The sequence below is a fragment of the Camelina sativa genome, chromosome 3, assembly GCF_000633955.1.
Source record: "Camelina sativa cultivar DH55 chromosome 3, Cs, whole genome shotgun sequence".
Lineage (NCBI taxonomy): Eukaryota > Viridiplantae > Streptophyta > Magnoliopsida > Brassicales > Brassicaceae > Camelina > Camelina sativa.
In genome coordinates this window covers 17,606,816-17,710,554 of record NC_025687.1, presented here as the reverse complement: position 1 = coordinate 17,710,554, position 103,739 = coordinate 17,606,816, and the positions used below count along the sequence as shown (strand labels likewise).

Sequence of the window (103,739 nt, the reverse complement as noted above, 5' to 3'; positions counted from 1 at the left end):
TTTTTTTTTTTTTTTTTGGAATTGTGAATTTTGTTTTTCTTTTCCTTTGTTGTAATTTGAGTGAGTGGGGAGCGATGATTGCAAAAAGAGAAGGAAGGAGAACCGTTGGATTAAAAAATGTGGGGGTCATGTTGGAGAAAAGGTACACGGGAATTTTCAACATCTCTTTAGCCTTTTCCGATTACTTTTTGGGTTAGTTTTATTTATTTTATTTTTTAATGTGAGCAAGGTTACTTTTGTTAAATTCTTTGTTATGATAGATTTTCTTAATGGGCCTTTTGGTGCATTTTTTTTTTTTTTTTTTTTTTACAATAGAGTACAAGGTTGACTTAAATTAACCAATCCAAAATGATATTGTTTACATAGGTAACTAAGTGCGGTACCATGTGGATTCTCTGCGCTAAATTATCCGCTTTATCATTCTAAGCTCGTGGGACGTAGACTAACGAGAAAGAAACAAACTCTTCTTTGTCTGCATGTATATCCTCCAAATAAGGCAGAAAAGCTGACTACTCTGTAGGCGAAACCATCTTCACTAAATCGGAGCAGTTGGTAAGAAAAATGATAGATTGATTATCCGTCCCAATCATACAGCGCATAGCCCAGAAAAGGGCTTCGAGCTCGGCATGAAGAGGGGAAAGGCTACGGTGAAGGTTGGTTGCTCCCATAGTGGGAACGTCGCCCCAAGGTGACGTACAAAAACAATCCTCTACCCGCATAGCAATCTGTTTCTTTCCAAGAACCATCGACAAAACAAATATAACTCGAGAGACCTTGGAACCCCTAATCCCCCGCTACCGCCGGGAACACATGGGACTAATACCATGTCCTCTGACTAAGCCATAGCCCATGTTTTTGCCTCATCCTCTGCTATCCATAAGATTGCAAAGGGATTCGAATCCCGATTACTGAAAAGTTTATCATTGTGGGCTTTCCAAATATACCATAGAATCCAAGGAAAAACCTCATGTGTTGGAACAGATTTAAACCTCCAGAAAATAAAATCTATGTTCGTGTAAATCGACTCCGAAGGAAAATACCCCAGGTCCGTCGGAAACTGCGACAAAGCCCAAACCTATTTGGCCGGCGGGCATTCAAAGAGGGTGTGATTTATCGTTTAATTAGTCCTTTGTTTTGGTAAATTTCTTTTGACTTAGCAATTTGTGTTTTTTGATGGTTTTATGAAAAAAATATTTATACATGGGAATATAGGGGAAAAAATGGTAGAATATAAGGTTACGTCATAAATAAAATTGGGAAAATTTCAAAAATACTTCTTTTGCAATACCATTTTTCAAAAATAACCCATCTTCCAAAATTTACCAAAAAAGCTATTAAAAATTTGTAATTTTTTAAAACTTGTTTGTAAGCTTATAAATATATACACAAATTATCTTTCTATGTGTGTAATTTTTTTTAATGTATTTTATAAATACAATATAAATACCTTTTCAAAACTGTTTAAAACCCTTTTAAAAACGTTGTAAAAACCTTTTAAAATGTTTTAAAACTTCATAAATATTTGGATTGAGTCTAGAGGTAGTTGTTATTATCTAGAAGTACCTTCTGAGCTATATAAAACTTAATAATTTTCATATTTAAAAAGTGGTATTTGTGAAAATGGATAGATGAAAGAGGTATTTCGAAAAATGTACACCAGAAAGGGTATTTCTTAAAAATTCCCAATAAAAATTTTTATTGGAAGATAAAAGTTTAAATAAGCAGAGAGTCTAAGTAAACCAAGTTTTCCAAAAGTTTATAATTTTTATGTTTCACAAATAGTATCATTTTAGAGAAAACAAAATTTGTTTCACAAAAAGTGTCATTATACATTTTCAATATTTTTTAATACTAAAATTTTTAAGTTATCCCTAAACTCAAACCTTATTTCGTTGAATTTAAATCATAAACCACTTATTAAATAGAATCAAACATGTATAATTCAATATTTTCTTAATTTGTGTGAAATTTGTTAAAATAATTTTTTTTTGTGAAGCAGAGGGAATATCAAACTTTTTAGTAGTTGAGCCTACTGAAAAATATTTTGTCTCATGAATTGAAGAAATGATAGAGATGATCATCGATATATGTACTTCTAGAACCAAAGATATGGTTAGAAATAAATCATTTACATTTTAGTTCTAATAGTATTGTCATGTAGTTAATCATTTTTAAAATATTTTTTCACAATTTAACATTTTAATTTCAAATAGAAAATGTTTCACAACTTAAGTAGTGTCATGAACGAAGATCACAAAAATCAGTCAGACTTGAGAGGATGATGTTGAGGTAAAACATTCGAAAACGTAAAGATTGTGTCCAATATGATTTTGTTCGTATCTTTCCAGGAATATTTGTTATGTGTTAGCTATAAATAGTCCTCTAGACCTTTTTCTACCTCAACAAATAAATTTTAGGCCTTTGTCCCGTAAAATCATTCTATAAATGACCAGTCGTTGGTAATACTTATTTTACACTTATCATTGGCCTTCGGAGACTCGAGTCTTGTAAGTCACATATACACATTCTTTGTTGAATATATAGTATCTAAAAAAACTATAACTTTGTTTTCTTGGTCTCAAGGAATGATGCATCCATGTGCGGAGCTGTGGAGCTTGTTGCATCTAAACAGAAGTGAGTTAGCTGCAATAAGTGTAAGGAGTTAACTACAAGACTTTTTTCTTTAGGTCTTCAAAACAATACTGTAATACACTTATATTTGCAATTATTTTTATTAAAGGATCTTACTTTTTCCTATTATTGAAAGATTTATAGCTTTTATACAAATCAAAAGGCCTTTGACTCTTAAATACATATAGACACAGATCCAATAGGATATTTATATGAGTAACCACTCTCTGCGCTTCAGTTTAAGAGGTGTTTTAGAATTTAAAATTTGTTTGATTACAAGTACATCCTGTTAGTTTTTCTATTAATTTACTCAGAATACATATGGTATATATATCATATATGGTACGATGTATATGTCGAACTGCGTATTCAATTGTTTCTCTTTGACGATTATTATTTAAAGAAGTTAAAAAGCTGATTTCGACGAGGCTTTCCGAACAAAATATACTTTATTTGCCTCCAATAAGTGAGCATTACCCTATTAGACAACAAATATCATATTTGCAACTACTTTTCAAAATTAATTTTCTTTTAGGTAAAGTGAACACACATATGCTTTAAAATGTTGTTCTTAATGCAAGTGATCATAAATTTAATTAGATTGGAACACTACAATATTTAACTTACGTGTGAATTAGGTTACTTGCCAGTTCATATATATATATATATATATCTTCGTTTTCGAAGACTCCAAGATTATGGGCGATCGATCGAGCTCCTACTAAAAACGAATTATGACATCCGTAGTTAATAATAATAGCAAATCATTTCATTACTAATTCGTGTTACAAAAAGAATAATCAAGTGTATGACCAAAAGAATATATAAAGTATAAACAAAAAAATAATCGCATGCATCATGTATAATGTATACTAACTAATATAAGGTTATTCAAAACAGAGTGGAGCAAGCAGATGTTTTGAGGTCATACAAAGCCGGAAGCAAATATTTCCTCCCATTCAATCCCTTAGCGTTATAACTCCCACCAGTCGTTGCATCCACAAGCAACTCTCCAGCGTAACCAGGATACGAGCCTTTCCCATAGACCCCAGTACAAGCCGATCCAGCCTCAAGCGGTGCCGTTTTAGGGCCTTGGTAATACCCATCTCCGAACGGGTTCGTTGCGGTCCCAGCTAAGAGACTCGCCAAGTTAATCACCATCCCGTCAAGACCCACGTCGTTGTTTGGCGCCACGAGTGGTGAGCTCTGTGGTCCGTAAACCGGCGCGTGGAACGGCCACGCGCATTGTCCTGGACATTGCGTCTCTGAGTTCCCTACCCATATGTAAGCAAATCTTGACCCTTTCTTGCCTGACCCGGAGCCAGACCCGTGTGACCCACATCGGTTCACGCAAAAGCCTTGGACTACCACGTCAGCTGAGGTCAAGACCACGTTAACTGCATAGCTTTGGCCTCCTTGAGCTGCCAAGGCTTTGAGGTTTCCCTCTGTTAAAGATTTTCCCATTGAGTATCCTTCGTCGAGGATATGTTCTCCGAGGGAGAGAGTGAGTCCACGTGTCTTCGTGGTCTTGCTGACGTGGTAATACTTCTCCACCGTCTTCCACCATGTGGCGACTGATGGGTTTTGAACCATGGAAGATCTCCGGGAAGACGAGAGGGAAGCNCGTCAGCTGAGGTCAAGACCACGTTAACTGCATAGCTTTGGCCGCCTTTCGCTGCCAAGGCTTTGAGGTTTCTCTCTGTTAAAGATTTTCCCATTGAGTATCCTTCGTCGAGGATATGTTCTCCGAGGGAGAGAGTGAGTCCACGTGTCTTCGTGGTCTTGCTGACGTGGTAATACTTCTCCACCGTCTTCCACCATGTGCCGACTGATGGGTTTTGAACCATGGAAGATCTCCGGGAAGACGAGAGGGAAGCAACGAAATCGGTGACGATTGCACGCTGCGACGGTTTGAACTTACCGTACCAGATTAGGTTGATTGAAACATCTCCGGTAAGGAGAGCTCCTTTGTGGTACTGAAACGAAGTATAGTCTTGCGTTTGGTCCGTCCTCGCAACAGCCAACAATAACAAGCAACCCAATACATAAGATGCCATTTCTGTAATGTATAGTAGAAACAACAAAACAAAGAGACTAATAGAGTTTTGAGCTAGAAGGTAGTGGTGATGTGTTATGTGTATGAGTTTGTGTTTGTGTTGTATGATGACTGATGAGTATATATTTATATAAGAGCAGAAAAGGGTAAAAGGGCAAAGGAGATAGATAAGAACGTAACCAAGATTTTGGTTGACAGTTAGGCAAAGAGCGCGTTTGGAGATTACAGTAAGAAAACAGCTAAGTGTTTTTGGGCAACAGAATTAAAGACAAAAAAAATGAAAACCGTGGGAGCGAAGTCAATATGGTTCGGTTGGACTACTAATATCATACAGTAAGAAGTTTTATTTTGTGGTATGGAGACAGCTGGAGAAAGTGAAGAGTTTATGCGGCGGAGAGTGGGTGTTAATTAATACTAAATTAGAGCATGAAAATACTCGATTAACGACAATACTAATATACTACACGAGTTAGTGATAAAACTATATAGACAAAAATGAAAGCTATTGGAAGAAACTTTGGTAAGGTTCGGTTGGTGACTAATATTTGAATAAAAATGACTAATATCTTATACGTTTTTTGTTTGGTTTTTGGGTGGTATCTATAAAATTAGATACATCTGGAGAAAGTGCAGAATTTATGTGGCGTAGGGCAGCAGTTAAATTAGTGCACGAAAGAGGACGCTAACATTACTTGGATTAGGTGATGGGGGGGTTTTGTATGTATTAGTTAGCCTAGTATTAGTTTTTGAAAATTTTAATAATTTAAAGAGAAACTAGGTACCAGCCCGCACTATGTGCGGAATAAATCGATTTAAATATAATATTATAAGTAAATTATTATTTAAGATTTAAGATTCGTTTGTATAAAACAAAATATAGAATTAAAGTTTTTTTCGTTGATTCAAATTTGTGTTTATTTTCTGTAAAATACGTGTCAGTCGTAAAATATTTAAACTTGGAAAAAAAATTTAAGGTGGTCTACAAAGTTTTTATGTCTTTTCCTGTGTGTCTAAAAATCAAATTCACATATTTTATGTTTCACGTTATTATCTATATCACTATACCATTAAATAGATAAAACAATGTTTTAAAACTAATTAATTTAATTTAAACTAATCATAGTTTTAAAATGCAATAAATAAATGATAGAAGTGATAAATAAATGAATATTTTTTTTCTTGTTTGTGAAATGTAATTTACTTTTAATAAGTAAATAGATTACGAAAATGATAATTAAATGCATTTTTGGATTTAATAGTTGATTAAATCTTTTATTTTTAATAACTAATAGAAAAAACATCCTTTATCCTATAAAACACAAGTCACCTAGCCAATTAGATCATGCCACATAAATTTTTATTTTATAATTTAAACCTCATTCAATTTAAAAAAAAAAAAAGATCGTGGAAAAAAAATAAAATAGGGAAAAAGAGACTTAACTGATAATTAAACAAAACTTACCCCCACAAGCTTCGCAATTTTCCCAACTGTACCTTCCCAAGTTTGTCAAATAAACTTGCTTCAACTGCCTCAAGGGAACAATATTAAAACGGTTTTGCTCATTATATCCTCCGAAAATTTCACCTTCTTTTTGCAACTATGATAACCAATTTTGTTCTTCAAAGAATATCTTCATTTGTTTCTATCATTCCAAATATTTTATGCCATTTCTTCTTTCCTTTACATACAAATTGAAAAATGGGCCGGCATATCACTTCTCCAACACTAGCTTGAGAGATCTCATACCACCAGCATCAATTAAATTTCTCCTAGTTGATAAATCTGTCCATTTTTCATCAACAAATTTTCTCTTTATTTCTCGATGTTTGTATTGATATGATATCCTTCTTATTTTTCTTTCATGAATCTGTTAGTTTCCTCATTTATGTATCTTCTTGATGTGTGCGTAAGAGGAAGACGGCCGGTAGAGAATAGCTGGCTAATGAAAATGAAAATCCCACTTGAGTTACGTTCCTTTCACATTCAATTGGTCAAATCCAATTATTTAATCGATCTTACTATCCATAAAAAACTCTTCTCCTTCTGTTATATATATATATATATATATATATCCATGTTTCGTGATTTCCATTGACAATAATTTGATTGATGTACCACATTTCAGACCAAAGATAAACCTTTACTACAATTTAGGTTTTTATAGTTCTTCTATCATATACAGTACACATCGATGATACACTAATTTTTGTCATTTGTTTTGCAGAAGAATAACAAGATCAATATGTAACAACAACGAGGTCATTCATTACATTGAAATTCATATTCTTCTCTGTTAAGACAATTTTATAAGTCTTTGTTTCTTAGGTCATAATATGGTGTGATTTCGCAAAACTTCCTTAGTTCCTTATAGGTTGGCTAATATTAATTTGCAGTTAAACATCGCATAATTTATATATAGTTGTAAGCGTATACAAAATGAAGAAACAATTTGGACTATAGATGCGTCTTTCAATATTTTCTTATTTTTCCCTGCAATTTTTTTTGTCTTTATGTACTTGATGTCTTCTTCATAGTAATTGTTTTTTTTTCTTTCCCTCTCGACAACTCGACAATGAGTACATATGTTAAACTGATCTCCAACCAGTTTCTATACACAACCATCTTAATATTCGAATCTACTTCTATTTGCTTTTCTTCGAAAGTTGATGTGTGATTGTTGGAAACTATACTAAAGATGGATTTGCATTTTTTTATCTAGGTGTATTATGCTTTGGTGGAAGAACTATAGAGAAAACAAGTGAAACAGAAAAAAACAAAATAATGTCAATTTTGTCCGCGCATGGCCCGGGTGGTATACTAGTTGGCTAATAATATTTCAGTGGCATATTTATGTAAAAAACAATGAGAAGTAAAGACATTTATTAAAAATGTACAGGAGCTCTGTGAGCGCGACACCTCAACTTTTTGTGAGAGTGCTTCTTTTTTAATATATAGGGGATATTTTATTATAATAATTTTTGTAGACGATTATACATTCCAAAAATTTACAAAACAAACATTAATTTAAAAAAGTTACAATATTTTAAGTAATTTGGGGGTTGTTTTATTTTTTTTAATATTTAGGGTAAAGTGTTTAGGGAGTAGAGTCTAATGTTTAAAGTTTAGGATTTAATTTTAAAATTTTATTTTAAAGCATACTAAAACATAGTGCTATTTTTACAATATTTTGTTGGGAAGTAATATGATAAGATTGAATTGTTGATTTTCAAGTTTTAATATTTTTTTAAGCCGTAAAATGTCTTTTTTTGTTGACAAATGAAATATTTAATGAAGAATTTTGTTTCTTATTTCTTTGATATAATCTCTTGTTATTATTTATATTTATAGGTATCTAAGATATACAAACTCTTGGATATTAAAGTTAGTTATACAAACTAAATTTTATTGATATGAATATTTGGATTTTAATTGGTAAACACACAATTTTGGATTATTAGCATCCATAACTACTGTATAACAATTTACATTTAACTCAAAACAAATGAATAGATTACTAATACAAACTAGAAAATTTACATACTTCAATAATAGTTTCCATAGTTTATCTACACAAAAATAATCAAATGATAATAATCTACATTGTAAACTATAGTTTTAAAAATCTCCGCTTAACACCGATTAGACCCCGTAAATTCGCTAGCTCCACCTTCTCTGCCTCGATTAATGACTAATCTCGGCCTAGCATCGATTATCTAATTTTTTCTGTCTAATTTGGTTATAACCTGTTTAATCTGATTACTTTGCGCTTATTTTTCTGTATACCGATTATTTTGGGAGCCAAATATAAATATTTTTTTTTATTTAGACATATCAATTAAGAGTTTGTGATATTTTACAATAACTAATGTACACACTTGTAATGAAAATCATAAAAATAAAATTTTAAATAAGGTTTTTATGTATTTACCGTAATTTTAAAGACAATATTATAGTTTTATATTTTATTTGATGTTTTTATTTCAACAAAAATATAATTATACATATATTTAGTAATATATATTTTTATTATATTATTAATTTAATAAAATAACCATATAGCTAGTTCCCGATTAATTCTCATTTAATTTCTAATTTTCTCGCTAGGTACTACGCCCATCTCGACCACCCGACTAACGTCTAACTATTTCTAAAAATGGGTTTGTAGTATGAGTGTATGATCTTTTTTGCTTGTTGTCAATAGGAACTGCAACTGCAACCACCACATTGCATTGCTTGTCATCATATTTTTGGACATTTAGGAATTTATGAACTTTAATATTAAAATTCTATTTTCACATTTTCATAATGATTTGTATGTAAACAGTTTTCCACCCAATTGGTTCATATGAGCAGATTTTTTTGTTGTAAAAAAAAAATTGTATCCAGTTCTAAGATGTCTTTATAAATGCTGTAAATAAAAATAGATGTCTTTATAAACACATTTAATGAGACCTAACCATTCACTTATATTATTAAAAAAAAATAGCTTCTCTAACCAATAAAAAACATGGGAATAACATTCTCCTTCTCCTTGTCAAAAGAATAAACATCGAAAGAGTTCAGCCACAAAAACTTATCTAATAAAAAAAAGAGAAAATCGTTACAGAAATGGTCCCCGAAGATCAATAAGATGATATTATTAATATATGCTAAAGATAAACCAAGGAAACTTTCCTTCTTTTATTTATTTTTGCATGAACAAAAATAAATAAATAAATCAATCAAAGATGCTAAATTTGGAAATGATGCATAACAACATCAGCTTATTTTGGATATTATTAAATCAAACACCAACCAAATGAAATGTTGGTAAATAGACCACAACTTCAATCAAATAGAAGCTGACAAGTACGTGAACCCCTTGGAGACAATGACAACTCCTTGATCATCTCAAGTTGCTTGCGAAGGTCAGTGAATTTAGAGTAAATATTTGCCTTTTTTAAGCAGTTTCCGTTTCTTAAGATAAATACTGCTACTTCCTTCTCAACTTCAGTTCCTTCATAGTTTTCCCACTCGAGATTTTCAAGACTCGATAATAGACATTCAGGAACTAAGCTTGGTTCACTCCAGCACGCGAGCTCTTCACGGGTATAGCACTGATATAAGTAGATTGGATTAGAGATCAACATATTACATTTATACGTACTGGTCAAGGAAAACAAACAATTCAGTTCGTTTTTTATTGTTAAGATCTATGTACCTGTTCAAGTTCGAGAGCTCGTGAATTAGGGGAAGAACTCAGCAAAAACATTAGCAGATTCACCCACTCTGTGTCACATGTGCATATTATTAAACGTACGAGAGAGAAGAAGACACAACTAGGAGGATATGCATCCTGCATACAATATAACATATTTGATCACAAGAAAAAATCAATTGTATAGAACGAACACTGCTAGAAACACAACAGCCTTGGCCATAAACAAAAAATACCTTTGAACTGAATAAACATAAACTGAGATGCTTGACTGAAGTAATAGACCCTAGAATCTTTCCAGGAAGAAAGCAAGCAATGTCGATATCTGCCTTTTCCATCTTAGGCATATTATTCTCAATGACACAGAACCTACTTTGATGATCAAGAATGTCCAAGTGCTCCAAAGAAGGAGCGTCTATCACAAAGCCATGATCATCATCAATAGCTTCTTCATCTACGTCTTTTGGTGTATACACGACTAACTTCTTTAGAGAAGGTACTCTAACGGTGAAGGTAGTCACATTGTCATCTGGACCGTGTTCCACATGTAAGTCTTCAAGAACATGACAACTGGATAAAAGCCTCTTTAAGAATTCCTCACCAGGGTACTTCACCAATACAAGTTCCAATGACTTGAGGTAAGGGAAAGAAAAATTTGAAGAAGAATCCACAAGAATCACACTATTAAGTTTCAATGTCACTAGCATTCTACACTCTGTGTACAAACTCTTTGGAAGTATGATTGGAGATGGTCTATTATAAGTATTTGATCTCGATAATCAGCTCACGCACATAGCATTTATCTGCAGCTCTAATCCACACGGGAATATCTTCATCACGACAGGTTTCACCAAGTTTGAAGTGCAAAGTTTTGAGAATTTGAGCCTTACAAAGCCCGAAAATCTTTGAATATTCTTGTTGCTATCATCGTATACAAGTCTTGGTACCATCATATAAAGGAATCTCCAACGTTTAGACAGAATCATTGTGGCCACAACATCTTCCGTTGGTAGTAACGACAATATTTCCAAGAGCAACGCATCAGGCAATTCACTTAACCTATCCGGACCCTTTTCTCTCCAAAGGCCAAAAAGCCAAAACCAGACTCGAGAAAACATCGAAAAGGCAGCAAGGTGTGAGATATTCTAAGTGTGTGTTTTATGTTTTCCGCAGGAATCAAACAAATAGTCTGAAGAAACGACGCAAGCAGGTTAATCAAGCAACGACGATTACGTGTGGCGTGATATATCTTCTGATATTAACAGAGTCCGGTTTTTAGTCTATCTTCTGATATATCTTTTATAAATATATTCTTTTTCTTTTTTTATTCATATTTCTATTTTAATTTCCACAAAATTTCTCATACATCTTTTATAAATATATATTTTAGAAATCTTTATAATATTACATATTATCTCCATCATTTTTTATTTCTGTTATTATATATGTTTTAATATAAATATAAAATTACAAAATTGGCTAAATATATACATTTGAAAAAAAAAATATTCTTCTACAGTCAACATCTTTGAAATTAATATTCAAAATTTTAATAAAAATTACAAGATTGTTGGAGCATATCCGACCTACATGATATCTGAAAACGTTGCGAGGGTATGTCCATTGAAGCCAAATACCCAAACCTCTTCTCGGAACTGAAAAGGTCAAACAAAGATACTAAGGTGGTCGCCATCAGTGGTTGATGTAAGAAGACATGCTAGGGTCATGCGACCAATAATGCATTAATTATTTTTAGTGCAAACTTGATTAAATTTGATGAATTATTTGGTTAAATTAGTCTTTAACCCCTATAAATTTGTGTTTAAACTTCCAAAATGACCCTTTAATTCATATAATCTATCAATATACTGTTTCGCATAATATTTTCAGTTATTATTACACTAATGGACATGGATGTCATGAAACGATCACATGCATCGTCCTACAATAGTCTATGTGTTAAGTTCACCAACCTACCTTCCGCATGAAATGAGGAGTGGACGACGTGCGATTACCTGCCAATCCTTTTGCAAACATGTCTCATCAAAGCAAAAAGCTCAACTTTCATTGACTAAAATTTTATATGGTGAATAAACTATAATTTCGATCTTATCACCTTTTTCTTTGGTAAGAAAAACAAGTTTCAAAGAAGTATAAAAGAGAGTTTTAAAAGTGATTAAAAGAAAAGTTCTCACAATTTTGCATAAAAATTAAATAAAAAGATCAAAAGATTAATGGAATATGTTACTTTGACCAGATTTTTGGATATATTTTTGTAAACCTTTTTGGCCTAGAATGAGTAAACCAATCAAGTAATCAATTGGTAATTAATATGTAGTTGAAAATATAAAAAAAAAACTTGACCAGCAATTATTCTCTAATTTAATACATTCCCAAAAGATGTTTTCACATTTGTTAGAATAAAATTATATTCATATTTTATAATTTGGAAGTTTGTATAAATTAGCACCTTTTATTTTGTAGATACATATCACCTCTACCAATAACTACCGCATCAATCAATCAAAACAATGAATCGCCTCTTGTGTGTCCTGGTTCTTATTGCATTGTGTGTAGGATTCAACAATGCGAAAATGAAAAATTCCGTACATTTTAAAAAATTCTCTCCTTCCGAAAATATTCTCAAAATTCATTGTCAATCAGACGAAGATGACCTAGACATTCACTTTTTGAGCCCTAGACAAACATACAATTTTAGTTTTAATGACAGTATATATAAAACCAAAAATTGAGTGTCAATTATGGCAGGGAATTGGTTTCAAGTTTTTTGCAAAGTTCATGGCATACAAAAGTGGCGGTCTCATACTTCATCATGGTAAGAAGAATTTTTGGGATGCTAGAGAAGATGGAATTTACTTCACACATGGTAAACAAATTCCCAAGTTAGAGTATAAGTGGGTAGAGACATCACCGTACGTCTGGGACAGTCCTAGACCATCTTTGTTTTAAGGGTTCATGTCTTGTGTGTATGGAATAGATACCTATACCTAATGTATAAAAGATTACAATCCCTTTTTTTTTTTTGATAACTATAATCCCATTTATTGTCACGTATAACATATTTATTTTGACTTGACTATTGATCGTAAGTTCTACAATGTAAATTGCAAAAAATTTAATAGTTTTTGGTTTTTGGATTTTAAATGTTGGTTTATGGCTCTTCGATTTTGTAATAAAATAATTTAAAAAATGAAAAATGAGAAAAATGTCTGACTCACATCGTTAAGAAATTTAAAAAAAAAACTCATAAAATGTGATTTTTGGATTTAAAAAAAAAACTAACCAAATATTTTAAATTATGAGTTTTTAACTTTCAGGAAATAAGACTCGTGAATGGCTAATAAAATAAATTTTGCATAATCAAAAACCAAAAACTGATACAAAATCATATGTCATTCATGACCTAATTTTTGACAAAGAACAAGAGCGGATAGAGACTTGCTAATTGAGACATACTAGGAATATTTTAGAAGGAATTAGAAGTATTACAAATCATGTTTGTGTATAGAATATTGTTGGGGGTGGATTCTCACTCTCTCCAGACGAGACCCGACCCAAGAGCTTTGCACAAAAACCCAAAACTATTAAGAATGTGAACAAGGGTATTTTGATCTTTGTAATGAACGCAACGACACGAGATTCTATAAATATGGCGTACGACATTCGAAAAGAGGATCATGAAAAAGACCAAGAAAACGGTTAGAGATAGCAACGAACAACTGACGGCGTACTCATCGACGACCTGGATCAGACAAGCCCTTTAGTCATTTAACTTGTCCCTATTGCTTATTTATAACTCGTCCGATCAACTTTGTAGCTCGACTTCCCAGTGTTTCTTTCGAATTAATAAAGAGAATCTTGATATCTTTCCACCGAACTAAAACTCTAATTATAACCGATTTGGACATCAACAAATATGTGTTTCGTATTCTCAAAACCGAGATTGTATATTCATAGAGAAATCTTAAAGAAAAAAAGTGAAAAACAAAAACAAAACTTAATCTCGAACTCTAATAACTGGCTTTCCTATATATATTTATGATATGTGCTGACTGATTTAAAATCGATTTCTTATTGATTCTTTTTTTTTGAAATAAAATGTTAAATTATATTTAAAGAAAAAATGTCTGTTTATTCATTATTCTGAAAATTTGGCATAAAATCTTTTTTTTTTTTAATAATTAATCAAAGAATGTGGAATTGTTTAGCTAATCCTGCTAGATTCGATTGGCAAACCATGTCTATAGACCCATTGCATAGCGAACGACAGTCCCCCAAAGATGCAATGGCTAGTAGTTGAGCTCTCACCTGCTTATCAATCCAGCCGATAATGATTGCTTCTGTATTATGAACTCCACCATGTCGTCTTGCATTTCTTTCCCGCCAAATGGAGTGAATGGCTAGTTGAAATGTGTAACGTATCAGAAATCCGTGAACTCGATCTGACTGAGTTTCTGAGACAAACATCACCTACTGTTGCCAAACAGTGGTGAATTTATGCTGGTAGATTCTCTGTGCTATGGCGGACCAAACTGCAGAGGTGAACTGGCATGAGAAAAAGAAGTGATCGCAAGCCAACTTTATCCATCAAACAAGCCTGATACGACCAGTTATCATACCAGAAAGAGGTAAGAGCACCATTCTTAACCTCAACCTTGGCAAAAGTCTTGGCAGTATCTCTATATTTTAGTAAGCGTTTCCATATCCAGGAGCCTAAAGAGGATGTAGACTTAACTGACCAGAAGGATTCATTTGAAAGAAGATTCATCCTTGACCATTTAACCCACAACGACTCACTATTAGAAATTAAACAACGACTCACTAAATCTTATTGATGGTACTTACATGTATTTATGCAAGAGATTAGACTAGGCTAACCTAATAGAATACGCTAGCGTTCATGAGTTGCATTTGACATGGAACGGTATAAAGTTTCATTGACAGAATGAGACATCGTGCGGTGCCTCTTTGTCTACCAAACAAGGAGAAGCACCAAGAAGTACTATAGCTTGAAATCACAATATATATGAAGGCAACAATATTCTTTGTCGACCACATTTCTTAAGATATTGAGAAGAGTAAGGGGTTTTTGAAAATTGAGAAAAAAAAATTAGCTAAGATCGGACCAATGGCAGACCCAAAGATAAATTTTGTTGGTACTTTACAAATTTACATGCACAAAAAATTATTTTGATAATTTTACCAGGTCAAGTGATCCTCTCTCTCCTTAGTAGGTCCGCCCATGGCTTGGACCGTGTGATGGCCAATCAACTAATCATCGGTACTGGTCATGTAATGGTCAGTCATTAGCTAAAGCCTAAAAACTTATGATTTCCTGTTTCAGTAGGCACGTGAGAATGCTTGGATCCGGTCGAGAAGGGTCGACTCATTGATAATGGCTCACTTCGTATTCCAAGTTCGAAACAATTAGATACCACAAATTATTCTAGAGAAAATAAATGGTCCGTACGCAAAAAAAAAAAGAAAAAAAAGGAATGAAAGAAGCCCAAATTTTAAAAGAACAAAGTCTCGGAGACAGATGAATTAGAAGCCTGCTCTTCAAACAAACCAGTCGGATAAGGCCCATGACCAGTCCCAAATGCCTTAACATGGTCCTTAAGGGAGCGTTTGTGTTTGAAATCTGAACCGCAAACGCAAACCCAACGTTTCCCACAGTTCTTCTCATGTGTACGCCAATCGCCCTTGACAGCCAAAAGCTTACCACAGATGCGACACGAGTAGGGTTTGTGGCCATGTTTGCGTTTGTAGTGCGTTTGGAGCGTTCTAAAGTCTTTGAGCGGCTTGGAACGAGGATGGTCAATGTGGTTCCTACACCCTTCGACGCAGCAGTAACAAGGGATTCCCAACATGGCTCGTGGCTGCGTGCCTTTCAGTGACTCTGGTCCTTTTCTGTATTGTGAACCGTGCCCCCACATGTGCATCTACATTGATCATAATATTTAAGGAGTCAACAAGGTTTGTATAAGTAATAATTTTTATAAAAAAACCATATGATTCATTAAAATCATATCATTGATAGATCATATATTGATATATAGTGTTTCATTTAAGAAATGTGTATTTTACTTTGACTTCACTTTTTTTTTTTTGACTACGTACTATTCAACTAAAATTTAATATATATGAGAAAACTATTAAAACTAACGTCAGTCAAATTTGAATAAATACTTTCATTTCAATTTTTTTGTTTAAAACTAAATTTAGTTTAGACATTGAACAAACATTAAAAAAAAAATTGATGAAATATTTTCATGAATATATATATTACCATAAAAATATGTCTTATTACCAAATAATTTTACCGGCTCTTTAGCTTTATTTTTTGCAAATTAATTCATAATTATATATGTGAATAAACTCATAACATTAGATATAAAGATAACTATATAAGTTGAGAATGAATTTATTATATTTGGTTATGCATGAAGAAAGCAATGCGCATGACTCGTTCGTACCTGAAGATTGTTGTAGCGATTGAATGTCTTGAAGCACACATGGCAAGAAAAATGAGTGAAGCCTATTAGAATCTGCTCCGGCGCCGGTATCCAGTACGCCTTGCCGGAAACTTCATTCTCAATGTCTTTTCCGGCATCATATGTGACGATCTCCTTCCCGTTTCTCTTCTTCGGCTGTTTAGCACCATTGCCTGACTTACCAAAACCAGGAAGGCCGATGTGTAAGTCCACGTCCACTTCAACGTCATCTTCTTCTTCTTCTTCTTCTTCTTCCCCTTCGTCCTCGTACAAGGGGTTAGGGTTTGAGTTCAGGTTTATCCGATCAATTAGCGGTAAAGGCTCGATTAGGGTGTTGTTACAAGAGTTTTGGTTGAGGTTAGGGAAGAGATCAAGAGGTTGGAAATGGTTTCTAGGTTTTTCAGAAGAAGAGCTTGAGGATATCTCATATTGTGGTGACTCCATTGAATGTGATGAATTGTGGTTGGAGAGTGATAAAAAAAAAAAGGTTTGGAATGTTTGTTTACGGAAATTATTTATTTTTTAAATCAACTATATATATTTATATATATGATAATAATATATAATTAAGTTAGCTTTATATAATGATTGCTCTCTATCAAAGAAATTTAATGTTTTGCAATAACTTTTATAACTAATAATCATGTAGGTACGTAAGTAGATCCCACGTATCAATCGTCTCCGTTAACCTGTGAGAATTAAAGATAAAATAAATTTCGAATCTGTATGATCTCTATACATGTTTAAGAAAGCAAGTGTGAAACAAAACGAATAATGAATAAAATAATTTAGAGGCTTACGTACCAAATAGAGAAGTGGGTAAATGAGGATCTCGGGGAATGTGAAGAGCAGACACTTGAGAATGCATGTGGTTGAGTGAAAACAACCTTTGTTAAGAAGTAATTTAATCTTCTCTGTCTCATCTCTTTGCCTATAAATAGAGTGAGAAGCCAAGAACCTTAATTTCGTGGACCAACCTCTCCAAGATTTGGCAACTTTGTCATTGCAGGGTTTTGACTATCTTTGGCATTTACGTAAGCTTTTAGCTTTTCATACAGTGCAATTGTACTGATTCAATTAATGAAATTTCGGATTTGGGTAATGGTATGAAAGCTAATGTTGAATTTACTATTTTGTTATTATTAATGGAAGATGCAATATTATTGTTTGTATGCATGTAAGCTGTTTAATTCTCTCTAACGGTCAACACATCTAGTTTTGTAAACACTAGATTTGACATACCAATAAGAGAAAAGTAATAATTAAATTGTAGGCTACCATTCAAAGTATAGTGATAAGTTTGTTTTTATAGAACATCTATATGATCGCTGAGTGAATTGCTTTGCAAAGTTATATTGCAAGGTATACTTATCTTTTGCCTTGTCAAATACTATAACTGGTCTCCACAATTCACCATATTCATACTAATGAAGAGTAAATTTCTTTTAGTTATTGTCATTAGTACTGAAATTATAATCTTCCCAAAAGCTATATATATCATAAGAATGACCAGAATTAAAAACATATTTTATTGTATGCTCTATTTTGCTGATCAACTATGACTACTATACTATTATGAACATACTGATTAGATTTGTTTTTTTTCAAAAAAATTAATTGCTTCTATATATGTATATAATAACGTTTTAATTTTTTATTCAACTTAGTCGTAGTCTATAGACATGGGACTTGGAATTAAGATATGAACTACAAAATGGCCTATGGCAAGTCCGCTGGCAGACAATATTCGCCCATATGGGTATTGTACTATAGACCAATTTTAGTAACTTAGTAACTCTTATTGTTGAATTTTATGATAATTAATATATGTATTTTTCAAATAATTAGTATAATATTTAAATATATGGAATTTTTCAAATGATGCTTAGTTGTTGATAAATAAATTATTATTATTGGTTAGAAAATTGAAAATATTGTTAAAATTTGTCATTAATTAATTTATATTCGGTAAACTAAATGTAATGTGTTCCCTTCATACTATACGTAAAAGGTAAAACTAAACCCACTAAATGTAACCCATTATTAGTTTACGAGAGAAAATGTAAAAAATCGACTCCAAACATTAGCGGATATGCCAAGTTAGAATCATATATATATATATATATATATAATAGCACAGTTTTCTCTCGCATCCACGTCAGCCTAATATTTAACAAATTCTGTGGGCCAATATTATTGTTGTTGTTGTTTTATAAGCCCACATCTTATAACCCAGAAAAATATAAGTCCAGGAAAAAACTATAGCCATCGTTATTCGTTACTGCAGAAAACAAAAAAAAAAAGAATTAAAATTGAATTTGGGGAGAAGATGAAAAGGAGCAGCTCATCCGATTCCCCTGAATCGATTATGTTGTTGTCTCCCTCTTTAGTCATCAGCCTTCTTCTCCGATCGTCAACCTCCGGAGAGCTTTCTTCGGCGGTTTCTTCTCTGTTTTCTACTCGAGGCTTCTCCTTCTCCTCTTATTTACTCTCCCCAAATTATTTGGAAAACGTTTTCTCATGAGATTTCTCTGTTTTCTACTTGAGGCTTCTTCTTCTCCTCTTATCCTGAGATTTAGGCTTTTATTTGTTATTTTTTCTTTCTTACAATCCATCTTAGTTTTAGAAAGAGATCAATTACGGTAGTTGAATCAATGGAACTGTATTTCATGGTTTTAGGTATGGAGAGGAATCTGCTTCTAACGTTTTTTGGCTATGTGTNTTTATTCAACTTAGTCGTAGTCTATAGACATGGGACTTGGAATTAAGATATGAACTACAAAATGGCCTATGGCAAGTCCGCTGGCAGACAATATTCGCCCATATGGGTATTGTACTATAGACCAATTTTAGTAACTTAGTAACTCTTATTGTTGAATTTTATGATAATTAATATATGTATTTTTCAAATAATTAGTATAATATTTAAATATATGGAATTTTTCAAATGATGCTTAGTTGTTGATAAATAAATTATTATTATTGGTTAGAAAATTGAAAATATTGTTAAAATTTGTCATTAATTAATTTATATTCGGTAAACTAAATGTAATGTGTTCCCTTCATACTATACGTAAAAGGTAAAACTAAACCCACTAAATGTAACCCATTATTAGTTTACGAGAGAAAATGTAAAAAATCGACTCCAAACATTAGCGGATATGCCAAGTTAGAATCATATATATATATATATATATATAATAGCACAGTTTTCTCTCGCATCCACGTCAGCCTAATATTTAACAAATTCTGTGGGCCAATATTATTGTTGTTGTTGTTTTATAAGCCCACATCTTATAACCCAGAAAAATATAAGTCCAGGAAAAAACTATAGCCATCGTTATTCGTTACTGCAGAAAACAAAAAAAAAAAGAATTAAAATTGAATTTGGGGAGAAGATGAAAAGGAGCAGCTCATCCGATTCCCCTGAATCGATTATGTTGTTGTCTCCCTCTTTAGTCATCAGCCTTCTTCTCCGATCGTCAACCTCCGGAGAGCTTTCTTCGGCGGTTTCTTCTCTGTTTTCTACTCGAGGCTTCTCCTTCTCCTCTTATTTACTCTCCCCAAATTATTTGGAAAACGTTTTCTCATGAGATTTCTCTGTTTTCTACTTGAGGCTTCTTCTTCTCCTCTTATCCTGAGATTTAGGCTTTTATTTGTTATTTTTTCTTTCTTACAATCCATCTTAGTTTTAGAAAGAGATCAATTACGGTAGTTGAATCAATGGAACTGTATTTCATGGTTTTAGGTATGGAGAGGAATCTGCTTCTAACGTTTTTTGGCTATGTGTGTTTTTTTGTTTGTCTTCTTTTTAATTTCCGTTTGCTTTTTTTCTCTGTTACTGTAACTTAAGAAAGCAAAAGACGCCCTTAGACCTTAGTCTCTAGGCGAATCGGAATTGGGTTGTTGATTTTGGGTATTCAATTGGAATTGGATCGAAACCTAACTTACTGTCTCATTTTGTTAGTTCATTTTGGGTTAAAATGTGAATTCCCTTTTTACTTTGTGTGAAATTGTTAACTATAGTTTCAGTAAATGAGCTCTTTTGGGTTTGTGCAGGCATTTGATCATGCTATTGCTGAGTTGTTTTTCCTTTGTTTTAAGTTCTTCTCATATATGATTCTTATATTATTTTTGAAATTATATTAGTGATAGTGATTACCGATTTTACAAGAACAAAAATGACCAAGGAGTTGGCTGGTCCGATTCCATTTACCAGAACCTCTATTGTGTTTTAAACACTTCCCAGTTTCACTCTCACTGGATTGGAGAAATGAACACAGTCCCTTGGATTCTATGGCGCCTTTGGAAAAGTAGAAATGATCTTGCTTTTTAGGGGAAGGACCATAATGCTCAAGATTTAGTCCGGAGAGCGGAAGAAGATGAAAGAGAATGGAAGGTCAGCAAGGAATCTCAACCCACTGCACATGCGTCAGGGATAATACCAACTACGGGTAGAGGAGGCTGGCAAAAACCTCTAAATCAATTGGTTAAGTGTAATAGTGATGGAGCATGGAACGCTGAGAGTGAACTGCGGTATAGGCTGGGTGCTAAGGAACTCAGAGGCAAAGTCGTTATGGATGGGTGCTCGTGCCATACCCAGAACCAAATCAGTATTGGAGACAGAGGAGACAGAGCTTGAAGCTCTCAGGTGGGCAGTCCTCTGTATGTCTCATTCAACTACAGAAAAGTAATCTTTGAATCAGACTCGCAACATCTGGTGTCTATCATCAATCAAGGAACAAATGTACCTCAAAGTGACCCAATTATTTAAGATATCCGACACCTACTCCAGCATTTCGAGGAATCAAAAGTAGTTTTCACTGTCATGAAGGGGAACATGGTGGCTGATAGAATTGCTAATAAAGCCCATTCTTTTACGAATTATGTTCCAGTTCCTAAGCTTTATTCTATTATGCCTAACTGGATTAATTCTCATGTGATTGCAGACCAGTTGTAAAAATTTGGTATCTTTGTTGGTTAATAATATGAAGTTGTTGAGCCCCAAAAAAAAATATATATATACAAAGTTAATGTTTATGTCATACACCCATGAACGGGTGACGAAGGTTGCACCAAATAAAAAAACTCGATTAACAAATGTAACATAACATTTCAATCTTCTTTTTAGTCAATATTATTCACTAGAGATACACGAACCCTAAAGATTAGCGTATATAACACATACTATATGATCAGACATGGTTTCTTATTTGTAAGGCCAGTTCGTTTTGATATTCGTAAGAATGTAATCCCATTTTAAATAATATTCCTTGAAAAAGAAAAAAAACAACAAAAAATAATCCTCTCAATTTAAATCTATTTTTTAAAGAATAATAACATAAAAATTAATAAATTCAAATACTTAAATTATATTAGTGTGAAGATTGTATACCAATTAGTATGATTATGTTTATGCAAAGTAAACAAAAAAAAAGGCTTCCAACGATTAAAATAAAAACATTAAAACATTAAAAAAAAAATATATGAATCGCTTCCTAAAATAAATAAAAACAAAATTGGCACACACTATATGGTTTGATTCATGTGCTATGTTCAATTGTAAAACATTTTAACAGAAAATCAATAAACTATCTTATAAAAAAACAAAAACTCAATGAAACTAAACTATAATTCAGTAGAAACAATCCTAACATGTACAGCAAGGCCCAAACTTATTAGTAACCCCAAAAAAATGAATTTATTTCAAAAATTTTAAATGTATGACAGTAAAAAAATTAAATAAGGAAAAATATAAAAAATGAGTACACGTAACAAAAACAAAAAAACTAAACAAAAGGTTTATCGTATTTATAACACTGCTCACAATTTCGTTTAAGTTTAAGCATATAATTATTCCAAACTAAATCAAAAACATTTCTTGACATATGATACAATGCCACACAAATGAATAACAAAATATAAGATTAGAAGAAGAGAAAACAACAAAAAAGCCAAACTAATACGAAAAAAATCACAAAAAATCAACAATAAATAGATAACCATAAAAAAATTTACAACACAAACATCCCGCGCGACGCGCGAGTCTCCTATCTAGTTTACAAAAAATTAGCAAAGTCAAGTCCTATGGAATATCATTAATCATTATAAAACCTTTTTAGTGTTATTTTAGAGTATTTATCATCATTGTATGGAGTTACCAAATTTGTAGAGTTGATGGAATTTTCAAGTTAATCGAGTACAAGTTATTATGTAGGTTCAACCTCTGATTTTATAATAGTTGATTATAGAGGTTATAGTGTAGATTCAAATTTATGCAGAATTAACCGAGTCAATGGATATGATAATCAGTATATTCAAGTCCTAAATATTTAATAAATTGAGTACTTTCCAAGTTATCAAAATCAAGTATATGGACTGTCAAAATTTCAAAATATGTAAAGTCAATGGACCTTGACCAAGTTAACCAAGTTGTATTAGGATATTTCAAACTAAACTGACTCAAATCTCTAGTTTCTTTAGACCCTTGCACAAATAGTGAGGACTGAGGACTGAGGACTGAGGACCGAGGAGGGCTCTGGTAAAGTAGTTGAGTCAACGAGACACTGATTATAACCGCATTTGAAATAAATGAGATATTTTTTTATGGCTCGATTCAAGTTCGTGTGCTTTGTAAAACTACAGTTAATGTACGTGCAAGCTAGCGTCCAATTGTAGTCGTTTTTGTTTCGATCATTTTGATTGAAATTGGCTTATTTTAGTTTTCATTCTGTCCATTTTCTTAGACTTTAAGTCTGGTTTAATTTTAATTTTAAAACATGTTGTTGATCTAATTCGGTCCACAACATCCTACAAGCGAATTGGCCAAGCCGGCTAGTCAAGAGGTACGTTCGTTGACTTTTCATATAGATTCGTCCCAATATGTAAATGTGCAGGGATGAATTAAACGTAAAGAATATGATGGGTCAACAAATGGTCAAGTGCTTAACCGACGATCAAACCATATGAAGAATTAGAAATGGAGTACCAAGAGTAATTGGCTTAACCAATTGGTTTATTTATTTTAAATGTTTTCTGCAAATAATTGTGACGTGGTCTTCCTTGTTGTGAGGAACCCACTTTATCACTTTCCCATTTTCCCTGCTATGTTGGAATCAGGATTGGTTCCATTTGTTATTTGTTTCTATATAAATGAGAAAAGCCAAAAAGAAAAGACAGAGAAATTTGCCTAAGAAACTTGTGTTGTGTGTTTTTATCTTTGGTTTGACTGGGACCCTTATCAGAATATGAATTAAGAAACAAAGACTCGATAAAGTATCTTGGAGTAACCTTAATACTTTTGCAAGTGTTGCAACTTGCAACGGCTTCATTAACCGAGCTGTCATTCAACTGGCTCGGTTTCATCAGTGCAATGATATCAAAAATTTCTTTCACTTCTGAAGCATCTTCTCAAAAGAAAAGCCATGGTTCTTGATTCTTCTTCTTACTTATGTTACTAATCCACGTCAAGTTTGTATTTTTGTGTTTTTATTTTCATACTAATATGGACAGTACAAATGTCTATGCTTACATCTCCATCATCACTGTTTCGTCTGTATTCCTCCTGCCATTATCGTTAAGTCACTTTTATCATCCCCCACTAGTTAAGTTATTAAGTATGAAAGAAGTAATATGTTTTTTATTTGTTATAAATTAAGGGTTTTTGGTTAAAATTTGTTCTTAGGTTGAAGGTCCGAAACTGCTGAATCACGGTTTCGTTGTGGTGATTGCCAAAATGGGAATGAAAAAATTTAATCTCTGTTTTACCATTTCTACAAACCTTTAGCCTTAATCAAAATATGTATTATATATTTTTTTTTAAATTAGTACTCACTATAAATTAATAATTTTTTTGGTTCCAAGTTATGACCGTGTAAAAAATAACATGATTTAATAAAATAATAAGATAATATTTTTTTTTAAAAATGCTATGTAAAAATAGGGTTCTAATAATATCATAAATTAATAATGATATAAACTAAATATAGTTTATTTTACCTTATGGTCCTCCAATGTATTTAAAAGTTATATATTTTATTTACTCTATTAGACTCTATTTTATTTACTCTAGTTTCTAACTGCTTTTTAGATATTGGTTTTTAGCTTTTGGATTTTGGATTTTGATATTTTTAGTTTTTGTTTTTGGTGTAGATTTTAGTTTTTGTAAAATCTTGAATGATAACTTGATTAGGTTTTGGTTTTTATGTATAATAATTATTTTTTAAATAATAAAACAATGATTATAAATTTTATTAAAAGATAAAAAATACAATGATGCAGAAAAAACATACGTTTATTGCATTTAGAAACACATTATTGCAAAATTACTATCATCGTCACCATTCAAGGCCTTAGTTTGTTTTGGAATTAAGTAAATTAGAATAAATATATCAGTCATTAATGAACAATGCAATGTATTTGTGATCTCTTTTGCCTTAATAGCAGCTTTGACATATATTTGTTTATGTTTCTTGAATCGGTTCAATCTTGATCAATGCTTGTTTCATTTTCAGGCTACAAATGCAAATGTTGGAGAGTCAAGCTATGAGATGAAGCTGTGAGATGCAGGTCTTAGAATGCAAAATCCTTTGATCCTCTTGATACAGTCACAAAAATCAGAGAAGATGCAGATTTTTGGTGTTTGTCTCAACAGGTAGATGACGAAAAGGAGCTGGATGAAGTAACAGAGGAAAAACGAGTTGTTGCAAACTGGAAATCCCCACCTTCGGGTTGGTTAAAGTGCAACATTGGGGTCTCCAGGAATAAAAACAAAGCCTCTCACGCATGAGGGGCATGGGTACTTCGTGATGAACTTGGAGTAGTTCTACTACACAGTAGAAAAGCTTTTGGATGCAACCTAAATTCGGTGGATGCAGCCTTTCAAGTTTTCATCTGGGCAGTTGAAAGCATGCTAAGTCACAAATTTTCAAAAATCATCTTTGCTTCAGAATCTCATGAACTTATAGGAGGAATCTTAAGACCAAAAGCATGGCCATTTTTGCATATCAATAATCAGAGATGCTTTTGTTGTTGGCTAGAATACAAGATTGGAGAGTCCTTCTAGAGAAACCTGGTTCAAATAAATGTGCTTCTCTCATAGCTCAAAGTGTCTCTGATTATGCTTTAATGCATTCATATGTAGCCATTGGTCTCCCTTTTTGGCTACATGAAGATGAGAGAATCTCTTCCTCTTTTTAAACCTTAGTTTCTTTCTCTCTTTAGTGATTACAGCTTTTAGAGCAATTTTTTTGGAGGTTCAAGTTGATTTTGTTAAATCACTTTTACCTTAATAACTTTTGATCAGTTTACAAAGTTACTTATTGTAATCCTTTCAATTATGAAATGAAAAACTAGATGACAAAAAAAATAATATATATATTACCTCATTTCCCTAAGATTACCACACACGCACACACACACACCAAGATTTCCCATGGAAATGGCTGGCTAGAGAGTGATGGAGAGAGAGAGAGAGATAGGTAGGTACCAAGCTTCGAAACCTGGTCCCGAGTTAATTTTGGTATCTAAAGCGTTAGACTCCAACCACTTGGACCAGACCAAAATTGGTGGTCAAAATTTTAATTAATATTATTTATAGTCAGCTAAAATTGTTTCGGTCGAATTCACATTTACAGAATTCTGTTTTGAGTATTTTGTCAAATCAAATACAATACGAGATTAGTGTATGTGTCTTGCGGTTTTATTGCACTGATCACGTGATTACCCGCGCTACACTTACGTTGTTGATATCTTCTTCTTATTTTTTTTTTCTTAATTTAATGTGAAGTTTGTACTTTATGATGTAGTATAGGTTTAAGTAAAATTTAATTTGAGGGGTGAACCAGTTAATTAAAAAAAAACAGTCCACCTGGTATTCAATTTGTGAGTTTGAGTTTGAGTTTAACTCGTATGTTTTGGCTTCCAAGAGAGTCTCTACCGAAAAAAAGAGGCTCCCAATAACAACTCAACCTTCATTCCTAGCCATTGGATCAAGAGAGTCTCCTCAATTGTTGACGTGGCGAAATCGAGATCATAATCCGGCTTACATAAGAATAAGAAAAAATCCGGTTTATTTTTTTTTTTTCTTTCTCTAATTTTTTATCATTGACAATTTTGTAAGAAAAAAAAAAAAAAAGAAGAAAAAAGCTTTGGCTTTGTTCCTAAGAGCAGAGTGACCAGCAGCAACCACAACCGCTTCTTCTTCTTCTCCCTCCTCATCTTCCCATTGATATCCTTCATTATCTCCTCCCCCTAATCACAAATTCATTAACGTTGCATACAAATCTCTTCCTCAATCCCCAGAGGTATATATCATCAACCTGTTTCTAATTTGTCGGCAACAACAACAACCAACAAATCTGCACCATTTCTAATTCTGGGTTCTGTGAATTTCTTCTGTTGGGGGAGAGAAGAGAGAGAGAGAGAGAGCTTCTGGGTATTGTTTAATGGAGAAGGGGATCTTGTTGTTGCTATTGGGCATGATGTTTTCGAATCTAACGTTCGCCGCCGTCGACGATTTCACCGTTAGGGTTCCGTTTTGTGCTACGAGGTTTGCTAAAGATTACATCTTTGGGTTTCGAGATCAGACTTGTCCTGTTTCTGGTGTTGAATCAGCCCACCGTCCTCATTTTGTTGTCGTCACCGAGGTAATTTGAAATTAGAGTTTCTAGGGTTTCTGCTTTGATTTGGAATCGATTCGATATCGAAAGAATCTGTCTTTTTTTTTTTGTTTTAAAATTTGGATACTTTTGCTTGTGGGTGTTGTTTATTTGTGAAGGGTGATGAGCGTTGGTTGCAAATAGCTTTCGATATGATCCATAAGAACAAGTGTGACTATGTGGCTTTGCTTTTCTATGCGTCGTGGTGTCCTTTCTCAAGGTCATTTAGACCGAGCTTCGATGTTATCTCTTCTCTCTACTCCTCTATTCCTCATTTTGCGATTAAGGAATCCTCCGTTAAGCCGAGGTGAGTTGATAATTTGTAAGAGTGGCAATCTTTAAGCTAGCCCTTGAAACGAGTTCTTGTAAATAATGAGCTTTTTGATCACTTGTTGTTGGTGCAGCACCCTTTCCAAGTATGGAGTTCATGGGTTTCCTACGCTTTTACTTTTGAATTCGACTATGCGGGCACGGTATCGAGGAACCAGAATGCTTGATTCTCTTGTTGCTTTCTATAGTGATGTTACCGGTAAGGTGTTTTGTGCTTAGAGATGTTCTGGTAGCTTTTCGTATTTGTAGTCTCTCTCTCTTCTGTGTTTACCTTGATGTGGATAGTAGATACATAGGAGTTGGTTCTGTATTAGTTGTTTATGATCTTTTTGAACTGCTCAACCAGTGGAACTAACAAGGAATGTTATGAGATTGTAGGCATCGAAACGCTGGATAAAACTTCTCTTGAGAGAAGCGTATTAGTTCCTCATCTCGAGAACGAAAACAACACTGAGCCAGAAAACTGCCCCTTTACATGGGCAAGATCACCTGAGAATATGCTTCGACAAGAGACCTATCTGGCTCTTGCCATTGTATTTGTCCTGTTGAGATTGCTCCACTTGATGTACCCTACACTCGTTGTGTTTATGAAATTCACTTGGAGACGGATTGCTCAGAACATGAGACTGGAAAGCCTGCTAGAACATACCGTTGGGTTTCTGAGCCGAGCTGTACAATTATGCATGCACAGGAGGAGCAATCTGCAGGGAGGAGCCATGAACGCCAGAGCATGGGCCTCCAAGTCTCTGGCCACTGTCTCAATTGGGGATTCAAGCTCATCAAACAGAGGAAGTTCAGCTTCTCAGTGACTTCGAAAAATTCTATAATATACCAAACATGGTCAGCTAAAATGTTTTTGGCTGTATCAGCCATATGTTACAGCTTTTCAGGAAAAGTTTTACCTCTTTCCTGTATAATCAGCAGTTCCTCTAGACCAACAACTTTGGAGAGGGCTTAATTCATAGCTGAACATTTTGTAGTAGAAGTGTATATGTCATCAGATGGCAAGATTATAAAGTCAATTCATATTTTTTTGTCAATATTACATCAGAACTGATCTTTGCCAAAACTTGTTTCCTCAAGTAGCTTCACATACATTGAATCATCAAAGGCAATCTTAAATAAGTACATAAGTTAAAAAAAGACTTGCACCAATCTGTTTGGTTAGTCTCCGAAGGCTAAATCTTCCACTAATCGAGGTCTACAACTGCTACATCATTCTTCAGGATCTGCATTTCACATAAACCAAACTTAAAAGTCAAAAACTTAAATAAGATGTACAAAAATCCACAAAGCTGTATGTTCTTCATGCAGTACCTGTGAAATGTAATCTTTTAATTTTTCACTAACTTGCGGATCCAAAGCTCTCTCAGCAAGATCGTAAAACAGACTAGTACCCTCTGGGCCACTTACTTTCTCCTTCTGCAAGAACCTGTCCATAAAAAAAAAAGCATTTTACAAAGATCTTGGCATCAGTCATTATTCCTTTCCGAGTTTAAAACACGTATGCCTAAGGTCTAACCTTTGTTGGACTAACGTTTCCAGGTTCTGCTTATTGTTTCCAAACACAGGATTATGCTCATCACCTTCATGCAGTCCCATTCGCTTCAAATGATGCCAAAGGGTTTCTAAAAATGTTGAGAAAAGCGTAAAGGTAAGTGGAAAGACACCAACGAATAAAATTCTTAAATCATCGTCTTGTCATACATATACTCTTGATTTTGATACTAAAAAACTAATTCAAACATAGAGATGTAGGCTCTTAAACAAATTTGCTCACTAACTATGATCCTTAGAATTGTAATAACGGTACATAGAACACATACCTTCAGGGATTTTACCACCTGCAAGTTGCACAATGGCAAGAACAGCAAAGGTGAAGCCAGTCATAGGACTCGTGGTTTCATCCACAACGTACTTCCTAAACGTTTCAATCGGCAATTGACTAACAAGCACATACGATTTAGAGTCAACAGAACCTGTATTGATCGAAAAAAAAAAATCAAAAACATTTTTTTAAGCTAATCCAAATCTAAATCAAAGGCGGGTTCATCATCATCATAATCATCATCTTACTCTGTGACTGAGGAGGAAGCCTAGTTTGAGCATTAGAAGAAGCACGAGAGCGTTGAAGCTCTTTCAAATCGTAACCAAAGACATTAGAGAGCTTGTTCTTGGCTTCGTTGATGACATGTGTGGCGAGATTACGCTGGCGATAGTTCTTAGTAACAATCTGAGTCAAATCTTCTCTTTTAATTGGACAACCTGAGGTTTGGTGTGACTTGAACAGTATGAATCTTATCACCTCTGATACTAGCTTATCCGTTTCCTTTTCAAAATTTCAATCAAAAATCCTTAATTTGTTGAAGCAAAATCGAAAGCGAAAAAATTCCCAAATTTGAAGAATCTGTTTTACCTCTTTCGATATGTTGAATTGAGAGAGAGCATCTTCTTCATCGGCCATTCCGAAACCGAATCAACCAAATTAGGCGTAAAATTAAACAGATGAATCGAAGAGATTCACCTGGACGAATTTGGGAAGAGAGATACAGAGCGGAGGAGGACGATTAAAAGGTTCGTGAAACCCTAATTTATGGTATTAATTATTATTAATTGGCGGGAGATAAATAAAACAAAGACACTCTGATTCAGGGAGAGGGTTTAACTTTTTAGAGTGGGCGTTCATGAAAAACACAAATAGGCACGGGGCACATCAAAGGTCTAAATCCAGCGGTTGAGATCCGTCGTTATCACTATTTGAGGCTTTCCACTATCACAGACTTTAATCTCTTCTTCCTGTCTTAAACCAAACCGCCAAAAAAAACTTCTTATTAATCTAGTGACAGCATTTTTTTTTTTGTTTCAGAACGAAGACTCAGTTCGATCGATCTAGAGAGAAGCTATGGAGAAAGAGAGAGAGAAGCAGGTGTACTTGGGGAAACTCGACGAGCAAGCTGAGCGATACGATGGTAAAAAGTCAATGACCCGTAACTCTTTTTTACTTTTGTTTGAAATTTCTTTAGTAAACCTTAAAAACTCTGTTCCCTAGATCTCTCTGTTTCATTTACTCTGTGGGAACATGTATTAGTTATTCTATTACGGTTACTTCGGAATTTTTATTTAAAAAGATCTCAATGAGGTTATTAGTGTTGTTAGCATCGATTTGTTTCCGATCTTATTCGATATTATTACCGGGGTTAAATGTAAAACTATGATGATGATGTGGTATCGATTCTTAGAACATGTGTTGTTGTTGTAAACAGAGATGGTTGAAGCAATGAAGAAAGTTGCAGCTCTTGATGTGGAGTTCACAATTGAAGAGAGGAATCTTTTATCTGTTGGTTACAAGAATGTGATTGGTGCTAGGAGAGCGTCCTGGAGGATCCTTTCTTCGATTGAGCAGAAAGAAGAATCGAGAGGAAACGAACAGAATGCAAAAAGGATTAAGGATTACAGGACAAAGGTTGAAGATGAACTCTCCGTGATCTGTTACGATATTTTGGCTGTCATCGATAAGCATCTTGTCCCAACCGCAACCTCGGGAGAATCCACTGTTTTCTACTACAAGATGTCGGTCTCTATTTCTTGAATTAAACTCACAACAAGAGATTATATATATGACATACGCTTGAATTGGTTTTTTGGATTATTATTTTTTTGTTAGGAAAGGAGATTATTTCAGATACTTGGCTTAGTTTAAAGATGCCGAGCTATCACTCAAGGCGTATGAAGTATGTTTACCATTTCTTTTTCTCTTGATCAAATTAGCTTAATTGCTAGGAAAGAAAGCTAAGTTTTATATTTTATTTTTATAATATAGGCTGCGACGACTTCGGCTAGCTTGGAGTTATCTTCAACACATCCAATAAGACTCGGCTTAGCTCTCAACTTTTCTGTCTTCTACTACGAGATCTTGAATTCTCCAGAACGGTATCCCAGTAACTTAATAGGCTAAAACTACATATATCTAAGTTCTAAACATGTTTTGAAATTTTCTTGAATCGCTTAGAGCATGTCATTTGGCGAAGCGGGCGTTTGATGAGGCAATCACCGAGCTCGACAGTCTTAACGAAGATTCATACAAGGACAGCACACTTATCATGCAGCTTCTCAGAGATAACCTCACTTTATGGACCTCTGATCTAGAGGAAATAGGTAAGTAATAATAATAAACAACACACGAGACACAACATCTCTTTAGAGCTTTATAGTACTTGCATTGAATGAATGCTTTATCATACTTGTTTTTTTTTTGTCTTGCAGGTGAACAATCTAGAAGGCCACAACCCACAAGACGAGGTAAACATTATAAAACTAAATCTAAAGGAAAAGCTTTACACTTTTTCTTATATCTTTTTCTTTTTTACCTATTTTCATAAAATTTAATGCATAGCATCATGACTCTTGTAGAACTAATGAAGTGGAGAAGTTAGACGACATACACTTCTTTGGTACCGAAAAGCTTAAACTTTTCTTCTTGCGACAAGGTTTTCAGTTGGCGAAGGATATCTCATTTATAATTTATCACTTTTTTTTTTTTAGTACTTTTGTTTTATTTTTTATTTTTAACATTGATATGAAAACTTATGTGTTGTCCTATTGTGTTGATATGGAAACGTCATGACTCTGCCATGTTTGTATGGTGAACTAGACGCAATATCTGGATACAATATCAAGACGTAATATCTAGACGCAATATTCAAATGATGTTCGTTTGTGCTATTGGTTCATTTGTCCATGAATTTGTATATGGATGTAATTATGTTTGTTTTGTAATTTGACATATGTATCTTGATACAATATATGTAAAAGACCAAAAATCCATTTATTTTATGTTGAAGATGTTTTAGTGGTTTTAATTTATTTATGTTTTTAGCTTATTTTCAGCCCCATACCTCAGAAGTCGACTGAACTCCAAGTCAAGCTCCCGCACTGACCGAGTCCCCTGAGCTAGCTGAAGGAACTGCACCTCCAACCTATCTAGTGTCTCTCTAGGGAAATACTTGCGGTTGAACTCCAAGACGAAGTCAGCCCAGGACATCTCCCTCTGCACTCTCCTAGCAGCCACAACACTCCACCACAACTGAGCATCACCAGTCAAATGGTGGACCCTAATGTCCACCCAAAACTCTTTAGGACATCTCGGAGTATGGAAGTTACGTTCCACACTTGTCCTCCACGCATCTGCAGCAGTAGGATCAGTACCTCCCGAGAATCGCTCGGTACCAATACGGCCCATCTCTCTCATCATGCTAACATAACGAGAATGAACCCCTACATCCGCAGCCACTAGCTGTTGCACCTCCGCCGCCACTGGCGGCATTACTGGTGCCTGAGCCGGTACCACAGCCGGTAACCGCACTAACAACTGTGTCAGCAAAACCGCAAGGTCGACACCCGAGACTCCACCCACTGAGACTCCTACACCTGGGGCCCTAACATCACCAGCTACTGGAGCATCAACACCGCCCCATTCGGCTAGACACTCTGCGACTCGCCAACAACCTCTGCTGTCACACTCTTGTCTGCAGTCTCGCTAACCACTAGGACTCTGCCCCTACCCCGACCACGTCCGCGTCCACGACCACGACCAGCAACATCATCCTCTCTAACCATCTGCACTACCACGAACAAAAGGCTAAGAACGCAATTATCATAACACAAAAACATAACCTCACCGTGGAATCACATTGTAGGCTCGAAGAGGATGTTGTAGGACTCCATGCCACACAAAATTGACTAACTCGCATAATCAATCAAGACATGCAATCCCAAACATCACAACAGAAACCTAGTGAACCTAAACCTAGAACCGTAAGGGCTTTGATACCAAACTGAAACGACCCGACCCGTTTTTTTTTTAAATAAATAAATAATGAATAATAATACTAAATAAACTACAACTAGTGGTCTCATATTCACTAGCCACCTAACCACAATCACAATCAACAGCGGAATAACAAATACCAATATCCAATAAATATCCAATAATAATAAATAACCAATATTTCAAATATAACCAATAACCAATAACCAAACAACAGGAATCATAGAACCAACAACCTAGCAATGTTTCTAATGACCCAACTCTAACAACCTAGCAATTCCAGACAACAACCAATCGAGTCCCTAGAATATCCTCCCCTTCATTGCCTTGATTCCACGATCACACTTTGTCGTTACCTGCAACACGGACACAAATTGAGATGCATGAGTATTTGATATACTGAGCTATACACACAAGCAACTGTAATCCCAATGTCCAAACAATCAACACAAACAAACATACAAACCAGGAAAGCAAACATCATTTCGCTGGAAGGGAGGTGTCGACCGACATCAGCCAAGTGTCGACTGACACTGGCATTGGTGTCGACCGACACTACCCCACAGTGTCGATCGATACCGATTCACTGGTGTTGACCGACACCAAGTGGTGTCGATCGACACTACCTCTGCAATCGCGATCCGCACAAAGCCAAGAGTCGAATCTCGCTCCCAAAACTCCACCAAATCGTCCAATACTCAAAACCCAATCCGTAAACATTCGTAGGAACCTCTAAGAATCAATCCCAGCCAGAGAAACACACTAAAACAGCAACAAACAAGCAAGAACAAGGAATTACAAGTTTAGATCAGCCATGGTCATGCACTCACCTCTTTGCAGGAAGTTTCTGACCAACAATGATGAATCTCACACTCCCATCAAGCCTCCCACACGTTCCTAGCCTTGAACCCTCACTCCCTCAGCAAGATCTCACCCCGAAAGCCTTGAAATCTCACCAAAACTTATAAAAACTCAAGCACAAACTTTTCTCTTCTTTTTCTCTCTGATTCAGCAGCGAGACAACAATAAAACACGACCTATGTCGTTTTCTCACTTTAATATCTCGGTCCTATGGTTTTCCCTAAACCAAACCAACCACAATCGACAATTTAAGTCGAACTGGTCGAACCAGAAATAACTGGTGTCGACCGACACCACTCTTGGTGTCCATCGACACCCATCCCCAAAACGCAGAGTTATGGTTCGCGGATGTTACACCTTACAACTCATTTGGGTAAACGAAGATAATACACACAAATTTCCACACTACTCTTAAGTTTTTATGACACTATTATAAGCCATGTGTCATTATCCATTAATGAGCATATATGAAGCTAAGTCCAAGCTTCTTGATGCGGGTCCACTTCATACCTCTTTCTCCCAAAGTTTATTCTTTGGTTGGGATAGTCTAACAACCGCCCTACAACCCCAAACTCGAAAGTAATTCAAGTTTGGTTTCTTTTTGTAATGAATTTCAGACGGGGTAATTTTGTTCCTTTTGTTAGGAACCCTATTTAGTAAATAGTAAGTTGTTAACATGGCTTCACCCCAAAATCCGTCACTTAATCTTGAGTAAGATAACTTGGAATTAAAAAAAAATTTTAGGACTCTATTTTTCCTCTCGGATACACCATTTTTTTTATGGTGTATATGGAGCCGTAGTCTCGTGTATAATTCTCATAGACTGAAAAATACACATGATCATAATATTCTCCACCTCTATAGGTGCATAACTTTTTAATTAAGTCACTATGTTGTAATTCAACCTTAGTTTTATAAACCTTGAATTTATCTAGGACTTCATCTTTGTAGCATGTAAAAGATAAGCATAACAAAAGCGAGTATGATCATCTATGAAAGTGATGAAATACTTTTTGTTTCCTAAAGATGGCGTAGCATGCAAATTACATAGTTCAAGCATATTAGTCAACATACAAGTACTACACTTCTCTAAATCCCACATCAAAATTAGGAATTAATTCTTCTTTAAACATATCAATCATTCTCTTATAGTGCACATGACCTAATCTTAAAGGCCATAGAGAAGAATCATTTTTGCTAGAAGATCCCATATAAATAGAACTCAAAAATATCCAAATCCAACAAAGACACCAGCCTTTGATAAAACATACTTATCCGACTCATATACTTGTTTATAACCACACTTATTTAAAACACTACCGGAGACTAAGTTCTTCCTAATTCTGAGTACATGAAGTACATTATTGAGATCAACATTTTTCCCGGAACTAAACTCCAACACCACTTTTTCGACGGCCTAGGATGACGATCCAAGAGTGCGCTTTAGGGTGACGACACAAGAGCAATGAGCCGGTATGTCTCGAGGGTTGTGACCTGAGAGCGGGGGAGTGGGTGTTTGTGACTTCCTGGATACCGTAGCTTAAGGAGGTTAGCTTGATAACGAGCCGGCATGATTCGTTGATTGCGACCGCGTACAGGGAAAGCACTGAGTTGTGAGCAAATAACGTCTATGATGTGAGAATATTGGCTAGAGGGAGACCTCAAGGGTTCAGTCGGAGGTGTGCAGGCTGTTTCGACGGTTGCACGGGAAACCTTGGCTGACGGTGTCCAGTCCGGTCGGAGGACGTACAAGCCATGTTAGTTGCACAGAGATCCTTGGCGGATGGACGCTGCTGCGGGATTCGAGGACGAATCCTTGTTGGTGGGGAGAATTGTAACATCCGCGAACAAAAAAGTGTGGTTTGGGGGTGGGTGTCGATCGACACCAGCAATTTTCGGTTCAACCGGGTTGAATTAAATTACTGATGTGAGGTCGATTTGGTATAAGTGGAATCTCCAAACAGATTATTTAAGGAAAAAATTGACCTAAGTCGTGGGTTTGGTTGTTTTGTCGCTGTTCCAGAGAGAAAAAGAGAATGCTTAAAAGTTTGCTGGCTTTTGGGGAGATTTTTGGCTTGTTTGGTGAGATCTGTTGCTGTTGAAGGTAGTATTGTTGCTATGAACGAAGGAGAAGCTTTCTAAGGAGTGGATTCATCGTTTTTGGGTCAGATCTTTCTACAAAAGAGTTGAGGGCATGACCATGGCTTATCTAAGCATGAGTTCTCTTTTGTTTTGCTTATTTGGTGCTATTTTTTGGGTGTTTTCCTTGTTTGTTTTGAATGCTATAAGGTTTCTATGGGTTCCTGTGGCCTTTGGGCGACTTTTGGACGGATTGGAAATGGTTATAAACAAAGATTCGACGATCGGCTTCACGCATAACGTTTCTTCGGAGTCGATGTCGATCAACAACAGGTGGGTGTCAGTCGACACCAAGGAGGAGTGTCGATCAAAACCAAGGAGGAGTGTCGATAGACACTAATGCTCAAATTAAACCCTAAAGCTACTCTCTCAAATTAAGAGGTCACTGTAATACTTAGGGTCGAATTCCACAAGGACTCAAGTCTACACAATAAATTATAGAGTTTTATAATTAAGCTAAACAAGTTGATTTAAATTAAAAAGGCAATGCAAAATATTAAATAAAACTGTTGTAAATTCAGAAGATCAAAAAGCTAGGTCCAGGGAATTTCTCAAGAAATTACAAAATATTAAATCAATAATTAAATAGGATTCAAGCAATTAAAATCAGATCTAGAACTATGAACTCTTTTGTAAAATAAAACAGTTCTCACTGCAAATATTATCTAAATTTAAAACCAGAAAATTCAAATCTCTTTGTAAAATTCTAGGTTAAAAATCAGCTTTAAAAACAAGTTTAGATTGTTCACAAAATTACTAAATCAAATCTCTTTGCAAGAAGTAATTTTGCTCATCAAAAGGTTTATTCAGGAAAATCAATTATATTCTCATATCAATCAATAATCCTAAGATTTAAATCTAGATGACTAATCAAAGATCTAGCATTAAGAACAACCTATGATGAAGATCTAGAAAGATAAAGAATCCTAAATAAACAGATCTAATAATTCATAAAATCTCTGTGCAAAAAACCCTGAACCTAACAATCAAACTACTCAGACATATTCAATGAAGAACAAAACATAATTCTGAATAATAAGCATTTGAGATTAAAAGAGTAAAGAGGGAGTTCAAGAATTCTTCTCTCAAAGCAGTTCAGATCTCTCTCCCAAAAGCTCTCAAAATCTCACAGGGTTGCAGAAAATAAAACTTTCTAGAATATAACTTAAGGGTTTTCTAAAACCTAAAAACACTATCTATATGTCCTAAAACACGTCAGGGACTTGTGTTGCAAATATGGAAAACTTCGGGCAAAATTGTAAAACTTCCAATTTGGCTTCTCTCGTAGACAAAACACGGTATCGATCGATGCTGAAGCAGTGTCGATCGACACTCCCTCTCTGTTCTGACTCCTAGTTCGTTCCTTCGGGATTAATGCTCCAAAATGATCCAAAAATTGCTCCACTTTGCTCCATCCATGCTAAAATCCTAGAAAACCTGTAAAGACTCAAAAACATCCTAGAAAACAAATCAAAAGACTCTAAAAGACTCCTTATATCATGGTTAAAAACCGTAAAAACCATGATATATCAATTCACTTTTGTTAATTGATGCTAGGTTGTTAGTGGGTATGTGACCACTAGAGATTTCTTATGTTTATTATTATAAAAAAAACGGGAAGGGTTGTTTTAGAAAATGAGAATGTTTTAGAGGATCGGTTGTTTGCTATGTGTCTTTGATAGGATGCTAAATTCGAACTTAGTTGTCTAGAACAGATGTTAGGTTGTTGGTTCTATGAATTTGATTTATGTTTTGGATTGTTGCTGGAATTGGTATTATGTTATTTGTTTATTTCGTTATTGGTTTATTGGAATTGTTTTGTGTTATATGTTGTATTGATTGGAGTTAGGCTGCTTGTGAGTATGAAATCACTAGTTATTAGGATATATAAAAAAAAATGGGCCAGTCAGAAAACTTGTCAGTAATTTTTAAAATTAATGTTTGAAAATTTGACCATTGTTAGAAAGGGCTTCGAGTTTATGTCACATGTGACTGAGTTTTTTTATGTCATAACTGACAAATATTTCATTACAATAAATGATTCAACTATGTAATTAACTTAATTAACTACAACTTTTTGACTAATTTTTATCTTGAAATAAACTATTTGAGTCAAGTTTTTTATCATGAATAAATAGATAAATTATTTTTACATATATATATATATAATAGAATTTTGACTAATAGAGTTTCTTCCAAAAACAGGACAATAAGTTGTCAAGAAAATAGTGGATTACATATTTGACTAAGTTCTTGTAATTAAATATTTTTCAATTATAACATAAACTCTCAGTCAAATATGACATAAAATTGTTGTAAACTGACTTAGCGTTTATGTCATATTTGACAGAGAGTTTAGGTCATAATTGAAAAATATTTAATTATAAGACTTAGTCAAATGTGTAATCCACTGTTTTCTTAACTACTTATTGTCCTGTTTTTGGAATAAACTCTATTAGTCAAAGTTCTATCATAATTATCAATATTTGTAATTATTAGTTTAAAAAAAATATAATATCAGTAGAAATTCTATTCTACATATATATTATATATTAATTTTGTACAAAAGAATAAATATTTAGATATATATATATATATATATGTAAAAATAATTTATCTATTTATTCATGATAAAATCTTGACTCATATAGTTTATTTCCAAAATAAGAATTAGTCAAAAAGTTTATTTGTCAGTTATAACATAAAAAACCTCAGTCACATGTGACATAAACTCTAAGCCACTTTCTAACAATGGTCAAATTTCCAAACATTAATTTAAAAAAAAAGTTTTCATTCATTTTAGTAATTACGATCATTTTCATTTATATAATTCCTATATCTCACAATAAAAAGACTTGAGTTAAGACTCTACATTTTTTTTAATCAAAGTATTTTTACTTCCTGATTATCTTTACAAAACGAAAGAAGTAAAATAAAATTAACATTAAATTTTTTAAAAAATATGAATACTTGCTAAGGTGAGTGTATATCCTATTATATATATATATATATATATATATATATATATATATTATTGAAATATTGAAATGGGAGAGCTTGCTAAGGTTAGTGTATATATCATTTCAACATTAATGTGACCATTCTGTCTTTGTATTTCTCAACTTAATTAATGTTCATGTTTGTTTTTCTTCAACTCATCTTGGAGCTAAAAATATAATTTTGACTTAAATAATTTAACTTACATCTGAATTTTGTTTAAATCTACAAGAATGTGACAATTTGGATTAGGTCTCGACATAAAAATCATACCTGAATACCCAATCCTGAATACGATCCTAAAAATCGGGTTCTGGTTGGGTACATGTTTACCTATAAAACCCTATTGGGTTCTATTTTCCAAAACCTGTGGGTTCAGGTTAGGGTCGGATAATACATTCATATATATATTTTATTATATTTGAAATTAAATATTTTATAAATTATAATTGGGGAAAGAAAAACACAATTAAAAAATTATATATATATATATATATATATATATATCGCTAACTAAAATAGCTTAAAACTACTATAATGTAAGCAAGAATAGAATAATGTAGATGAATTACCTGTAACTCATTTATTGAAAAAGATTCATGGGCATGCGTCAAGTGGATTTGAAATGTGGATCCTTCGATAATCTGATGATGACTAGTTTCTTACAACATAAATCACATAATTTATAGAGTATAGAGCTAAATCTAAAATGTAAAGTGGTAGTAACATCTCTAAAAATATAGTTTCTCTTTACTTTGAATTTGACTAAAAATGTTTATATAAGATTTTGTAATTGTCTTGTTATTAAATTCAATAAATTTGTTTCGATAAAAGGTGTATAGTACCGTTGAACATTGACTAGCAAATAAACTATTTTTGATTGTTTGACTAGCCATTAAATGATACAAAGAATAACGACTATTACATGCTTTCTCCGTTTTAAAATAGTTGTCATTTTATAATTAATTTTTTGTTTTATTTAAGTTGTGGTTCTCGTTTGCCAATGTCATTTTAAGTAGATTTTTTTTTGTATCCCTTATTAAACCATTAAAATATTATATACTTTGGAATTCTAATAGTCCAACAAGGATATAATCTTTTTTTTAAAATTTGTATGGACAATTTAAAACGACAACTAATTAGAAACAGTGAAAAATATTATCTTAAATATCAACATATATAAACTTATTATGCAAAATAATATCATTCGTTACTGGATTTAGTTTTGATAATTTTGATATGTTATAACTTATAACAAGTTTTTTTTTTTTGTGTGCAGGCGGCTGTAACAAGTTCGTAACAATGATTAATTAAGGAGAGTGTTGCATAGTAACTACTACACGGAGACTAGATCCAAATATTTATCAAGTTTTATAAAGTGTTTAAAAAGTTTTTTAAAATTTGATTTTTTTAAAGGTATTTATACGGTATTTATAAAGTAGATATAAAATATTCCTTATTAAATCTTAAAATTTATAAAGTTTTATAAGGTTTATAAGGTACTTCTGTATAGTAACTACTATTGGGAAACTTGATCTAACATTTATAAGGTTTTTAAGTATATATTAAAATTTACACACATATAAATGTATTTTGTATATATTTTTATAAGCTTACACACATATTTGATAAATATCAGATTTTAGTGATATTTTCAATAAAATCAGATATAATTGATATTTTTGAAAAGTGGTATTGGGAAAAGGTTATTTTTGAAAAAAATTAGAACAAACTATATCATGTTTGAAAAGAAGAAATTTTTTTTGGAACATATTTCATTGTTGTAGCTGTATGATATAGCTCTAAATGCATGGAAGTTATTCTAATATTTAACTTTCTAATAAAAATAAATTTTTTCAAAAAATAACCAATGAAGAATCACAAATAGTTTTTGCATATTAACTAGTTTCTAATAAGAAATTACATGTTTATAATGTTTAATATTTAAAATACACCTATAATAAGGAAAAACAAAAATAATGTAAACAAACCAACAAATCTGTAACAAAAGACTACATGAGGATACTGTATAAGAACAGAGAGATTAGAAGAACCACACCAAATTTGAGTAAATCTTCTAGATAGAATATTTTTTTTATACACCAAATGTCCAAATCTCATATGATTCATTCCCACTTACACAAACCACAAGTCAATCCAATAAAATTACCAAACATTGCGAAAACCAATCAACCATTTTACACCAAAGGTAAAAAAAATATAAAAAAACAAAGTAAAAATATCTTCTACTACTCTTCAATGTCAAACTTATTTTTATATGGTTTCTGCCATTTTTAATGGTTCCATCCTTTTTTTTTTTTTCTTTTTTCTTGATGAGTATCAAAAGATCTTTCATCACCTTAATCTGACGACGATGCAAGATATATCATCTCTACTGTCTCTTCTCAGCGCTTCGGTAGTTAGTTCTTTCGCTGCTTTCAATGGATCTTTGATTCTTCTCGCGATATCGACCGCCTCTTGGTTAGCCATCACCTAACACCATTACACATTTCAAAACCGTTTAATCACAAAAACGCCAACCAGTGTTCTTTCACAACACAAGAACACCATTGTTTACCTTCCATAGACCGTCACTAGCAAGAACAAGAACATCTGTGTGATCATCTATAGATGAATCTTTAACGTCTGGATCTGACCGTAGATGTGTTTTGAGGCTTTTGTCCCCAAAAGCCCGAGAAACTGCTAGCTGCCCGTTAACCCGAGGGACATCTCCTGAAAGAAAAGAACGAAAAAAAAAAAACATGTTTAGGGGTCTGATGTTTTGGAGAACTTTTTTTTCTTGATTTTGATGTTGTTTTGGTATTATTCATCTTAGAGGTAACCTGGCATGTTCGATACAAAGCCTCCCCTATCCTCGATGCTCAACCTTTCAGTATGTGGCTCATGATCGACAGTCATCTGTATCGCCTGACCTCCTTGAGATAGAACCGCCCGGGAATCACCCACATTTGCCACCCACAAACGTCGTCCATTCATTAGAATAGCGGTTACAGCGGTTGAGCCACCACGGCCTAAGTCAGAAGTATGTGACAGAATGGTTTGGTCTGTCTTCTCATAGGCAGCAACTATAGATCTGTGAGGATCATACCTAAACAGCTCCTGAACACATCATTACAAAAAAGTTTAGATTCATCAACCATAACGATGTAGCAAAAGAGAATAGTGAAAATATATTGCTGGAGACCTCTTTGAGGATATTGGAGAACAAATGCTTCTGTAGATAAGCAGGAACACGTTCACCCAAATGACCGTCGTAGATTGCAAACAAACCGAGCTCGCTACCATCTACTTTCATGAATTTGGACACATGATAATCCTCCATTGGATGATTAGCTTTTCCCTTCACTAAGCTGTAACCGAATTTAATCTCTCCTTGGCTGTTTCTTCCCTTTCCAGAACTAGTTGACGCTCTCCCAACCACAAGCTACACCACCAAATTCATATCTTCCCATATTATTCAAGAACTCACATCCAAAAGACCAAATTTCACATCTACTTAATTTCACAATTGACCCCACAAAAATTGGTTCGATTTCTATCTAAAAGTTACCCTAAACCATCATCATACCTCAAGAAAAACAAACAAGTCAATACTATTTCTATAAGTAGTTGTTATAGTGAAGAAATAAAAAACAACACCAAAAGAGAATAGAAAAGATTTGAGTTTATTACATACATCGTAGTCTGAAGAACCGAAGCAACATAACTTCGCCATGAGGAGATGTCTGATTTTTAAAGATTACAAAGAGACCCTGCAAACAGCAAAACACACCTTAAAAACTTTTTTTTTCATAAATCAAGAAAACCCCAAAAAAAAAAATGAAAACCCAAGAAGAAGAGGGATTACCTCAAAATCGGAGAACCCAGATTCCAAAAAAACATAAAAGAAAGGAGTAATACCAGTACCGTGAAGAAAGGGTTATTGACAGACTCTGCAAATGTACTTCTTGCTTCAAAAAGTCTTCGATAAAATTACGGAAATTAGTGGAAGACGACGACAAGTAGACTTCAATTTTTGCTGTTTTGTTTTGTTTTTTTTTCCATTAAACAAAAAAAAAAAGAATAGTCTCTTTCCATCTTTGTTTATTGGGTTTCGTTAGTTGACTTTTTTTTTTCTCCTTTTTGCCGTGTCTTAAAAGCAGAGTCGCTGTGGCTTTTTCCTCTATTTTTACCATTTCAATATTTCAAAATATATATATATATATATTTTTTTTCTTTAAACGATGATATTTGTAATTATGACTAGGATTCTTTCAAAAAAATTCTGAATCTAAAAAATCCTTAATTTGCAATTATGTAAAACAAATTTAAAGAAAAATAAAATAAATATTTGTTTACAATATTTTAAGTTTACAAATATTTATGTAAAACTAATTTTACATTTAATCCGAAACCTTGGCTCGGTTTGTAAAACTAATCTAAATATACGATTCAAACTTAAAATATTAAAACAAATTAAAAGATAATTTATGTATTTTTTTTAGTACACAAATAAAATCATGTATTTTAAATAGATATGGGAATACTTGGTATATTTTTTGGGATTTTTTTTACACATTTTTTTTGCCTGAAAAATAAATAAAGTTAAGTACATAATTTTGTCTTATCTTAGGAACGAAATTTTTAAAAAGTAATAGTAAAAAATTATTCTTAAAAGAATAAATACAATTTTTCCTCCATTTTAAAATATAAGATGTTTTAGTTAAAAACACGCATATTAAAGAATGTCTACTTTAAAAATGTTTAATCAATCATAAACAATACTGCATAAACAAATAATTAAAGAAAATCTCAAAATTGCTTAGAAAGTTGAAAACATCTTATATTATGAAACAAAACAAAACTTCTAAAACATCTTATATTATGAAACTGAGGGAGTATTATTTTACTTTAAATCTGGATTCTATATATAACTGTTAATTCAGATGGAATTAGTCACAGGAAAACAACAACAATTTCCTGAATCTGAAAATGATACATAAAAATACTATGTGGAAGTAAAGTTCCAAACATTTAAGTATTACATAGTCATTATAATCATAGAACAAACATTAAAGGTGCAATTGGTTTCACAATTGAAAAGGTTGAAGGAGTTGAAAAAATTTATTCAACCAACTTTCACCATTTGATTGGAAGTGGTTGAAGAAGTTGAAAAAAAAAACTATTCAACTCATTCGACCTAAACAAATTAAAAAATAAACTAATCATACATAAAAAATGTTCAACTTATTCAACCACTATTTTAGAGATGAATGGATTGAATAATATTCAACTCAATTTTGTTCAACTTTATATTTTCAACTCTTTCAATTTTAAGCAACCATTTGCAACCTAAGTATGTTTGTATGTGTTACACATAATGTGTAGATGAGGCCACGTCAAAACTACACAATATGTTTTACCCAAATATATTACAATGGAAAGGGATCACTAATCGTGTCATCATTATCGCTATTGTGAACCTCAACCTCTGTTTGTAAATCTCCATGTCTCAAACTTTTTAATTGCAACCAAACGTCAGTCAGGGTTGGTCCCTTCCTTATGATAAGATTCAGACACCTTCTTGTGAGGTTTGCCATAGCCATGACTTGTCCCATCTTACAGTCATTTCTTATCTGAGAATCTATAATGTCGAAAAGTATATTCTCTCTTACGGAAAAATTGAAGTAAGCGGCCAATGTTCTGTTTCCCAAACTGTTAGAAAGAAACAGGTTTTTCGCCAGTGATGAGCTCAACAAGCACAACTCTGAAACTGTAGAAATCCCTCTTGTCCAGCCAGTGAGTTTGGACAAGAGCGAGGACTAGCAAGATTTAAGTTTGGGGGTCTGATAACTCTCTAATTTACATGTTTTAGACATCTATTTTTGTCCATATTTTGCATTATATTTACCCTAACCTTAGCATTTATAGGTCATATACTGTAAGAATCCGCATTTAGGCCATTTAGGGTGTTGCATTCTTGCATTTGCACATTTTGGATGAAAACAGGTACTTTAGAGCCTAAAATGGGGAAAACAAGGTCAAGTCTGAGCATGTACCCGAAGGAGCTATGGAGCAAGAAGAATAGTCTAAAACTCAACCCGATCGAAGAGGATCCAAGGACAGGAAGAACAACCCAAAAACCTATCCGAGGAGCAACCCGACCTCATCCTCGTGCACCGCATCGAGCAAACCCTCGGGCAGGACTTAGCTGCTAGGGTAAAAGGGTTTCCATATATAAACCCCCCTCTTCTTCCTCCCACCCTAGCACGCCGCAGACACTCAAAACAGAGAGCGAGAGATTCTGAGAGAGATATTGAGCGACTCAAACACTTTTTCCACTTCGTTAGGATTCATTTTTATTTCTTTTTGCATTTTCGATTCTATACTCTACTACTTTTACTCTATTTTCAATACAATCCAATTTTCGTTTAATTGTGTTTTTGTGTTTCTTTCCATAAGATCTGAATAGTGAAACAAAGTTTCTAGGGATGGGATAGACAAATATGTGTTCTTGATCGGTTAGGATGTCTTAGCTTGATTGTTTATGTTATATAAATTCCTTTCTAGATCGGTGTTCTTAATGCTATTTTCATACCGAGAGGTTGAGATTAGATCTAGGGTGTTTTACCATCAAGAGATGTAGTTGAAATGCTTGAATCAACCAATGCTAGAGATTTACTCACTTGGCCTAAGAGATTTGATGTGTAAGGAGTTTATTGACAATAATGAATCGGTTTTTATTGCCTGCTTGGTCATGTTTCTCCAACGAGAATTGGGTAGGGGAGTGATCAAGGCTGATTGTTTCTATCACGAGAGTGTTTTAACAAGATTTTAGAGATTCATTGTCTAGGGAATATTTGCTTGAGGCATGTAGGACATCCCATATTGGTCAGGAACACTTAGGAGTCGATTACCCCATCCTTAGAAGCTTTCACATTTTGATTGTTTATGTTTTTATTCATAACTCGACCTCTTACCCGGACTGGTACTCGATCACCAGCTTCGTGTATACCTTCGAGCTGTTCATACTTTTCTTCTTAACCCGATCACTCCCACTCGATCATGTACTCGAATGCTTGCATCAAGTGCTTAGGTCGTGTGGTTCTTGTTCTTTTATTTACTTTTGCTTATTTAGGATTGTTAGATAAAACCCAATCATTGTTTGGCTTGACTTGTTTCTGATCATATCTTACCTGCTAGCATAACAACAATTTGGATTGATAACCCTTTGTACTACAACTGCATAGGGAATTGATACCCTGGTGAAAATCCTACTATCAATGATAGATATCAATAATTTACTAGGTTATCCAGGTGAAAATGATAAATGTTTAGAAGTTCAGAGTTTAGAATAAATTGTTGTTACTATACTTCATGATGAAGTCCAAGAAGATATCACGGTATCTCTAGAACCAATTACACATAAAGAATCAACTATCGCGTGTTGGACGCTCCATAAATTTTGAATACAATTTCAGAAAACAACACAAAAAGTTTTTGATACAATGAGAAAAATTGTAAATGAGAATACAAATTCAAGAATATGCAAACAACAATAGAGTCATATTTCATTAATTTTTTTGGATATATATATAGTTTATATCATTATTTATTTATGATATTTATAAGACCATATTTTTCATGTGATTTCAAAAAAAAGTATAATATTATTATTTTATCAAATGGTGTAATTTTATCAAATATGTTCAAATTAGGTGTGAGGGATATTTTTCACGTTAATTTTGTGTTGTTTTTGAGAATGACATGTAACAGTTTAATTTTACAATACATCGAAATGTTTAATTTTTAAAAATCTTATATTAAGATTTTATAATTTTTATTTTACCGCTCGTCTACCCAATTTTATAATTTTTATTCTAAGTATAATTTTTATTTTATACTTAGAAAAATGAAATTTCCCATTTTGGTATTACTTTCTAAACGTATTTAATTTTACAAATACACCAATGATTTTAACTTTCGAGTCAAAATCTTGAAAGACAAGGAGAATATGTTGGCTAACCAGCCATGCCACGCAGGAAATTCGATGGCCCATTGAAAAGAAGTATTAATTAATTAGTTATTATTCTAGATAGCATACTAAAATCTTTAGTGTTTTAGTCATCTCTCCCTCTCAATCTCAATGTTGATGTTGATATATGGGAAAACAAAACAAAAAACCACAAATAAGTGTATTTTAAGATTTAGTACACCCATAGCTTCTAGCATATACGTCGTGACTCGTGTCTATTTACATAAATTAAACTCAAAACATAGAGGATAAACGGAATACCTTCTAGTTACAAAACACCAAAACGAAACGTAGCTCGACTCGACTACAGTGTGGGTATATATGTGATTAGAGCCCTAATAACAGAAATTTAAAAAAAAAAAAAAAACACTAAACCAAGAGTAACTAAGAAATATCGTTCATATGAGGGTTTCGTCGAAGCAAAAGTCAGGCCAATAAAGCGACGCAGCGTCACAACCTTCAAAGCTTGAGCTGCTACTTGCATCCTCCGGATTGTTGTGAGGAAGAGAAGGCGTGATATTTCTAGGGTTGTGGTCTATAAGAGAAGGGAGAACCCATGAAGAGGGATCATCATGTTCATGCTCATGATGTTCAATTGGATGTTTGACCAAATTATCTATAAAGTGATCCTCACTATTCAAAGGTGCTTGGAGATCGAAAGGGACATGATCAAGAAGTGGGTCACCTTGTGATGGTAGCTCACTAGGATGACTATTGTTTAAATGGTATTCTTGTTGTTGGAGTGGTTGGGTGGTTGGAGCATCATTTATAGAACCAATTGGAAATAAGCCTTGATTTTGATCGTTACCCTCAAGTTCAAGAGTGGGATCAAAACCCGGGGTTTGATCTTTATTCCAAGAGACCATGGAGTTTAAGAGGTCCATGGCATGGTTTTGATCGATATCGAGAATACTACTGGGGCTATTGTTCTTGTTGGTTAATGCAGCCGGAGAATTAAGCATGTATTGGAGATATTGTAGCTTGGCTAGTTGAGCAGCTTCAGCATGAATGGATGAGAATTGTGATGTTTGTTCAATGAGGTCTTTTAAGTTTGCTAAGGCTATGAGCTGAGGTAAGCTTGCGAAGAGGTCGGTTCTTGGCTGATGAGTCACGGGATCGATTCCCATTTGGATTAGTTTCTTCTTTAGATGTGTGTTCCAAAAGTTCTTGATCTCATTATCTGTACGTCCTTGCAAATGCGTCGCAATAGCAGACCATCTAGACATCATAACAAAACAATTACTAACTTATATGTTGAAAAAAAAAATTTTAAGAAAAATATGAATATATGTTGAAAAAAAATTACTAACTTATTTCCAAGAATGGAATGGAGATGGAGAATTGTTTGCTCTTCTTCCGCTGAAAACTTGCCTCTTTTAATATCTGGTCTCAGATAATTTGTCCATCTCAGTCTACAACTCTTTCCACACCTATTCAAATCTGCAAGAAAATTAAAAAGTTTCAAAACCATATATGCGAGTTTATATGAAAATGATTGATCGAATTAAGAGACTATAGGGAAAGGAAGTAACCTGCGAGCTTGGGGAGGGCTCTCCAGCTTCCATGGCCATGTTTATGAATGTAATCAACAAGCTTTTGATCTTCTTCAGGTGTCCATGGCCCTTTTTTTAGACCATTCTCATCGCAGCAAGGCGACCTCCCCATCTCTCTCTGATTAGGTTGCCTTATCTCTTCTCTAAGACTACCAAAGCTTGAGGTTACGACTTGATATTTATATACAGTTTCGTGGAAGTTTGATGATAATTTGATAGAATATAATACTGATATATTATTCTTCGGCTACACTTGGCTTTCTTTTTAGTGTATAATTTGTTTGACTAGTGTTTTTTTTTCTACGGGATTTTGGTATTCTTTCTATTAATTAATTTCTTCGACAAAATCTATGTCGCCGTTTCTTTTTGATACGGAAAAATCTACTTTTAGGCTTCTAGCTAACAATGAAGCCAATACATACCATGAACTGACGTATTTCTCATGCATTTTTTTTAAGCTCTCTACTGTTAGATAAGTACGTTTTCATAACTTAAAGGGAGACATTTCCAAATATCTTAAGTCTAATTCCACTTAATGTTTTTTCGCTATCTCGTTATGGATTATATATATAACAGAATTTGTATTTCTGGTTAGAAGACAGTTGTCCAAATATTCTAAATTAAGGGAAAAATGTTACTGAGATTTATGTGGTCATTTCCTGCAAAATATCCGTGAAGTGTCTCCCTTGTGGTTAGTAATGCGTTGTTTCTGGGGGTTTGGTAAAGCAAATCTAAATAATATATACTCTTCTTCTTAGGTGGATTAGAAAAGGTATATTTATTTATGGTATGCAGATCATTTAAATAAGACCAGAGGAGCTAACATGCATTGTGTAGTTTCTAATTGTTCACTTTAAAAGTAGATGTATGTGTAGATGAACACATGCTTTTAAAATTTGCAAGATTCATGGTACATTTATAAATACGTTAAAGTCATACTTTTTTGTGTTTGGTATGAGCCATTATTTCAGGAACTATACATCTTGGTTATGGAAGTTTCTTCTTTGTTTGTATAGAAGAAAAAATCATTGATCTGACAAAATTAACTATTACCAAATTGACAAATAAAATTGATGTATTTACGGAATATAATAACGAGTTGGTAATGGGGGAAGACCAAAGTGAACTTATTGGGAAATAAACAAAAAAAAGTCCAATAATAATGGTAAGTTTGGTCAACAAAGATGTGAAAGCCAAAACACAAAGGATTACGTGGTTGGACTAAAGGAACCTTTCCCATGCACGCAAGGCGACGATTATTGATTTGTCATCTAATGCATGGCTTCTTCTTACTCCATCATTTCTACGTACCAACAATATATATACACCACCTGACTTCAGTATTATTCTTTCAATTTTTGGAAATGAATCAAATGTAATGGAGATGCACAAATTAAAAAAAAAAAAAAAAAAAACTTCCCATCGAAGGATGATCGATTAATTCATTATACTCAGAGTTTCATTTTTTTTTCGAGGGAGCAACCTTTTATGGTTGTAAAAGAAAATTTGATTTTCGGAGATGGTTCGTAGTATATTTACATATATGGTTTTACTAAATACACAACTTAATTATTTGAATTTTAGTGTAGTCCACGGACAAGTTACAAATTAAAAGATGGGATTTTTTTTCTTTAAATTGAAGTACAAAAATACGGCTGTTATATATTTATACTCCATATCATATTAATTGATGTTTTAGAGAAGAAAAAAAAAGAATTTTGTTGTTTATATATAGATAAGAAATTATAATTTTTTTAAAAAAATAGAATAATTTATTTAACTTATATACAATAACTTCCAACAGATATGTTTTTTTCATAAACCCGATTAGGCTGATCGATCAACGTTAATCCAATGAGTATTTGAAGTTACAAACCAGTTTAACCAGGGGACAACACAGGCCACACAATGACACTAACCTGATTTAAGTCCGTAATAAAGTACATGTGTGCAAGTGACTCTCTTTTAAAAAATAATACGTGTGTGTTTTTGTTACACTAAATAGTTCGAGATAAGGATCGATATCAACTTAAGCTTGAAGTGTTTGGTAGGAGCCAAGTTGGTGCAGCAAACTCTCCAAACCTGCACTACTTCCATCTATAATAGACACATCAAGCATTATCATACTGTTTAGTTTCCATATCTTCGGTTTGTTTGTTTAATCTTACGTCACAAAGTTTTGAAGAAATTCTTTTTCCCAACGTTACAATACTTTTGGAATATAAATTATAATTTTTTTTTTAATCAGCTAATTGCAATAGTGAAATTTTTTGCCAAAGATAACACATCAAAGAAGTATATTATCAGCCATTTTTTGACATGCGGGCTGGGTCATGTACAAAAACTTTAGGAAATTGAATGTACATATGTATTCTAAACGATAAATAATAAAATACGTAACGTGACACTTGAAGCTTAAGAACGACAATTCAGACGCTTTGATATTACAACATTATATTATCTTTGTCAGTTTGTTTTTCATGTATTGTTTAAGAAAAGTTAAGATATAATGTATCAATCCTCACGCGGTTGCTTGCGAATTATATTCATCAAACATTTGTCTCGATGTTTGTTGTTTTTATCCGAATTTTTCATAATTTGTACTTCAAATAGTATACATAAATAATCCATATATATGTTTTAATTAGATTTATCTTGTGGAAAAAATGTTAAAGTAGAAGCTCAGCTATATCGTCTTACACAAGCTAAGTCAGAGACTGTTGTAAGTTTTGTTAAATTATTCTTTATTTTGAATGAGATCTGATCGTACGTGCATGTATTTTCTTTAACATTTAACATTTCTTCTCCGAATAGTACTTGAAATTTATATAATTTATAGTATATTATACACATTATCCTGTCCTTGTGCGTACGTGTGGCTACTACAACTTAACTAGAAGACGGATGAGTAACGAAAAATGTCAGTTTCGTGAACGTCGGTTCGATTCGCTGCCGGGAGGGCACATATTTACACATCTTATACTAACTATGTAATCCTTAATAAATAAAGATTAAGGTAAAAGAAAAAAAAAAGAAATGGTTGATGGAGAAATCGTACTTGTCAAGGGTCAGCTAAACAACTGAATTGCTTGTACAGTTAAGTTTTCAACTAAAACATTATGTAATTTAAAGACTACTGTAATTAAACTTTAGATATATAATTAAATAATCGAGAAAGACTTTTGGGAGGACATAAAACTGGCAAGAGGTTCAGCGACGACATTGTAGCTCTCTATGTTCACCAAAGTCTTACTCAAAAGATCTCCCCCTTCGGTCCTCAATGTATCTCCTCTTCTTTGACTTACAACTTTATTGAAGATTATAAATATAAATAGAGGGAATTTAAATTAAAATTGTATAGTACACGATATCATGAAAAACTTTTATTCATAAATTTTCAAGCTTTATATATTTATAGGTATATATGAATATTTAAATTTTCAAGTTTTTCATAAATCCCTTGTATAAAAAATATTTCTTTCCCCACCATTATATACATATATAAAGTATATATTCTATATAGTTACATATTTGAGCATTTTTGAGAATTACCCTTTTAAGTGTGCCTTTTTTGAAAAATAAGATCTCTTTTAGCTATCCATTTTAGAAGAAAACCCTGATTAAATCTAAAGAATTTATAAAGTTTAGAAGGTATTTGATAACTTCTACTAATTTGATCCAAGTTTTTGTAAAGTTTTAAATGGTTTTTATATGGTTTTACAAGGTACTTTAAAGGGTTTCTTTGCTCTATCTCACAAAAAGCAACTTCCCCTCTTGTCAATTATGTTTGTAAAATGTACTAAAATGCAACTTTTCTCTATTTTAAAAGGTTTTCAATTTTTTTATAAGATTTTTAAAAGTATTTATACGGTATTTATAGGACATTTATAAGATTTTTTACATGTACAAGTTTGTGTATCCTTTTATAAGATTACACACTTATTTTAGTATATTTCAAATATTTAGAAGTATTTTGGATAAAAAAAAATTAAAATAGGCATTTTTGAAAAGTGGTATGGAAAAAGAGCCTTTTTTGAAAGATTTCTCATATATTACATCACATGATTAATCTTATTCTTATACAATGTTACAGTTTTTGTTTTTTTTTGTTGGCAAAAATATAAAGATTAGCTTAAGAGAGCCAATATCGCAGTTATATTTTAAAGATAAGCTAAAGAAAATTATTTTAAAAGGAAACAATATATAAATTAGCAATATTTCTTGAAAACTATTTAAGTCATTTAAAACAAATATCCTATAAATTTATTAAAATTTTCTGTTTTAAGAGTTCTTTGAAATTTTTTTAATGATCAACTAAAAACCATCGTCATTGCAATGAAATATCGAATCAATTAAATATAAATATATGAAGAAATTAATTTAGATAATTCTAAGAGAACATATTATTTGAATACTATTTGTTGCTCATTAACATATTTTAATTTTTCTTTATCACAAAAACAAAGAAAAAGTAACTCTACATTTTATATCTCTTAACTTTCTCATTGTTTTTTAGGGCATTTGCAAAAATATCATATATATACTCTTTGGCAAAAATACCCTCTCTTGTATATATCACTATAAAGTTCATTATGTATTTCCTTTAACTATATTCATACACTTTTTCAGATGTAGTATTGTTGTTATAGGCAAAAGATATTGTCTTCAAACAATAATTTTAGAAGCTTATAGTAGTTGAATTTTATTAGTGTTAAAACGCCCCAACTAAATAAAAACAAAAATAAAAAAATTGAATAACAAAACAAAACAAAATAACCAAATCAATATGTAAAGCACTAAACATACGCAACATGAGGGTCAATTTCTAGTCTCTCTAGTATATATGCGTTTGAAAAGAAAGATAAAATGATTATTCAACTATCAAATTGCGTCGTTTACTTGTTGCTCTTTCCAAATTTTCTGTTATTTATCATTGGCGTTTTATATTTGGAAGTAAACACCGTAAAACTTGTTTAAATTAATAAAGTTGAAGGTAGCTTAAGAACCAAGATTGTCCCTTCTAGTGACTATAATTCAGGAGTTAAACAATTGTTAGACTTATATTGTTCATATTATGAGCTTTAAGTCCCAAATCGTTAACCTAATCACAGACTCACAAGTCACAACAAATCTTTGGTATCACAAGAAACCCTTTGTTTACTTTTACCCTTGTGGATATAATCAACGTCATCATCATATATATCACATCCTCCACATATCTGTCAAGTAAAATAGTTGACAATCCATTTCTATTGGTATAGTTTTGATATAGATATAAAAGCTTTATCTAACTATATATCCATTTCCGTTGGTAGCTATATTTTCCATTACCTACAAACTCAAGAGCTACACTTTATTGTTTAACTAGATGAATATTTCACAGAATAATTAGTCATATTAATTAATGTACAATTCTGTATTTATATATATATATATATATATATATATATATATATAAATAAATAAAGAAATATCAAAAATAATGATAGATGAAATCATAAATTAATTAAGCAATAACATCTTATCAATCCAACAACAATATCACAAACAAATTAAACATGCCAAAAGGCAACAACTTAAACATTGTTTTATCTAAGGCCCTTGCTTTAGAAATTTATTGTAATAAGATAACGACCAACAAAAAATACGAAAAAGTACGACTCTCCTTAGAGGATCAAACAGAGAACACTCTTCTCACTTATTTCAAGTTAAAAAAAAAACAAAAAAAAAAAACAAAAACAAAATACCAAAGATTTTAGATTTGGAAAGTGGTCACTTAACCAAACTCACACTGACCATGCATCATTCGCAGTTAAGCATTGCTTTGACCCTTTGAACGGTGGAGCTAATCAAGATATGGACTGTGGTGGCAGAATCTTCCACGTTGAGATCTATAGAGTGACTTGAACCAGAGACAAGAATTTGGAAAGCCACGGTGAGGAGTGTCATGCGTCCAGTGTCAAGCTCACCCACAGAAGGACGGCTGTCACGGGAGATGATGAAACCGGACGGGAGGACAGGAATGCTGGAAGGATCAACTTGGCCTGAAATGGCTGAGTATGCTGTGTTTAGATCCACTGGAGCGTACACAAACATACCTCCTAATGCATCTATGAAGCCATCTTGTAGTATCATCAACTCACTATTATCCCCTCCACTTGACGGCTACATAATGTATAAGAATAATCATAGTTAATGCAAGGCCTAGAAATAATGAAAAATAACATCTCTATACGAATTCTAGTTATAAGGAATTAAAAGAAAGAAAAAAAAATGTCACATTATAATTTTATATCCTGTAAAAATCATAAGGCTTTTAGTAGGAGTAATATACCTTGAGAAAAGTCACGTTGTTCTTTTGGTCCGAGCCGGTGACAAAACGAGCAGCCTCAGTCGCTGGATTCCCATGGCAGAGAACGTCCCACTTTTTTAAATTCAAATATTATTAGATTCTTGTTAATGACCCAACAAGAAAAAAAAAAATCATGTGGAAGCTAACGTACCTGGTGACGAACCTCCAGGTTGCTAAGGAAATCGTACACTCTGAGAGGAGTAAGAGGGAGATATAAAGATGAACTGGCGCAGACAATGAGACCTGTCGGTTGACCGGCCTCTATGTTTGTCCGCACCGAAATCCTAACTCCGCTGTTAGTATCACACTGTTGCGAGAAATCGTGTTTGTCAGACCTTTTCATTATCCATGCAAAGTTCTTCAACATTCTTTCTCCCAAATTCATTACGCTCCTTCTGCCTTCTATTGTTTTCACTACTACAATAAGAAATGAAAACTTTTTTTTAATAAATAGTAAAAACTAGCACTTGTGGTCAATATGGGATCCGCACATATAACACATTTCATGTTACTTATTTGTTGTACGAATAATCAACCAAGTATATTAAAAAAATGCTGATCAATTCTGTTTATGCCAGTGGCTGGGAAGTCAGACATGGAGTAGATATATATACATAGCAATAGTGTAAGTACCTCCGGCGTGGTCAGTGGATGGGAAGTCAGACATGGAGTAGAGAGACAGCCTCTCACACATCCTCTCAAGAGTAACAGTCCAACGTCGAGCTCCGTAGCCTAAGCCGCTGTATAAGAGATCTTTGTAAAGCCTATGTGGCCGCACATTATCATTCACTTCCACATGCTCTATCCACGTCACCTGCCCATATTCTTTGTTATTTTTTGGGTTTAAGAATGGTAAATTAAAAAAAAAAAAAATCGAGAGAAAAATAAGTGAAAAAGTAATTGAGAAAAAAATAATTAAAAATTAAAACATAAGTGTCTTATGTGTTGTAAACGATTTAAAATGTATCAAAGAGGAAAGAGAGAGACCTTAGAGCGACCATGGGGCAAGGCTTGTATGAGAACACCGGAGGGACGTTTAGTGCAAAGCTGAGCCGTAAAATCCAACTCAACGTTTGGGAGATGACAGGAAACGTCAGCTATCAACCAGAGATCTTCTTCTATTTGTTGGCAACTTCTTAGGATTATAAACTGTCTAGGTGGCACCAAGGGCGACAATATGTGTTCTTGCTCGTATATCTATTTTTATTTATCATCCAGTTTCACCAAATGTTGATGTAGTAAGTCTAAACGTTAAAACAAAAATTAAATTATTTTAAGATTCGTACCACTTTTGAGAAAGTTTGTCTTCCATGGTCGATGGAATCCAACACGTGAAGCGTTTTAGCTTCGTTCACAATTGTTGGGAAAAGCCTCGCCCATTTCTCCTGCAATATATATTTATTGTGATTAAAAACGTAAGAAGATTTTAGTTTTTTTCATGAAAAATGTAAAAAGAAACTTGATAATTCATTTGATGATGTTAGCTTCGAATAAAATGGCATAATTACGCACTGTATCAAAGAACATGTCGACCAAGTTTGTTACATCCATTTGAACCTCCACCACTTCCTTAGAAGACTCAGGACGAACACTTGTGCTCTTAAAATGGTTAATCTTAGTAGATATTTTCTCATAGTTCCCTGGATCAATGACGAGCCTACCATCAATAGACGATTTAATCCACATTGATTCTTCCATTTTAATGAGACTCATAACCTCTGCCACCGCTTTTGCCGCCATTTCAAACATTACAATTTTCTCCGGTTGAGATAGCGGTTGCAAATGCTGCAACAGTACCGAATTTTGCGGCTTAGGTGGTGGGGTGTTGGAAGAGGTTCCATATGAAGCAGGACGATTATTGGAGGTTGATGGACCATCAAAGCGAGGTACTGAGTGACCTCTGTGCTGGCTTACGTAACTTGAGAGTCTTTCACGCTGATATTAACAAAAATATTAGTGATTTTATTTTTTCGAGACAATTTTTTGTTAAAAATATTCTCATAGAGTCACTGTAAAATAAACTTTTCATATTGGAAGTCAATGAAATGTTCAAGTTCTAAACTTTATTGTCAAATTTGTATGACATATAATTTAATTACTTAATTACCTATTGTAAAAATTAATAAAAGGAAAAAAAATGTTTGCTTAAAAATGTTAACACCCTGAATATTCAATTTAATGTATATATTTAACATAATTATTTCCTTAGTATTTTTAATTATATAAGTTGTGAGAAATCAAAAATAATTTTAATACTTGATTTGATATTATATGATGCAATAAGAAGATTACATATTTTCTAAACTATTTTGTGCAAAGTAATAGATCATATTCTCTCCTTCATATAAGCGCATAATCAAATTCAAAAGTTCGAATTATTTAATACATAATTCGACTATTTATTCCAAAAAAAAAATCATCGATCACTAGAAAAATTAAATTAATTAGCATTAGAAATTAAGGTTCTATATGAGCTGGCTAAAACTAATCTATATATCTATATATACATTTTTGGAAACAATTATGAAATAAATCCTTAAGTTCATACCTATTTACAGCTATGCCATTGTATTTTAAAAAATGAAAAATAAAAACAAAATATTACAAAACCAACGATTTGTATGAGATTTGGTATATTCCTTTCTCACAAATCTCTAACTTTCCTATTTTTGGAAACAACCTAACAACTAAACTAATAAAAATTCTCTAAACAAATAATTATTTTCCAAAATAACAAATAACAAATATTATTATGCAATAATCTTTTTTTTTAAATGATTTTTCAAAAAAACCATCGTCTTAAACACTATTAATCACCATAAATTTGATTGTAATCATATTTCATTGTATTTTTGACCATGGTTTAAGACAATGCATAAAACCATGGTAGTAATACAAATTTGATTTAAGCATAGTTCATTGTATTTTTGAAAGTACAAATATTTATTGTTCTTTTAAAGTCAATCCATATAATTTTATTAATAAGTACTGTTAATTATTGTAAAAACACCAAAATAAAATATATAAAAGTGCATCGATATTACAAAACAAAGAAATTTACTATAGGGTAAATTTTGCAAATACAACATGTTATATATAATATTCTAATATTTATATTAACTAACTTAAAAAAACTAATTATATTTAGTATACTAACCTATTTAAATGATTTATGAAAACGAATAGACCCGTGGTGTAACACGGGATAAATCCTAGTACTTACATACTTCGATAATTTATTTCAAAAAAAAAAATCACCGGTAAAAAAAGTTAAAGTTCTATTTAGCGTCATACTAGCTATGAGCTGATTAAAACGAATACTAATCAAAATAAATTTGTGTTGGATAAGTATTTACATTAACACGTACCTCTTTTTCGAGAAAAGCATTCTCTGCACGCAATTTTTGGATATAACGTAATTGCTCTTCTCTCCCAGGGTGACGACCACCACATGGAGGGCAAACCACAGTCTTCAGGGCCTCTTCCATTGCTTCGTTTTCACATTTCATTTTCAGGTTATCTATTCTAAGCTCTGCGTTCTCTGCTTTTTCATTTCGAATCTACAAAACATAAATCACTCTCATGTTGTATACACACATCTCAACAACAACATATGAAAAATAACAATGACAAAGCCAATCACCATTCATTGGTTTAGTTTAAATTAAATCACTTTGTATTATATATAGGAAACTATATAGTACAAAAACAAAACATGCATAGGTAAGACGAATACCTTAACTTGGGTTCTTTTGTTTTGAAACCAAAATTTGATTTGTTTTGGTTCCAAATTCAGCTCTTCCGCCAACCGACCTCTCTGCAAATTGTCTGGATGCGGACATTCATTAAAGTACCTTAAATCAATCAAAATTATATATTAATTAAACCATTAATGTATGATTCAAGAAGCCAGGTAAAATAATAATAAATATTAATTAATTAAATTAAATAAAGATCTTACTCTTCCAGCCTATGGATTTGATGATTGGAGTGGTGTTGGTGATTGCTCCTCTCCTGATTGTCGTTGGTGTCCATAGAAGAAGTTCTCCGTTCATATATTGAAGTGTCATCACGGCTAGAAACCATTTTTTTGTTACCCACTAATACCAAGAGATATGAATAACTTGAAGATATGAACAACTTAAAAGTTAAAAGTTGCTTATATATAATAATATAAATCTAATGGGAAAATGTTTTAGGAAAATAATGTATATAAGATTCTTGTTTTGGTCATCGTTTTGAATATTTATTTTCTTGCCTTGAAATTTAATTAATAAATGGAACTAGTAGGGAAAGCTTCAAAAAAAAAAAAAAAAAAAAAAAAAAAAAAANAATACAAAACCATTTATGGACAAAATCTTACTATAGATTTTCAACTTTCTGGGGTGTTATTTCAAAAGGTAATTTATGCATTATATTTACTATTAAATATCAGTAATGGGAGAATTGTTCTATATTATATTTTAGATTTATGACTATCGATATTTATAAATAGAAATCATATGAAATACATGGTTATAAATCCAAAATATGATAAACATTTTATATCAAAAATATAGTAAGAATAATAATCAAAGATACTACATTTGAACATCTATTGATTCTGTTGAATAACAAAATTTTTGTAAATTACTTGATAAGTCATTTGCCTAAATTAATGTGTCACTTCCTCAGTATTCCTCAGAAATTAAATACCAAAAGGAATTAGTTCCATTAAGCAAGATGATCCTTCAGTAATGGTGGACATAGCCTAATTGCAGAGGACTGAAAAGATATTAATGATAATAAAGTTTTCTCCATATTCTTCTTCTCATCTTTGTTTGATTCTCTTGATCATCTCATCATATTATTAAAATATGTATTTACAAATATGATTTGTTGTTACTCAAATTACTCAATTAAGCCGTCGGATGTTGAAGAGGAAAATCCAACCTAATTGAGAAGCAAATTATTAGTCGCATAGTATGACTTTGGTTTTATGTCGGTTTCTGTCGACGTGAATAACATTATAAAAAGGATGATGATGTGTTATTCTTATTTCTTATAAGGTTTCTAACAAAATTGTTGAGCAAAATAACATTTTTTTATACTAATACTAGTATGAAAATTCTAAAATTTAATATCACTTAATTTTCTATATAAAAAATTAACTTAGCAAAGGCCAAAATAATCAAATATTCTAAACCAAAAAAAAACATTCAATTATCCTTCTAAATTATTCGTCGGTAAAAAAATAGTATGTTTTTTTTCGTCCAAAAAAAATATATATAGTATGTTAAGTCATTATTATCTCTGAAACAACCCGACTCGTTTTTTTAATAATAAATACAATCTATAATTAAGCATCCCATACTACTTAATTAAACCAACCCAAACCACAATTCATCCTTAAACCAGCAATAGACATTATGCACAGCGGAAACATTCCAATAATACCAAACCAATATATCATTAATACCATAACATTCCTAACCATTCTATCCAACAACCTAACATGACTCTAACCAAGGTTCCAACAACATAACCATACATAACCAACATCACACAACGAGACCCTAGATCATCCTCTCCTCATCGCCTTGATTTCATGTTCACACTTTACCTTTACCTGCACCGCAAACACAAATTGAGATGCATGAGTATATAATAAACACTCAGTGAGGTAATCCTCCCATCTACTGGGTTATACATACAAGCAACCGAGATTCAAATGTTAAGCAACACAAACAACTCAACAAACCAGAAACAAAACCACCAACAAAACAAGTTGGTGTCGACCGACACCCACCTGGTGTCGATCGACACCGACCCCGCAGACATGTTCTGCTCGAAACCGATCATCAACTCTCCGTTTTCAACCTTCTCCAATCCGTCCCAAACTCACCCAAAAGCTTTAGGAACCTATGAGAACCAAAACACAACCAACACAAGCAAGACCAACACCACAAACAACACATAATCAAGCAAAACATAAAAAATCTCAGGCTTAAATCAGTCATGGTCCTGCACTCACCTCTTTTGCAGAAAGTTCTGACCCACAACGACGAATCCAACCTTTAGAAGCCTTCTCCTTTGCTCCTATCACAAGATCTCCACTACACAGCAACAAATCTCGCCAAACAAGTCAAAGATCTCTCCGAAAGCCTCCAAACTCACAAGAACACCTCTCTCCCTCTTGTTTCTCTCTAGAACGGCGACTCACAACCAAAACTCACGACCCTAGGTCGATTTTCCATTAAATACTCGGATTATAAGGTTTTCTTAAACCAAAACGAACCAAAACGACGTATACAACCAACCCAGTCGAACCAAATTGATGGTGTGGATCGACACTCCTCTTGGTTTCGATCGACACCCACTCCCAAAAATTCCCAATTTGGTTCACAGATGTTACAATCTTGAATAAACTGGTTTATAATATTACGATAACTCCTAGAAAAAACTATATATATTATGACTATTTTTAAGATTTCTTATAAAAAATTATGTCACTAACCAATAGATATATCGACAACAAACAAATCTTCACATATTATATTTTGATATGTATGGAAATATATAACTTTCACGTATGGATTAAATAATAATTATGATCAAAATAAAGGAAAAAAATTATTTACTGATATGTTTAACGAAAATTTAGTAGTATATGTTTTGTGATTTCCTGTCTACAAAAAAATCGTGATATGTTATTTTACAACATGTAATGTTAAAGATTTGACTAAGAGTCAATAACTCAACTGATAAAAATCTTTAGCAAAAGTCTAGAAATTGTCGGTTTGAGTGGTTCTTGCGACGAGACTATATAACATGTTCTAGTCTTCGACTTGTGGGGATATATGGGTTTTCGGTCTAGAACCTCTTAATTAATTAAAACAAAATGTCTGAGATGTGAGCAACCAGAATTCACCGATTTACGAAATATTGGTCATTATATGGCTGCCCTTAATAGATGGTCCGCATTACAGAACATTCAAAGGGTTTAGGATGAGGTCATGTCTCAAGTGTTTTCACTATGTGGATGCTCAATTAGTTTTAAATTTCTTTGGTTTATATTAATCTCAAATATATGAAGTAAACATACTAGATGATTGATTGCTAGAATCATTCTTCATTGGTCTCAATTATAGGAGAAACAGTGAAACTTATATCAAAATTAAATTATTTAATAATTTTAGTTATTTATAGATCCATCTGAAACAACAAAACAAAAAAAAAGGCTGCATATAGCAATCTCTCTTTACTATACGCGTTCAACTAAAATAATTATATATTTTCAGAATCTGCTCTATTTACTACTCTCTCCTTTAATTTTTACTTGTCATTCTAGACTTAAATTTTTGTTTTTTGTTACTTGTCATTTTGTATTTACGATGCAATTTTATAGATCAAATTTTCAGTTTTACCTCTAATTTTTAGCTTATTAATTACTTATATCAAATGAAATACTGTATTAATGAGGGATAAAACAAAAAATTTGATTGTTTTCTTAATATATGTGAAATTGTTTAAAATGACTAGCTATAAACTTCATCATTTCGCATAAACTATTAAATTCTTCTCAATTAACCATATTCAATTAATTATCTTTAAAATAATAAAATAGCGATTAGAGTAAAACTTAAGTTTGATAAATTATCCACAATACAATTTTAAACGAAATAGTAAATGCGATTTTACAATTTAAGAATAAATCCAACAAAGAGATGAAAATGATTACCACTAATATAGACTTTATTTTGATAGCTGATATTGTTAGTAATGATTAATTACTAAGTGATAGTTTATTAATAATATGTCATCAGGTACTCAAAGCTTCTGTTTTTATTAAGAGAAGCTTATTAAATAATAAGGTTATCACTTATTAGTTATTACTAACGATATCAGCTATCAAAATAAAGTTATATAACAATAACAATTTGAATAAATGCAAACAATAGTTGCGATCTTTCATGCTACATTTTCATAAAACAAATTGTTTTTCGATGTTTTTTTTGAAAAATTCATACAGTTGTAAATGTTTATCATAAAGTTGTATTATTACAATATTTTATTTATATTTTGTCATCATAACTTTTCATTCTAACAAATCTGTCTATTTAAATAGTCATGTCTTTTGAACTCACTTTATATTTGTCTTTTCATCAATAACTAATAAATCATTGTTCGTTCAAACAAATTTTCCGTTTTATATTAAATCTCGAATATTAATATCCAATATGTAAGGTTATTATATAATCTAACTAAAATTTTAGACATTATTATAGAAATATAGAAATTTAATACAACTTAATATATAGCTTAAAGTTGCATCTATTTATCATAACTTTCATTAAAAAAAAAACAAACTATTTTAATATTTAAAGTTTATATTCTTTTTGAAAGTTGTGTATATTTATTTTTATTTTTCGTTGATATATTTTCACTCATTATTAAATATATTTTACTAGTTTAATTATTTATTAGAAAATTACATTTATTCACTACAACCATTAGTTTAATATTATTAGTTAGGATCACTTTGTCATAATAGTTTTTTACTAGTAATATAAATATTAGTAATTGTTATAATGGTTGTACCTCTTTACCATAATTTTTCATAAAATATCTTATATTTATAATAGTTAAAACAATATTTTTTGCAAATTTGCGTCTTTTTGCTTCAATATTTTCTATTATAAGTTTTCATTTTGATGGTTGTGTTTTAGTGACAATTTATGTTTAATATTGTAACGTCCGTGAACTGGAAAATTCGGTTTGTTCATCGATCGACGCCAGGATTAGTTCTATTTTTTCCGGTTCGACGCGGTTTAGTTGATGAAAACCTAAGGCTTGAGTATTTAAAGAGAACCCGACGCCTAGGGTGAGTTTTGGCCGTTCTTGTTGCTCTAAAATGTTTGAGAGAAGGAGAGTTCTTCCAAAGTCTTTTTCGGGAGTTTTGGTGTTGTTTCTCGAGAGATCTGTTCGTGGAAGTGGAGATCCAAGTTTGAGGACAAGTTGAGGCTTGCTGTGGTGTTGATTTCATGCTTCTAGAGTCAAAATCTTCGTGTTAAAGGTGAGTGCATGACCATGGCTTATCTGAGCATGAGATCTCTTAGTTTTCTGTATTTCTCTGTTATTTGGTGGATTGATTCCTTGTTTCCTGTGATTTTTGTGTTTTCTATTGCATGTTTTTGTTGTGGTGATGTTCTTGGACGATTGGTGGTGTTGGAGGACGAGTTGCGATCAAAGACAGCTTCTGGTTTCAGCACTAGGACAACTACATCGACCGATGCCATGATAGCAACGATCGACGCAGTCACGTTGGTACGCGAGTAATTGGTGCGCTGCATCGGTCGATGCAAAGTGTGCATCAGTCGATGCAGTTTGGGATTTGGAGGTTGCATCGGTCGATGCAAGGAGTGCATCGGCCGACGCAATGGTGTTGCATTAGTCGATGCAAGGTGTGAATCATTCGATGCAGGGGGAGATGCATAGGTCGCTACAAGGCGTGTGTCGGTCGACACCGGTTCCCAACACACGGTTGTTATGTGTGTTTTTGTGGTTTAGTTTGATTGTGACTTGCTTGTATTTTGTTGCTTATGCTTTGGGATCTTATTGCTTTTGTATATAGTCCAGTGTGACAACCCGTCTGTGGACCCCAATAGCCTCAGTGCTAGCTTGCCCCCATAGGCTATCCTAACCCATCACTGTGGATATCCAAATCCACCAGTAGGTTATGGGTGCATCAGACGTTCCTCGAACCCTGGTCTTTCACCCTTTAACAACCTTCCCATAGACAAATTGTCACCAATTGATCTGGGATCCATGCCCTACAGGGCCAGTCTATGGGGGCAAGTTATCAGTGAGGCTAGTGGGGTCTACAGACGGGTTGTCACATAAAAATCGATTTTTATATGAGAACTCGTCCCGCGAACCCCACTAGCCCACCGCTAGCTGCCCCAACGGACCGTCCGTTGACTCCACTAGCCCACCGTTAGCCGCCCAAACGGACTTCAACCTGGCCCTGCAGGGCATCAATCTTAACCTGTGGATATCCCAATCCACCAGTAGGTTATTGGTGTGCCAGACATTCCTCGAACCCTGGTCCCCACCCTTTAACAACCTTCCCACAGGACAAGTTGTCACCAATTGACCGCGAACCGAAATCCTGGTTTAGGGATTGCATCGGTCGATGCACTATGTGCATCGGTCGATGCAAGGTTGTTTCTGCGGACGACTTTAAGTGAAACGCTGCGTTTCTGGCAAAGGAAAAGGCGAAAAACCCTTAAGTCGTTTCTTTTGTCTCATTAGTTGTTTCGGCTGCTTTTGAGAGAGAGAAAAGAGTGAAAGAGTGTTCTTGGTGTTCTTGGAGATTTTATGTGGATTGGTGGCTTTTCTGGTGAGATCTGAGGCTTAGGACGTTGTAGGAGCTTCCTAGGAGCGTGTTCTTGATTGTTTAAGGTTCAGAAACTTCTTGGCAAAGGTAAGTGTATGACCATGGCTTATCTAAGCTGGAGAAATCTCTGAGTTGCTTGTTTTGTGTTGTTAGGCTTGTTAGATTGGTATTTGGGACGATTGGAAGCTTTCTTGTGGCTTGGGATTGTGTTTTGTGGCTATAGGAACAAAAATCCAGCGAGAAGCTTCGGGGGAAAAACGATGCTCGGCATTGCATCGGTCAATGCACATTGTGCGTCGGTTGATGCAGAGGCGAGGACGATGCGTAAAATCTAGGGTTTTCATGCTATGTCAAGCATGCGTCGGTCGATGCAATGGGAGCATCGGTCGATGCAGATCTTGCGTCGGTCGACGCAACCTCCAACTGGTGTAGGTCGATGCATGTTGATGTCAATCGATGCTGAGTCCTGGTTTGTTATTGTGGATTGTTGATTGTTTATTGATGGTTAGAGATGACTCTATTGCTTGTGTGTATAACCCAGTAGATGGGAGGATTGCCTTACTGAGTGTTTATAAAATACTTATGCATTGCAATTTGCGTTTGTGGTGCAGGTAAAGGCAAAGTGTGATCGTGGAATCAAGGAAATGAAGAGGAGGATGTTCTAGTGCTTCGCTTGGTTGTCTGGCTTATGTTAGGTTGCTAGAGTTTGGTCCTAGAATGTTGTTTAGGATTGCTGGTTCTCTTGTTTATGTTGTTTGGATCATTGGTTTATGATTTGGAATTAATATCGGTTATTGGATTATGATTGGATTATTTATTGGTATTGGTATCTGTTATTTCCGCTGTTGGTTAAGTTAGTGGTTAGGTGGCTAGTTGGTATGAGACCATTATCTGTAGTGTATTTATTATTATTATTTATTAAAAAAAAAACGGGTCAGGTCGTTTCAGTTTGGTATCAGAGCCCTTACGGTTCTAGGTTTGGGTTCACTAGGTTTCTATTGTTGATGTTGGGATTGCATGTCTTGATTGATTCTGTGAGTTAGTCAATTGTGTGTGGCATGGAGTCCTAGAACATCCTCTTCGAGCCTACAGTGTGATTCCACGGTGAGTTTATGGTAGTGAAGATGGTTAGAGAGGATGTTGTCGCTGGTCGTGGTCGTGGTCGAGGACGCAGACGTGGTTGTGGACGCGGACGTGGTCGTGGTAGGGGCAGAGTCCCAGTGATTAGTGAGACCGTGGACCAGAGGGTGTCGGCGAGTCGCAGGGTGTCTAGGGGGATTCCGTGAGTGTGGCCGGAGGGGGCGGTGTTGATGCTCCAGTAGCTGGTGATGTTAGGGCCCCAGGTGCGGGTGTCCCAGTGGGTTTGCTGGCATAGTTGATAGCGCGGTTGCCGCTAGTGGCACCGGCTCAGGCTCAGGTTGTGCCACCAGTGGTGGCGGAGGAGGGGCAGCCAGTGGCTGCGGATGTGAAGGTCCATTCTCGTTATATCAGCATGCTGACAGAGATGGGTCGTATTCGTACCGAGCAGTTTTTGGGAGGTACAGATCCTACCGATACGGAGGCGTGGAGGACGAGTGCGGGACGTAACTTCCATACTCTGAGATGTCCTGAGGAGTTTTGGTTGGACATTGGGGTCCTCCATTTGACTGGTGATGCTCAGTTGTTGTGGAGTTATGTGGCAGCCAGGAGAGTGCAGAGGGAGTTGACTTGGTCTGACTTCGTCTTGGAGTTCAACCGCAAGTATTTCCCTAGAGAGGCATGGATAGGTTGGAGGTGCAGTTCCTTCAGCTAGCTCAGGGAACTCGGTCAGTGCGAGAGCTTGACTTAGAGTTCCGTCGACTTATGAGGTATGGGGTTCGGGATATGGAGTCTGAGGAGGCTAAGATCAGGAGGTTTTTGAGGGTCCTACGTGATGACTTGAGGGTTCACTGTAGAGGGCAGAGTTACGCTACGCGTGCGGAGCTGGTTGAGACTACAGCAGGGATTGAGGAGGATATTCGGGCATAGTCAGTGGCGGCTAACCCACCAGTCCAGCATAGCAAAGCACAACATCAGGGAGGTTCTAGCAAGGACGGCAAGCCTGCGCAGAGAACATTGAGGGGATGGGAGGCTACACAGAGGCCGGTTGGTCCGAGTTGCTTCGGGTGTGGAGGCAAGGATCACAAGGTTGCTAGTTGTCCCAAGAGGGATGCTTAGACGGCAGCAGATCGTGTGTGTTATCATTGCAGGGAGCCATGGCACATCCGGCCCTATTATCCCAAGTTGCAGCCGGTAGCAGTGGCAGTGTTGCAGCAAGTGCAGACGGGAGGGCAGCAGGTGGCACGGATTGAGCAGGCGCCACAAGTTTACACGACTGCAGAGACTGGTGGAACCAGTGTCGAAGCGATCACATGTATAATTTCTGGTACTTTGTCGTTGTGAATTCTTAGTAAGTTCAGATTTTATATTATTCCATGTTATGTTTGACTCTGGAGCTACTCATAGCTTCATTACCCCGGAGTGTGCAGAGAGCGGGGGTATCGTAGGAGATCCCGGAAAGCATGCAGGAGTTGTCAGAGTTGCTGGAGGCAAGTTTCTGAGGGTCATTGGTCGAACGAGGGGTATTGATATTCAGATTGCGTGAGAGTCTTGGCCTGCGGATTTGCTAATCAGCTCAGTGGAGCTTTATGACGTTATCTTGGGCATATGGTTCATCTGGATTGTCATCGGGGTAGAGTGGAGTTTGAGCGCTCAGGAAGGAAGTTGGTTTATTAGGGGATTAGACCGACTTCGGAGAGTCTCATGATCTCGGCCATTCAGGCTGGGAAGATGATCGAGAAGGGCCGTGAGGCTTATTTGGTTACTATATCTATGCCACAGTCAGTGGAGAAGTCTACGGTTAGAGGTATTCGGGTTGTAGAGGAGTTTGAGGACGTGTTCCAATCATTGCAGGGATTACCACCTTCTCGGTATGATCCTTTTACGATTGAACTGGAACCAAGAACGACACCGTTATCCAAGGCTCCTTACAGGATGGCTCCAACAGAGATGGCAGGATTGAAGAAGCAGCTAGAGGATTTGTTGAGCAAGGGATTCATTCGTCCTAATGTATCACCGTGGGGAGCGCCGGTGTTATTCGTTAAGAAGAAGGATGGGAGTTTCCACTTGTGTATTGATTACAGGGGTTTGAACCGGGTCACTGTGAAGAACAAGTACCCTCTTCCGAGGATCGATGAGTTGTTGGATCAGTTGAGAGGTGTTACTTGGTTCTCTAAGATAGATTTGGCGTCGGGTTATCATCAGATCCCTATAGATGAGGCAGATGTGAGAGAGACCGCTTTCAGGACGAGGTATGGGCATTACAAGTTTGTAGTGATGCCGTTTGGTTTGACTAACGCACAAGCTGCGTTTATGAGATTGATGAACATCGTGTTTCAGGAGTTTCTGGACGTGTCTGTCATCATTTTCATCGACGATATCCTGGTTTATTCTAAGAGTCCTGAAGAGCATGCAGTGCATTTGAGGGCAGTTCTGGAGAAGCTGCGGGAGCATAAGTTGTTTGCTAAGCTGAGCAAGTGTAGTTTCTGGCAGTGTGAGATGGGCTTTCTAGGTCATATTGTGTCTTCAAATGGGGTTTCTGTAGATTCGGAGAAGATTCAGGCTATCAGGGATTGGCCTAGACCGCAGAATGCCACGGAGATCAGGAGTTTTCTTGGGTTGGCAGGGTATTACAGGAGATTTGTGCAGGGGTTTGCGAGCAGAGCACGTCCTATGACTAGGTTGACGGGAATGATGTTCCTTTTGTCTGGTCACAGGAGTGTGAGGAGGGCTTTGCAAGCCTGAAGGAGATTTTGACTACTGCTCCGGTGTTGGTTTTGCCTGAGCAGGGACAACCCTATGTGGTTGATACAGATGCATCTAGAGTGGGTTTGGGATGTGTGTTGATGCAGCATGGGAAGGTGATTACATATGCTTCGCGGCAGTTGCGGAAGCATGAGGACAACTATCCTACTTATGACCTGGAGATGGGTGCTGTAGTTTTTGCTCTAAAGATTTGGAGATCTTATCTTTATGGTGCAAAAGTACAGGTGTTTACAGATCATAAGAGCCTGAAATATATATTCACTCAGTCCAAGCTGAACCTGAGGTAGAGGCGGTGGATGGAGCTGGTGGCAGATTATGATCTGCAGATAGCCTATCATTCTGGTAAGGCTAACTTGGTTGCAGATGCTTTGAGTCGGAAGCGGACGGCTTCAACTCAGGAGCAGGATATGGAGTCTCTGGTAGGAGAGATCAGTGCGTTGAGCTTGTGTGCGGTTTCTCAGGAGCCGTTGGGTTTGGTTGCAGCTGATAGAGCAGATTTGTTTAGCAGAGTGCGGTTGGCTCAGGAGTCGGATTTGGGGCTGGTGAATGCCTCAAAGGATGTTGACTCAGAGTATCAAGTTTTGGCTAATGGTACTATTCTGGTGTATGGGCGGATCTGTGTGCCCAAGGATGAGGAGTTGAGGCAGGAGATTATGAGATAGGCTCATGCTAGCATTTTCTCTATTCATCCAGGAACGACTAAGATGTACCGAGATCTCAAGAGATACTATCACTGGGTCGGGATGAAGAATGAAGTGGCTAGTTGGGTTGCGAGGTGCGATGTGTGTCAGCTAGTGAAGGCGGAACATCAGGTACTAGGTGGTTTGCTGAAGAGTCTTCCCATTCCAGAGTGGAAGTGGGATATGATTACTATGGACTTCGTGGTAGGTTTGCCAGTGTCCAGATGCTATTTGGGTCATTGTGGACCGGTTGACTAAGTCGGCACATTTTCTGGCCATTAAGAAGACTGATGGAGCAGCAGTCTTCGCTAAGAAGTATGTGAAGGAGATAGTCAGGTTACATGGGGTGCCAGCGAGCATTGTGTCTGATAGGGAAGATTACTTCGGTGTTCTGGAGGGCATTTCAGGTAGAGATGGGCACTAAGGTGCATATGAGTACAACGTATCATCCCCAAACAGATGGACAGTCAAAGAGGACGATCCAGACGTTGGAGGATTTGCTGAGGATGTGTGTGCTGGATTGGGATAGCCATTGGGCAGATCATTTAAGCTTGGTAGAGTTTCCTTACAACAACAGTTACCAAGCGAGTATTGGCATGGCTCCTTATGAGGCTTTGTATGGGAGGCCGTATCGTACACCGTTATGCTGGACTCAGGTGGGGGAGAGGAGCATGTACGGGGCANATGAGATAGGCTCATGCTAGCATTTTCTCTATTCATCCAGGAACGACTAAGATGTACCGAGATCTCAAGAGATACTATCACTGGGTCGGGATGAAGAATGAAGTGGCTAGTTGGGTTGCGAGGTGCGATGTGTGTCAGCTAGTGAAGGCGGAACATCAGGTACTAGGTGGTTTGCTGAAGAGTCTTCCCATTCCAGAGTGGAAGTGGGATATGATTACTATGGACTTCGTGGTAGGTTTGCCAGTGTCCAGATGCTATTTGGGTCATTGTGGACCGGTTGACTAAGTCGGCACATTTTCTGGCCATTAAGAAGACTGATGGAGCAGCAGTCTTCGCTAAGAAGTATGTGAAGGAGATAGTCAGGTTACATGGGGTGCCAGCGAGCATTGTGTCTGATAGGGAAGATTACTTCGGTGTTCTGGAGGGCATTTCAGGTAGAGATGGGCACTAAGGTGCATATGAGTACAACGTATCATCCCCAAACAGATGGACAGTCAAAGAGGACGATCCAGACGTTGGAGGATTTGCTGAGGATGTGTGTGCTGGATTGGGATAGCCATTGGGCAGATCATTTAAGCTTGGTAGAGTTTCCTTACAACAACAGTTACCAAGCGAGTATTGGCATGGCTCCTTATGAGGCTTTGTATGGGAGGCCGTATCGTACACCGTTATGCTGGACTCAGGTGGGGGAGAGGAGCATGTACGGGGCAGATTTTGTTCAGGAGATTTTGGAGAAGATTTGGGTTCTCAAGCTGAACATGAAGGAAGCTCAGGATTGGCAGAGGAGTTATGCCGATAGGAGGAGGAGAGATCTTGAGTTTCAGGTTGNGGAACATCAGGTACTAGGTGGTTTGCTGAAGAGTCTTCCCATTCCAGAGTGGAAGTGGGATATGATTACTATGGACTTCGTGGTAGGTTTGCCAGTGTCCAGATGCTATTTGGGTCATTGTGGACCGGTTGACTAAGTCGGCACATTTTCTGGCCATTAAGAAGACTGATGGAGCAGCAGTCTTCGCTAAGAAGTATGTGAAGGAGATAGTCAGGTTACATGGGGTGCCAGCGAGCATTGTGTCTGATAGGGAAGATTACTTCGGTGTTCTGGAGGGCATTTCAGGTAGAGATGGGCACTAAGGTGCATATGAGTACAACGTATCATCCCCAAACAGATGGACAGTCAAAGAGGACGATCCAGACGTTGGAGGATTTGCTGAGGATGTGTGTGCTGGATTGGGATAGCCATTGGGCAGATCATTTAAGCTTGGTAGAGTTTCCTTACAACAACAGTTACCAAGCGAGTATTGGCATGGCTCCTTATGAGGCTTTGTATGGGAGGCCGTATCGTACACCGTTATGCTGGACTCAGGTGGGGGAGAGGAGCATGTACGGGGCAGATTTTGTTCAGGAGATTTTGGAGAAGATTTGGGTTCTCAAGCTGAACATGAAGGAAGCTCAGGATTGGCAGAGGAGTTATGCCGATAGGAGGAGGAGAGATCTTGAGTTTCAGGTTGGAGATAGAGTGTACCTCAAGATGGCCATGTTGCAGGGTCCGAACAGGTCATTGACTTAGACTAAGTTGAGTCCAAGGTATATGGGTTCGTTCTGAGTGATTGAGCGAGTTGGACCAGTGGCATATAGACTGGAGTTACCTGAGTTTATGCGTGCATTCCATAAGGTTTTCGATGTGTCTATGTTGCGAAAGTGTCTCCGCGAGGATGATCAGTTGTTGGCTAAGATTCCTGAGGATCTTCAGCCTAACATGACTTTGGAGGCGAGACCAGTGAGGGTTCTCAAGAGGAGGATCAAGGAACTTCGGAAGAAGAAGATTCCTTTGATGAGAGTCCTTTGGGACTATGATGGTGTTGAGAAGCAGACTTAGGAGCCTTTGGCAAGGATGAAGGCAAGCTTTAAGAAGTGGTATGAGAAGCAAGCCGCGACTTGAACTTGCCTAGCCTGGTCCCATCTGTAATCCGTGGCTGGAGCGGGAATGGAGTATTCNTGATAGGGAAGATTACTTCGGTGTTCTGGAGGGCATTTCAGGTAGAGATGGGCACTAAGGTGCATATGAGTACAACGTATCATCCCCAAACAGATGGACAGTCAAAGAGGACGATCCAGACGTTGGAGGATTTGCTGAGGATGTGTGTGCTGGATTGGGATAGCCATTGGGCAGATCATTTAAGCTTGGTAGAGTTTCCTTACAACAACAGTTACCAAGCGAGTATTGGCATGGCTCCTTATGAGGCTTTGTATGGGAGGCCGTATCGTACACCGTTATGCTGGACTCAGGTGGGGGAGAGGAGCATGTACGGGGCAGATTTTGTTCAGGAGATTTTGGAGAAGATTTGGGTTCTCAAGCTGAACATGAAGGAAGCTCAGGATTGGCAGAGGAGTTATGCCGATAGGAGGAGGAGAGATCTTGAGTTTCAGGTTGGAGATAGAGTGTACCTCAAGATGGCCATGTTGCAGGGTCCGAACAGGTCATTGACTTAGACTAAGTTGAGTCCAAGGTATATGGGTTCGTTCTGAGTGATTGAGCGAGTTGGACCAGTGGCATATAGACTGGAGTTACCTGAGTTTATGCGTGCATTCCATAAGGTTTTCGATGTGTCTATGTTGCGAAAGTGTCTCCGCGAGGATGATCAGTTGTTGGCTAAGATTCCTGAGGATCTTCAGCCTAACATGACTTTGGAGGCGAGACCAGTGAGGGTTCTCAAGAGGAGGATCAAGGAACTTCGGAAGAAGAAGATTCCTTTGATGAGAGTCCTTTGGGACTATGATGGTGTTGAGAAGCAGACTTAGGAGCCTTTGGCAAGGATGAAGGCAAGCTTTAAGAAGTGGTATGAGAAGCAAGCCGCGACTTGAACTTGCCTAGCCTGGTCCCATCTGTAATCCGTGGCTGGAGCGGGAATGGAGTATTCAATACAATCTCTCTTGTTTACTTGGTCGCTTGGGGTGGTTGGTTGTGCGACTAAGTAACAAGATGAGGTGGTGTTTGGGGTACAAAGTTTCTGCGAGGCAGTGTGTTGGAGGAAAGGTTCATGTTTTAGAAGTTTCTATAAGTGGAAAGTTTTCAGAAGTGGAACGTGCTAAAAATGGAAAGTTTTATATGAGTTAGAATTTGTCCATTTTTAGTGGCGGAGAGCCTTGGAGAGGGCTTATGTGGCCTTTGTGGCGGGCTGTTTAGCAATTGTGTGGCCTTTGTGGCGAGCTGTTTAGCCATTGTGTGGCCTTTGTGGTAGGCTGTTTAGACCTTGTGTGGCCTTTGTGACGGGCTGTTTAGCCATTGTGCGGCCTTTGTGGCGGGCTGTTTAGCCATTGTGCGGCCTTTGTGGCGGGCTGTTTAGCTAGAGTGTGGTCTTTGTGGCGGGCTGTTTAGCAAGAGTGCCTGTTGAGGCGGTCCCTCCGTACAAATGGTCTTTGTGACGGTCCTTCGGGACAAGTGGCCTTGGTGGCGGTCCTTTTTAGGACATTTGTTTGGCCTTGGTGGCGGTCCTTTTTAGGATATTTGTTTGGCCTTGGTGGTGGTCCTGTTTAGGACATTTGTTTGGGCTTAGTGGCGGTCCTGTTTAGGACATCTGTTTGGCCTTTGTGGCGGCCCGTTGGGCAGTGGGATGATCCTTTTGTGGCCATATGGTATTCCAGTGAGAGGATATGTGGTTGGTAGGGCATCGTGTTGTCTTACACGAGCCACAGAAAGTAAACATGGATAGGGATAGGACTCAGACGTGTTCAGAATTGTTTGCTCGCGACTCTTGGGGAACTTAGGGTCTCCTAGTACCGTCATATTCTAAGACTTTGTCGCTTTGGAGTATGGCTCGTATATCGACTTCGAATGACGATCCGGGGGTGCGCTGTAGGGTGGCAATCCGAGAGACGAGTATTGGACTCCCTTATATACATTATGGCATGCAGGCTTAGGCCCGATGAGGAGCCAATATTATGGCATGCAGGCTTCGGTCTGATGAGGAGCCAATAAAAACTCAAGGTTTAGGCCTGTGAGTAAAAAGGAGAGTCCAAAAGTCGAGAGCAAATAATGCCTGGAGCGTGAGTCTATCGCCTAGAGGTGACCTTTTGTATGTCGGTCGGAGGAGTGCGGGCCGTGGAGACGGTAGCACGGGAGTTCTTGGCTGAGTGTTGATCGAGATTCGATGACGAATCTAAATTGGTGGGGGAGAATTGTAACATCCGCGAACCGAAATTCCAGTTTAGGGATTGCATCGGTCGATGCAAGGTTGTTTTCTGCGGACGAGTTTAAGTGAAACGCTGCGTTTTGGGCAAAGGAAAAGGGGAAAAACCCTTAAGTCGTTTCTTTTGTCTCATTAGTTGTTTTGGCCGCTTTGAGAGAGAGAAAAGAGAGAAAGAGTGTTCTTGGTGTTTTTGGAGATTTTTTGTGGATTGGTGGTTTTTCTGGTGAGATCTGAGGCTTAGGACGTTGTAGGAGCTTCCTAGGAGCGTGTTCTGTATTGTTTAAGGTTCAGAAACTTCTTGGCAAAGGTAAGTGCATGACCATGGCTTATCTAAGCTGGAAAAATCTCTGATTTGCTTGTTTTGTGTTGTTAGGCATGTTAGATTGGTATTTGGGACGATTGGAAGCTTTCTTGTGGCTTGGGATTGTGTTTTGTGACTACAGGAACAAAAATCCGGCGAGAAGCTTCGGGGGGAAAACGATGCTCGGCATTGCATCGGTCGATGCACATTGTGCGTCGGTTGATGCAGAGGCGAGGACGACGCGTAAAATCTAGGGTTTTCGTGCTATGTCGAGCATGCGTCGGTCGATGCAAGTTACCCTTGCATCGGTGGATGCAGATCTTGCGTCGGTCGACGCAACCTCCAACTGGTGTCATTCGATGCATGTTGGTTTCGGTCGATGCTGAGTCCTGGTTTGTTATTGTTGATTGTTGATTGTTGATTGTTTATTGATGGTTAGAGATGACTATATTGCTTGTGTGTATAGCCCAGTAGATGGGAGGATTGCTTTACTGAGTGTTTATAAAATACTTATGCATTGCAATTTGCGTTTGTGGTGCAGGTAAAGGCAAAGTGTGATCGTGGAATCAAGGAAATGAAGAGGAGGATGTTCTAGTGGTTCGCTTGGTTGTCTGGCTTCTGTTAGGTTGCTAAAGTTGGGTCCTAGAATGTTGTTTAGGATTGCTGGTTCTCTGGTTTATGATGTTTGGTTGATTAGTTTATGATTTGGATTTAATATCGGTTATTGGATTATGATTGGATTATTTATTGGTATTGGTATCTGTTATTTCCGCTTTTGGTTGTGTTTGTGGTTAGGTGGCTAGTGGGTATGAGACCACTAGCTGTAGTGTATTTATTATTATTATTTATTATTTATTAAAAAAAACGGGTCAGGCCGTTTCAGTTTAGATGAGAGGATTGTCTCACTAAGTATTTCAGGTAATATTTACGCCTCTCTTTTGTTTTGTGGCGCAGGTAAATGCAAAATGTGATAGTGGAATCAGGAGGAGGATGTTCTAGAGGCTCGATTGTTTGTGGTCTGGCTTATATTAGTTGCTAGAGTTGGGTCATGTATAGAACATTGTTAGATTGATGGTTGATTGCTTCTTGACATTGTTGGATTTAGAATTGTTAGACTTTTGTTGTTTAGTTATTATTTGAGTTAGTTATTGGATTATTGGTGTTGTTCATGTTATCCGTTGTTGTTGAATGTTGCTAGGTTGTTAGTAAGTATGAGATCACGAACTAAATGTCATGCTAAAAAACAAAAAAAGGATGAGTTGTTTCAAATATTTATGTGATTAAACTTACTTATTATTTAGCATACAAACTGCACTCTTGCGAGAGAGAACAGAGTTCGCCCTAGCGGATATCCTCTTTGGCACAACCACCAAGGAAGCTCTCCCTGGTAGCGCCAAGACCGATCGGCGTCGCTGGGCTCTGGTTCTGTAAGATCCGCTTTCTTCTTTGTTCACAAAGCTCTGTTACGGTCCTTTTTCTCTTTACCGGAGGCTCCTTGAGATTTCTGATATCAACTCCGACAATGCGTAAGCTTCAGCCCCTTTCCCTCGTTCCTCCACCCCCGACTACCTCTCTCGGTGAACTTGCTTCTCTGATCCTGCAACCGCCCCCACAAACTCTTGACCGCCCCGGTAACCTTGAATTCTATCCCTCGATCTGGCTTATCCCGCAATCAACTGTAACAACTCTCCGCTCCTCGGATCTACATCCACTCCCCAAGTGTTTTACTTGGAAGCAGATGGACGGGAGCTCTGTTTTGATGTCGGAGCCATGGAAGATCTTGACAACGATTTCAAAACTCCGGCACTCTTTTTTTCCCCGTTTGTTACCTCTCTGGCCCATGTTTGCTCTCCTTTCATATCTCAGTTGCCTGGTAGATAGTTTACCTTCGTTAAACTATGGCACACCCCTGAACGGGTACCTAATCCGACCCCATTTCGATAGCTTTATAGCACGATCAAATCTGTTAGTATCGATGTTTTCTGCTTGGTCAAGTCGAGTTAAACTCGGTAGCAGAACATTTGATCTTTCTAGAATGATTGAGAATCATTTGTGTCGAGACCAGTGTGTACTCGGGTTTGGTCAGAACTCTACTCTTTCTCACCCTAAGCAATCTTTGGTTAGTTTATTGGTTTCTTTAGTCCGAAGACTGCTTTTGAACCTTAAACCACCATTGTTGCTAGATTGGCTTAGGAGTCTTTTGAAAACCATGTTATTCGGTTATCCTAGGGATGATCCAGCTTATGGAGTTTGCTTGGTGAAGCTTGGTATTATGATCCCACCTCTATGGAGTGGGGGCTACCGATGCTTCACCAACTCTCTACCTATACCTCACCAAATTTTAAAGAACTTTAAACCACAAACCAACTACTTTCTGAAGTCCCTGCATATAATCTTGAAGACTAGTGGCATTATATCCCTCACTCCAAGGAGGAGTGGTTACCACAACCTCTTCAAGTCCTGCCCTATCAACCTTGGACCAACAACTACCTTTGTAGTAACCGGTTATCAGAGCCTCAACTCCACTGCTCGACCCTTTGGCAACACAGCTTTGCCATTCTCATCTCCGCCAAGTCTTCGAAGATTCAAGACAGTGGCTTTCTACTCCTTTGACTTGTTCATGGAGTCTGCATCGGTTTGCCTTGACCTCACAGGTTTCATGATGCTTCCTAGCATGTAGTTCATAGCTCTCAAGCTCTTCATATCGAATGCTCCTATCAATCCTTGTACTTTTATTGCTCTATGCATGCTTTGTTTTTTCTTATCCTCTGTTGTACTATAAACAATCATTGCCTTGTATGTTAATAACACCTCTTTGATCAAAAAAAAGAAAAAACTTACTTATTATTTTTCTCTCTTTTTAATAATTCAAGTTTTATTTGTATCACATACTTTCAAACTATTCTATGACTTTTAAATAATTTTATGATATAATTTTGTTAAAAAGTTATATAATATAATTTTTTTTAAAATGAAATACTTCCCGCAACATCGCGGAGATTTTGAGTCCTAATGACTGTTAATAACCAATTAGATTACTAGGTGATACATATTCACAAGTTCAAAATTCAAAATAAATTATGACTAATATCTTTAAATTTGATATTCTCTCTTAAAATATATAAGATCTTTTAGTTTTTTTCTTTGTTCTATTTTACATAAAAAATAATTCAAGTTATATGCACTTTTTATACTAATTTAATAATTTTTGAATATTTACATTCTGCAGTAACTTTTTTTCTATCGGTTGAATTTTAAATGATACAATATTTATTATTATTATTTTGAATTTTGTGCTTTTTTCTATTGGTTGAATTTTGTGATACAATAATGAAATATATAAAGTATTCAAGTTGTGTCGTCAAAAAAAAAAAAGTATTTAAGTGGAAGATGATACTACCGTTCGAACACATATGTATAAATCATCATAACGTAGAAAATATTCAAATATATATATTTCGAATATATTATGAAATAAGTATTGGCTGCAATACAAGAAATTGAAAACAAATTTAGACGATAACTCAGGTTTAAGAACGCAAACAAACAACACAATCTTATATTGGTAGCTATTGGCTACCCTTCAATATACTTATATTTGTATAAGGTTATATAATTATTAGTTTATAATAGTAATAGAATTGTCAAAAAAAAGAGAGTAATAGAATCATATATTTATATATATATATATATATATATATATATATTTTATTAAAATTCGTTGTTCCTTAAGTTTATATATATTATCTAATTTTTATGTTAAAAATTAGTAATTATTAGTAATTTATTACATATTTTTTATTATAATTTTTACTTTAACGATTATGTCATTTTGTTTCGACAATATATTTTTCATCCGGATCTTAAACTAAGAAACTCAAATTGAATTGAAACAAACAATTTTGGATCCAAAAATACAGTTGGGACATCACTACATTTATGGCGGCATTCAATTGCCACGCATTTTTCCAAAATATCCCCTTAATATAAAAACCAATTTAATTATATAACTTAACACATTCTTCACAATCTTGAATCTTCTGTGAGTTATATTAGTCTTCTTCTTTTCATGTTTAACTCTGTTAGACTGTTACCATCCTTTTCGTTCTCTTCTCAAACGCACCTTCAACTAATCCCGCTTTTAAAAATAAATTACCTACTTACCTAACCATAACAAATGGGAAACGAAGCAGCACTGAGATCATCTATGGTAGGTCTTGCGTTGGTTATGGTGGTCGTATGGTTATGGACACAGTCTTTAAAGAAGACTGTTGTTACTTACGCCGTCGGTATTTCTCTTATCGGTGGCATACTTTTACCTGATTGGGACTTCTTTGATCGGAGTTTCTCACGGTGGGGATACCCTGTCACCGCCGAGGAAAGAGCCGCCGCTCTCGCCCGCAAATCTCATCCTTCAAGGTTACTATCTTATTCCAATATCAGATTAGTTGTTTCATACGTATGTCACTTTCTTAATTGTTAGATCTAAATTCTGGTTTAGATTATATAAACCCCAATAGATAAATATACGGTATAGTGTTAACTAGGTTACATTTGTAATGTATGCATATTGTAACGCTACGGATATTTTTATATTGTTTATGAAAATTATATATTGATTTAAATTATTAGATCGGGTTTAAACTTTAAATTACTGGCCTAATGGTTGAACCTTTTTTTTGGGTCTAATAATGGATAAATCTTTGGAAAATATATATAACAACAACGTACAATGTTCGGATCAATCTGTAATGTGTGTATAGCAACGAATTAGGTTTACAAGTTATGTTAGTTTCTGTGATGGTTGAATTAAATTTACTTTTTATGTAAAAAACTATATATGTATGCAGGTTTAGAGTGTACCCTATGAGGATGGTTTTATACGGCACGGTCTATGGATATGCAATGTATAGATGGTGGATGTTCGTATCAAATTATTGAAGTCATCTTGTGTAACTCGTCCAGCTTTGCGTATGGTTTATAATGTTATTTAGCATATGTTTTAGCCTTGTTAAAATTTCCTTTCATAGAATTTATTTTAACTGCGAAGAGCATGAAAGACCCACATGCCTATTCAAGACATGCCTATCCAATCGAACCATACTGGTCTCGTTAGATTGATGATTACAAATTCACAATCATTTACCACGTAGAGGCTTTTTCCATTCAAAACAAAAAAGATTTTTTTTTTCTTGGACAAAAAAACAGTTTTACGTAATTCATATTTTTTGTTTCTTAATTTTTTTTCCCCCTATAGTGGAAGAAAAATAAACATGGTTACAATACTTTCAAGTGAGTTGAGCACTGTGGTAAAAAACACTATTGGGGTTAGAGTTAGAGAGATGAGCTACATGAATTGGCATATGGCTATCTTCGTTTGATATCCCAAAACCCAAAACAAAACTCCTAGAGATTCTATAAATGAACATTCTACCACCAAATTCTATCCCACATCAAAGATCTTTAGGTTAAAAGTGGAGAACAAAATGACAACTTTCAAGACTTCTCAAACTTCCTGATAACTTATGTTTTGCCCTCTGAAGTCGATATATTAGAAAGTAAATGTCTCTAGGTTTTTTTCGCGAGGAGTAACAGGGGGGGAGGAGGAACACCAAAAACCCAATCTAGAACGTTCAAGTATTTTGATCGAAATACCTCTCTTTCTTGCGCGTAACAATGCATTATAATGGCTGTCGAAACGCTGAACACAACCACATCTGCTCTTCTTAGACTCTTGGGCGGTCGTATATATCCTGCATCTGTCATGCAAGTGAAGAAGCTCTCTATTGCCCTCGCTAAGCAGTAGAGTGATATCTCTATTCTTCTGCTTTTCTTCTCAATAGCTAAGGCCAGACCTGTTGGGAACTGCAGGAAAAAGCCTCAGTTTAGGTATAATATTAGCTATTTTCAAAGACATGTATGTGATGTGGATGGATTTGGTTTGTTACCGTTGCTATAGCCACGAGCGGTATGTTACATGTCTCAAAAGTTCGGAAAAGTAGACAAGTCCAAGCCCTAGTTTAAATCATTACAGAGATGGTATAAGTTTAACCTTCAAGTGATAAATTTTTTTTGATAAATCTTCCTATGTTTTTAGTTAAAGTATGAAATTTAGAGCTTCTCAATAAATGATTCTAACCAGGCAGAAGAGCAGTAAGTCGAGAGAAACAAACTTGATCTTGCCGTGCCCAGAAGACCTTTGCCAAGTATCGAGTATTGCCTGTGAGATTGGATATGAAAGATATCGTGAGGTGATGAGTAAATTATAACGTATAGAAACTAAATACCATTTTTAATGAGCAGTATAGAAAATTATAAGATTCTGCAGGACATGAATCTAGTACTTTTTTAGCAGGTCTTGACGATGGACTATTAGCGCTGGAATCAAGTAGACAGGGACATAGACAGGTAGAGCCCTCTTGTAAGCTTGAAGGAAAAATGTAATACCATGCTTAACACATGACTCATTTCCATGTATTATCTACATGGAAACAACATGAGACAATTAACACAAAGGAGGCAAGTAATGCTTGGTATTGATACTTTAGTAAAACAAAAGATACGATATAAACACATACCGAACATGGGACTTTCATGTTAGGATCCAGTTTGATATCAACTCCAACAGACTTGTAATACTTCTCAATTGCCCTTAAATTGGTGAATGGTTGAGCGCTGGCGATATCTTTTACACCTTGTAAGATTGAAAGATCCTTCCCACCATGTTTATTAAGAAAAGACTTGTACGATGAAGGAAGGCTCTCTTGTTTCAAAATGTAAGCAGACCTGAAAGAAAAAAAAAACACACACACACAAAAATTGCTAATCTAAGAATAAATTCTATAATCTGCATAATCAGAAACCACTAAATAACCAAGAACCTAGTAACAACTGAGCAAGATGTTAATATCTTTGTAGAGAGAAAGGAGAACATACAAAATCTGTGAGGAAGAGAGACACATGAGAAACAAATCCCCATGTTTCCAAGTAAGCGGCTTGCATACCGTACCGAACCGTTTACTCTTAATGCCACAACGCGACGCAAGGACCGCAGCACGCATCAATATATAAACAGCCAAACTCGTATGTTGAGTATTTGGCCCTGTGAGAAGCATAGATGGTCCAGCCACCAATCCAGCAAACAGGGCCCTCCACTTTGCAGTTCTGGATTCAGATAAATTACTTCACTGTGTGATCAAATCTGAAGCAATCGATATAATTCTATATTTCACTATTTTGGTTCATTCTACAAAAATCAGAAAACAAAACAAAACAAAAAATCCAAAAGATTAGTGTAGGGACATTGCCTCTTGTCTCCTACTAAAGCAGCAATAGCTTCATCAACTGTAACAAAAGTCCCAGCAAAAGTTCCTAAAAACAATCCGTATCTCAACGTCTCCTTTATCCCCAGAGCAATCGCTTCACTATTCGAAAACTCCCCAATTTTCCTAAACCGGATTACGATCAGATCAGATTGAGCTATTAAACCGGAAATAAATTAAAAAAAAAAAAAAAAAAAAAAAAAAAAAAAAAAAAANAAAAAAAATCTCAAGGCGGATTAGGCTAACCTGGATTGAGAAGAAGACCTACGACGGCGAGCGAAACGAGCTACGATTGAGAAAATAGCTAATCCACCTTTTAAACCAGTACCTATAGTGAATCCTTTAACGGAAGCGACGATGATTCTTCGAAGCTTCTCCGAATCATCCACCGATTTCGATTCCGATTCAGAGGAACAGGAAGAAGAAGAGAGATCGAATCGATCGGAACTTTTGCAGTGAATGCATGTAAACTCATCCGATTTACCGAATTCGTCGCCGGGATTCACATCGTTGTCAGAGTTGATGCATGATGAGCAACGAGAGCCGTTCGTCGACTCTCCGGAAGGTGACGACATGACGTCGTCGTCGGTGAGAACTCTCCGTATTGCGCCGAAAGAGCTTTGGTGGGAAATTGGGAATTGGCTTTTGAATAAAATACACAAAAAAAAAAAAGAGAAGAGAGAACCAGAAAAAAGGAGAGAGTGAACGAAGGGGACAAATAAAAATTTCGTAGATGATTTAGTAGAGAGGGCCAGTAAATATTATCCAGCTGTCAAGGAGTAACTGCCACGTGTCGGTTTTGATTTGTTCTTTTCTGTTTATGAATCTTTTGATTCTTCTGCTTTGGGAACCGTAATGATTTGGAAGTATGGGTTGTGGGAAGGCGATGGGCTTATTTTATGGGCTTGAAAGCAGATATATAGGATAATATTAAAAACTTGCAACGTTACACAAACAATACGAAATCTTAATATATTTTTTTCCTATAGTTGTGATTTTTATGGATATGGTTGATTGAAGAGGTTTTTTTTTTATCAGATTTCAGAGTCCATACATTTCCAGAAAACATAGATATAGGTATTTTCTAAATGCTTATGCGAACTAAACATGTTTAGTTAAAATCATTTTTCAAAAAATATGTATAATACATGTTTTATTGTTGAACGCTTGAATTCTTTTATGAGAATCCAAAAAAATACATGTAAAGACATGAAAGGTGATCTCGAGTCTCATAGAATTCACTACAACTACAAAGTAAACAAGGTTAAAGCTGACCCAAAATACGGGTTGCATTGGAATAACATCTAGAAGACTAGAACAAGCTACACGCGTAAGAAAAAAAAAATAATATATATATATATATATATATATATATAGTCTTATTAAGTCTTAGATAATACAAAGATCTTATTTAGTCTAAGAATACCTAAGATCAGTGTTTTCCTGGAATCGTTAAGATCTCTCTGGATCTATCCGAAAAAAATGATTTGTGAATATTCTACACACAAAAAACTAAAAGCTCTTAATTTTATTAAACAAATCAACTTTCTCATACAATAAGCCTGAATATGCTATTTATAATTTTTTTCTTTTTTTTTTGTCAAACCAGTCTCGCGGCTATTCATTCATTCAAAGATAAAAGTTACAGCTTTTAGAGGTTTAACCAACACAAGGCGTGAATCAAAAAAAACTACGAGCAGATAAAAGGCATCAATGTCCAACTACAAAGTAAACAAGACCAATAGATGTTGTAGACATGGGCTAAAGGACACCAAATCACAAGCAGATCCAGAGGGTGTCCAAATCACATTCACGGTGATAGCAGGAACATGGTGAATTGTTCTTATCAATAGAAATTGAGACATTAAGAAGGGTTCCACAGCCGAGAATCTCGATGGATGGTCATTGGCAAGGAAGAGGGTGGTTATGGGTTTCATGGCGGTTAGAGTTTGCTTAAGAGGTTGTCGGTAACCGCAGTTCCATGGAATTGAGGTCATAATGCCGAAGCTCTTCAAACTTTGGACAAAGGTGATACACTCCTTGGCTTTGATGATATGCCGTTGACAAAGTTCAGGGCATAGGAGAGATATGGATAGAAGATTAGGGAAGCTCCGGTAATCACCTCTTCTTTGAGAAGTGATCATAATGCCGGTCTCCCTCACACTTCGGGTAGCTGGACAGATGGTGCACATGAGGAATTGTAGTGACTCAGGTTCCAGTTTCGGAAGGTAGAACATAGTAGAGAAGCTTTAGTAACCACAGCTGCATAGGGCTGAGATCATAATGCCAATCTTCTTCAAACTATGACAGTTCTGGGGGTTAAGCCTAGATAGTTCTAAGGGTAGGGTTCTCAAAAACCTTTTGTAACCACATAGCAACAATGATTGATATTATTCAACTGCAATCTTCGGACAGTGGGTTTCAAGTATCGGCACAGAGGTATACTAACTGGGAACAAAAGAAGATTTGGGACATACATGATTTGATGAAGCACAATACTCGACTCGTAAAGCTTCGTCTCGATCTGACGCAGCTCCGACGTCATCACAGAGCTCATGTCCAACTACGTCCAAGTAAAACACTTGGTGAAGGGAACTAATTCCGAGGAACAAAGAGATGTTGGGGATGACTTCAAAGGGAGTTGATAAGAACGACAGAGGCCAAGGCTAAAAGCGGGTTCAGGGATTTCAGATTTGACATTGGGTGGCTGAGGGCTTGACAGAGGCAGACCGTTGAGGAGACTCATCGGTTGAGGTAGGGAGAAAAGGGGAGGATGAAGCTGGAGCATGGCCGGAGTAGCGATTGTTGACCCTCCAGTGAAGTCGAAACAGAACCAGACCAAGATTAGTGAGCAAAGAAGAGGATGAGGGTGACAGATCGAAGTCCCAGTGGCACCGATCGGATTCGACGCCGCCGGAAGAGGATGTCTCGTAAATCGTGCCAGAGAAAAGCGGTTAGGGCGAACTGGTTTTCTTCTCGAAAAAAAAAGTTAGGATATACAAAGATATGAATATGCTGTTTTTAATAAAACCATAAAACCCTAAGATCTATGCAATATTCTAGAAACCTCTAAAGATAAATCATGTAATTAATAATAATATTAAAATACAAATAATCCTAATTATGTGCTGCATCAATGTCCAAATACAAAATCAGTTCCCACTACAGAAATTGGACGTAGTTTATGGGTTTTAATAACAAATTGTCACAAAATATTGAAACAAAATTGACGCAAATTACCACTGTTTTCTTAATGACAAATTGTAGCAAATTTGTTAGAACATAATTGTGGTATTTGTAACTATTACCGAGAATTTAGTTTGTGAAAAGTTGTAACAACCCGTTACAATATATCTGAGACTAAATTGAAGCAAATTGATACAATAATAATTGTTGCAAATTTATAGCTAATTTGCTTTCTCACAACGGGGATTTTGCTACTATCCTATAGACGCAAATAAATTTTCGAAACAAATTTATAGCAAACCAATTTTTGTTATAAAAATACGTACATAACTACAATATTATTCGTAACTATACAACCCAAAAACTGTAGTGTCCTTGATTAGAATAACATTGTCTAAAACAAGCTACACTCACATAGAGAAAAAAATGAAATGTATATGCGAATTTTACCTACTCGTCTATAAGCTCGTGTGATTATGTGAAAAGTGTATAAAAAGAAGAAAACTTCATATGGTTTATGTTCCGTATTGTAAATGAGTCCTACATATTTTTGTAAACTAACCCAATTTCAAATTTTCAATTTGCTATATAACCTATAATGAAACTCTTTTGCACTTTAATTTTGTAGGATATCAATATACAACTAATTAGACAGCTTGAAAATAACTAATATCATAACAATATAAATATTCCAGTGAAAATATGCATACAATACTAATTTGATGTATGTTACCTGTCTTATATCCTTTCAATCCTAACTAATAAACATAATCCCTGGAAAATGTAAACCACTGCAATTTTGCATCTTTCAAGTTGACGTCCGTTTAGTAAACCGTTGCCAATACCAATGCTTCTCCCAAACTTGATACATGGAATCCACAGGGATCCCTTTTGTCTCTGGCAAGAGCATGATGACGAATAACGTCATTATAAAGATCCAACCGCCGTAAAACAAGAACGCACCGTACTTGAAATCGCAAAGCGTTACCAAGAACGTCTGAGAGAGAGCAAACGTTGCGGCGAAGTTCACGGCCACGCTTAAGCTCTGACCAGCCGGCCGCATCTTGAGTGGGAATATCTCACTCGGGACCAGCCAGCTCAATGGCCCCCATGACCATCCAAACCCAGCCGCGTATATGCAAAGTAACACCACTACCGTCACGGCGTAGCCCTTCTTCATCTCTCCGTCCCCGGTGGCTCCCTCTGTCACCGCTAGCAACGCAGCCACTGCCACCTGTACATGACTATCAATTTTTGCATGCATGGTGATAAGCATAAATATATAATCCATGACTTAACCTAATTAGAAGTTTAGAACGTACCTGACAGATAAACATCTGAATACCACCAGCAATAAACAATAAACGTCTACCAAACCGGTCAATAACCATAGTTGAGACAAGAAGCGAACCAAGATTAACCAACCCGAGTATCAAGGTCGCGATAAGAGCCGGACCAGAACCAAACCCAACCGATCGAAACAGAACCGGCGCGTAGAACGCATTAACCGTGATCCCGGTTAACTGTTGAAAACATGGTATCGCCACAGCAACCACAAGATGAGGCCTATACCGTCTTTCCAATATCGTCTTCATAAAAGGTTCGGCTCTAGCCTCTATGGCTAGCTGGCTTGACCTAGCCAACGCCGCTAGCTCGGTTTCCACATCAGCTATGTTTTCGACGCCACGTAGCTTTAGCAACGACGCGTGAGCATGTTCGTGTTTCCCACGGGCCAAGAGGCTAGAAGGTGTGTCGGAAATGAATAGACATCCGACGGTCATGATCGCGGCTGGTACAGCAGCTAGGCCTAGTGAGATGCGCCATCCGTTGTGAAGGCTGTCCGTGCCGTAGTTTATTAGATTGGCTGCTACTACTCCGACACCGATGAAGAATTGAAAGCCGGAGTTGAATGCTCCACGCCATCGCGGTGGCGCTACCTCCGAAAGATATACCGGTGCCGCCTAGCGTACGTACGAGTTCACATTCAAAACTTTGTATTTTTTTTAGTTACCTTGTAATAGATTTGCTTACAAAAACCAAATACAAGTTAAACCGAAACTAAACTGTCTACAAAGCGCATAATTTTGAAGTGTAGTAACAAACCAACAAACTGAAACAGAAAGTGGACCATAACAGTTTTAGTGTAGTAAAAATTTATAAAAGTTGTATAGTTTAATTGTCGCATAAATATAATATTAATGCAATATAGAAAAGTTGTCTATTTTTATTATTTCATAAATATAATATTAACCATACGAACTATATATTTGGCTTCAGGTTTTATAGAAGTGATAAAAAAGAAAAAAAAAATCAAAATCAAAGAAACTAAATCATAAATCGGATGGCTCACTTTTCCATGTATATCTACACAAACAAACAAAATTATATTATGGACTTGAAATTGGAACTACAGCTACCTGGTTGGTGAAACCAACACCAAATCCTAGCAAAATCCGACCGGAAATGAGCATGGCTATGTTGGCAGCTAAACCATTGATCAGGGCACCAAAGAGGAAAGTGAAACCGCCGAGGATCATGGTGGTGCGGCGACCATAAGCCGCAGTGAGACGGCCAGCCACTAAGGAAGCGACTAAGCCGGCGACATAGAGGCTAGATGTGAAGGCCGTAAGAAGTTGGCTGTCGTAGACGCAGTACACATTCGTCTTAGCTTCCGAAGCTTTTTTAAGAACTGATGGAAAGAATTTCTCAAGAAACGGCTTCATAGTCGTCACACCCCCTTTGTTAAATTTAAAAATCAAAAATTAAATTAATTAGTATAATTTGGTTTTTACTTAAATTTTAAAAACTTGTTGTATGAGATGATCCTTTGTGTGCTAGAATTATAACCTGAGATTCCGATGTCGTATCCAAATATGAGACCGCATGAGGCAGCCACAATGCAACTCATGACAACTGTGGCTGTGATCTTGGCGTCAATGTTGCCGGCGTCCGAGTCATCAAGAGCCAATCCTCCGATAGCCATTTTGCTTATCCCTTACGAATGCATGAAAAAGTTGCTTTTGTTGTAAACCCAAATGAACAAAGAGAATACATTAAAGAGGGCTTTTAGGTGAATCTTTTAGTTAGTTGGCGTCATGACTTGATGGTGCAAGTGTGCAACCACTTATCAATTTTTTCTTATGGTTACAGTTTGTACACAAATACATACGTCTAAGTCGATTGGACTACTTACCTATATATACGTAATAGTGAACTATGCTAATTCACGTTAGTCAAAAAATACCATATGTAGATAACAATAGATCGAGTTGGGTATAAACATCCTTATACCCATTAAAAATATAAGAATATGGAAATAGATACCCGCACACAAAGACAAAGTTTACATAATGGTGGTTTGTCACGTGTTCCACCATTTTGGTAGGAAGAATTAAAGATGTTAGTTTCAGCCTCAGTGCTTTTAATTATAGTAACGTATACAAGCGTGACGACATGTATCACATCACGAAATCATTTTCTGAGATGTACATTTTGACTAAATGTGTAATATTTGCTTAATTTTGTACCATTTTTCGCATGTAGTGACGAATTAATATTTGGCTCCATTAAAGCATTTTTTTTTTAAATATAAGCAAATTGAGAATGAACCCCATCAATTAGTTGGTTTGTATAAAAACATTAATTAATAATATCTATGCAATGTGTCCATGACTAATTAATATATCTATTCATTTCTCCATAACATCTTTAAGATATAAAATTCCAAATGCGGAGTCTTCAACAATAGAGCTATTGGGACTTTACGTTCGAATCAACCACCTCTTGTGATCACTTTAACAAGTCTTTAGCAATAGAGATATATTGGCAGTTTGGCACTTTTTATAAGTTAATGGCCTGAAAAATTTAAACTAGCACATAAATTAATGGCCACACCAACACATGCTTGTGTAGCAACTATTGAAGGCGTGATCTCGAGATAAATCTTGATAGTCGTATAATAAGGTTTAAATTTCTCTGAAGTCCTAATTGGACAAACCTCTTTTGTATTGAATAAGAAACCACCTTCTCTAATTTCTACATTATCTTTGAGGTTTCAACCTAACTATACTCGCTACAAATTGTCAGAACGCGTATTGAACTTGTATATTATTTAATGTGTTTGAAACCTGCTTTAGACAAAAAAACAAAAAAAAAATAGGGGATATAATAAATTAAATTATTCATTTTTTGGGTTGGAAATATATATTTAGATTTTAACTTTCAAGATTGTCATTTTAAACTTTGTTTGTAATGTAATAGACAAGTTATTATTATTTTTAAAAGATCTAGTTGTAATTAACTATATTGACTACTTTTTAGATTTCAAGTCTACCAAAAATATACATTCATAAGAAAAGCAATTTATTATTCGTTTAAGACAAACTAATACAATATATAATAACACAATCCCTCACCAATCTCTCAGAACACTAGAGCCATTATCTTCTCCAAGGTAAGAAAAATGAATGCTCTAACAACTCAAACCCTAATCGTCATAGTTTTTCTCCTTATAATTCCAACATCATTAGCAGCACCACCAACACTCGAAGACAGTTTCACACAATGTCTCACTATTTTCAAACCTTCCGACCAAGAGTCCCCAATCCAAAACTTCACATACACGCAACAAAACCCTAACTTCCTCACTATCCTCAACAACTACGTCCGTAATCTCCGTTACTTCAACGGCACGACACGTAAACCAGTAGCGATTGTGACCGCGGCTCACTTCACTCATATCCAAGCTACAATCAACTGCGGCAAAAAACTCGGACTCCAGCTCCGGATCCGTAGCGGAGGCCACGACTACGACGGTATGTCTTATTTATCCACGGTCGATTTCGTCGTCCTCGACATGTTTAACTTACGGTCAATCGAGATCGATCCAAAACTCGAAACCGCGTGGGTACAATCCGGTGTGACCCTAGGAGAGATCTACTACGAAGTTGCCAACAAAAGCAACAACCTCCGTGGGTTCCCAGCCGGAATCTGCCCTGGTCTCGGCGCTGGTGGGCATTTTAGCGGTGGAGGTTACGGAAACATGATGAGGAAATACGGTTTATCGATTGATAACATTATAGACGCTAAGATCGTCGATGCTAACGCAAGAGTCTTGGACCGGAGCTCTATGGGAGAAGATCTTTTCTGGGCCTTACGAGGCGGTGGAGCCGCTAGCTTTTGTGTTGTCTTAGCTTGGAAGATCAAGCTTGTTCCGGTGCCGGAGAAAGTTACCGTCTTTAACGTTGAAACGGTAGGAAACAGAGGAGGAGTAACCACTACCGATCTTGTAGCCAAATGGCAAGAGATCGCTGACAAGGTCGACAACGATCTGTTTATAAGATTAACGTTGAGCTCAAGTAACAAGACTGTTAAGGCTTCTTTCATGGGAATGTTCTTAGGAGACTCCGAGAAGCTTCTAGAGATTATGAACGCCAAATTCCCGGAACTCGGTATTAATAAAACAGAGTGCATAGAAATGAAATGGATCGAATCGGTTCTGTTCTGGCTTAGTATCCCACCCAATACAGCACCAACATCGGTCATGCTAAACCGGATTCCGCAAAAGCAAATCTTCCTCAAGAGAAAATCCGATTACGTGCAGAAACCGATCTCGAAACCCGGTTTGGAATCGATATTCAAGATTCTGTTAGAGAACGAGAACGTGACGATGGCTTGGAACCCGTACGGCGGGAGAATGAGCGAGATACCGGAGACAGAGACGGCGTTTCCTCATCGAGCAGGGAAAATGTTCAAGATTCAGTACTCCTCGAACTGGTTCGTGCCAGGTGAAGCAGCCGCTAGAGATTGCTTGAGCCAGACGGAAAGAGTGTTTGACGCAATGAGCCCTTACGTGACTAAGAATCCAAGAGAGGCGTTTTTGAACTACAGGGACGTTGACATTGGGAAGAGCTTGAACTCAACATACGAGGAAGGTAAAGTGTATGGAGTTAAGTATTTTAAGGATAACTTTGAGAAGTTGGTTCAGGTTAAGACAAGAGTTGATCCCGACAATTTTTTCCGATACGAGCAGAGCATTCCGGTGCACATTAGCCGCCGTTAGAGACTTTTCTTATTATTTGTCTTGTTTTATGTTAATCTTTTTCTGTTGTTGTTTCCCCATCTGTATTAATTAATAAATAATATATAGTACTTGTAATTTACTCCATAAGTCTATGGTATTTTTTTTCGTTGTACTAATATATTATATATTTGTTATAAAACATAACGCAAATATTTATAGTATTATTATATTACATATGTAGTATGTATGTGAAACGAGAGAGAGAAAAGAGGTAAGTGAAAGAATTCATTCTCTCTTAATTATTGTTATCTTACGATTACAATCAAACAAATGAACTTATATATAGGAGTGAGAAATACACTTACTTACTACTTAAGAAACTTGAAGAAGAAGTAAAAAATGAGATAAACATCACTAATAGATAAGTACCCTCTCATTAAATACTTTATTATGTAAAAACCGTATAGGATAAAATCCGTGATAACGAAAAAAGAGTACAATGACATAATCTCCCTTTTATAGCAGATAAGTCTTGTTTTTTTCATAGGTTTCGTAGATGACTCATATCGATCACTTTTTGCTTAGAACAAACGAGTTTACTTTTCTTCATATCTTCCGTCGATGATTCATATCGATCATTCCCTTCATTCTTCTAATCTAGTCAATATATGACAAAGATTTTGAAGAGAGATAGATCTTCACCATTGACATTCTTCTTTCAGATCGATAATTTGTGTGTTATTTGCTACCTCGTTAAAAACCTTGTCATGGAAAAACTCAGTGGGATAAAAACCATGATAATGGAAAAAGAGTGCAACCACACAAATCATCATATTCTCCCCCTGGAAGTATCATCTTCAAAAGATGAATTTTGATCTCTGAAGATGCATTTTGAATGAAGTAGCAGGAAGCACCTTTGTAAGTACATCTGCTACATTGTTATTTGAGCTGATGTATTGGCTATCAACTTTCTTATTCTTCTCAAATTCTTGACCGTAAGAGAAGAATATATCTTGTCTTGTCGTTCTTGGTGTAGCTTCCTTTGATTTGGGCGACATATGCAACAAAGTCTTCAAACAGAGTTGTTGCCTTTCAGTTGCTTCTTGTTAATGGGTCCAAACAAGCATTAACTAGTTGATGCTGATCGAATCCTCAGTTCGAAGTTTTTCGTCAACATGTTACGAGGCTCCAATCTTAGGCAGATAACTATTGATTGACGTTCAAGCATCATCTGAGCCATTAGGGATTCTCGATATGGCATATGAAGCAAAACTATTTTAGGATGACTTGAATAAGCGACGACCAAAGTTTGTCACTAAAACGTCACAAAGTCGTTGTTTTGCTATATATCTTTATATAGATCCGATAAAAATCTTCCATCTGCAAAAACAACTAGACCAAACTCGGGGTTTCTAAAAAATAATAATCTCAAGTCATCGTACCTTTGCAATAGAAGATACATTCTAACTCATCTCAAAATTTACACATAGAGAATGAGTTATATGCTGGAAAGAGATTAGTAGCAAATGATATACACAATATAAATGCTCGTCAGCATTTATATATGATCTTATATGACTATATATATATATATTTATTTGACTTCCTTTAGAAGTGATTAGTATAACATCTATTTCGATAGATGTTTATTTTGGAATATCTAGAGACATATTTGTCTTTCCAAGATCTTTTATTCTGAATAACTCTTCAAGAGTTTTGATGATGTTTAAAATCATCGCTGTTATGAGTTTTCGAAGACATAATTATCATATCATATATTTTTCGGGATAAGCTCTTCAAGCATCTCATGAGATGTATTTCAAGTCATCATATAACATCAATTTTGTTTGATATAGGGTACTTTAACAAAACATGGCACGACACACCATTTTGTTATATATCATTATACCCTTTTGATGCTTGGACCACTAGTCCAAAAATTACTCGTCTATTATACGAGTTTATATAGACCTGACTACCTCTTTTATAGGCCAATATATATCTCTATATGCTCACAGAGCGGAGATTTATGATCCTCATTAATCACATTGCGCGATATAATATTTTATTGTCGACATTATGTCTTTGGTTCCATATTTCCCATAATGACATGGTTAATCGAGATCTCTTTAATCATTATATAAATAATTTTATTCAGGTACCTGATTTCGTTATTAATCATATCAATCGGTTTCTCTACTCCTCTTGAGGAGTATCTTGCTCCTCTTTAGGTGTCTATGTGCTCCTCTCTGGGAGTCTATTAGCTCTTCTTAAAGAGTCTATCTACTCCTCTTTAAGAGTTCATTTGCTCATCTTTTGAGAGTATAATCCTATTTTTAATTTGCTCCTTTTTCTTTTTAAAGATTTTATTTATCTAAGGAACCAAAGTAGTCTATCACGTTTCTTATGTGTCATAGGCTTAGTATGTCATCCGCCAGAGACATATTTTATTGGAGCATTTTTTAGTTGGGATGTGAGATTTCTTAGAACTACAAGTTCATATTCATTTATGTGAGGATCAATAATTATATGAAATCTCATCCATCACATTTTTGCATTTGATTTGCAATATATATTTTGAATAGTGATCTGTTGAACTTTTAAACTTTTAAGTTCATATTCATTTGTTTAAAAAGACCCTAAACTATTCGATGATTCTCCCATAATGATGGAGAATTTTATCATCCAACTTGATGATATGCAAATCTTGCAATAGGCACATCTCTCATAAGATGGTTCAATATTATTAGAGCGTAGACTCATCTCCTGCATCTATATATTTCATCCTCTTTAGATGATATATTTTATGTGGTGTGGAGGAGCATTTAAAATATGCATCACACCACATAAGATTTGAAATAAGATATATTTGATCTCCAATCATGAATATATAACATGGGAGAATTATTTCTTTCAAACTGTTGGCCTCATATATAATATTTATTAGAACAATTCTAACCAATCAATTAGCCATATCATCTTCATAAAATAATTCAAAAACAAAAACAATTAAAATTAATTATGGAAACCACTAACTAATTGTCTCACCTAAGAAAAGGAAAAAATACAGAATTGTAGGGACCACTAATTTTTTGTAAAAGTTGTTGTCTTTATTTTCTCCGAGAAGAAATCGTTGAACTGCACTCCAAAATGCAAAAAAAGAATAGTTGGACCTTATTAATCAAATGGAAAAAAACTCAACAATATGAACAAACACCACTAAGTACTAAGTAGTAAATATATGGACCTTATCAATCAAATGGACAAAAAATTACTCTCTGTATACTAGATGCACACTCGGTCACTCACTCATACATATATGCAGATAAAATACTTTAGGACGTAGAGAATCACATAAGTCGAGTAAATGTCAAGACAAATCAATATGTATCCAACAACCAAAAAAAAAAACAGAAAAAAGTGAGTAAATATCGAGGAATTCAACGAGAGATATTAAAATAGTTTCAGAATAGTTTATGGATATAACGACTTGACCTCTAAACAAAAATTAAATAGTCCTTAGATAATAATAGAGTTTCAACAGTTTTGTGTGTTGTACACTTCAAAATAATAGAGCTTAGATAAATCACCATAACACTTGTCAAATTCCTACAAAAAATATAAATTTCAAATTATAAAAAACAACAGATAATTTAAATATAAAAACGAAAATTAAAGTATTTACTTGTAATTGTGGAAAATAATTATGTCGGTAAGGTCGGATCAGTGGTAGCAACAGATAACTGAGTATTAGAAATGAGAGTTGAGTACTGAAACATTTTATCGATTTATCTTGTAATTAATATACATACACAAATTGATTAAGTCACATTTTAGTGATATTGGACATAAACAAAAAAAAAGGAAAATTATTTATTAAATACCTGAAATGATAATTTTCTCTTTGATGTACCACATTTTTTTTTGTTTCAAGAGCATTCAAATACCGACCATGAAGTCCGACTGTTTTGTTCTTTGGTCGTCCAACAGTAGCTTTTCTTTTAATTCCACTTGCGTTTGGAATTTTTTCGTCTTCTTCTCCTTCCAAAAGTTCAACATGTGAAGTTGATAGCATCCATGCATTAGCTTTTACAAGTTCCTTTTTCTTTTCCTTTAACTTTTTAAGCAACTGACATGCAGCAATAGATGCAATCTCACGGAAATTTCGACATAAATGGCTGTAACGCTTTCCAATCGATTGTGTTACAGATCCATTAGTTATCTCTGTACGATAAGAATATATGCTTCGTGATTTTGCCTCTTTACTCCATCGAGTCAAGATGTAGGTACATGGAATTCTTCTAACATCCTTTTTATCCAACACTTTCAATGTATGACGACATAAGATCCCAACAAAAGAATACTTCATGCAACTACACTCTACTGCTTGGTTTATAGCATCATAATTAACCAAATGCTCTTTCGGTCCACCACGATAAGATACTTTGTATTCATACACCATCTCAGACTTACTAACCTTTTTTGCAACATAATCACCGATAACTGTATATTGCTTCTGAAACAAGCTAAAAACTTCAGGTGTATACACTTCTTCTGCATGCTGCAACATCTCTAAAGAAGCCAATAATACTGAAAAGGTATGCATCATTTTGAAGTCTGCGGTTAAATCTTTATATCGTCGATCATCCAAGACTCTCTCATAGTGTTCAAAGAAGGACAATAAGTCATAGCTGCTCTTCAAGTATCTTTTCAAAATATTATTTATACTTTCACTACGTTGTGTGCTCACCATATCTGCTGTAAAAGTATGACGTCCATACACCGTTGCCCATTTTTCTCTCACATCAAACACATTCTTCAACCATATATTTTCTGTCAAATTATGCTTCTCAAGCATATTACTCCATGCCAATAACCAATTTTCTTCCTCCTCTTGGTCATATACACAATTTCCAAAGTCTTTGGCAAATTGTCCTGGCTCGTGAAATACATGACTCAACTTCTTTGCAGCATTATGGTAAATATGCCAAACACATAACCTATGCTTTGTTTCGGAGAACACCTTTGTTATTGCATTCGCCATTGCTGCAGACTGATCAGTAAGAATTGTTTTTGGTTGTTTTCCAAACATTGCTCCGAGAAAAGTCTAAAAAAGCCACTTATATGACTCTGTGGTTTCATCATATAGTAAAGCAGCACCAAACATAATAGTTTGCTTATGATGATTCACCGCTACAAATGGAGCAAATGGTGTATCATATTCATTGGTCTTATAAGTTGTGTCAAAGCAAACAACATCTCCAAAAAGATTGTAATCACTTATAGACCGATCATCTGCCCAGAAGATATTCGTGATCATATCATCTTCATCAAGTTGCATTGAATAAAAAAAGATGAATTATCCTCTTTTTTTTTTTTGAAAGTATTCTAAAACTGCTCCAGCGTCTCCTTTTACCATTTTTTCCATTCGCTTTCAGTAAATGTAATTTCGATAATCGTTCTCCAAAAAACCCAGATTTTCTCGTCCCCCAACTTCTCTACTCATCATTTCGACGGTTGCTTTTGCTGAAATTCCTGACATCTCAGCATCATCAACATGTTGTGTTTGAGCGACAAAGAACATCCGGTTTCCTTTTATTAAATGCTTCATAGGCGTCTTCACTAAATCATGGTTGTGACTCTCGTTGAAAGACACATCTTAAATTTTCCTGTCCTCTGAAGGTAGCAAGTCATATGAGCTTTACAACCACATCGAGTAATTCGTTGTGAATAATTTGTTTTTTTCTCGGTTTCCTTCCTAAACCCCTCTTTTGAGCAAACATAAAGAAGCCCCACCACCTTTTTTTTTTCTTCCTCCGTTGTTTTCTTATATCGAAACCATGTTCTCCTCCAAACTTTTTATAAACATTATATGCAGATTCATCAGAACTAAACTCCAATCCAATACACATCTCATCTTTCTTCTCATTTTTTGTGTTTGGTTCTAAAGTAGAAAAATTCTTCAGTTTCAACATAGTCCTCTTTGTTGGCAATTTCATCTTCTTCTTCCTCAAATTCGTCGTCATCACTTACTGAATCATATTTTTCTACTTGAAACTCAAACTGTTTTTGACTAAGACAATCGGGCTCACCCGAGACTGAAACTTGCACACTACATTCATATTGATCATCATGAACAAATTCTTGACCATTCTCCATCGCAACCTGCAATAATTTATATGATATTAATTTATTAATATATCATATTAATTTTGTCAATAAAAGGAAAAATAAACTATTAAACAACAAGAAAATAAAATAATGATGAGCATAATTATGATGACGAAGAAAAGAAAACATACACTACAAAAAACTAATGATGACGAAGAAGAGAATTAGGAGCATAATACAACGAAAACTGTAGATTCAAGAATTATACATACAGATAAATCAAAATTTGAGAGAGAAGACACCAATACCAGATGGACGTGACACGTGAGGATGGGAAGAGAGCATGACTTATTCGTTTGTTCTTAATGATTTTTAATGGTTGGACTTTGGTTCGTAGTAGAAAAGCAAATCTCTTTATTCATGTGAAAACTAGGGTTAATTGACTTTATATATGAGATTTAAAGTTATTCATTTAAGTATTTTTTTCCTTTTCGTAGGTGAGACAATTAGTTAGTGGTTTCCATAATTAATTTTAATTGTTTTAGTTTTTGAATTATTTTATTAAAATGACATGGCTAATTGATTGGTTAGGAAGGTGGGGGTGAATAAGATGGGTTCACCCCTCTATTTATTACATACAAAATTGCATGTTTCATGTAAAAACAAAAAGATTAAATAATCATGAATCGTTTTGCAATATCTTGGAGTTGCACTATGAACGATTCATCATAACTCATTTTAAGAGTAAACATCATGGATGTTTCACTTTATCACATGCGACATATATATGTGATAAACTATAGGATATGACTTCACTAGTGTTATATGGCTCTGGGGTGTCAAATTCACCAAAGTTTATTGACTTATTGTCGATGTGGGATTCCTTTAATTCTCCCCCTCGAAATGATAACTCTTGTAGTTTTATAAGATGTGAGATTAGTATTACCCCTTCCCAAGATGATGACTTTTATGTCCATTCACCTTTGACCGAATTTTATTTTTAGTTTGGTTATATTTGGGGTTTAATTTGGGATTTATTAAGGAAATCAAACCATCATATGTATACAATGAGCTTGTTAATCCAAAAAGATGGTGAATGGGCCAACACTATATGATTCTGGAGGCATAGCCTACTACAGAATTAAGGAGGATGTATATAACCATCGACTCCATAAACAATAAATAAAAATTTAAATAAATTTAAATAAACTTAAATAAAGTCAACATAAATTAGATGTTACCTCAAATATGAATGAAGTGTAGTGCTTACAACTTCATGAAATGTGAGCTGGGACATGCAACACTTCTGAAAGAACTTTTGTTCCTCTGAACAAAATCACAATGATTTTTAATATCATTGATTGACCGGGATGGCTTGACCAGTAATGTTATACTTGAAGCATAAGAAAATCTCATATTTACTATTATTTTGTCATCTTTGTTTTTGCATGATATAATCATATACACGCGTGTCTCCAATATTGTCGATCTTGCGATACCATATTTATTTATAGTCTTAACATAATAATTTTATTAAGACAAAATGTCTTTGAAACTCCATGAGTTTCTTTGAGACTTTGGAGAATACTAGACATCGATAATTATGAATCTGATGTCTTTGGAAATCGAGAGACTAGCTCATCTAGACCTTCCAATTACTTTTGCACTGCATAAAATATATTTACACTTGCTTTATATATTCTCATAAGAGAAATATATTTTTGATTATAAAGAAATTTCATTTTCTTTAAATCTTATATAACACATATAATTATTCTTTACGAATAAACAAAATTAAATAGCCTTTTGTTATATTTGATTGTATAGAAGGCAAAACCGATCTTTGCGGAAAGGACATAGCCACTACAAGAATATTGAATTTTTGTAGCATCCGAATAATGCTATCTAATGATATTATAACGTTTTAAGAAACGCTCTATCATCGCCCGTGATAATAGGTTCACCACTTCCGATAACAGTTTTTGGTACTGCTATCTTATCTTCATCAAATATAGCGCTTTCTTCTATGCTCTCGTATATTTAACAATAGCAATAGTATTTTGCTATTTTATTACACCAAATTTTGTAAAAATTACAATTTACCCAGGGTTTTTTTTTAATTTTTAGATAATTTGACAAATTAACAATGAAAGTGCCATAGTTTTATTATATTTATATAATACAATAATACAAAATATCATTACAAAACGTGTTGAAATTAAATTCCTACATTCAGAAATTCTTTAATTAAAGAATTACACAGAAGAGACCTATATTACAAAATAAATTACAAAGCTCTTCATCTTTGGCTGAAGAAATGCAGATTGCCTATCATCGTAGGGTCAAGTAGCTTGAACAAGTCCATCATTACTTATCTCTTGTTGAATAGAATTTTCCCAGCCATCCTTGGCTTCGAGGAGCAATCCAGAAGTGCTGAGAAGTTTTTCTTTTCCGAGGAGCCAACTCAATCTCCTCGCCTTCTTCCTCATCCAATTAGATTAGATCTGCAATAGAAAAACCCAGCAAAAGAATGCATTAGATCAATGAAACAAGAGGAAACAAACTATAGGTGTCATCTTCAATCGATGAATACAAATGGAACATAAATCCAACTAATTTTCCACCGGATCTGGTAGAAAAAAAATTGCTTACTCGAAAGAAAGCTCTTGTGGGTTGAAGAGATAAAAGAGAGCTCTCTCCAACTCGAAACTAATTCGTAGTCAATTTATTTGCAGAGTTGAATTAGAATAATCGATTGAAGAAAAAAAAAAGAAGTAGATGGCTAAGAGAATGAGGGGAAGAACCGAAGAAGTGAGAAAAAGAAAAAGGGACTAAATTTTGTGTCCACTAGATTGATTTTAATCAACGGTTGATATTAGATTAGAAACGCCACATCAGCTATCCGGGTGATTCCTCACCATTAGCTCTCATCTTGTTTATTTTCTTATGGGAAAAATGTCATTAAAATCCTGAAGTTAGCATTTTCGTTGATTTAAATCATGAAATCTTTATTTGTTAAAAAAAATCATCATTCTTTTCTTGACTTCTATTTAAATCATGAAGACTTGTTGATTTCGCCGTTTGAAGCACAACGTTAACTGGCCGGACGGAGATATTAAATGAGGTTAATTATGTGTTAACGAGATCTGTTAGTTGGTAAAACGACATCGTTTTCTTCTTTAATTACATCCCCCAATCGAACTCGATTCTCATTTCCTCCTAAAATCCCCAAATCACAAACTCTAATTTGCAATTCATATGAGTTCTAGCTCGGAGACATCGGCGGTTGCTTCGCCTGACCGTGGAGTGCCATCGAAGTGCATTTGTGGAGCCGGTGTGAGAATCTTTACATCGAGAATCCTGGTCGACCGTTCTTTCGTTGTTTAACCAAATTAAATCACAAATTAGGGTTTGTGATTTGGGAATTTTGAGATAAAATAAGAACCGGGTTCAATTTGGAGATGTAATTAAAGAAAAAACGACGTTATTTTACCAACTTCGTTAACGCCTAATTAACCCCGTTTAATATCTCCATCTTTCCAGTCAACGTTGTGCTTCAAACGACAAAGTCAACAAAACTTCATGATTTAAACAGAAGTCAAGAAAATAATGAGGATTTTTTCAACAAATGAAGACTTCGGGATTTAAATCAACGAAAATGCTAACTACATGATTTTAATGATATTTTCCCATTTTTTTATTGTGTACATCAAGCGAAAACTCTCTCTGGTGCTCCCTTCCAATGAACCAATACATCCACTATCTCGACTCAAAATCCTAAATTGTAACTTGAATACCTAAAACCAAACAAAATTTCACCTTAAATGTCAAATTCCACCACACCAATTCGATTTACACAGATACGAAGATGAAGAAGACTAAGAAGATGGAACAAGACTACGAAATCGAGGCAGAGATTGAAGACCAAAACTGAGACTGAAAGAAAACCAATAGAGAAGAGGAAAGAGATTTTAGATTGCAAGGTCGAGACAGAGATGTAGGATTGAGAGTGAGAGTAAGAGCGGCACATAAGACTGAGATTATGAGATCGAGATCGAGGATCGGCAGAGAACAATGAGCAAAAAATATGAAGGGGACTTTGGCATTTTACCCTAAAATATTTCCTAAACATTTTCACTTAGGCGGGCACATAAAATTTTATTCCCGGTCAACAATACTATAACGTTTTAATTTTCGTGTATGCTATTATAGAGTGATGGATATGGGAAAAGTTAAGCGCCTTTGCCGCTCAACCTAAGATAGCGTTTGTAATTTTAAAAAACGCTATAAAATAATAAGGCGAGAGTATACTATAGCAGAAACATATAAACCGCTATTTTCAAGTGCTATTAATACTCATATAGATTTGTAGTGAGCCTTTTGTTAGATCGTGATGATCAATCCAAATATTATATAGTTTTATATATGATCGTAAAGAAGGCAAAGTCTACCATATATAACGATCTATCTATCTAGAAAATACATAGCTTTTATTTGATCGTGAAGGAGGCAAAACCTACCATATATAACGATATATCTATCCAGAAAAGACATAGCTTTTATTTGATCGTAAAGGAGGTAGAGTCTACCATATATAACGATCCATCTATCCGAATATAATTTAGCTATAGATTTGATCTTAAAGGTTGCCTATATATCCAGAAAAAACATAATTTCACGATGTCTAGAATATATATGTTCTAGAAACATAAATCGAAATATTATAAATTTACTTACCTCGTAAAAGCTATGGTGATAAAGACATCGTGCTAATAACGTGTTATAAAACATAACGTAAATATATATAATATTATTATATTATATATGTAGTATGTGTGTGAAACGAGAAAGAGAAAAAATGTAAGTGAAAGAATTCATTCTCTCTTAATGTTATCTTAGGATTACAATAAAACAAATGAACGTATATATAAGAGTGAGAAATATAGTTACTTACCACTTAAGAAACTTGAAAAAAAGTAAAAGATGAGATAAACATCATGAATAAGTGATAAACATCACTAATGGATAAATGATATAATCACTATCAATTTTTAACATTTGAGTTTTTTCTCATCGTTTTTGTTTTTGTTTTTTTGAGTTAGAATTGCTAAGTGGGTTGACCCATCAGAAAAAGATATGCTAAGTGGGCTTGAATGGGCCTGATAAGTCACTAAACGACAGTAGATTAGGGATCGCCTCCTTGTGATTGTGTTGTGGCCATCGACGATAGTCGTCGTCTTCCTTGTGGTTCCTCTGTGCTCTCAAGATCCTTTACTCAAACCCCGTTTTCTCGTTGGTGTCGTCTCTGTAGAACTGATGGAGCCTCCTGAAGGTTAATTTAATTTGATTTTCACTCGTGACTTGTTAAGTTTCATTAATCGCCCACCAGGTGTTCGACGATATTCCCCACCTAAATGAAACGACTAGAAAATTCTTGTTCTTGTTAATTTACAGATGGGAAATCTAATTTCGCCAAAGAGCTTTATGGTGAAAGTTTGAAGCTTTCGACACATGGTGGTTGACTCCTATACCTTCATAAGTTGCAATTAACAAAGTTTTTTCTTTCTTTTTTTTTTTTTTTTTCTGATGAAAACGTTAGCAAATATGTTCTCATTAGTTTACTATTACTGGGAATGTATCTTGTGTTTGCTTGGTTGTTAAGGATTAGAGCAGAATTAAACTTTGCTAAGTTTTGGCTTTCCACGTCTCTCTCTGACAAGAGTCATCTTTTGGGTATAGGTAATGTTGATCACAGTCTTGAGGATTCAGATGATCCCTTTTACGGAAGTTCAGATGAAGAATATAGTGAAGCTCGCGTGTTGGACAATGATAATAAGTTGAGACGTGAGAAATTCCACACGGTATTCTTTTTT

General features: G+C 35.1%; 14 protein-coding genes, 1 long non-coding RNA gene and 2 pseudogenes across 19 annotated transcripts in view; 6 read left to right on the top strand and 11 right to left on the bottom strand.

Moving 5' to 3' along the window:
* LOC104779089 (14-3-3-like protein GF14 phi) overlaps positions 1 to 826 on the bottom strand; it is a 2,766-nt gene extending 1,940 nt beyond the window's left edge. Inside the window, exon 1 of the mRNA XM_010503481.2 lies at positions 774 to 826. Coding sequence (XP_010501783.1) covers positions 774 to 826 — 53 coding nt within the window. The remainder of the gene's footprint in view (positions 1 to 773) is intronic.
* On the bottom strand, positions 3,379 to 4,795 carry LOC104777446 (protein EXORDIUM-like 1). The gene is made up of 2 exons (XM_010501710.2): positions 4,301 to 4,795; positions 3,379 to 4,046 (listed from the first exon to the last, which is right to left on the bottom strand). Exons 1-2 carry the CDS (start codon positions 4,686 to 4,688, stop codon positions 3,523 to 3,525), a joined length of 912 nt encoding a protein of 303 aa, XP_010500012.1. The 5' UTR covers positions 4,689 to 4,795; the 3' UTR covers positions 3,379 to 3,522.
* Positions 9,515 to 10,592, bottom strand: LOC104779088 (probable FBD-associated F-box protein At1g32375). The gene is made up of 3 exons (XM_010503480.1): positions 10,122 to 10,592; positions 9,889 to 10,023; positions 9,515 to 9,784 (listed from the first exon to the last, which is right to left on the bottom strand). The coding sequence occupies exons 1-3, from the start codon at positions 10,590 to 10,592 to the stop codon at positions 9,515 to 9,517; spliced, it is 876 nt and encodes a 291-aa protein (XP_010501782.1).
* LOC109130620 lies at positions 12,417 to 12,855 on the top strand (annotated as a pseudogene).
* Positions 15,377 to 16,874, bottom strand: LOC104777444 (protein TRANSPARENT TESTA 1). The gene is made up of 2 exons (XM_010501709.2): positions 16,383 to 16,874; positions 15,377 to 15,848 (listed from the first exon to the last, which is right to left on the bottom strand). The coding sequence occupies exons 1-2, from the start codon at positions 16,842 to 16,844 to the stop codon at positions 15,420 to 15,422; spliced, it is 891 nt and encodes a 296-aa protein (XP_010500011.1). The 5' UTR covers positions 16,845 to 16,874; the 3' UTR covers positions 15,377 to 15,419.
* On the top strand, positions 26,519 to 28,421 carry LOC104777441 (5'-adenylylsulfate reductase-like 4). Its single transcript, XM_010501707.2, has 4 exons — positions 26,519 to 27,046; positions 27,178 to 27,365; positions 27,463 to 27,587; positions 27,767 to 28,421. Exons 1-4 carry the CDS (start codon positions 26,846 to 26,848, stop codon positions 28,195 to 28,197), a joined length of 945 nt encoding a protein of 314 aa, XP_010500009.1. The 5' UTR covers positions 26,519 to 26,845; the 3' UTR covers positions 28,198 to 28,421.
* Positions 28,381 to 30,067, bottom strand: LOC104777442 (melanoma-associated antigen 8-like). Its single transcript, XM_010501708.1, has 7 exons — positions 29,899 to 30,067; positions 29,805 to 29,858; positions 29,465 to 29,717; positions 29,215 to 29,367; positions 28,911 to 29,016; positions 28,706 to 28,820; positions 28,381 to 28,617 (listed from the first exon to the last, which is right to left on the bottom strand). Exons 2-7 carry the CDS (start codon positions 29,850 to 29,852, stop codon positions 28,579 to 28,581), a joined length of 714 nt encoding a protein of 237 aa, XP_010500010.1. The 5' UTR covers positions 29,853 to 29,858; positions 29,899 to 30,067; the 3' UTR covers positions 28,381 to 28,578.
* LOC104777439 lies at positions 30,088 to 32,130 on the top strand (annotated as a pseudogene).
* LOC104777438 (probable protein phosphatase 2C 10) lies at positions 41,320 to 43,266 on the bottom strand. Of its 3 annotated transcripts, none has more exons than XM_010501704.2 (6): positions 43,081 to 43,266; positions 42,910 to 42,985; positions 42,418 to 42,657; positions 42,056 to 42,332; positions 41,791 to 41,945; positions 41,320 to 41,705 (listed from the first exon to the last, which is right to left on the bottom strand). In XM_010501704.2, exons 2-6 carry the CDS (start codon positions 42,946 to 42,948, stop codon positions 41,568 to 41,570), a joined length of 849 nt encoding a protein of 282 aa, XP_010500006.1. In that variant the 5' UTR covers positions 42,949 to 42,985; positions 43,081 to 43,266; the 3' UTR covers positions 41,320 to 41,567. The 3 variants fall into 3 exon arrangements, with proteins under 3 accessions (XP_010500006.1, XP_010500008.1, XP_010500007.1); XM_010501706.2 differs by having other exon boundaries at positions 43,134 to 43,266; XM_010501705.2 differs by having other exon boundaries at positions 43,140 to 43,266.
* On the bottom strand, positions 47,393 to 48,933 carry LOC104777437 (transcription factor MYB39-like). The gene is made up of 3 exons (XM_010501702.1): positions 48,780 to 48,933; positions 48,558 to 48,687; positions 47,393 to 48,465 (listed from the first exon to the last, which is right to left on the bottom strand). Exons 1-3 carry the CDS (start codon positions 48,910 to 48,912, stop codon positions 47,646 to 47,648), a joined length of 1,083 nt encoding a protein of 360 aa, XP_010500004.1. The 5' UTR covers positions 48,913 to 48,933; the 3' UTR covers positions 47,393 to 47,645.
* On the bottom strand, positions 54,561 to 59,227 carry LOC104779087 (homeobox-leucine zipper protein HDG10-like). Its single transcript, XM_010503479.1, has 10 exons — positions 59,114 to 59,227; positions 58,889 to 59,006; positions 58,521 to 58,712; positions 56,665 to 57,087; positions 56,439 to 56,537; positions 56,140 to 56,349; positions 55,786 to 55,966; positions 55,304 to 55,569; positions 55,135 to 55,224; positions 54,561 to 54,965 (listed from the first exon to the last, which is right to left on the bottom strand). Exons 1-10 carry the CDS (start codon positions 59,185 to 59,187, stop codon positions 54,603 to 54,605), a joined length of 2,016 nt encoding a protein of 671 aa, XP_010501781.1. The 5' UTR covers positions 59,188 to 59,227; the 3' UTR covers positions 54,561 to 54,602.
* Positions 79,231 to 80,377, top strand: LOC104777436 (signal peptidase complex-like protein DTM1). The gene is made up of 2 exons (XM_010501701.2): positions 79,231 to 79,644; positions 80,076 to 80,377. Exons 1-2 carry the CDS (start codon positions 79,403 to 79,405, stop codon positions 80,164 to 80,166), a joined length of 333 nt encoding a protein of 110 aa, XP_010500003.1. The 5' UTR covers positions 79,231 to 79,402; the 3' UTR covers positions 80,167 to 80,377.
* Positions 80,519 to 83,246, bottom strand: LOC104777435. The gene is made up of 8 exons (XM_010501700.2): positions 82,794 to 83,246; positions 82,533 to 82,673; positions 82,162 to 82,389; positions 81,804 to 82,011; positions 81,570 to 81,706; positions 81,365 to 81,445; positions 81,174 to 81,240; positions 80,519 to 81,090 (listed from the first exon to the last, which is right to left on the bottom strand). The coding sequence occupies exons 1-8, from the start codon at positions 83,120 to 83,122 to the stop codon at positions 80,794 to 80,796; spliced, it is 1,488 nt and encodes a 495-aa protein (XP_010500002.1). The 5' UTR covers positions 83,123 to 83,246; the 3' UTR covers positions 80,519 to 80,793.
* On the bottom strand, positions 86,403 to 88,956 carry LOC104777434 (sugar transport protein 5-like). The gene is made up of 4 exons (XM_010501699.2): positions 88,581 to 88,956; positions 88,151 to 88,470; positions 87,056 to 87,694; positions 86,403 to 86,967 (listed from the first exon to the last, which is right to left on the bottom strand). The coding sequence occupies exons 1-4, from the start codon at positions 88,714 to 88,716 to the stop codon at positions 86,542 to 86,544; spliced, it is 1,521 nt and encodes a 506-aa protein (XP_010500001.1). The 5' UTR covers positions 88,717 to 88,956; the 3' UTR covers positions 86,403 to 86,541.
* Positions 90,103 to 91,973, top strand: LOC104777433 (berberine bridge enzyme-like 4). The gene has a single exon (XM_010501698.1). The coding sequence runs from the start codon at positions 90,196 to 90,198 to the stop codon at positions 91,792 to 91,794; it is 1,599 nt and encodes a 532-aa protein (XP_010500000.1). The 5' UTR covers positions 90,103 to 90,195; the 3' UTR covers positions 91,795 to 91,973.
* LOC104777432 lies at positions 100,007 to 100,770 on the bottom strand. The gene is made up of 2 exons (XR_766281.2): positions 100,519 to 100,770; positions 100,007 to 100,370 (listed from the first exon to the last, which is right to left on the bottom strand). It is a non-coding gene; the product is annotated as an uncharacterized LOC104777432 (long non-coding RNA).
* Positions 103,061 to 103,739, top strand: part of LOC104777431 — a 1,708-nt gene continuing 1,029 nt past the window's right edge. Inside the window, exons 1-3 of one of the 3 annotated variants that reach the window (XM_010501695.1) lie at positions 103,061 to 103,198; positions 103,321 to 103,380; positions 103,606 to 103,727. In XM_010501695.1, the coding sequence (XP_010499997.1) occupies positions 103,183 to 103,198; positions 103,321 to 103,380; positions 103,606 to 103,727 (198 nt within the window). In that variant the 5' untranslated portion in view covers positions 103,061 to 103,182. Of the gene's footprint in view, positions 103,199 to 103,320; positions 103,384 to 103,605; positions 103,728 to 103,739 lie in introns of all 3 variants that reach the window. The other 2 variants (XM_010501694.1, XM_010501697.1) reach the window with 2 other exon arrangements.

Bases quoted from the DNA above. Each gene is read 5' to 3' on its own strand.
- LOC104777446 (XM_010501710.2), bottom strand. From the start codon at position 4,688: ATGGCATCTTATGTATTGGGTTGCTTGTTATTGTTGGCTGTTGCGAGG. The intron at 4,047-4,300 runs GCGGCCAAAGCT...TGGCAGCTCAAG, and splicing joins CAAAGCCTTGGCAGCGAAAG to GAGGCCAAAGCTATGCAGTT.
- LOC104779088 (XM_010503480.1), bottom strand. From the start codon at position 10,592: ATGCTAGTGACATTGAAACTTAATAGTGTGATTCTTGTGGATTCTTCT. The intron at 10,024-10,121 runs GTATTTTTTGTT...TATTGTATGCAG, and splicing joins TATGTTTATTCAGTTCAAAG to GATGCATATCCTCCTAGTTG. The intron at 9,785-9,888 runs GTACATAGATCT...TACTTATATCAG, and splicing joins GAGCTCTCGAACTTGAACAG to TGCTATACCCGTGAAGAGCT.
- LOC104777444 (XM_010501709.2), bottom strand. From the start codon at position 16,844: ATGGAGTCACCACAATATGAGATATCCTCAAGCTCTTCTTCTGAAAAA. The intron at 15,849-16,382 runs GTACGAACGAGT...TGATCAATGTAG, and splicing joins ATCGCTACAACAATCTTCAG to ATGCACATGTGGGGGCACGG.
- LOC104777441 (XM_010501707.2), top strand. From the start codon at position 26,846: ATGGAGAAGGGGATCTTGTTGTTGCTATTGGGCATGATGTTTTCGAAT. The intron at 27,047-27,177 runs GTAATTTGAAAT...TTATTTGTGAAG, and splicing joins ATTTTGTTGTCGTCACCGAG to GGTGATGAGCGTTGGTTGCA. The intron at 27,588-27,766 runs GTAAGGTGTTTT...ATGAGATTGTAG, and splicing joins TTTCTATAGTGATGTTACCG to GCATCGAAACGCTGGATAAA.
- LOC104777442 (XM_010501708.1), bottom strand. From the start codon at position 29,852: ATGGCCGATGAAGAAGATGCTCTCTCTCAATTCAACATATCGAAAGAG. The intron at 29,718-29,804 runs GTAAAACAGATT...AATTTTGAAAAG, and splicing joins AATTCAACATATCGAAAGAG to GAAACGGATAAGCTAGTATC. The intron at 29,017-29,214 runs GTATGTGTTCTA...CAACATTTTTAG, and splicing joins AGGTGGTAAAATCCCTGAAG to AAACCCTTTGGCATCATTTG.
- LOC104777438 (XM_010501704.2), bottom strand. From the start codon at position 42,948: ATGGCGAAGTTATGTTGCTTCGGTTCTTCAGACTACGAT. The intron at 42,658-42,909 runs GTATGTAATAAA...TTGGTGGTGTAG, and splicing joins TCGGTTCTTCAGACTACGAT to CTTGTGGTTGGGAGAGCGTC. The intron at 41,706-41,790 runs GTAAACAATGGT...TAATGGTGTTAG, and splicing joins CTAGTGACGGTCTATGGAAG to GTGATGGCTAACCAAGAGGC.
- LOC104777437 (XM_010501702.1), bottom strand. From the start codon at position 48,912: ATGGGGAGGTCGCCTTGCTGCGATGAGAATGGTCTAAAAAAAGGGCCA. The intron at 48,688-48,779 runs GTTACTTCCTTT...ATTTTCTTGCAG, and splicing joins AGCCCTCCCCAAGCTCGCAG to ATTTGAATAGGTGTGGAAAG. The intron at 48,466-48,557 runs GTTAGTAATTTT...TATGATGTCTAG, and splicing joins CATTCCATTCTTGGAAATAA to ATGGTCTGCTATTGCGACGC.
- LOC104779087 (XM_010503479.1), bottom strand. From the start codon at position 59,187: ATGGACACCAACGACAATCAGGAGAGGAGCAATCACCAACACCACTCC. The intron at 59,007-59,113 runs GTAAGATCTTTA...GATTGATTTAAG, and splicing joins CAAATCCATAGGCTGGAAGA to GTACTTTAATGAATGTCCGC. The intron at 54,966-55,134 runs GTATATTACTCC...TACATTATGTAG, and splicing joins ACAACGTGACTTTTCTCAAG to CCGTCAAGTGGAGGGGATAA.
- LOC104777436 (XM_010501701.2), top strand. From the start codon at position 79,403: ATGGGAAACGAAGCAGCACTGAGATCATCTATGGTAGGTCTTGCGTTG. The intron at 79,645-80,075 runs GTTACTATCTTA...ATATGTATGCAG, and splicing joins CGCAAATCTCATCCTTCAAG to GTTTAGAGTGTACCCTATGA.
- LOC104777435 (XM_010501700.2), bottom strand. From the start codon at position 83,122: ATGTCGTCACCTTCCGGAGAGTCGACGAACGGCTCTCGTTGCTCATCA. The intron at 82,674-82,793 runs GTTAGCCTAATC...AATCCGGTTTAG, and splicing joins AGGTCTTCTTCTCAATCCAG to GAAAATTGGGGAGTTTTCGA. The intron at 82,390-82,532 runs GCAATGTCCCTA...ATCTGAATCCAG, and splicing joins GCTTTAGTAGGAGACAAGAG to AACTGCAAAGTGGAGGGCCC.
- LOC104777434 (XM_010501699.2), bottom strand. From the start codon at position 88,716: ATGGCTATCGGAGGATTGGCTCTTGATGACTCGGACGCCGGCAACATT. The intron at 87,695-88,150 runs GTAGCTGTAGTT...TACGTACGCTAG, and splicing joins GTGTTGGTTTCACCAACCAG to GCGGCACCGGTATATCTTTC. The intron at 86,968-87,055 runs GTACGTTCTAAA...AGTCATGTACAG, and splicing joins TTCAGATGTTTATCTGTCAG to GTGGCAGTGGCTGCGTTGCT.
- LOC104777433 (XM_010501698.1), top strand. From the start codon at position 90,196: ATGAATGCTCTAACAACTCAAACCCTAATCGTCATAGTTTTTCTCCTT.